Here is a 144,179-nt window from a genome sequence, read left to right on the forward strand (position 1 = left end):
TTATACATGAAGGAAAGGTGATCAGCCCTCCGCTTCAGGTACCAGTCCATGGTAATTTTGAATAAATATTACAGTGAAAAAATCAGTAATATTTATTTTACCCCCCTTGGGAATCGAACCCGGGACCTCCAGGACGGTAGCCGAGCTTGCTGACCATTACACTACGGAGGCGGACAAAACATACATAAAAAATATATTAAAAATGAATTAAACAGATGCTCCATCATGCACTAAAAATTAAAAGTTTTTTTTTTATTTATTTAATAATATACCTCATTACAAAATAAAAATATTTTAAAATACTTGTTGGTTTTTTTTTCACATGAACCTACTTATGTACATTTTTCAGGAAAATTTTGGTATGAAAATTAAGAATATTTCAATGTAGTTTGTGACATACGTAAGGTACTCATGTCGTTTTTATAATTGTAAAAATTGCTACATTATTTTTTTAAAGTATTGCAATTAAAATGTCACTATTTGAAAAATCAGTTGGATACTAAGGTGTGTTGAGATAATTTGAGTATGGGAATCGAATGAGTGAAGGATAGTAAATTAAATTTATGAAGCGAATGTGGGTGATAATGGAAGCAGAGGAAGACCGAGGAAAACTTGTCATATTTATTTATGATCATATTTATGATTTTAATTTCCACTTAATTTCCATAAAACACTGGGTACTAACAAAATTATGTATGCGTTTAAACAGTACAAAAATAAAACATTGTTTAATTCCACGCAAATATTTTATTTGTCTTATTAACATTAATAAACATAATATAGTAAAACAAAAGGAAATCAATTAAAAAAGTTAAAAATAACAGAAACAAGAAATAATTTTCTTCTTCAAAAGCAAAAACAAAACCAAAGAAGAACATAAGACTATAAAATATGTATGTACATAATTCATTATAAACTCAAGACTTTAAAATTTTGCACAATCTAATAATAATATAACGTACAGTACAGATAAAAATATTTATCCCATAGGATATAATATTATTTCTTGTTTCCAATTTTATAAACATTTTTTTTTGTTTTTTTAAATAAAAAAACTACTAAATTTAATTAACAATAAAAAAATAAAAACTTTATTTATACGTGTGACCAAGGTATTAATGAAAAATAGCCTGTCATAAAAAAAAATGTTCTCCGTAGTGTACTAGTCAGCGCATTTGGCTACAGTGCTGGAGGCCCCGGGTTCCTGTCAACAAACAAATGGTGCATAGGGCACCACATTATAATGACCCAGTATTAACTCCATCATTGATAATACGAAGGCGGGGTGATCAGTCCTGCGATGCTCCAGATTCTTGTGAAAGATCAACTAGAGGTGAAATAAATTTAAGGGATTAGAAATGACGTATGTTAAGGATCTTAAGGTGAAAGATATTACCAGTTTATGGGAAAGGAAGGAAGAGAAATAGAAGTGAAAAAATTATTGTAATAGGTGTACTAATTAAATTAATGAATACATGTCATAAGCAGAGTACACCGCATACGGCATGTACGCATGTACACACAAAATAACATGCACTACAAAGATTTTATATTGATACATCAACAAACAAAGAATAAATTCATATGGAAATAAGGAAGTATGGGCATTAACAGGGTCTGTCATGGCTGGTTAAGGTGATTTTTTTCTTTTACAATACGTAATGTTGACCATTTTGCCCATGGCTGAACCACCATATTACTCAAATTTCAAAGATAAACATATACATATACACTAAGACCTCACTTTGCGTCGTAGATACGTTCCAAAACATTGCGGTGCAAAATTGAAACAATGCAAAGTGAATTGCTATTTTCCATTGGAAATCATATAAACATCAAAGATAGGTTACCGTATTTTTCATTCAGTCCTTAAATGTAAAAAAAAAAAAAATTACAAAATAAAACAAAAGTAAAACTTTGAAACGACGCAAAGCGAGGTCTAAGTACATTCCATTTGAACAAAAATAAGCACATTTTCGCAAACTAATTTCAGTGCTGCCTGTTGAAACTTCATATACTAATATAGTAATTTATGTGAGATTCTTTTCGAATTATTTCATAAACTAGGAAAGGAATGAAAGAATATTTTTTATACTTATTTCACCAGTTATTTTATTACAATCTTTTTCATGCATACAAATATTTGAACATACACAAAATATTGTTGATAGAAAATTGATTGCCTCTCGAGTAAGTATGCCAACCAAAGTATCCCACTCACCTTCAATTTAGAGATTATTTTTTAAATTTCTTTAAACTAGACACATAGATTCATTTTCTCCTTCATATATTTAATAGATATCAAAAACATATTTTTAAAAATCTGAATAGTAGTAATAAAAATGGCACAAATAAAGATTTAATTTATCAACAGATATCAACTGTTAGAATATGAGAGTCAATCATTTTAGGCAATATTCTTAAAAGTCAACAAGACAAGATAGAAGTAACCAGTTTTTTTTTAAATTCCATAATATTAAAGGCTTGAAACTTTATAAAGGTGATGGATGTCAAAATAGTTTCTATCTAACAAAGACTCTTATTTTACAAGAGGCCACAAATTTTTTTTTCATTTTTTCGATAATTGTGTTGTACATATTGCGATTTATTGATAAACATTAATGCTAACATTGATTATTACTTTTTACGATACATACAATTATTTTTTGATGAATCTCTCACTATACAGAGCCCATGATGACACATTAATTTACATTAAAAATATATATCTAGGTGTTACTAATCGTACAATATAAAATGATATAAATTAATAATGCACTAAAATTTGTTCATAGTTGTTTCATCGTGTACGTCCAAGTTAGATATGTTATTATTAATCCAGGCCGTGCAATATTTAATTTAATGTCAAAATGCACAGATAATTTAATTTCACCCAAAATGATAGAAATGAGGTACATATTGCAAAAATCATGAATTTGCGTTTACCAGGTATGATTAATAATATGCTAAAACCAAACATGAAAGTGCCATTTCAAATAAGAGATATTAAGCTACAGCATGGAGCTGAAAGAAACTGATCATATTGAAAATCCTATGATATATTAAAATAAGATTAAAATTTTAGAGGAAAAAAATTACTGGAGATTAAAAAAAACTGAATAACTAACATATTTACAGGTTGTAATTTTCACCATAACACTAGATGAGAAAAAAACTTATCTTTAAAAACCGTATTATTTAAATGAAATATTTCTAATATTGCAATTGTGTGGTTTTCAAAACACATAAAAAAATATTTTATTATTATTAAAAGTCATTTATTTTTATTGAAATTCAAGGAACACTTACAATGGAGTCCAAATTTTTTTAAAAAATCACAAAAGTGAGAGATTACCAAAGTATTTGAGTGATCATCTTATATTTTTTGCTCAATATTATAAAATACACAAAGGAAGTATGTAATGACTACAAAAGAAATACCCTAATAAAGCTATGTATTTGATATAATGTATGTATTATTTTTGAACATCAAAGTATATAAATATAATTGAGCGGAGACCATTATAAGATAAAATGCATCAACTGCATAAATTTGTGACTTAAAACATATCACATAATATTATTTATTAAAATTTAAAATATTTTCATGCGTAAGGAATTCGGTGATTTATTTATTTATTTTTATATTACATATATGTACTATCAAAGAAGACTAAAAAAAATCAAATATAATTTTTGAAGTTGAAAAAAAAAGTCATGAAGTGTCACATGAACTACGTGAGTCAGGCTAGTGTAAAATAATTTTCACGTATTTCAAAAATGATGTAGGTTTTGTCATAATAATTTCTTAAATAATGTTTTTCCTATATATAAAAAAATATGTTGAAATTTATTTCTAGATAGCACTGAAGTTCTTTTCTACAAGAAAATATTTTGAAAATCCACACCATTTAGGTAGGAATATTAAATAACAATGAAATAAAAACATAATAGTCATAAAAAATGTTGATACATATCTATATTTTAGTAATATTCAGTTCTTATAAAAGTGTTGATTTTATATGTATTATGAAATAATGCAATGATTTGGACCAACAATATCACAAAATTTTAAAACTAATTTTAGAACATCTTTATTCAAAAATTTATAAAAAGTTTTAAAAACATTCAAATTTATATATTCAAATGTCTATATTTTAATAAAAAGTATCAAAATGTCTTTTCTATACAGCCAAATAAATGTTGGGATACAACTGTGATTTAGTCAATATCTCATATGAAAAAAAAACATATTGAAACAATTTTATGATTTTTTTTTAAATATGGGAAATTACATGAATGTATATCATGCGTGCATAATACTGCACACAATATTAAATCCATACTGATGAGTATCAGCCAAATTTTAACCAACATTAAATTAAACATTTTACATGATAATCCAAACGCCAAAAACTACTTTGTGAGAATCAGGTTACTCTTAGCAAACGCGGATTGAAAGGTTCATCGAACGGAAACAAAAATTATAACTGTCATATTTTATGTCGATGAAGAGTAAGGTAAGTTACTTTGTTTCTCATCACTATTCCATTGTGTTTGTGTTTCTTTCATTCAAATATTTGAAAGATTGTTCTTGGGTTACTAAGATAAGTTATTTAAAAAAAGAGATAAAATCAATAAAATCATAGAGCAAAAAAATATTATAAAGTTTGGTATAATTACAACATTTTCACCCAAATGTTAGTCGCTTTTTACTCTATGACAACTATACAACTTATATCACATCTATGGACAAGTTTGCGTACATAGTTTGTAGTTTCATAAGATTTCAGGACAATTATTAGTATAGTACACCATCGTAACTTGAATTCCATAATAAAATTAATTTACTGTTGTTAATATAAATGAAAACACAATCTTTGACTCCACTGAATTTATTCATATTTTGTGACAGCTATTCCGCATACAAATCACAAGAAACAGCGTTTTAAATTTACACTTTTTAGGAGGCGTTTTCACTTAGCGAAGGGTTGTTTAGTAGATGTCTGTAGTAACTTTCTAAAAATCCAATTGCACCAAAATAACTATCTTTATTGCACCCTTAGAATTAATTTTTGGATATTTATTAATTAATATAACACACCATTTATTGTTTTTATAGTTACATTATTATAACGTGTTTTTTGGCTGTTTAGGCAAAACCTATGTTTAGCCGAAATACATACATAATCATAAATTATGTAATTGTACAAAGTTGACGCCGATCCAATAAATAAACAAAAATCATGTGAATCCTCAGATACAGTTTGTAAAAACAAAATTTCCAAGAGGTTAATGTTGTATTCAGTCAGATAAAAGCATGGAAAACGAAGCAGTTTATAAGAATATATTTTAAAACAATAATTTCAAACAACTAAATTAACCATTAACATTTTTAAAATAGAAATAAAAGGATCTGTAAAACCAAAATATTTTTATTGAACAGATAATATTGACTGCTTGGATTACTGCAATTATTGAATCATCAGATTTCCAATTCGAAAGGTATGTTTTAATATTACTATGTAATGAATAGACAAATAGAATGTCTATTTCATGTTTATTTTATTGCTGTTCAAATACATCATAAAAATTAATTCCCCCAATGCTGGTTGGGATTATTTTGCTGATAATTATTACTTTATCCACAAATAATTCAATGAAATTTTTGATCGGTATTTTCTTGCTATTAATAGTAATTCAGTTGTATCAATATGAAACTTATTCATACTTCAACTAAAGTTTCATTCAATTGAAAATTACTATCATTACAACAAGAATATTTTTTTAATCCATAATGTATATATGAGTATGTATAAGAAAATATCTTAAAGAGATGCTCTTAACATGGATAAAAAGGTTCCTTCTTTTAAAATATCTTTTGATCCAAACATCAAAAGACACAACAGCTCGTTCATGGTATATTTTGCAATGTGAAGGTTTCCATCTCTGGCAATAACTAAACGGAGGATATGAATCGCATGTTCCAGCTGTCCCTGTGGAAAGAAAAAAAATTAAAAAGAGAATACACAATATGTATCAACATTAATTTTAATGTATTATATCTGTGGAATGATTTTTAAACATCAAATCTAGAGGGTATCTTAATTGGAAGTTATTAACACATATTTTTATACTACTCTCCAAGATGTTTTAAAAAATATACAGTCGAACTCGGTTATAACGAGGATGAAGGGACTGACTAAAATGGCTTGTTATAACCGTTCCTTGTTATATTCGAGAATAGGTATTTTTTTAAAACATACCTATCACAAGAAGTTTGTTATCTGGAATGGTCACATAACACAATATGTCGCAATTGAAACAAAATTCACTCATTACACGCATGTCATATGTTTCTGTCAATCCAGTTTTCCTATAAAAATTGGAAAATCCTGTGCTGTTTGAGTACAAAACCATTGTAACAGTTTCATCAAAATTCGTACGATCACAGTTTTTTTAAAGTCGAAAATGCTTAAGGTCAAAAATGTTTTAAAACATTCCAACATTTACAATATTTTTAAAAAAAGGCGATCTCTTTTTGCTCGCTATAGCCGAGTAGTTGCTCGTTATAAGCGTGAATAAATGTATGGAGAAAACCAGAAACCAAAATTTCAACAAATGTTTCCTCGTTATATCCGAGATCTCGCTATAACCGTGCTCGTAATAACCGAGTTTGACTGTATAATCAAAAGTCCACTGACCATTAAGCTATTTTTAACCTTTGAGTAGCTTTGAAAGTATAAAATGTTTTCCCATAAGCGATCTTTCAGATATAGATATATTATTCAAAGATGTTATAAGAACCAAATTATGTGTCAAAATTTTTATACACCAATTATTGGAAGGGTTTTCATCAAGATATTACAGATATCTCAACAGAGTCTGGGAAGAAGAGGTCTCGGCATTTGAACCAGCTGATGACAGGTTGTGAGTTCTATAAATGACCAATTTTTTTTATATTTTTAGAAGGCCTTTAATCCCTCTTCAGATATCTATAGAACCTAAATAGGATTAATACCATTGATAAATTAAAATCACGCAGATTGGAAAAACCTGGCTAACAACGAAGGGGGATAAGGAGTCAACAATACTGTTTACCCCATATTTAATTATTTTTATAGCCAAATGTGTCTATATGTATGGTTGGTATTTGTATTTGCTTAGGTATTAGGTATGTTAACAAGATAACTTACTCTGTGGGCATGTAACAGAGCAATGTGGAATAGGTTAACTGCAAAATCAGGTCGTATGTCATATGCCATCCTGGCAAGTCTTGCGGAATCCTTATCCATGCCAAGCCTGGGAATGAACCATAAATAAAATCATAACATCATTCAATAAAACAAGAAAATTCCCGACAAATACTGTAAAGAAAAAGCTATATAAAAAGCAAGTAACGCAAAAAATGTGATATGAAAAATATTTCAAATTAATTACCATTGAAAGAAAAGTGACAATCCTAACAAGGGGATGTCTTTATCCATATGTGGAGCCAAATAAAGGGATTGTCTCAAACAAGAAATCACTTGATCCGGATTCCCTTTAATTCTCCAATAAATGGCCGCCATAAAGTGAGGCTCCCATAAAGCACTTTCCTGGAAAAATATTTAATTCAAATAATTACATTATTATTTACATTCCGCCTCATATGTACAATATTCATATTCAACTTGATACATAAATTAGTACTCACATCCTTGATAGCTCTGGCAATTTTATCACCCAAATTGTCATGTGACAAACTCTCATCTTCGGTAATTTCTCTAATTATTGAAGTGAATACATGCTTGGATTTTAGCGAGAATGATGGATATTTTATATTTCCCAATGCTTTTTGAATAAAATCACCATCTGGAGGAGAGCAGGATGGTTTCAATCGGGAATTTGATACTGGATACTTTTTCTTAAAAATGGACGGTCCGAAATTTCTGAAAATAATCCAAAGGAAAACAATGATAGACTTTTTTTATTCAATTTAAGTTTTGTACCGAAATTTCCCGGTGGAACTGCATTAATAAGTTTATATAATAAGACAAGAACTATACAGCTTTTCTACTTTTATACACTACCCTTTCCATTCTTCCACTTAAAAATAAAAAAAGCAATATGGTTGTTATTTATTTATTTTACAAAATTGAAATCATGTATAAAACCACAAGATTTATTATTATTTATATTTAAGGTCCCCAAGTGATCATTTATATACTTATTTATTTTTCAAAACATATTACATAAGAAGCATATTTAAAAGAAATAAACGAGAAAAAATAAGGTAATAAGCATATTTAAAATAAACAAATGAGAAAATATAAAAAATGAGAAAATATAAAAAAACATAAGGTAAAAACAAAATAAGAAAATATGACTAATGACTACATATAATGTATCTTTACATAAAGTATTTTTTCAGATCATTTATTTTGGATCCCAAAATGGATAGTATTTATTATTTATTTGTCATAATATTTATTATTTAGACTTACATAAAATCTCGCATGGAATAGGATAGCCAGAAGTTAGATTTTGTAAAGATATCGAGAGTCTCCATTTTGGCACAAACATCATCAGACAGACTCATACTTATATACTTGTCATGAATGCGTATTGTAGTGACCCAAGTTCCTGCCTTAGGTCCGGTGATAGTTTCTCCATCAACTAGAATAGTGAAAAAATGTGTAAATTTATGGGTAATATGTATATCCAAAAGGAAACAAGGTTATTGGATTGAATTCTACTTTTATTTACATACATAGAATTCTACTTTTATTAAGACATTATCAAACACATGTTTGATAATGTCTGAATAAGACGAAACGCGTCACATATTACGATATATATGTAAATAAAAGTAGATTTCAATCCAATAACCTTGTTTAATTTTGGACATATTACCCTTAAATTTAAAATGGAATTCTACCAACTGTCTGCAGTTACAATAAATATGAAAAAATTTGTTATAATAATCAAAATTCGAAATAGGAAACGCAAGCTAAAATTCTTTGTTTATTTTTTAATGATTTTTTTTTTAAAAGAGAAAAATTTGTTTTTCTTTTTTATAATTAACACAAATATTTCATTTTCATACTATTTCTGTGAGCCTAAGCGGCTCATTATTAGAAATAGGTATCAAATTGTGGTAGAGTGGGTTCGAACCGAGAAACTCTGACTCAAGAGTCCGCAACACTAACCACAGGACCACAACTGGACATTGTTTTTTACACTTTTGATTTTCAATTATATTTTACTTGATATTCTAGTGATAAGTTGTAAATATTAAAAACAGGTCAGATAGATTAATTTACGATAATAGAACTAGTTAAAAGTTTACTGGCAAATACATAAATGTTATTTTTATGAGATAAATGTAGCCTGTAAATTGAGAAATTAATTACAAATATGTCTCACTTTTCATAGACCCAAGACGTTTAAATTCTTCATCCAGATCATCCGGCGGTGTCAACAGTATTTCAAATTTTCCTTTTATATTTTCGTTGATTCTACCCTCAAGTTTAATGGGATCGGAAAGTAATGATTTAACAGTGGACTTTTTTTCATAACTTTGAATTTGCAATGCGTCAGAATTGGCGATTAAATTACTTGTCTTTTTCAATTTGCAGGTTGTCGTCATATCCTTATCAAAACTTTGGCCTTCTAAAATCATTAAAAATATATTATGAAATACATATGGATTTACTTTTGTTCATAATTAAAATATTATATATATATATATATATATATATATGTATATATATATATATATATATATATATATATATATATATATCAATCATGCGCTTCAGGTGCAATCAATCAAAGATAACAAACGTTTCTATGTTATAACGTATAATAACTGTTAAGAATAAAATAAAAATATGAATTCCCAGTTATCTTACAATATTTAATACAAATTAAAATAAAAACCAGTCCCTAATGTCAGTCTTAAATCTTTATTTGAAAGAAGGTTAAACTGCAAAGTACGTAGAAAATTTTTCGTTTTCTTTTTCACTGTCTCTCACACGATGTTGCCACAAGGCAAAGTGAAGGTTAAAACCAATTTACAAATAATTAATAATAAATGGCAACACTCTTATATTTTTAATATATATATTCTTTTAAATGCAACATACTTGGATTAGCATCCGTCTTGTAGCATTCAATATTAGCTGGTTCACATGATTCCCCTTCGGAAGAGCAAATCATTCCTAACAAAGCCAATGTATCCGAGTCATCCTCAGAACACGCCTCATCTGCTTTTTCCTTAGTGGCTGCTTCTACTGCAAAAAATAAGTAATTTGAAAAATGCAAATACAAATATACTTTTTATTGTCTTATGTATATCGAAAATATTACTTAACAATAAGTCACAATTATATATGAGATTTTTTAAAAATCCATTAATTGATTCGACAGTCACTTTGGTAACATCTATCCATCTTTAATTTAAGTTTTACTTGGTAAATACAATTGTTTTCTCAAATCTATTATTTGATAATGATGCAGAATACATTGAAATACGTGTCACTACAGATTTGAAGAAGTACTGGTATTAAAAAAATATATGTAATGTCAGGTATTATTTCATAGCTCTTTGATTTGTTTAATAATTGCTTCTTATACATTGAACAAAATAGTACGAGCATATGGGTAAATAACCCTAGTCATTGATGCGATACTACTTTTTTTTCTACTATAGTATCTACCATTCCTCCTACGTTTCTTTTCCCATATAGCAGTAATGTTCTTTACTATGAGGTCCTTCATTTTGTCAACAGCATTGTATGAAACATATTCCACTCCTATATGAATCTGGAGCGCATAAAACATATTCCACTCCTATATAAATCTGGAGCGCAAAAAACATATTCCACTCCCATATGAATCTGGAGTGCATAAAGCATATTCCAATCCTATGTGAATCTGGGGCGCATAAAACATATTCCACTCGTATATGAATCTAGAGCACATAAAACATATTCCTCCCCTATATGAATCTGGGGCGCTTAAAACATATGCCACTCGTATATGAATCAAGAGCGCATAAAACATATTCCATTTCTATATAAATCAGGAGCGCATAAAACATATTCCACTCCTATATAAATCTGGACCGCAAAAAACATATTTCACTCCTATATGAATCTATAGCGCAGAACGGAACACGCTGTCTTCAAGTAATCCCAATTAAAGCGCAAATAAAAGCCAGAAGATAACATTTAGATTAAGGCACTAATAAATTATTTACGTCGCAGTAAACCAATAAAAATACCAAAACTATGAACAAAAATGGATGTCAATCAAAGACAAATGGTGATCAAAATAAAATATGGTAATTTTGAACTGCTAACATAGCAAGGTTTATATATACATATATATTTACATGTTCAAGCAAGTAATTACATATGGGTTGACCCAACAGATGAAGAAGAAAAAAAAACATTACAAAAAATATAAACCAAAACAAAACAAATTCCGCATCCTAATTTTTTTTTTTAATGGAACTAGTAACAATTTTGAAAATTGGAGTCAATATTTATAATTTATAATACATTATTCATTTAATTATTTCTGCAATTTTATTTATTTAAAAAAAAACACACCAACCGTGCTAATAGTGATTTAGTTAAAAATTCGATAAAGGGTACTTACCGTCTGATAATTTTAATTTCATTATTGCTTTGGCGATACAATGCCATCCGCGTAACAAACTATAAGCCCAACCATCCATGTAATCAGGAACTACCCTGATAACTTGTTTCATATGGAATAACTGGCCAAGCACGTTATTCTTTGACCTGTGTAGCAAGGATAGGAGAAAATTTGTGGCTGGCTGAAAACAATCATTAAATCATTTTAACATCATCTTCTATATAAATATAAGCAATAGGTTAAGTTAAGTCATATTAGCTATAAAATCTAGAATTATGTGAAGACTGAGTATTGTAATGCCACTCAGTCTTCACTAAGATATTCCAAGATGTCAGTATAGCCAGTAATATAGCCAGTTTGCGCACAAGCTTAACAACTAGAAAGATTATCTATTACTTTTGAGTATATATCTTACGTAATTACTGATAGTTGGATCTTTCTGTAGCAGTCAAAATGGCATCACTGCCTCTCTTTCGCACTTACCAACCCAAAATGAAATTTTATATTATTTTTGATCCTTAGAGAATAACATTAAATACAGTGGAACCTCTCATAACGAGTAATTCACATAACAAGTTGCTCCCTTAACAAGTGACATTTTGCATAATTTGTAACAGAGAAAGGTCAAGTGCCTTTTTCACGACATTAACTTGTGAGGCGGGACTTCCAGTCAAAACCAACAATGTTTCACTTAACGAGTGTTTTGCTCAAAGAGTAAGATTCTGGAACGAATAATGCTCGTTTTGAGAAGTTCTACTGTACACATATACTATTCCAACTGTTCATTGTGTTTTGGAATTTAGTATATGACAGGTGACAAAAGAAGTTTTACATAGACTAGACTTTTACATTTTAACTAGACAAAAATATCAAAATCCTTTAGTACACAACCATGATACACGATTTACACACAACGAAGGTTTGTTAGTCCCAAGAATTAACAATAAATATGGAAGTCATATACTGCAATATATCGTTCCGAACATTTTTAATATGTTGTCGACGGATGTTAGAGGTCAAAATAAAATATGGAACAAAGGTAAAATAAAGGAATGGGTAAATGATCAAGAGTTAATTTTATGAAAATTGTACAATGTTTATATTCTTCATTTTTTCTCTTTTTTGTGTCTATATTAGGTTAAAATGGTTAAAAACAATAAAAAATGTATTAAAAAAGAACTCCACCGACAAGACACACAAAATGGCTTGGTGGGTCTCTGCAAAATAAAAAAGTTTAAATATGTATAAATTGTGATTTAAATAAAAGTATGTATACAAATAAATAAATAAATTTAAAAAAACATAATTTAACTTTGAATAAATATGTTTATAACATCTTCTCAAATTAAGCAGTTTCTTCAAAGAAGTCTCTTATACGGCCTATGATTTTAATCCATACAAATTTTTAAAGTATTTTAGAAAGGTTTCAACATGTTTGAGACAAAATAAAAATTGCATGTTGATACATCAGTGTCACTCACCTCTATTTTATTTAAATTATAAGCTTCAGCAGTCGCTTTAATGGATTCTGTCAAGAACCCTAACTCGAGAAAAACAGATCCTAAAGAAATTAACGGCACATCCTTATTGGAGTCTGGAGTTTGTTCTAATGCACAAAGCAAACAGTCCATTGTGTTTTGCACATTGGATCTGACGCGCCAATACAGAGACGCTATTGTGTATAGTACCCACTTTGGAGCGGCATTCTGAAAACATTATATTTTAAACTAGGCAAATCTAAACAGTCGTAATTGGAAATTCAAAATCATTTAAAATAATACAATAGTCCAGGGGTGGACAATTTTTTTGGCTGGTGGGCCACATTATAGATAAAACATTAGCAACGGGCCACACTAAAAATATTTTTATTTTAATGTTTTATGGATTTTTTTTTATATTAACACATTTCGGACGGGTGTTTTTAAGCCTGCAGACTTCTGGCGACGGGATTTGATAAGTGTGTACATATAGTTTATACCTTAACAAAGAGATTGAAAACATTAAATAATTTCTTCTTTCCTGACTTTGAAATGAGGTCGGCGCAGAAGGTAAAAATACCCTTCCCGCCCTTAAGCATCAATGGCCGAACGGGTAGAAATACCTTTCCATTTAATAAACAAAGAATTGTTTACAACAATCAAGCTCCGTAAAACTTTGTATTTTGGTCATACAATGAGAGAGGAAAAGTATGCCATCCTACAACTGGTCATAAAAGGAAAGATTGAGGGTCGCAGAGGGGTTGGAAGAAGGCAGCTATCCTGGCTTTGGAACATTCAAGAGTGGACCGGGATGAGAGGTGTGGAGGAGCTGTTCCTGCTGCCCAGGACATACAAGGTTTCTCCCGAGTGATCGTCAACATCGGGGGGACCCGGCAGGACACATGAAGAAGTAGGTACTTTATTATTTATATTCAAAGCATTTACTTTGTGGTCAAACATTTTAATTGATATTAGTAATGTTAGTAAATAACCACTCACCGACTACTTCTGTCTACCGGTTTCGAGACGTACCCGTCTCTTCGTCAGGACATACACTACAATTTAACAATCATGCGAACACCACTACACCACACCCACTTAGTACTATTCACATACACTATCACTACACATGCAAAACATGCAGAGCGAGTTGTTAGTCCCACCATGCTTTTGGGAAACTAAATATAAATTATTTAGTTTCCCAAAAGCATGGTGGGACTAACAACTCGCTCTGCATGTTTTGCATGTGTAGTGATAGTGTATGTGAATAGTACTAAGTGGGTGTGGTGTAGTGGTGTTCGCATGATTGTTAAATTGTAGTGTATGTCCTGACGAAGAGACGGGTACGTCTCGAAACCGGTAGACAGAAGTAGTCGGTGAGTGGTTATTTACTAACATTACTAATATCAATTAAGTAGGTACTTTACTTAGGATACAGCAATTCAATGATAAAAAAGGGAAAAATGGAAACCTTTTTTAAAGCTGTGAGAATCCTCTGACCAATTTCCGCCTCATCAGCATTATTATCTGCCACATAAGACACAAGAACTTGTCGTAATTTGTCACTCCGCAGAATTGTCGAGGACTTTGACCTGAATTATACATAATATAAGTATTAAATTGTGAATTACATGTACAATATGGAACAAAGATAACCCGAAAATCTAATTTATATTTTTACAAGTATTTCATATTTATGAAAGAAAAACAAAAATATATTACTCACTTGGACAGTAATCCCGGTGGTAAATATGCTGATTTTGTATTGGACTTTATATCCGTACAGCAAAGTGGAGGATACCAGGGTAATGGATGTTCAGAATCAGAAGCCAATCCAATATTTTCAGATAAAATTGCTTTAACACTAAAACAAAACACATAATACGTATTAAAATAAAATAGTAAAAATAACAAATCATCGCAATGCAGTATTTTCAAACTTATTGCTTTTACCATAACATAGACTAGATTTTTTTTTTAAATTAGATTACAGTAAATATATTTTTGTTAATGCACTATTATTAAAGTTTTCTTTTTTAATCTTAGTTGATATTTACAGTTTGAAGAACTTTAAAATAAAAATGATGGGCTTTTAATAATAGCATTTTAATGAAATTCAATATACTGTAATTTATTTCTTTGTTCACTGATTAATGCAACAAAAAAATCTAGTTCGTTTTTATTTTAGTAGTTTATGTCATAAAAATCAAATTCTTCAATAACCCAATAAATTTATAGGGTTAAGGCATTATAATTATTATATTACATTAAAACTATAATATTATTAATTGTAGTATTTTTTTCAAACCCTTATCCGCACCCGATGGTGCATAGGGCACTGCATCATATAAACACAGTGTTATCTTGATCATTACACGTGAAGGAAAGGTGATCAGCCCTCCGCTTTAGGAGCCAGTCCAGGGTAATATTGAAATAATACTGTAGTGAAAAATCACTTATATTTATTTGACCCCCCCCCCTGGGAATCGAACCCGGGACCTCCAGTATGGTAGCCCAGGGTGCTGACCATTACACTACGAAGGCGGTATTTATTATACATAATTATTATTTATTTTAAATTTACATACATAATATTAATTGACTTACTCATATCCCTTATTTTCAACAGGCAGATAAACGGGTAATGGTTCCAATGGTTCTCCCGTTTTACCTACTCTCTTAGTTACATGCGGTAGCCATTCATCGCATTGTGATTGTGTCGGCCAATCATCTTGTGTATCAAATTCTTGTCGTATACGGCTGATTCTTGAATTAAATGGATATCTAGAAATAAAACGCACAAATAAAACTTAACTAACACAATAACTTCAATTTATAATTGGTGGAAGTCAAATGTAATCTAGATATAATAAAAGAACAAATAAACGGTCAAAGAGTAAGAAAATTTTCATTATCTTATAAATTTACTTAACCTTTTCCACTCTGACCATTTTTTCTCATAACTGATCAGCTACTCTGATCAAAAAATGTGACGTTTTTCTACCATTAAAATAAATATTTTGATTCCCTAATTTTGGGAAACTCTGTCTGGCAATTTGTTTGACCATTCGTTTTCATAACTGAACTTGAAAGTGTAACTTTCATCGTTTTCCATGACAGATTAACTATAAAATATCTATTATAAACACATAAAATGCAATTTCTGTTATTTTAACTACTAACACTAATATCACAAAATTTTGAAGTAAAAATAGTTCCACAAAACGAAAAAATATAGTCACAAAAAGTGGGAGTATCCTTGGAGAACCATCATAAATCAAGGATAACGACTGACTATCCTAAAAAATATTAGCGTATGACAAATATTCTATCACTCAAAATGATAATCTATTTTTCCTAGATTATATCTTAGTAATGGAAAGTTTTATTGAAGAAATGTTGGTTAATTCAATATGTTGCGATGATTAACCGCATTTATCTCAAATATTTTTTGGTAGAATATAGTGAATTTTGGAATTATTAACTCGTATTATTGTATATTCACAATAAATATTTGATACACTTCCACTTATATATTAAACCAATTGGTGATTTAATCAATTAACGGTCATTTTCAAACTGATCCGAGGACAAAATGAATTATATGCACATTATATGCGTATAAAAATTAATTATGTGGTGAAAAATTATTATTTGAATATAATTAATTGATAAATATTTTAACTTACTTCACCGGTAACATTTGAGCAACTTCTACGTTCTCATCAACATTATTTGAATTAAATGTTGCCGTTGTATCCAAATTAGGGGTAGGGGCATTATTGGCCTCATTCATATAAAATGCGAGGGGTGGAACAAGAGTACTTCCCGTATCTACAATAATTTTATAAAAATACAGTATTTAAAAATAGTAGAACCTCATTGATTCAAACAATAAAAAAAAAAAAATTTGCAATAATTTCAAAATGATTTAAATTATTGATCTTTTTCACTGCTTTTGTTTTGTTTTGTTTCTGTGTGCAAAAAATAAAGAATTTTTATAGGGACATCACCGTGCATCGGTTTATATTGTTTTCATTTATACAATCTTGTTTACATATATGTAAACAAGATTGTATATATAGAAAATGAGTAGATTTTTCTTCTACTTCAAATTTCAATATTTTAAATTTTAATTTGAATAAATAAAATTTTACAGCGCATAATTGATTCTTTAGTAATCGATTGCAGTATATTAAGGATAAAATATTGAAATGCTGTAGTAGCTGTTTATCACTTGTTCTAGATATATTCTTAAATGATTTAAATTCAGTCATAAAGATCCATTACGGTAGTAACTTTTTATCATCTCTTACCATATTTTGTGTGTAATTATGATTACAATACTACTTGTAATTATTATTACAATACTATTTCAATTCATTCCATTTTAATTTGTTTCATCAACAATAAAAAAATGTTAAATCACGATTCTAACTCCTGTATTCTTTTGTGTAAAACATTTATCAACAGTATTATTTATTGATTCGGCATTAACTTTGTGGAATGACATGTTGATTATTTTTAAAAAATTAAACACTTGAATATACCACTTTAATGAGTTTTATTTATATATACGACTAGTTTCGAAAACTTACAGATGTTTTCATCTTCTAAAAACGATAAAACGTTAATTAATAATATACTGTTTCAAAATACGTTACCATTATCATCAATGTTTCTTTTTACAAAAAATCTTGTTCCTTAACCCCTTTTCCTTATATTTATAAACCTTTATTTACCTATAAATATTTTAGTTAGTTTTAATTTTTACCAGAAGATGAAAACATCTGTATGTTTTCGAAACTAGTCGTATATATAAATAAAACTCATTAAACTGGTATATTCAAGTGTTTAATTTTTTTTTAATTTATCAACAGAATTTTGTCTAACATCCCACTAGCCTAATGATTTTAATATTGCCGAAACCCGGTCGCTGGCCAATAAAATTAAAAAAGGCAATTAAGTTGTGTTTTATTTTACATATATATATATATTTTTTTTTTATACGAAATTCATACGAAATTATTACTATTATTATTATTTTATTTTATTATTATTATTTTATTTTATTTTCATCCACTATGCAATGTTAGAAAAATAACTCAAATTAAAATAAAATATTTATTTACACTTGATAAGTTAATATTTAGGACTCACCGGCAAGTGCATTGTTGATTTTCTTGACATTTGTAGAATATTCGCTGTGGTCACTCGTTTTTATGAGAGCGTAATCTTCCGAGAGATGATAGCGAGAATTCAACTTATTCAACTTCTTTTCGAGACTTCTAAGCAAAACTTGTAAGTTAAAAATTATTTCAAAAGGATCAAAGGCTCGTTGCACAGCCAACATATTACTAAACATACGATTAGTTGATTTATATTTCCACTGATCCAGTGGACTTAAACTATCCCTTTCATAGCCAACTTCACAATTTGATACAGCATCTTCATCATCAGCTGTGGAAAATAGTTAATGTCAATAAATGGCATTAAAACAACTTGTCATGTAAATAAAGCCACAAATTTAAAATCTCTAAGCTTCTTACTAAGTTCTTTTATCTCCCGAGGGGTGAGAGCATTCAAGATCTTCACTTCAAGTTTCTTCCAATCTTCTCTAAGTTGTAAGAAATTGCGTGCCTCAGTAAATTTGTTCTGAATAACGCTGAAAAACGAATAATGTTAGAGAATATTGCTTTGGTCAGTTATAATATTCATTTAAAACGTTAATTATTATAAAATAAATATAATATTTATAAACACATTTTTGATGATGAGTCAACAGAGATGAAGTAGTTATTGACATATGCAAGTCTGGGCATTTACAGGCATCCCTATACATAATTATCTTTAAAAATATAAATTATAAAAAATATAAATTGGAATATATTTTCTACAGATTTATATGGTCAGATACATTATTTTAATCTATAATTTAAGATGACTAATTGAAACATTGTTGAAAAAAAAATTAAAAATTACTTTTTCAACTATAGCATTGGCATGAATGAACGACAAGGATTAGAATTCTTCCATGATGATGAGCAAAAAATACCCAAAAAGGATGGTGACTTTACATAGATAAGTTTATATGCAGGACTCAGGCCCTGGTCAATCTCTTACGTTTTACAATAACAATTACTTTTAACGCTTTCTATAATACACATCATAAACTGACCAATGTTAACCGCCCTACACATATGAATGTCCGTGATATGCATCTTTTTCCGCACCATTGCGCTAAACCCTGTGCCAAAAATATTTAATGCGAGACAGAGAGAGGGAACATGCTAACGAAAAAGTACATCAGTTCCGTCCTAAAAGCACCTATTATGGCATAAAAAATCATAATTCTGTGGATTTTTTTTTTTTCAACAGAATTAACTCAGAAAATAACCCGAGGGTAGGGTGGTTAAGGTAGAAAGAATACATACTCATTCAATTCCAATAGTTCGTGAACATGACGTGCTTTACAAAGTAGAGCATATTTATTAATTTTAGCTTGTTTGAAGCTCGGTTTCAATTTGAGAACATTATCATAGCACGCCACCGATTGGTTGAAGTCTTCCAGAACTGCATACACGTTTCCCAGGGCAAAATAATTAGCTGGCTGAAGAGGATCATGGTCGATAGCAGAATGTAAAACTATGGCTGCATCTTCAGAGTTCTTAGTTTGATGAAATATGGAGCCCATATTTAACAGTGCAATATCCCGATACTCTCTATAACCAAACAAAAACCAGTAATTCATACGGAAAAATCTTAAATCATTTATTATTATTATTGGAGTCGACAAACTGTCTCCGGTCTTTTCTGTCGGCCGCCAGCCCTTGCATCCTCCCAAGTCAGGTCCGCGTCCCAAGTTCAGACAAGAACTCCCGATGAATCGTCAGCAGTGGTCATCCTGGGCGGCGCAACCTGATGCCTTGTAAAAGAGGCAAGCTTAATTAAGGCTCTTGGGAGGCATACGGAGTCCATGGCCTAGCCAACTGAATCACTTTTTTTTCAAATCGACCAACATCTGCCTTATTTCTTCATTCCCCACAAAGTCAAACCCTCGCATGGCTAAAATTCTCAGCAGACATCTTACAAGGGCCCAGAGCAGCCGTGTACTCAGCTTCGAGAATAGGTGTCTGCGGAGAATTTTTGAAAATCATTTATGCACCATCAAGTGGTGCGGATGGGGGTTTAAAATAGTCGAAAGGCTTAACTGACCTAGGAGCGAAGTGCACTGCTCTTCTGCTGCATTCTATCGCTTTAGTAGCATCGCCCTTAATTCTCCAATAGATCGCTGCCAAGTTGTAGTGCAGCCAGGAAGTAGAATTGTGCAACAAGCCGAGAGCCACGTGGTGTCCGAAGGAAGTGACACTGGTCCCTGGCAGAAGCCACTCGTGAAGAGAATGTTCAGGGGCTAGTGATAAATTATGACGCAGGACCATAGCCTATGAAATAAAAATCAAACCACAGTTTCTGAATATGTTATTTAAAAAATTAAATCCATTAGAATTAAAATTCTAGAGCACACCAATTTAGAAAGCTAAATCAGCAGTATGACGCAGAAATTATTATTACGCTAGAAAAGACCACAAAATTCTGGGTAAATAAACTATGCTATAGAACACTCAACCATCTGCTTTCTGCAAATATGGGGGCCTAAAAATATTATTTTGATATATTAAAAAGTGAGATATAATTGTTTTTAAATACCAGTAACAAGAAACTTATTTACAAGTAATTTAGTAATTAAATCTAGCCATATTTGCCGGTAGACCGGTTTACTTAACAGCAGCAATGCATACCGTAATAAACATATCACAACTGATGATATTCCACCACTTGAATGAAGAAAAAAGGATTGTAATAAATTATTATTCATGAAACCACGAAATGGATATCAAAGAAGACATTTAGAAGAATTGATGCATAAAAAACAAGATAATGTCAAAAAATATGGACAGGTTGAATAACCGCATCTGTGTCTTAAAATACTTTGATATTCGAGGGCTACATTGCAGTAACTATAGTACCTATAAACATTACGAAAAAATTTCTATCGAATCATTTCTATGAATGCTGATAGCCCTTCCAGCTTTGTAGTCCCGAATAAACTAAATGTACAGTGGAACTTCTCATAACGAGCATAATTCCTTCCGGAATCTTACTCGTGAAGCGAACTTTTTTGTTTTGACTGGCACGGAAGTCCCAACTCTTAAGTGAATGTCGTGAAAGGGGGACTGGCTCCTTCTCTGTAACTCATTATGTGAAATGTTGCTCGTTAAGGGAGCAACTATTTCACATTTTTTTGCTTCTTATGCGAATTACTCATTATAAGAGGTTCCACTGTAATATGTAATTAAAGTTTTCATTTTAAATAAACTTACTTTTAAATGTTCAAATGTAAACATGCTAAATGGAAGCGATGAAGATTTTTCGCATTTGGGTTCTTCAGTTCCATAAATATTTCGCAATGATGTATCAGCAAAAAAATCAATTAGTTTTATGCCATTTCGATCACTGCCATCTGCGGCAATAGACATATAAAGATCTATGTCATCTATTCCAACTGTTGTTTCCTCACAATAGAGATTACTTTTGAGAGAATTTAATATTTTTGATGAACCTTCGAAAAAAGGTTTGTCGGAAACGAAAGCTTTTAATTTATTAAAAATTACGTCAACTTCTTTTAATCTCTTTTCTTGCTCAAGAAATCCCACCAGATCGTTCGGGACCCGCAATTCAAAAGGAGAGTCGCGCTAAAAAAAATAACATCGTAAGAAATACTACAATAGATGATGTTATGGCCATAACCTAATTTATGAAATCTTCAATTCTTACTAAGGGTTCAACGAAGCCATTTTCGGTGACAACCCAGTGAGAATACGCCACAATCCCACATATCATTCGAAATAATAAGAAAATAAGGAATAACATTTTAAATTTGATCATTATTTAAAGCATTTAACGACGCCGATGACAGCCAAAAAATATAAAATGACAGCTACTGAGCTACTGTAGAATAATTTTCTTAGATTCTCTTCTTTTTTTTTAAACATTTATAGCAATATACTATAGTAATATATATATACAGCCATATAATTAATGAGGTTCTTATTTTGCTGGTAATAACGAGGGATCAAAAAATAATTCCTGTAAAAAAAAACAATTCCTGACTAGCCATCACGCCGCTTCTCAGCAGGGATAGGCAGAGAGAAAATAACTTCACACCAATCTGTATTTGCAAACATTCTTCACCTCTTCCGTGCATACTCGTCGATCATTTTGACTCTTGACCCGACAAGTATTTGACATATCTGTTCATGCCAAGTTTTCCTCGGTCTTCTTTTGCTCCTTTTTCTAACTAAATTCACCTCACACATTTGTTTTACCGTTTCTTTTCTCATTCATTCATTGCACATGTCCAAACTATATCACGACACCTTTCTTAATTTCACAAATAATGCTCATCTTCTCTCATTCTTTCGTTATTTCGATTGCTGCACATTCGTCCGAGAGAACGCATTTTGACTGGATTCAGTCTACTTTCAACTATTAGGGTTGGAACTATAACCGATTTCATTGCACTATTCCTTCTGTTCTCAACATTCACTCTCCTTCTACTATCTTTATCAATCTTTCCATCTCTAGAAAACATACTTCCTTAATATACGAAATCATCGATCCATTCCATAATTTCTCCACTTAGGTACCAACATTTCACCCGTGTTGTGAATGATTTTGCAATACAGAATTTTTTGTATTCGTAATATGTAGATGTTTATTTATTGAAATAAAAGATGCGAGAATTTGTGCCACAAATATATATTTCGTAGAATATTGTTTTATTATTTTGACATCCTAAGAAAACGAATGATGTATTTTTTCTAATAAATTAATTTTAATTTTAATTTTCAAAAAAGTTTGTTTTTGGGGCCCTCCGATAAATTTAGTTATTTGGATTGGCCCGGGATCATGTCTAGTTTGGACAGCCCTGATCTGGTACATAATCTTTGCCTTCCATAGACGGTAACTGACAGCTGAAGAAGTTATCGAAGTAATCTATGAAAATAGATTCAATTTGATTTTCGATAATTTACAAAAGGAAACTTAACCTAACCGCGAATTGATAATTCCGTACGAAAATATTTACATTGGTTGTTTGTTAGCTCCTTAATTCATTATGAGTTCTGCATTGAGAATTCCGCTTTTTGCAGCGAGGCGCAATCTTCTTTCATTTCCTAAAGGTGGTTTTTTGAGAGGTTACAAATGGCATGTTTCATCATCTCAGATTTATCCGGGTAAATAATTTTATGATAAAATAACATTCAATTGCTAACCTCTATAGGTACACATTTATTTATTATATTATTACTTTACTTTTCAGGTATCATCGGTACAGACGTTAGAGTAAATTTTCCCCCAAAATTCCTTCAATTTAGTACAGCAGCAGCAAGCAGCTCAGAGAGTGATTACCATACTATCATAAAGGATGGCGAAAAAGTTAAAGGAGAAGGTGAAACTATGGAGTTTCAAGCGGAAACTCGAATGCTTCTCGATATCGTAGCAAGATCACTGTATTCCGAGAAAGAGGTAAATATCTGATATATAAATCGATAATGTATTGTTTTCTGCAAAATATAATAAATATAATATATGAATTGTTAAAACGCAATATATATAAAAGTTAATTTTACCATTTGTTCCGATTTGTATATTCTTTTTTTTTCTGACCTCTAACCACATCCAATGGTGCGTAGGGCACCACATGGGATTGACAGGAGGTTAACCTAATTATTAATCATCTATCAGCAACGACGACTTGTGATCAAATTAAAATTATTAGCATAGATTCAATGAATAGAACAGAGGCTACTTAGCGCCATCAAAATAACAATAACAATTTCCGCTAAAACACCTATTAGAATTTTAAATGTGTTGGGTGACTGAGAGAGTAATACTAAATAAATGCTTAATCCTTGATCTGCATGTAACTGATCAGATCGATCACTCTGCTGGAGGCATAGTCTTAATGAGTTTTACAAAGTTAAGGGGGATGCCAGCAGAGACATTGAAGATCTAGAAATGATTATCTCCAATGAAGTCAGACGAGACTACCTCATCTTCAGTGTAGCCGAGAATGCCCTTCAAAGCCTTTTCTGCAGCTTCTATATATATAGTAAACCTAGCTAGTAAATGTTTGTGCTCATTATTCCAGGTATTTGTAAGGGAACTAGTATCAAATGCAAGTGATGCGTTAGAAAAGTTACGATATATTTCTTTAAGTGATGACCAATTGAAAGGAAAGCTACAAGATGCTGACCGGGCCCTGGAAATACACATTGCTACCGATAAACCCAATAGGATCCTTACCATTCAGGTGATTATAATTTTATTTGAATATTTCTTTATTGTTCTTAAGGTGTTTTTTTTATTGATAAAATATGTAACTCCAAAGTTGTATTAGACACATTACAAGGTGTTTTTTTTTCCTTCAATTCTTACCCAACATATTTCATATACATTTTTGCTTACTGTTTCTTTTTTAATGTGTTTTTTTCTAAATTATATTAATACATACATAACTGCTTATTTTAAATTAAATAAAAACATTAACTTATTAAAAGATTATATATTGTGTGATATGTACAAATTACTATATGAGACAGCTTTAAAATGCACTATCAAGGCAATACACCTGTTATTTTTAATACATCTCAATTAGAATATGATTATTAAATGATATGGAATTCTGTAAAATTTTCCGCTTAAGTTGATAACTGTTTTTTACTCATTCTTTTGAAAATATCTATATCGTTAAAATCACATTGAAAAAATAGTCCTGCACAGTATATTCCTGATATGGTGCATTAAACTGGATTAACTAAGCCAGTAATTATTTGAAATATTTTCTCCTCCATGCTTTTTTCACATTCTCTTCGAAAATCAGATATTTACTGCATGTATTTATTTCTCTGGTGGTTAGTTTTTGGTTTTAAACAAAAACTCTATTTTTAATATGAGACATAACCAGACTTTTATAGAAATTAACCTTGTTTTTCTTTTACTCAGGACACTGGTATAGGAATGACAAGAGAAGAATTGATATCAAACATCGGAACAATAGCGCGTTCTGGGTCTAAAGCTTTCATTGAACAGTTGAAGAACCAGGCCCCTGAAGATGCATCGACATCGTCAATTATCGGGCAGTTTGGGGTTGGCTTTTATTCTGCTTTTATGGTAGCTGATAAGGTTGAAGTTTACACTAGAAGTTCTATTGAAAATTCTCCAGGATTGAAGTGGACATCTGATGGGTAAATAATTTAATTGTTGATTTCAATAGATGATTATCAGATGAATTATAATCAATAATTCATAAATTTCATTGTTTCTTATTACAATTTAATTTTTTATGCAGGTCTGGAACTTTCGAAATCCAAGAGGCAGAGGGCGTACAGTTAGGGACTAAAATTATCATTTATTTGAAAACAGAATGCAGAGAGTATGCTGATGACCAAACAATTCAAGGTAAGGTATAATAAATAGTTGAATATTCTATTTCATAAGTTTTAGGAAAATAAATACATTATTTGTTATGTTCTCTTTTTATTGAGAAATATGAAAACTGTATTAAAGTGGGTTTTGTTACTTGATTTCAGATATTATTAAAAAATACAGCAACTTTGTTGGATCACCAATATATCTGCATGGACAAAGAATTAATTCAATTCAAGTAAGTATTTATTTCTCAAAACCAATGTGCCTTTAAAAAAATATGGGTGATTAGCATGGTATTTATCTTAAGTACGTTAAAAACTTCTCAGGGTCTTACACTTGTTTGCCACACCAAATGTCCTAGCCATTGATCTTATCCCCCCTTTTCTACCTTTTATTCATTCTCCATTTCCATACTACAATAATGCCCACCCTGAATTCCATCACTTAATCCCATCAAATATATTCCATTCCTATGTCCATAAACATAAAGACTGGAATCACCTTGCTTTTATGTAATTAATAATCAAGTTAACATCATATCATCACTATCACTGAATAGATGTAAAGTTTAATTTACCAACAAATACAATACTTTACTTATTTACATAGATATAGTGTTACAGATCTATCTAAATAAGTTATTATTATTGTAGTAATAATTTCATACTATAATTATATACACATTTCTTTCTTACAGCCATTATGGTTGATGGATCCCAAAGACGTTACACCAGAAGAGCATACAGAATTCTATAGATTTGTTGGAAACACTTATGATACACCCAGATTCATATTGCATTACAAAACGGATGCACCTCTTTCAATACGCGCCGTTTTATACTTTCCTGAGGGAAAACCAGGACTGTTTGAAATGTCTAGAGATGCTGATGCCGGCGTTGCACTCTATTCTAGAAAGGTTCTCATTAAGAGCAAAACAGACAATATCTTGCCAAAATGGCTCCGATTCGTTAAAGGTAAATTATTTATAACATTTTATTTTTCTGGATAGAAAATATTGTCCAATGTTTGTTCTCAAAATGTGTTTAAAATTGTATTTTTATTTTAAAGCAAATTGTATATTCTGATATTAATTATCATATTTATTTGCCTAGGCGTGGTTGACTCCGAAGATATTCCTCTAAATCTTAGCCGAGAGCTATTACAAAACAGCGCCCTCATCAGGTAATCTTGTGGATCTGCACAAATATCTCAACATAATATGAATCACGTATGGTCACTATTTTACAGCTGTTTTATGTTTTACAGAAAACTTCGCACAGTTCTTACAAACAGAATACTAAGATATTTACACGATCAGTCTACTAAAAACACAGAGTCATTTAATACATTCTACCGAGATTATGGATTATTTCTTAAAGAAGGAATTGTTACCAATGAAAATCAATTGGAAAAGGTTTGTTGAAAATTTCTGTGAAATTATATTTTCTTTCCAGTTCTTTTTTTTACTACCTTATCAGCAGAATCTTTTGCTGCTTTATAATCATTTTTTAAAAAATGTAATAATATTGCTGTGATGTTTTTTATATTTTTTTACATGTTAAAGTTAAATGAATTTTCTGCATGAGATTAAATAATGGATAGTTTTACTACATTTTACCATTTACGAAAGGCTCGCGCATTGATTCATTTTAGATTATGTTAGTTGATTTTTTTTTATTTAACATTGTTTTTATATATTATCAGCATCACTATTAGAATCATAAAAACATGCACTTTAAATCTTCATTACATTTAAAACGTTATCCCTGATTTGCAAAAAAGTATTTTTTAATGTAATTTGTTCTAATTTAAACTTTATAAAATAAAACAACTTTGTTTTAACCACTTTTTATTGGTACACTTTATCCAACCGGTTTCGACAAGAACCTTGTCATCATAAGGGTTTATGTACTAAATTCTAAAACGTTGAAATACTCAGAAACCCTGATGATGACTGGGTTCTTGTTTTTTTTTTTTTTTTTTTTTTTTTATTTATTTTATTTTTATAAATCACAATTTTTAACATATATTAAAAATAAAAATAAAAAGTTATTTTGCAGAGACCCACCAAGCCACCTTGTGTGTCTTGTCGGTGGAGTTCTTTTTGCATACATTTTTTTATTGTTTTTTAACCATTTTAACCTAATATATACACACAAAAAAGGAGAAAAATTAACAATATAATCTTTTTTACAATGTTCATAAAATTAACTCTTGATCATTTACCCATTCCTTTATTTTGCCTTTGTTCCATCTTTTATTTTGACCTCTAACATCCGTCGGCAACAAATTAAAAATGTTCGGAACGATATATTGCAGTGTTCGACTTCCATATTTATTGTTGATTCTTGGGACTATCAGACCTTCGTTTTGTGTAAATCGTGTATCATGGTTGTGTACTAGAAGATTTCGATATTTTTGTCTAGTTTGTTGCTCAACGATGATACTCATCCACAATATTCCACGTACCGGCAGTAATTTTAAATGTTTATATAACAAGATTGGATTGTCCCTTTGATTATATATATGACTGGGTACAATTTTTTTGATTATGGAATATTGCAGATTTTGAACCATTTTTAAATTTGTTTTCGTCGAATGTCCCCAAGACTTAATTCCATATCTTATTAAGGATTCTACTAAAGAACAGTATATAATCTTTAAGGTTGGTTTAGGCAGGATAAAGTACAACTTATAAAAAGCACTCCCTAGAGCCCGCAGACGATCACAGAGTTTTATAATATGCGCATCCCATTTGAACTTATTATCTATACATAAACCTAAATATTTAAATTCGCCCACAAATTCAATCCTATCGCAACTACAATTTTGTTGCTTTTTATTGTGCAAACAGTCAAAATTGTGTGCAATAATATTACCTATCTGTGCAAATTTGTTTGCAAAGTGAGGTGAACTAATAAACATACATTTAGTTTTCTTTGAATTGATTAAGAGTCCAAAATCATGCGCCCATTTTAAAAGCTGATTAAAATCATATTGTAATTTTTCTTTAGCTTCTAATGGATTTTCACTTTCTATGACTAAAGCTGTGTCATCGGCGAACACAAATCTATTTACATATTTAAATATTTTTTTCATCAGTGAGACATATATTATGTACAGTTTTGGTCCTAAAATCGAACCTTGTGGAACTCCAGATAAATATTTTTTGTCTTTACTGAGAACATTTTTGATTCTGATTTTCATTTTTCTCCCCGTAAGATAATTTTTAAAGAAGTTTAGCAATTTTCCCCTTATGCCTATTGATTCTAATATACTGACCAGTTTTGCGTGACATATAGTGTCGAATGCTTTAGTAAAATCTATGAAAATAACAATAATGTGCTTTAAGTTATTTAAACTACAATTAATTTTATCGGAGAATTTTTGCAGCAGGTCATCACAACTGTTTTTCTTCTGAAATCCAAATTGATACTTGTCTATTATTTCAAATTTTTCCAAATGATTCTAGATGTATCGATACATACTTCTCCAAAATTTTTTCAATTGACGATAGTAATGAAATTGGTCTATAATTATTTACGCATGAGTGGTCTCCTCCTTTATGTATAGGTCTTATTATACTATATTTTAGTTCGTCTGGAATTTGACCACTGTCCATTATTAAATTAATAAGGTGAGTTATAATAGGAGCTAGAAATAAATTATATTTTTTAATGTCGTACATCCTAATGTTATCTATACCTGTTGTTTTTGTGTTTTTCATTGATTTTATAATAATTGCGATTTCGGGCACCTTGGCTCTCGGCAAGTACATGGAGTGTGGTCTATGATCGAGTTCCATCTTGCTAGTTTTAATTACACATTGATGAGTTAGACTATTAACCCCCTCCTCGAAGAAATTTGCGAACTCTTCGGCTACTTCCATAGCTGACTTCGTTTTCATAAAATATTTTTCTAAGACAGTGTCACAGTCCGCTTTATTTTTTCTTCCCATCGCTACGTTTATTTCATTCCATGTAGCTTTGATGTTACTATAGCAGTTTTTAAATTTTTCATTGTAATACGCAGCTTTTGTTTTCAAAATAATCTTATTAATTTTATTTCTATACAGTTTGTATTGCTCTTGAAACCTTGTGTTTTTTGATGAATTTTTCCATCTTCTCCATAACATATCTCTTATTTTGATTTTTTCTATTAAATCAGGATTTACCCACGCTTTTCTTCCTGTATTATTATCTTTTCTGCTCTTCAATGTTATTTTGCTATTTTCGTATACTTCATTAAAGAATATTTTAATTTTATTATAAAGAATACTTGGATCAGTTTCCGTTAATAAGAGATGCCACTGTATTTTCTTCATATTTAAATCGATATTTTTTTCCGCGAGGTATACATACTGTTCGTGTTTACTTTCTTGTTTTTTCCTGGAAGTAGAGATGGAGACGGCAGTCATGTAGTGGTCAGCAATAGCGCACTCCAGAACACAAGCTTGTAGTAGTACGCACTCCCTATCACGCACATAAATATGGTCCAAACACGAGCTAGTCGTGATCTGTTGTATGACAGCTTCCCTAGTTGTGTCATTTATGCATCTTGTCATGCCATGTGATGCCATCATATTTTCATATGTCATAACAACGGCATCCTTAGAGTCCATCAAATTTATGTTGATATCACCAATAAATATTATATCTCCTTTTTCTTTAATATTTTTCAACAGGTTATCAATTTTGTTGATGAAAATTAATTTATTCGTTTTGGGTGGCCTATAAATCGACAACAAAGTAAAAGTTTTTTTGTTTTCTAACGTTAATGTGCCCCCTACGCACTCAAACTCACTTTCGAGATCATATTTTGTTTGAGTAAATATTATATTATTTTTTATATAAATAATAATTCCACCACCCTTTCTTTTTTTTCTGCAGTAGTAAAAAGTATTGAATCCTTGAATATTAAATAAGTTAATATCAGTTTCTTTTATGGATATTTCGCATATAGTAATAATATTAATATTATTTATACATTTATTCAAAATAACGTTTAATTCATCCCAATATTTAGCAAGCGATCTTATGTTTAATTGAATGCACGTGATACTATTTCTCTGAGTATTTTGAATCCATTTATTCAGACAAGTTGATCGTTCGTATTTCAGGTTACTTATTTCTGCCTCATCCATATAGTCATATAACCAATTGTCAATATTAGCAATATTGTATTTTTGCTCTCGCCCTTTGTTCCATCCTTTTCCTCAACGGGCATTCCGCACTGAAAGCCGTGTGCCCATTTAGACCTTGTGCACAGTTTACACATTTTGGCGATGTCGCCGCATCTTGCTTGCTTTTGCATTCCTGCGCCTTATGTTCCCCTGCACAATACGAGCACGTCAGTTTGCGCTCACAAAATCGTCTAGTATGTCCGTACATTAGGCACTGTAAACATTGCACCAGTGGCGTCTCGTCTTGTACCGTGATTCTTTGGAATCCTATGTTTACCTTTTCCGCCTGTACAAGATCTTTCCAAATAGTTGGATTAGTTTCAGCAACAACATGACATAATAGATCATTTCTAGTGCGTTTTTTGTATTTAATTTTAATGTCCGTTTCACTTATACTTTTTAACTGTTTGTTTTGTTTTATCAAATAATTTATAAAATCTTCTTCTTTGGTGTCATTTAGGTGTTGAAACCGGTTGGATAAAGTGTACCAATAAAAGTGGTTAAAATAAAATTGTTTTATTTTATAAAGTTTATAAAATGTGCCACAAAGTATCTGCGAAAAACATTCAAGCAATGTTCTAATTTATTTCCAATTATAATTTTTTATTTATCCTAGTGGGATTTTACTCTAATATCAGACTATTCATTGATTTTAGGAAGAAATTGCAAAACTTTTGAGGTTTGAATCATCCCAAACTAATGATGGCCAGAGAATATCTCTCCCAGAGTATTGTAATCGCATTAAAGATGGCCAAAAAGATATTTACTATCTCGCTGCTCCCAGCCGTGCTCTAGCTGAGTCCTCGCCATACTTTGAAGCTCTCAAAAAGCAAAATGTTGAAGTCTTGTTCTGTTACGAACCATATGATGAGCTGGTCCTCATGCAGTTACGTCACTTCAACAGCCGAGATTTAACATCAGTAGAAAAGCAAATGAGGAAAGATGCAGCCAGTGATAATACTACAAATATGGGTAAATACAATTATTATAATTTAGTCTTATTAATAGCTCATTTATTCAAAATTTATGTAACAGTAGTAAGAAATCTCTTTTCCATATACCTACATATAATCTGATATGCTTTGAAGTTTCAATAGAACTTTATATTTGTTGTCGCCAAAATAAAAAAAGAGTGAATGATATTTGTATTTTTTAATTTTTTACTGACTTTTCTTAATGAAACTGTATTTTAAATAAGTGTACCATATACATAATCAGTAATCACAATACCCTGTCGCTAGTCAAATAAAATTTAAAAAAACCTATAATTTATATTTGAAGCTTACTTTGTGATTTTACATTTCATAATTAAAATGTAACTTTGTTTTAAAAATCACTATAATAGTGATTTTTAAAACAAAGTTACACTTTAATTATGAAAAAAACCTATTTAGTTGTGTTTCTCTCTTACATCAGTTGAAAAAGTGATCTAAACATAATTTTTTCAAAAGCAAAAATCATATTTTCATTTTTGTTTGCATGTGTCTAAACTCAATATTTGTTGATGTAGGTGATGGAAGCCTATTACGAAGTGAAGTTGATGAACTCATACCATGGATAAAGAAATGTCTGCCTGGAAAAGTGTTTGGTGTAAAAGTAACAAATAAACTAGACGCCCATCCATGTGTCGTCACTGTGGAAGAGATGGCTGCCGCAAGACATTTTATCAAAACTCAATCTCATCAAATTCCAGAAGAAAATAGATACACTCTGTTACAACCGCAGCTCGAAATTAACCCCAAGTTTGTATTACTTTTAAATTATTAATTTGGTCCTATCTATTTATTTAATTTAGGAATAAAAGAGGATTTATATGGAAATTACTATTATTTTTTTTTATAGTATATTGCACTTTAGCTCTTTATTAGTGGGTTGAGTATATTTACAGGCTAAAAAAGTGAACCTCTAAGTTGTGAGTAGGGCTCCAAAGAGCTTATGTATTAATAAGTGGTACAAATACACACTTGAACATATAATTAAACACATGGTACATTTTTAAATTTTACATGTATGTATGTATCCAGTGTAGCCATTATTAAAAAATAAGCTAACTTTTAAAAAATAGTACATGACTTCACCTACTTGGCTACCAAATTAACTGGCATTCCTGATACATACATACATAGTTATTACTGATGATTTTTGCCAGACAGGGGCGACATGGTAGCACTTGTCAGTTTGAACTTCATTGAAAAGTTTTGGTTTTATATGCATGTATGTACTTTTAAAAATTTTGGATACATTAATATGGTCTTTTGTATTTTTCCAGACATCCAATTATCAAGAAGTTGCACAAACTCAGCAAAACGGATGAAGAATTAGGATCTCTGGTAGCACAGCAGTTATTTTGTAACTCTATGGTGGCCGCTGGACTTGTTGAAGATCCCAGAAGTCTTCTTGTCAATATGAATCACTTACTAACAAGAGCTTTGGAAAAACACTAATAAATTCAATTCAAATATTAACCCACACTCTAAGTTGAAACTGTAAATCCAAATATAGATTTTGATTTATAAAAACGAATCAATATAGTTACATAATTAGTTCAGCCCATATTGCTTTACAACTAAACTTTTCATTATTGAATGTGATTTTTCTTTTTTTGCTTAAATTAATGTTGAGCTGATTTTAAACTATTTTGTTATTTCAAAACTTATTTTAAAAAATCATTGTAGTTTTGCTAGACACATGGTAATATAACACGTTTTCAACATTCATAAATATAAATTTGAGAATTATACTATGCTGTCAGGAAAAATCGTCATCATATAAACACCAAAAATGGTGTATGTGTTAACTCAATTAGCGGAAACATTTAGCAAAAATTATCATTGTGAATATAGTTAGGCACACATTTGTATGTAGTATTGGTTTTACCAGCAGTGTCTTGGCTATTCGTGAGATGTAACCAGGACAAAATAAGACTGGCCAATTGTAGAGGCTTTGCAGGTTATTCCTATTTAAAAAAAATAGATCACAACACAAACCGCACAATTTGCTCCTCACAAAACAATAATAATAATATCAAAGCCATTTTGTTCAACCGCTACACTGCAGTATTTTCACGGCATAAAAATGGGATATACAATTTTTTAATCTCATGAGCAAGCTACGAAAGTGACCCAAGTCAATCCATGTAATTTTGACAAGCTCATTTGGGTGGTCAAATACTCTGCTACGCTCTAGTTTAAGGTTTAAAACTTTTTTTCTAAACATAAAACCATGATTCAGAATTAACAGTATTTGGTCATGTCAACTTTCAAAATGTTTTTGACTTAATTTTTTTTTTGCAGCATATTAACGATAAATATTGATATAGATTCAGCAGTGTTAGTAACTAGGGAAGGTTTCAACAATACACATGTTACCCTGGATAATTTTACTTCTGTATTTGTGTAGTATCTATCCAGCTTATAAATTTTGTAAAAAAAATATGTTTTTAGATCATTAGATGTTTTTACATTTGTGTCTGTATTTTTCTATTAAAATACATAAAATAGATCTTATGTAAGTTTACCGATTACAATTTTAAAATAAATTTCTTTACTTTTAATAAACCTTAATGTTCTTATAATGCATTTAATTATATATATTTTATGTAAAATATTACTGTTTGACAATAAAACATGCGGAATAATTTAATTTTTCATTTTGTATCTCTGTAAATAAACTATATAGGTTACTATTACTGTCTTTATTTCCTTAAACCTCACCATTATAATAATGATACTTATGAATTACCATTGATCAGTATTCAAAATAATCCATTTACAAAACATCAAATCTTCTAACCCTTATCTGCACCCAATAGTGCATAGGGCACTGCATCATATTGACGCAGTGTTATCTTGATCCTTACTTGAAGGCAAAGTGATCACTCCTGCTTTTCAGGGACCAACCAGTCCAGAGTAATAATTAATAAATATTCAAGTGTAAAATCATTTATATTTATTTACACCCCCCCCCCCCCCCGGATTCGAACCCAAGACCTCCAGCACGGTAGCCAACCATTACACCACGAAGGCAGACAACTAAAAATAATAAATAAATTTGTAAGTTTCTTAAAAATCTCAAGTCTCTTAAAGTTATTCCCCTTCCTTGAAAATTTTGACACGTTACATTTGAATATGCTTGTGTTTTTTTTATAAACATGTGACAGGTGTTTTTACCTATGAAAGGTAGAAACATGTATTTTTTTTTAAAAAACAGTTTTCTTGACTGCTATGGTAGCGTTACCTGTGGAATACAACAGAACACGTGCAGTACTAAAAACCGCTCATGGCGGACAAGGTGCTTCTTCATAGATGCTGTCATTTAGCATTTCAATTGCATCGTTTCATAGATTTATTTTTTATTTACATTGCTCTACAAGCACTGTGAAATTAAACAATAAAAATTAACCAGATTGAGCCACAGCAAGGGGTGGCCAGGTGGAGCTAGTAACAAATAATAGATATAAAGAATGTTAGCATAATTATTCTTTGGAGAAATGTCGTTACAGCCTTATATATTCCAGGAAAATTATAGAATTTCTGAAATGAATGTTTTGTCTTTAAAAAAATTAAAACACGTGTGAGTAATTTTTTAATGTTTCATTTTCAATACTGTATTGTTGTATTTTATCAACATAAAATACAATATAAATACATTTTGAGTTCCTTTTCCTTGGACGCACCTGTCCAATTGTGAAACCAGCTTTTTAAATACCATATGAAGTCCCTTAAGAGAAAGGGAAATTCCTTTGAGGGAATCGGACACATTTGCAGTATCTATCTAGCTTTTACGAAAACGGTTATGCAACTTAGAAAACTCTTCCTGCCTATTATTCATACTATGTTTCCCATATTGCAGTAATGTCTTTCATCCTAAGCTCCTTGCTTATGTCTTTGTACCTCTTCAAATATATTTCAATCCTATATTCAAGAATCTAGAGAATGTAGACCTCATCACTTATCCTTTGGACCATTGATGATCAAGTTAACAATGTGTTAATACAATTTGAGCGTTGATATATTTTTGAAGTAATTTTAAGGTTACACAATTAACAGTTTTTTTAAAGAATCTGCAAAGCCTCTATTTAGAAGCTTTTTTTTAGGTATGATAGAAGATATGAGAAATAGGGCCAAATTAAAATAATCCTTCTTGAATTTACTTTTTGTTTGGCGGGAGTTAAACCAGCAATGTCAATTTCACAGTCGAGCATAATCTCAGCGCTTTTTTTTTTTTAGTTATTTTAACTATATTAATATTCTCAGTCACACTCGAGTTATGTTTAAAAACGAAATAAACGTTAAAAAATCTTGAAAATCCTTTCTCTATAAAATTATGTAATCAGTAAACAAAGCTGTCTGATCTAAAATATGACAAGTCACTGAAGCAAAGTTTTTATTATATTACTACACATTTTCAAATTTATTTCAACTCCCGCCCCTTTAAAGGAAGTGATAATTGTATATAGCTAAATAAATATTATTTTAAAAACAAATATAAAATTTTATTGTAATATATTAATTGTTAAATTGTGCATATATTATTATTAGAAAAAACTGTATTTTTATGTTAATTCGTTTTTAAAAAGACACTCTTTCGTAATATGCGCATGTCAAATGGAGTTTTTGCTGGCCCGCCAGCCACATTCTGCTCTTACGTCACGACACAAGAAAAGAACCATTATCCCATTGGTGCATTTCGTCAAGTGCAATTATTTCCACCAATCCGGCGTCGCGCAGGTGCCGGACCTTGCCTCAAAAATATTTTCGTCATATGACTTGTTCCGTCGTGAAGTCGGGAGTGTAGGCCATATTTGACAGTGGGTTCGCTAGTTTACAGAAGTGAGTGTGTCGGGATAGTCAGTTAGTTCATTTCAGGACCTGAAAATACTCCTAAATCTCTCAAAATGTCTACAGGATTAACAGAATTGACCCCCGTCTACGGACCTTTCTTCGGAGTCATGGGAGTATCAACTGCTATTATTTTCAGCGGTAAGTGCTATATTAATTTTACATGCGCCAACAGGGTGGTCACTCGGGGCCGTATCGATCTAATGGTTTCTCTCTTACAGCCTTCATTTCCCAATTTCCATTACCATTAACATGAGAATGGTCTAAATGTCATTTTTAGAATGAAAGAAGCATAATCACACACAATTCCCGTTACCCCTAGACTCTAATTATAGTTTTAAGCAATGTCACCAACATAATCGAGTAGAATGCCGACGCTCGCAAAATTTATGATGAACCACATCAATACTTTGTTCTCGATGACACTAACGAGCTTCTTTATGATAAATTTGCATTTTAAAGTACCCGTTGAGCGTTTTCATCCACCGCCCCGGTAATCTTGCAATACATATGGCAGGGATTGTTCTAGTATGTTATCCACCGTACGTTGTAATTTTTCTTCTACGCTACATGTTCAAATTAACCGTCAATGTTACAAAAATTGCAATTGTTACTAAAATTGCAATTTCTTGGAGGTTTTAGTGGGTGTAACCCCTCGTGATCGCGTCACGTGAATCTTTAAGTCCGATAGGACTTGCCGATGAGTAACTACAAACCTTTTTTTTCATTTGAGATCTAAACATTTGCAAATGAGGTCAGGATTCATGTTTATTTATTTGTTTGCCGAATATTCTATCGTGTTCATACGATTCGCTTTCCATACGGTTTTTCCGTATAATCGGATCAATTTATCTAAATACGTTTTAATATAAGTAAAATGTAATATTTGTGTGTTGACGGCATTTTTTCGAAACTAGCAACATTATCAAACAGATCACGAGACTAAATGTATAGAATGAATCACGCGAGTGATTTTTATCACTGTCCACTGTCATTTATATGAGATTACTGATAAAAATGCGATTACAATTAAATTTTAGTAACTATCTGTTGAAGGCAGAATGGTTATCTGAAATACTCAGATAATGGTATTGGGTTGTTTGATTCACATTGTTTTCGAAGAATTTCTTCTTTTAAAAAAAAAATAATGATAAATCATGATTAAAATTAAGACATTTCTTATTACTACCCATTTGGAACATACTTGATGTTTTCGAGGTCATGGACTTTATTTGAAGTCAGGTGATATTCTTCTCCTTTGCTCTTTTACTTATGAGTCAAACAATGTAGTACCTAATCCATTCAAACCGTTTTCAAAGTATTTTATTACTATGATAATTTCGCATAAGCATCACTTCAAGCAAATTTATAGAATTTTAATTTTTATATTTTTTAACTACTGTGAAAAAAATAAGTAGGTCATAATAATTTTATTAATTTTATCACTTATGGACCTAAAGCGAGCGCGAGTAAGAACTCCATTGGGAATCTCTCTTACACATTATTATTACGAGTTGAATAGTAACATTTGTCTACCATACATAATGTATTTTAATTTAATTTTAATGTATTTTCACCAAAATAATTTAATATAAAAGGACAAAATTGATTACACTACATCAATTTAATGCCTTTACACTATTGGGTGTGGTTAAACGAATGAAGATATTTTCACCTGTAACATTTACAGTAATGTAAAAACTGTATTTGTATAGCATTTTATACAGTCTAACAAATATTTCACACAATAGATTCTTACATCTTTCTTATTTATCAAAAAGTACTTAAATCATTTGAAAACTTGAGAAATTATGCAGCTTATTTGGTGAATGATAAGGGAGGCGAGCATTGTCCATAGGGTCCACGTGTGTACAATCTGTATATTTGAAAACATTCATAATCATACATTAAATGCTGTATTTTTGCTATTTATTTTTACCTTTACGGTTACGGCTGCATGGCAGTCAAATTCATATATTTTACTTGGAAAATGATAATAATAACTCGAGCAGTTAGTGTGTAAATGATCACCCTTTTGAAATGTCCAAATCCCTAGTAATAATTTTAAATAAGTTATCATGTGTGTTTAAAACACACTCATTAAAGCAGACTTGTAAGTATAAATGGGTTCCGGAATGTATTAACATTTTATGTATTTTGCCTTTGTAGCGCTGGGAGCCGCTTATGGCACGGCCAAGTCTGGAACTGGTATTGCGGCCATGTCCGTAATGAGGCCAGAATTGATCATGAAATCCATCATTCCCGTTGTCATGGCGGGTATTATCGCCATTTACGGGCTGGTGGTGGCTATCCTCATAGCGGGTAATATTGGATCCCCCGACTCGGGATACACACTCTACCAGTAAGTTTTTTTTCCATCACATCCATACCTAGTTTCTTAAGAAATACCTCGGCTAACAAATAATTCATTTTAAAAATCTCTAGTTTTTTGTTACTTAACTGAAAAGTTAAAAAGTTAGTATTCAGGTAAGAAATTAATCACTGATGTGTAGTGAATATGTACTGTACAACATTTTGAGTACAGTATTTTTTTAAAATCTTTGATGAGATGTCAAAAAATAATATGCACTGTTATAATTTGTAGCTTATTTGTTTTTACTTTGGTGTTATTTGATCTTCTCTGTAAATTTCATATTATGTACATTTTGCAAGAAAATTGTGATTTAGTTAACAAATTATTTGTACTACTAATCATCTTAACTATTGACTTTGAGTCATTATTCATAATAGCGGCATATAAAATAACAATACAATTATGCTAACCATCATGTAGCAGTACAACAAGAAGAAAAATACTAATCAGCCCTTGCCATGAATTAATTTTGTTAGCTGGGGTATTCTTGAATACAGATCATGTAAATCTCAATATCTTTAAAAAAAAAATGTGTTAAAATAATGCATTAGATCAAGGCACTAACTGATGTTTCCTGTTTTGCTTGAAGCGCAATACTAATCACCTTACCTTGATCAAACGAGTATAAAGTTAACACTGCATTAATCTAATGCACCACTAGGTGCAAATATATTGTTCAGAAATGGAAAATATAATAAATTGCATTGGTTTAATGTTTTTTTATTTGTAACAAGAATTATTAGGCTAGCGATGATGAGAAGAGGTGTGGAGTACAAGATGTGTTTTCCTTTGCAGGGGCTTCCTCGCTCTGGGTTCTGGACTGGCTGTAGGATTCTCGGGTCTGGCTGCCGGGTTTGCCATCGGGATTGTGGGAGATGCGGGTGTTCGCGGCACAGCGCAACAGCCCCGCCTGTTCGTGGGAATGATCCTTATCCTCATTTTCGCTGAAGTACTCGGTCTGTACGGTCTCATCGTGGCCGTGTATCTTTACACAAAGATGTAAAGATATCACCCTCGTATTACACTCACTGTGCTATTCCCGACAATTCCTGTCCCGGCGTCGGACTGTCCGGTTGTTACGTTAAAGCCTCTGGGAGGTCCACTTAGATTGTTAGATAGTGCCATCTCGATTATGTTAGATTTGGGACGTGTAAATTATAATGGGCCCTTCGCCGGGACTCGACATTAACTTCATATCTATGAACCGTGTAATATATTGTTTAGAGTCGCGCGGTACGTGCCCGGGTTCGGTGCTGCTCCCGGGCACGTCACCCCGTGATACCTGTTGTATAATTTGTAACAAAGTTATATTTCACCTTTTCTATTTCATTTTTTGGTAATTTGCAACTTAATTTTGTATAATCCGTATTGAAGCAAGGAGCTTTGTAACAGTTGGGGATATTTATTTACTTATGTACATATCGTGACACCCGTTACTTTTCTTGTTCTCATATCCCTTCATATCCTTGTTCCTTTATTATTTTCATTGTTTACTATAGTTTATTTTAGATTTAAGACAAAACTTATGTACAGTTAGTGATTAGATTACTTAAAGTCCAAACATTTGTTTAAATTGAGCCGTTTCAAACCCCTGTGTATTTTAATAGCTTCTGCGCTATTTCATTTCCTCCTAATAATTGACTTTGCGGTACGGACCCTGAGTATGTGTCCGCCTGCGTTTGATTTCATCTATTATACACTATGTATCGTATTAGCTTTCAATGTTATAGTGGGACATATAACCCCTCATAGGTTAAATAATTTAAAGAGAATTATAATTAAATAACTGTGGTTTGGCTGAAGAGATATTGTAAAACAGCGTTAAATTGTAGTCACAAAATAATAGTAAGATTGTCAGGGATCATAAAATTTAATTTGTACATTCCATAATGAGTTTGTTTCTGTCAATCTTATTAGTAGCTCTGCTTTAGTATATTTTAATAATGTATATATTGTATACTCTTTTGATTTAATCATGTATTTAAAAGTTAACAATATATTTGAAGATTATGTTACACACTTTTCTGCGCACAATACTTTTTATTAAAACCCCAAACCAGAGCTACTATATTTAGTGTGACCGGGAGATTTGAAAGTAATTTATCCCTCGTTGGCTGAAAGAAGGGGGTACAGTATTAAATATTATCTATTTTCATCTAAATCTTTTATAAGAAAGTTCAATTGTTTTTCCGACTAGACAACAGTGTATCTAATGTTTGGATGTGATGTATGGCCGGGGTTTCAGCTGAACTTGCTAAGTAAGGGAATCTGTTTCCAGGATGATCTTACTAAAAATGTTTCATTTGAAATTATCCTCAGTGTTATTGAATGAATTGTGTTAATAAAATATTGTATTTAAATTTACTCATGTTTGATCTCTAACATTTTTTTTCCTCCATGCTTTGCTCACTTGTTGCAATTGCACATTGCAATTACAAAATGCTCATTTGATAATATGGATATCATTATTCAAATGAATGATTATATATAGCCAGATAATACAATGATGTCCTCATAAACCAGCAGATTGTGATACATTTATATATTTTAAATAAATTTAAAAGGAAAAGTGGATGAGCATTTGCAGATGAATACATTTACATATGATTAACATGGAAAATCACTTTACTCCGAAGGCCATAAATATAAAACTTGGAAGTCATCATTTTCACCAAAGACAATGCTCACTGAAATCGCTGATCTGAAGTCTCTTTGTAACCAGGAAATGTATGATAAAAAAAAAGAAATCATCTTCAAGCAGAACAACAATTTTGTACTCTACTGTGGATTGAAAATATTATTAGAAATGAAGCTATATAATACAAATCATGATTTTATATTTGTATCTTTTAGATTTTTTTCTGGTGTATTTAAGCGGACTAATCAGTGGGAGGGTAATTTGCTGTTCTGTTCAATAGGGTATTATCACTCTTGAGGAATATCTAATTTGACATACCCAACCTATAAAGGATTGTGTAAGACTCGTTTCGTGTTTATAACGACCGATAAAATAATATTTTCATTCTTTATTATTTTTTATTATTATTTTCGGAATAATTAATTCCTCGGTAACCATATGAGGTTTTACAGACTTGAAGATAAAATACATAACTCCTAACCAGTGTTATACTAAATTAATAATTACAATTAGCGTAAAATATCTACCGGTGACCAACATAATCTGCAGAACTTGCACATGTGACTCACCCTGGGTTGAATGTGTTTATTATACTGGAAAGGGAAAACCTTTCTCACTTACAGTGGAATTCACAATTTAACAGATAGCCATGCAACTTTTGCAGAATGATAAATAAAAAATAAAAATAAAAACCCTTATCCGCACCCAATGGTGCATAGGGCACTGCGTCATATAAACGCAGTGTTATCTTGATCGTTTACACATGAAAGAAAGGTGATCAGCCTTCCGCTTCAGGTACCAGTCCAGGGTAATATTGAATAAATATTACAGTGAAAAAATCACTTATATTTATTTACCCCCCTTGGGAATCGAACCCGGGACCTCCAGAATGGTAGCCGAGCGTGCTGACCATTACACTACGGAGGCGGACAATGATAAATAACTTTATAAAAATCCACTTTAATTTCTAAATGTTGGTATTACAAAATATAATATCTTTTTGTCTACATGGCGTCAATTTAAATATTAAGTATTATCAATAAAATCATTAGTGACTAATGTAAATAATGTTTATGTACTGGGGAGCAAATGATGGGCTATTTACACTAGGCCATTCCGGTTTCAGTCCACTAGAGCATTTGTACAGCTAAATCTATACTGAGATTTTATATTTATAAGTTTCTAGATTGGCATGTTTGTTTCCAATATACTCGGTTAATAACTCTCTTATGATTATAGTATTACTCTGTAAAATACATGGATGGCTGCCAATATACAAATCTTTTACAAAAACTCTGCGAAGAATATCATTGTTTTCCTGATTTCTACTCGCAATCTGAGAAAACACTTGAGTCTTGAGCTGCCAAATGGTATCATAGATCTTCATTTGAGAGGACTGTTGACAGCTGTATTTATTTTAAGTAGGTGTTTAGGAAGAGATTATGTGTGTTTGTCAAAAGTATCAACAGGTTTTATTGCTGGGTGCTTTTTGGATTATCCAAGTAATTGTTTTAACAGCATTTGTGAAATGGTTGTCAGGACAAGAAGTATACATTAACATCACCATCTCATGTGTAAAAAAACATGAATAACTTGTGGATATTAAATGGTTAAAAATCGTACAAGTTTAAATAAATCACCAGTTTTATCATGTCCTGAGCAATTGTTAATGTTTTGATCGCCACAGAGGTAACCGATGGCTGACATATTATTTTAAGGAAACCATAGAGGTTACCCGTAACCAGCAACCTGCCTTTTAATTGTTATTCAGCACTGGCAGGTACACTCTGTATTTGGGTGTTAAGGGTGTCTTAACGCTGGAGTGCTGAGCAGCGTGGTGAATGACAACTCTAATTTTGTTAACAAATTAGAGGCACAAGAAGAGCTCCACAGTTCAATATTTAGCAATCATATATTGATATTATTTTACAGGTTTTGTATTACACATAATTATAGGACCCATAAAAATGTACACCCATTACTTTGCTTTAGTGGATCTCGGGTAGTATTGCACGATTTGATGTAAGGGCAGGAGGTGAAGTGTGAAATGCTACCTGTTTTTATAACCCGGTGGCCTTTGGCTTAATTTTTTTTTTCTTATTTATGCCTACAAACTGTTAAAAATGTAAATGTCTCAGACTCTTAGGACAGGGGTATAAAATTTTATTTACCCTTTTTTCAAGTACAAATAAAATCATCTGTGAATTCATTAACGGAATGTAGGCGAATGAGCTTTTGTAGTTTTGATCCTGGAATAGTAACATTCGTAACACTTGCATCATACATTTAGGTTACGTATAACAGTGAGGATTTTTACGATTCATTTTTCAAGACTTATTCCGAAATAAACGAATGTAATAGTGATTCTTGAAAAGGGCGACATGATGAAAGCATCAGTGGCTTCATAGGGCAAAAGAGGAAGACACACAGGAGAGAAGTGGCCGGGAGGGTAATTTTGGTCTTTTTTCTTAATGACTTGGAAACAATTGGGTCAAGTCTGGAGGAGGAATTATCGACGGGTATGAAGGGATGCATGAATTTAGAAGAAGCGAAAATTGTTTGCAAAGACAGATTGGTATGGCGTTCTATTTTCCCTGCCTACCTCTGCGGAGCAGCTGTGTGATGGTTAGTATTTTTTTTAGTACCTACTATAAAACGCTTGCAACAGAGGTTTCACAAAACTAACCTACTTACCTCGCTTATGTATTTGTATTTAGGTACTCTAAGTATTTTTACTGGCAGCACTTTATTTAAGAATTAAAATATCTATGCAGCACAAATGTCAAAAATCACTGTCAAACTATATAAATTAGTTAGTCTGTGGTCAAACTTGCCGAACACGTGTTTTGGTTTTTGTTGGTATCAGTTTGAATTAGTAATAGTAATTCTACATTATCACAATGAAGTTCTCTTTTAAGGTAATTAGGAATTATGAATTAAGCGCGCGAACAATATATGACACCTTTTTAAACTATGCAGTAGATCGATTGTCTTATTAAACTTAACTGCATTTTTTTTTTATTGTCTAAGTAGTTTTACTAAGGTATTATGTGTACCCCCTTGCAATCTCTAATTATTACTTTTTAAAATTGCAGTGAGTCTTAACGTATAAACGTACACAGGTAGCTTCTATATGAAATTAAACTGAACTATATATACTTAATTTTCGTTACACAAGCTGTTTTCCGTGAAAAAAATATGTTTTGCGAATTTGTGGTGTAGTTGAGAAACAACGAGAATGTTTTGATAAGTGCAGGCGCTAACCAAAGGCGAGTGCCATCACTAATTTCATTTTTATGTGAATTTTTCGATGTCAGTCGTCTTTCTCACATCCATTAGCCGTGGAGAAAAAAAATACTTGTATCTCTATTTCTTTAAAAAAAAAAACAAAAAATTGCTTATGTAAACAGATTGAACCTTTAACAAACAATCTGTTATCTGAATTAACAAAATTAAAAAAAAAGAAATATTGTGTTTTCATTATTTACAAAAATACCTCAATTTCATACTATTTCTGTGAGCCTAAGCGGCTCATTATTAGAAATAACTATCAAGTTGTGGTAGAGTGGCCTCGAACCGAGAAACTCTGATTCAAGAGTCCGTGACACTAACCACGGGACAACAACCCTATTTTATAGTGCATAATGTCCGCCTCCATAGTGTAATGGTCAGCACGCTCAGCTACCGTTCTAGAGGTCCCAGTTTCGGTTCCCGGGGGGGGGGGGGGTTAAATAAATATAAGTGATTTTTCACTCTAATGTTTATTCAATAATACCCTGTACTGGTACCTGAAGTAGAGGGCTGATCACCTTTCCTTCATGTGTTAAAGATCAAAATAACACTGCGTTTATATGATGCAGTACCCCTTTCACCATTGGGGTGCGGATAAGGGTTTGAAGAAGAAGAAAAAGAGAATGTATCAAGGTTATATACATTGTTATATTTATGATTATTTATTTTGATTTTCAGTTTAATAACCTCCTCGGCACGGTTTATCGAAAAGGAGATTTAATTTTTACTCCAGATGGAAATTCTATTATTAGTCCAGTCGGGAATAGAATCACCATCTATGATCTCAAAAAGTGAGTAAATTTTTTCATTATTATTGAAATGCTCGCATCATGTGAAATAGGTCAAACAATTTAACTGACTAACTAACCTTGTCCGCCTCCGTAGTGTAATGGTCAGCACGCTCGGCTACCGTTCTGGAGGTCCCGGGTTCAATTCCCAGGGGGGGTTCCAATAAATATAAGTGATTTTTTTCACTGTAATATTTATTCAATATTACCCTGGAATGGTACCTGAAGCGGAGGGCTGATCACCTTTTCTTCGTGTGTTATCGATCAAAATTACACTGCGTTTATATAATACAGTGCCCTATGCACCATCGGGGTGCGGATAAGGGTTTGAAAAAACTAACCATAATGTGGCTTCCTCGCAGGGGTGCTTACCCCTGAATAGAATGCCAAACCACTCTGTCTTTGCAAACATTATTTACCTCTTCCGCATTCATGCATACCAGCCGATTATTTCGACTCCTAATATGACCATTTTCAAGCATTCGACATACCTGATTAGCTAAGTTTTTCTCGGTCTTCGTTTGCTCCTTTTTCAACTACATTCCCCTCATAAATTTATTTTACTGTTCTTTCCTCACTCATTCATTCCACATGTCCAAGCCATCTCAACACACCTTTCTTAATTTTATCGATAATGCTCATCTCAGGTTTGCATTCTTTCCTTATTTCACTATTCGAACATCTATCATACATCGTTTTGCTGCACATTTGTCTTAGGGATTGCTTTTCATCAGTCTACTTTCATCCTTCTTTTGCCAACTCCATCCTTTACTTCCATACATTAGAGTTGGACAACTTTAACTCTAATGTCAATCAATTTAATAGATAAAAAATAAAATATTATGTTTCTGAAGGGAAATTACTGCAAACATGGGAATCTCCAAATCATCATCAACTCAAAGGCGAAATAGACAAAGAAAAAATTGAATTCTTATGATTATTTAAAGCAGCTAAAAATAAACCGCCTCCGTAGTCTAATGGTCAGCACGCTTGGCTACTGTACTGGAGGTCCCGGGTTCGATTCCCAGGGGGGGGGGTCAATTAAATATAGGTGATTGTTTCACTCTAATACTTATTCAATATTACCCTGGACTGGCACCTGAAGCGGAGGGCTGATCACCTTTCCTTCATGTGTTAACGATCAAGATAACACTGCGTTTATATGATGCAGTGCCCTATGCACCATCGGGTGCGGATGAGGGTTTGAAGGAAGGAAAAATAAACCTCTGCCTCCATAGTGTAATGGTTAGCGCGTTTAGCTACCGTACTGGAGGTCCAGAGTTCAATTCCCAGGAGGGGGGGGCGTTAAAAATAAACATCAGTAAATTTGCTCTCTAATATTTATTTAATGTTACCCTGGACTGGTCCTGAAGCTCAGGAGTGATCATCTTGCCTTCATGTAAGTAATGATCAAGATAATTCTGCGTCAATACGATGCAGTGCCCTATGCACCATTGGGTGCGGATAAGGGTTGGAAAACAAAAAAATAAACAGATCAAAGTGATTGCATAATCCAGGATAAAATATTTTCTTATTTAATGTTTGTTTTTAGCAATAAATCCAATACATTACCGATTGAGAGTGATTACAATTTCACTGCTATGGACTTATCTCCAAATGGATGCACTTTGGTGGCTGCAAATGAAGGTATATATTTGAAGATATCACATTGAAAATAATAATTTATGTTTTCTACAATTGTCATTTTAAACTATATCATTGTTATCAATAATAATTAGTTTTAGAGTTTAAACAACCGTGCACAGCATTAATACACGCTATATGAGGCAAATTTTTACCATTATATCATAAAAACTGACCGAGTCAAACCAAAATTGAAATGAACTGACATAATTAAACAATTCATTATACATAAATTATGTATTTAAATTCATAAATTAGTTTTAAACTTTAAATTAGGATGCTTGAGCAATATTATAACGGATAAATTCATGATTTCTAAAAGATTACAACCTATTGTTATTATATGACAACCATTTGCATATTCGAAAAAGTCACCCATGATTCTAGCGTTAGAAATGGACATTTCTAACACTAGAATTATGGGTGTCTTTCGAATATGAAAATGTTGAGGATTTAGATACCATTTTTGGAATAAAGAGTTATATTTTTTTTTGCGTTGTGGCCCTTTGGCATTTAACCAGTGATATGTCATGTTTTTAAAATGTATTTGTTGCATTTATTTTATTGAAATTTTTACAGAGGGTGAAGCATATCTTATAAGTATGATATCTTGCACCGTTATTCACCAGTACAGATTTCACCGACCCGTTACAGCCATCAAATTTAGTCCTGATGGAAAACATTTTGCCGTTTGTAAGGAAAATAATGGTAATTACAGTTTTCTATTTTTCACATGTGTTTTAACAAGTTTTCTACTTTATTAATCTAACAATTGAATATATTTTTAAAACATTTTTAAATTTCAGTGTTCATTATGAAGTCTCCCGGTCCATATACTGGAGAATATAATGCATTTGTGATGGAGAGAGTTTTTCGTGGTGCAGTAGATGACACAACTTGCTTGGAGTGGTCATCTTGCTCGCGTTTGCTCGCTATCGGATCAAAAGACATGTGCACTAGAATTTATTCTTTGGATAGATTCCACAACTTCCGTTCTTACTTGCTCGGTGGGCATTCTCAAATGATCGTTGGGTGTTTCTTCGAAAAGAACAGTTTCGACATAACCACAATCAGTCGAAATGGACAGGTCTGCGTGTGGGACTGCAATGTCAATCCGGATGAATTATCGTTGGCTCCGCCTAGTAAGAAAAAAAAGAAAATCCTGGGGAAAAAAGAACTTGATAATGACGATGATGAAGATGATGTTAATATGGAAAAGGTTATTGAGTTACCCGAAAACTCCAAGGAGGTATATACATAGCTATATCTAACCTTATTTTATAGATTTTTGAAATTTACATTTCACTTGGTGAACACGTACCAATATTCCGCATCTTCAAACACTGTATGAAGCTAACTCTTCATTTTAGAGTTGTGTCCTTAGCATGTTAAAAGATGAAGAGGGGGTAGGAGCTATGCAAAAAAATGCTTTCTTTTGTTTCGTGCGAGCAGCATTTCGCAGGTGTTGCGATGTCGTTCCTGCTGCCTTTCATCCAATTTGTGAGACACTCATTTCTTGAGCTTCTGAATCTTTCCCATAGCATTCAGGCGCTTGAAAATGGCCGGGCAAGAAACACTTTATAATTCAAAAACTATTTGATTTATTTAGAAGAATAGGACTTGTAGTAACATTCTCAATGTTTTTGTAATAATCTGTAATATGTATCCATTTAACTTTTAAAATAATAACTTTTTATTTTGGCCAGACCAATAATTGAAAAACTGCTTTATTATATTTTTATTGACAATATTAGTTGATTTTTACATTTTATTTTTATGATGAATTAATACCGTGGAAAAAAAGACTCAAGTATTGTTTAGTTTGCAAGAACTCACTCACTAACGGGTTTAATCAATAGGTTAAAAATGAATTATACTATAATTTAAAAAAAAATACATATTATATAATAATATTCTTGTATTATATATTTTTTTAGAACATTGAAGACACTATTCCTAGCTATACCCACGTTGAAGAAGGCATTGAGAAACGTGACGATAAGGGAAAGCTTATTAAAGAAGGTGAAAGTGATAATGTTAAATTTAAATATACAAAGAACGCAAGACATTACTTAGGAGATCTTGTAAAGAAAAATAATGCTGATGCTCAGTTAACAACTGCTGCATATCATAAGGATACCAAAATTCTTGTTACTGGTTAGTATTTTTTATGCATTATGCGGAAACTGAAATATGCTTACAATTAGTTTTAATGCCTGGATTATTTTATGACCTTTTCTTACTTGAAATTTATTTCTTTATTAATAAGTATAAACAATAATTTTTATATATATGAAGACAAACAGCTATTCTGCTAAACAAAAATACTATATTTTTTATGCATATCTTATTGATTAATTTAAAACATTTTGATTTGATCGGGATATCTAAAACAGGGATATTGAAAATTATACATATTGATTTAAAAAATAATTATTTCAGGTTTCTCCAATGGGTCATTTTTTCTACACGAGCTTCCAGATGTGAATTTGATTCATTCTCTTAGTATTTCTGACTATCAAGTAAGTTCAATAGCAATCTCAAAACCAGGCGATTGGATCGCTTTAGGTTGTTCAGGAATAGGACAATTGCTAGTTTGGGAATGGCAAAGTAAGTTTCCAGCTTTTTGTAATTTTTATTGATCATGTATTGTTTTTGAAACTCTCTCTTTTGGCTGTGACTACAATTGTTTCGTATTATGCTCACTTGACTCTGTGATTTATAGGTGAGCAGTATGTGATGAAACAGCAGGGGCACTCTTCCAACATGACTTGTCTCTGTTACTCTCCTGACGGGCAGTATATAGCCACCGGAGGTCATGATGGGAAGGTGAAATTGTGGAATACCACAAGTGGATTTTGCTTTGTCACCTTCAGCGAACACACTAGCTCCATAACGAGCGTTCAGTTCAGTGCCAGCAAAAAGTTTCTCATTTCATCCTCTCTTGATGGCACTGTCCGATGTTATGACATCTTAAGGTGAGTTTTTAAGGTTTAAGGCTTTTATCCTTTTAATTCTCACAGCCGAGTTGACACTGCTCTTGATGCTGGCCTTACAAGATTTCCATATTTAAACTTGCAACTTTCCTAGTCTAGTGTTTTTTTTTTGTGTGTCGATATTGAACATGCAGAGATATTTTTAGGGATAGTTATAATATACTTGTATATGACATTCAAACATCTAATCGTGTAATCATGACATACTTATAGAAGTTATTTTTTGATAAATTCCAGTCAAAAAGTTAATTCTTGAAATATGATACAAAAAATTATATTTATAAACACATTTAAATAATTTGCTTGGTAAAAGTTACAAACATTTCATGCATTTTTTATTACCCAGGTACCGTAATTTCCGGACATTAACTTCTCCAACCCCAGTGCAGTTCAGCTGTGCAGCATTAGACTCCAGTGGGGAGTTGTGTGCTGCAGGGGGACAAGATGTTTTTGACATATTTGTTTGGTCAATAAAGTTGGGGAAGCTATTGGAGGTAATTACAATTTTTATTTTAATTTATTATTTTCAATTTTCTCTTCTTCTTCTTTTTGTAGATCCTAGGGATCTTCAATTTTCAATTTTAATATAATTAAACAAAACATACGATTACTAACAACATAAGTTGTTTAAGGATAGTTTAAGTTCTTCAATATCAATTTGCTCTTGTTTTTTTTTTGTATATTTTTTTTTTCCAAACCACAACAAGGGGTTTCAGAGTAAAATACAGCAGACTCAATTTACCAAGTGCGATTTTGCCGAAACATTAAAAAAAATATAATAATAGTTTTGTTTTTATATAATAAATGTTAAAATCAAAAACTGATTTATTGAGACTGCTAAATTGTATTTTATTACTAAAAACACATAAAAATTATACTTGTGATAATTTTTTTGCCTTGTTATGGCATTTTCAAACTAATGAGTTTAAAAATCTATTGTCAAATCCATACATAATAATTTTGTTTACAATATGCAAGGAGTATTTCCATTGGATTTTTTTATAAGAAAAATGAATGATAACTACAGCAATAAGTGTTGTCTTAGTAAATTATCACATAAATGGTATTTGATTTGAGTTTATGTTTAAACTTATATTCTAGGTGTTGAGTGGACACGAAGGCCCAGTAGTAGGTTTATCCTTCTCTCCGTGTCTGTCCAGTTCAGCTCTAGCTTCTGTCAGTTGGGACAAAACACTTCGCCTCTGGAATTGTATTGAGACAGGAGCCGATCATGAAACCATTAATCTCACTGCAGATGGACTACAGGTTGCCTATCGACCTGACGGACAAGAGGTGAATTTCACTACCAATCCTTAACATTACTTAATTATAAAATCGTGTATATAAAACATATTTATTTAACAAACACTTTATTGTCAGATGAATTTGTACAATTAACTCTTTGACCGTGTGACGTTTTGCTACTGGGTATTCCTCTACGGGGCACTTCAATACGACTGTTAAAATAATTTATTTAGTTGGATCTGATAAACAAAGATTATTATTTCTTACCAAGAGTTCTAAACATGTGTTTATTGTGTATTGTATGTAACAGAACAAAAATCTCAATATAAATAAACTCATCATTGTGTCAGCCGCTGCCATCTTTCTTGAGGCAAGACGCATCGCAAATCGCAAAGCAATTGCTGTCACACTCGCATGTAACGGGTTAAAATAAAACATTTTTTTTAATGTTGGTTATACTGATATTTTGTTTCCTTCAGGTAGCAGTGTGTACACTGGATGGTCAGATTTGTATATTTGACGTGCGCACATATGAGCAAACCAAAACAATAGATGGTAGAAACGATCTTGGCAGCGGTCGATCAGATACTGATTTGATAACTCCTCAAAAATCGCTCAAAGCCAAGTAATTCTTTCATTTAGTTATTTTTTTATATACCAATTTATATCATTCAATCAAATTCGATATATATCAATTCTTATCATATTTTTTAGGTCTTTTACATCACTCTGTTACTCTGCTGATGGAAATTGTGTACTGGCTGGAGGGCAGTCTAAAAATATTTGTATTTACAGTATTAACGAATCTGTTCTTCTGAAACAATTTGAAATTACACAAAATAAATCATTGGATGCAATGGGCGTGAGTAAAGTTGATAATTAAATATGTGCTCTATATCTGTTTCCTTATATTTTTGGGTACATCTTTTTTTTCAATTTATTTAAGGATTTTGTGAGCAAACGCAATATGACAGAATTTGGAAATCTAATGCTTGTTGAAAAAAGGTCGGAATTAGAAGGTGGCGATGTTGCATTAAGACTTCCCGGAGTTAAGCAGGGCGATATGGCTGATAGAAATTTCAAACCAGAAGTAAGTCATTTTTTTTCTCTTTTATGTCAAATTTATTTTTAGCATAAAATGTATGTCACCAAAAAATTAACAGTGTTCTGAGTTTGAATCATCCATGTTTATTATCATAATATAAATGTATGTTGGTGAGCACCAGTTATAATAATTTTTGTCTAACAAAACACATCTATTTACACCAGAACTACTGACATTTGCATACCTTAAATTGTTGGAATATTGTTACCAATCTCCTAATTTATATATATCGTCGTACAGGAGAAAGTGACCAACTAACAAAACGAAAAATGTTCAGGAGGGCCATTTAAGTCACTTTTGCTTGGCAAGAAAATAAACATCAATGCAGTTAGTCATTTTTAACAAGTCAATATATTATACTTCCAAGTTTAAAATCGCTTTGGCATTTTTTCAGAGATATGTACATATTAAGCTAGTAAGATATCAAATAGTCAATAATCACGTTTTTGTAAAAAATGCACTTGGTCATTTTCTCCTGTATGACTACGATATATTTCAGACTTCTTCATATCTTCCTACTACAAAAGCTTAATTTTGAAGAAGTGTAAGCAAAGTTAATTGTTGTTACTTATTTATTTTTTTACAAAAATGTTAATAATATTAGTATAAAACCACTCACCGAGGTTTCGAGACGTACCCGTCTCTTCGTCAAGACAATCACTACCACTAGATGCAAATAATACCACCCTTCACCACCATAGCACCATTTACACACTTAAAACTACTCAAAATGTTTAACACATGAGATTTTAGTGTAATAATTCAATTGTTGTGTTTGTTTTTTCCCTTTAGGTGCGTGTTTTCTGCGTTCAGTTTTCTCCTACTGGCCAAAGCTTTTCTGTGGCTACTACAGAGGGACTAATGCAGTATTCTCTTAATGCTGGTGGAGTATTCCAACCATTTGAACTTAAACTTCACGCTACACCGCAAATGGTAAAAGAAGCCCTCAATAAACAGGAGTGGACAGAAGCACTAATGGCAGCCCTGCAGCTAAATGAAATGAAAATTATTCAAGAAGCTGTCGAGCGAGTCAGTATTAGCGACAGTAAGTCTTAAACAAGTTCTAAATTATAAAATACTTTACATATCTAACACTCTCCTTATCATTCATCGTTCACTTATATTACCATACCACAAAGTTTACAATGCTTTTAATAAAAAAAATACTTTCTACATATCTTGTTGTCAATGTAAAATGTATGTTGATTTCAGTTCAACTAACAATAACCAGTCTCCCTGATGAATATTTACATAGGCTTCTGAAAGCTGTTGCCACGTTATTTGAAGAGAGTCGTCACATAGAATTGTACCTCCATTGGATTAGTTACGCTACAACAATCCACAATTCTCGGATGCAAGGCATGTTTGAAATGCCCACACTGTTAGCTTTAGAGAAGACTTTATCTAGAAAATATCAGCAGTTATCTGAAATGTAAGTTTTCTAATGGTTTTTGCAGTATAAAACTAGCAAATAAGTTGAATATGCAGATGAAAGAAAATGTAGTCATTTGGCATCCAATCCTGTGAATATGCTAAATAGTATGTATTTTTTTCACATAAAATTTGTACGATTTTTAGTTTATTTATTGTAATACATATGCATAATGAAAAAATCTACAAGATCTGCAAAGATTTTGTATAAAATTTTTATGCATTTATCATACATATATATTTTTAAATATATATATATTCTTATGTTTTTCTATGGTATTGAGTTCTGAATGACATCCGATTTTTCAATTTATTGTTTCATCAGTCTAATTTTTACTTTTAAAATGACTTTTCCATTTAAATATTTATTTTCCTTTATTTCAGCTGTGATTTTAATAAATATACTATCCAGTATATAAAAGAACTGGGAAGACGTAAACAGGACAATGATAACCTAATGGAAGTTGACAATCATTCTGGAAGTGAATCTAGCGGAAGAGGCACGGCAGATTCAGAAAGTCAGGATGAAAATAGCGATGAATCATCATAGAATCAAAATATTTATTTATGAAAAAATTGTAACAATGTCTTTTCAAAATAAATTTTTAAAGAAATCTCTTGGTCTTTTTCTTTTCGTCAATCTTGGAACTCAGAATTTTCCACATTTATTTTTTATTGCTGTTATAATTGCAATCAATTTGTTTGAATATAAATATCATATGAAAAAAAAGACATGTATAACATTTCATTTTGAGTATTATTTATTGTATGTAATCACTTAAAACGTAGAACCCATATTTTTTTTATTTTGTGGTCTATATTTAAAAATACATAATCAAGTATTTTAGTAAACCTAATATTTATATGTAAAAAAAAAAATCCAATGACACATTCCAATTTCATTAATGATGTTAAAAAAATAGTAAATTCTAGAGGTGTACATATCGCTCACTCCTTTCAAGAACGTCATAAATCAAAAATTGACAATTTTCAGTTGTGCATGTTTTCGGAATGCCCAGAAAATTTACTATATACCAGCAAAAGAGGCGTATTTTAAACTTAATTTTTACGCGCTACATGGTAGAAAATGTTTTTGCATTTGAAGAAAAGGTGTTGTTTAATTATTTTTTTTAAATATACTTAATATTTTTCAAATGGAGAAAAATCTTCAGGTTTTACCTAAAATGATCTGTTGCATAGTTAAAAGTTCAATAAGTGGCATGATATTTATTTTTAATACATTGTGTTATATGTTTCAACTTTAAAAACGTTCTCCTGAAAAATCAAGTTTTTTGATTTATGACGTTGTTGAAAGGAGTGAGCGATATATGATTCTTTCTTATATTCTTTTTTTTACACTCAATAATCATATTCTTACTTCCTAAAAATAATCATTAGTAGATTATCAAAAATAATATGTATGCACATTTATCTATATTTTCTTTTTTTTTAAATAAAAACATTATTTTTAATTACTACCAATATAGAAAATGGGGTAGATAGAGTCTGCATATTTAATTCTTTACTTACATAATTTGATTATGAGGGTAGTGAAGCCCTAGAAATGCTTTTCAGAATTTATGAGTAGAGAAACTTACTGTTATTTGTGCTGCTAACCTAATAACACTCAAAATGGTGGAAGGTATGTTTACTGATGAAAAAAATGTATTTTGTATTAGATAGCTGAACCAAAAACTGTTAATTTTTGTGTTATTTCCTAGTGGTGGATCCTGGTGTAGTTAAAATAGGAGCTTACAAGTATGAAGATAGTACTCGCTATATTGGGGAATGGAATTCCAGAGGACAGAAACATGGAATGGGGCATCTTGTTTCTCCTGATGGTACAAGGTATGACGGAGCATTCATCAATGGGTTGTCTTCAGGATTGGGAGTTATGACTTTCCCTGATGGCGCCAAGTAAGTACCTTTATTTATTCAATTTATTTATGTTGCCCGGTTTAAGTAATACAGTTATATTTCTTATCAACTAATAAAATTAGCCTTCAAATGATTTATTTGATTCTATCTTTAATTCTGAAATGTCGCTCACTCCTTTCAAGAACGTCATAAATAAAAAAAAACTTGATTTGTTAGGAGAACGTTTTTAAAGTTTAAAAATATAATACAATGTATTAAAAATTAATAATAAGCCACTTACTGAACTTTTTACTATGAAAAAGATCTTTTTAGGTAAAACCTGAAGGTTATTCTCCATTTGAAAATTATTTAATATATTTAAAAAAATAATAAAATAATACCTTTTCTTCATAATGCAAAAACAACACTTTCTGCCATGTAGCGGGTAAATATTAAGTTAAAAATATGCCTCTTTTGCTGGGATATAGTACATTTTCTGGGTATTCCGAAAACATGCACAACTGAAAATTGTCGATTTTATATTTATGACGTTCTTGAAAGGAGTGAGCGATGTTTATCATCACAATTCATGCTCTTTTTATAAAATATAAATATCTATTATCACTCTACTCAAATAATTTTTTAATCAACTTTAAAAAAAATCCATATGTTGATCACAGAAATCCAACAATATTTTCTTTGTATCAGTTCGAATTAATACTTATTTAAACACGAATAAAATTGGATATTGCCTTAGTAAATTAGAGAAATTTAAGTACAATTGATTTCCACAACTTTAAAACAAAGTAATTAATTCATATTAAATTTTTAAGATTTGAGGGCGAATTTATGCAAGGGTGGTTTCATGGCCACGGAGTATTTTGGAGAGCTGATGGGATGAAGTTTGAAGGAGAATTTCGAGGTGGGCGAATATGGGGCCTGGGTAATATATATTTTCTTAAAACTTTCAACTTGATTACTTTTAGTAGAACACTGTAAATAAATGAATACATGCATACACCAGCAAATCTTATGATCATCATGTCACTTACAGAAAAGAGACAGGGATATGCAACTTTGTAAAAAAAATGATCATATTATTCTTTCTCCCTTGTAAGCAAGTGCTGGGACGTCTGTGCCAGTGAACCTATGGTAGCTTTATCTTCATTCAATTCGTAATTATTATATCGAGCTCCTTTTACTCTAAATTATGGGAAATTTGTAAAATTTACAACGGACATTCAATTTGTGGGGAGCATTGAGGCAACAGATGAAAATAATGTAATGATAATTAGCATGTATCTTAAAAAACAAGTTTCACTTATTTTCAAAATGTTTTTAGTAAATGTTTTAGTAAACATTTATGTCCGCCTCCGTAGTGTAATGGTCAACACGCTTGGCTACCGTACTGGAGGTCCCGGATTCGATTCCTAGGAGGAGTCAAATAATCATAAGTGATTTTTTCACTCTAATATTTATTCATGCGGAAGCGGAGGGCTGATCAACTTTCCTTTATGTGTTAATGATCAAGATAATATTGCGTTTGTATGATGCAGTGCCCTATGCACCATCGGGTGCGGATGAGGGTTTTACATACATACAAATATTTCTGGTAAATTGTGAGGGTTTTTTATCACCGTTTATTTTACGATAGTCTTGTTTTAAGATACATTTAAACAAGTCCTGGGGTCTAGGGTAACTAACATAAAGTACAAATAATTATCAGAAAAATTACTAACCTCCCAAATGCTCCATCATGCATTGACTACATGTTTATCTTTTATAGGACTTGTTACATTCAGTGATGGAAGCAATGGGTTTCCAAGAAACGAAGGTTTTTTTCAAGACTGCAGACTTATAAGAAAAAAACGCTGCGCAGAAATCATTCAAAAGGCCCAAAAAGTTGCATATATGGCGAGAGCACAATGTCATCCAGCCTGATGTGTATAATCACTAAAGTGCTATATTTTGTGGGGAATGAAAGTAAAAATCCAATTTAAAAATAATATGTATTTATATATACTTATATATATTTACAAATTCTTTAAAATCAACAATGTAACAAGAAATAACACTTAAATTAATAAAGAATTATTTTAGACAAACAAACTATCATAAAATTCTTTTGAACATAAGTCACTGATGGAATAAAATATTTATAAAATCTCTTTGCACGATCAATAAGGTTTATTTCTACATCTTCCAATTGTTTTATTCCAAGATAATACTTTGTTAGATTGTTTGTGACATTGAGATTATCCTTATTATGTAGATAATTATTGTAAATCCAAAGTTATAAATATTTGATACATACATGGTTAAAAGAGGTAACATTTTTTTCTCATATTATATATTATCCTTGTCTGCAATTACGATCGCATTATTCCATCATCTAATGCTGATGATTTCGAAATATTGCAATCAATAAAAATTATTTTTTGTTACTTTTTTCAATATGTTTAATAATGTAATACTTCTGATTGATGTAAACAACCATTCAATAAATTGAATTTTGTTGAATACTGAATGATATTTTGACTCTACCAAAATTTATTTAATACAATTATTTACTTTGAAACCACCATGTTTTACAGAGAAGAATATCGTTAATACATCCAGGACTAATGAAATGTTTTTATCAGAAAGAAAAATATTTTCAGTGTTTTTAAAATCTAAGTTAAATTATGATTAGATTGACACACTAGATGCAGGATTTGATGCTTTCTGGATATAAAAATGGACAGTAAGTAGGGAGTTTTCATTGGCAATCATGAATTGAATACTAATAATCAATAATTATTATGCTTATATGTATTTACATATTGTGTAATCCAGATATTTTATTTAAAAGAGTTTAAAAAAATATTTTTAACTAAAATTAGATTTAATTGGTATTCCACAATAGAATTCAGAACACCTCTTTAAGATATATTATAAAATAATCAGGCTTAATACTGTAAATGTATTGATATTTTACAAGAGAGCTTGAAAACAAATTGATATATTGCATACTAGGAAGAACAACATTTAAACTCATTATGTATTTGTGATTTTTCAGGAGACGCATTGAAGCACTGTAATTTTGTTAGGTAGTAATGAATCTATACTATTTTATGAAGTCTTGACATTATATTAATGTATAATAATAGCTTAAATGCACAGTTGTGGTTTTCCCAAGAACACCTTTTTAAAACCACGCTTTTAAAATCCAAATTTTATATGTGACAATGTTTGCGCAAATGAGCATACAATAAAAAATGTATATTTGTGAATATCATCATAAATTTTTTAGGAAAAAATCTTTACAATTTAACCTTTCAGCACAAAGTTTAAAAGATATGAAAAAAAGACAGCGTGAAAGTTTTTTAGCTGAGAATCTGATGTTATAATAATGATATGCAACTTTTTATGTAAGGTTAAATTAAAATCAAATTGCATATTCAGAACCCTCCAATATGTCCGAATCTAATATAATTATATTTGTTACCATTAACTATGGTGTATTTTAAGCTTAAAGGTTCCTTCATCCTTTTATGTATGAGCATGTGGAGACTATATATGTATAGTATGGTTAATACTCTCTAGATATATATTTTTTTTAATATATCGTTCCATACAAAATCTAGATAGGAGAACATGTCTATAATTTTTATTTATAAACTGCTCCATTATTTGACAACGTAAAATAAGCATCTTTTATATCTTATATGCTAATACCACATACAAAGGCACAAAGGTAACATAATATTTTTATTGGAGGTATTACGTTACAATACTCTGACAAAAAGGACAACTGCACTGAGCTATATAGTTTTAATAATAATATTATTTACTAAGATATAAAGTACATATATCGGGATGGAGATAATAATTGTTAAATGTTCTATTTCAATCTTATTTTTGAATGGTTCAAAATGATAATGATATTGTTCTACGCCAGTTTCTTCTCATTGTATGCATGCTCTTCTGTAAGTTCTACTGGGTTGTATTTTTGACCATATCTCACTTCCAATGCTTTTCCTCCCTAGAAATTAAACATATGAATCAGTAAACAACAATTATACAAAATTAGAAAAATGGTGCAAGGAAAATTAAAAAGAAGGATTCAAGTACAGCGATAAGAATATCAGAACAACCACTTTAGTATTTAGGATATGGTAATCACCTTCTATCTATTGTGGTAAGTTATCGTACATAATCATATCGTACGTATCCAAATATCAGGAAGAGAGAGGCATTTGTCAATATCTCTTTAATATTAACATGCTAGCATAACAGTCAAGCTGAATCTTATTCACAAATGTCAAATTTTTAACTGGTCGTACAAATTTTTTCGATTTGACAAGCGCACATAATATTATTTTCTGATTTTATTACACCGCGTGCCGGTAGAAAAGTTTTTGATTACTTACTTGTTCCATGTAAGCCCTCAGGTAGAATTTTCCAAACAAGACAATGAATGAAATCATGTAGAATATTAGAGTATAATGCATCCATAGAGGGAATTCACACCCTGTACGCAGACCATTGACTCCCAAAACTAAAGCGCAAGTAAATTGGATCTGGAAAAAATTATTATGATTTTAATTATCTATTCATTGAAGAAATTTGATTTATAAAATCTTTAAAGAATACAGTCTACTTACCAATTGCAAGATAGTCAAATATTTTTTCCACCATAAGAATTTAGTCACTTTTGGTCCCAAAACTGACAATCCATAGTAAGTGTACATCAGGACGTGAATTGCACTATTTACCATGGCTGGGAGGAAAGCTAGAATAAAGAGATTTTATTAAAAATCATGTTTCTACCCAAGCTTTTAAAAAAATAAGATATGCTGAAACGAAAGAGGTCATTTTGATTCCTCAAGTCATTGCAATAAGTTACATTTACTATATGAACATATTATCATCACTAATAATACTGTCCCGCAGATTTCATGTATTGTCGCAAAAATATACCAACAGGACAAAAAGGTTTACAGACTTGCTGTTTTATGCGCAAGTGATCATGCTACCTTTTTACTCATTCAAAATTGTAAATTAAAAACTGTTCACAGTAATATGTAATGCACATACTAAAGGATTAAATGTATGTTAATGACACATTTAAAGTTATGATTTATATGAACTTTTTTAAAATTTTAGAATGCTCGACTGTCGATTGTTTTCCTAACGGTTTTTCATAATGGAATGAGACGAGCATATAACCATCAGGCTTTTATCTGGTAGTTTTTATAAATTTATTTTAATAAGGTGAGTGATGTTTACCCATTATTCTACAGTAGATAATTACAAAGCAAATTTTGCAAAGTATTTTCAATTTGTTTTAATGACATGCAAGATTTTTTTAAATGCATTGTTGAACTAATTATTTAGTAGTAATATTTTTTGTGTACTCATATCTTTGTATCCAAATAGTGAATTGAATCCCGTAAATTTGAGTAATATGGTTGTTGTTTAATCATTGGCAAGCTGGTGAATGTTGATCGGTCAATGAAAGTTCTGTAAATATTCACAACTCAATAACTTCTCATCTTGCCTGTTTTCATACGTTTTAATAAAAAAATATGTCTGAAGAAAAAGGTTTGCCTTATAGATAATTTTACTCTATAGTTTATTATTTTTAGTATAAAGAAACTTACTCGATCCACTGGGAACCCATTTGATTCCAATCCACCAGAATGAGAACATTGTAGAATGGTGATAGACGTGCAAGAAGGTGAGTTGCTCATCTTTCTTCCTGAGTATGAAGAACAGAGTATCACAGAATTCAAGCAGCTTAGAAAAGTAGTACCACCAGACGGCATTCGCAATCTGCAAACAAAATTTACACATTATTTAAAGGTTCTATAAATAAATCAGCTACCTTTTTCAATCCATTAAATAGCTGAATATGATAGAAATATGAGAGAAAAAATCATTGACAGTATGATATAATGTCAAACCACAAGTTTTCAAAGACACTTTACTTTCATTATTAGACAATCAATGATAAATCAATAAGCCCATGTTTATTGCTCCCTCGAACACTGTATTTGACCTACAACGGTTCATTTTGTTAAATTATAAAAAAAACACTTGTTTTTTACCACTTGAGTATTTTATTGTTACGACTAGTTTCGGAAGCTACAGATGCTTCCATCTACGGGTTTAAACATTGTATAAACTACAAACCCGTACATGGAAACATCTGTAGCTTCCAAAACTAGTCGTTATTAAAACAATATTTATAATACTCAAGTGGTAAAAAACAAGTGTTTTATTTATAATTTAATCATGTCTTACCACAATTTGAATGCTGAAACAATAAAAAGCGTACATTCATTTTTTGCCCGGACTTCCATATTCTTCTTCATCTTTGTTGAGATGTCATAAATTATATGAAAAAAATAACTTCTATAATTGGAGATAATCCAGATTTGTGAACAAGTATTTGGACACAATCAAAATGTTAAAAATAAAAAGCTCATTTTGTTAACAAATGATTTTATCTTATTTCACTGTAATATTTACATCATCTTGGTCTGGTACATGAAGCATAAGACTGGTGGTCGAGCTTGCCTCGCTATGCACCATTGGGTGCGGATAAGGATGATGAAAAGAAGAGTTTATTTTTAATTTATTTATGGGAATTGCATTTATTATTTACCTTGCTTATTATGTAAAAGGTTTATAGATCACGAAGTGGATTTTTGTTTCTTATAACTAATTAAATTTGTTTTTATTTGAATCTGTGTTGGGAACAGGAGGGATTATCTAGTGTGGGCCTATAAAGAACTTCTCAGTATTTGCTCATTGCTGGGAAGAAACCACGTAAAACTCCTCAGGAGAAGGCGGACTGTTGACTGTCATCAGCAGACCTTCCGTTCCACTAGAAGAGGGTTCGGCATTTTGTGTCCTAGCTTGGCCTATGTTACCAATGTCCTTCACTATTTTTATCATGTATGATACTCTCGTGATAACTCTCGTGACAAGAAGAGTAGGTATTCAATTCAATTTATTTATTTATAGTTAACATACACATTACAAACTTAAATTTAAATTGTATACATTAACAAAAAAGAAAATAAGCGAGAATACTATTGCTAAAGGTGGAGAAGAATCCCGCTTCGGAAAACTCCTTCAGACACATGGAACAGATCAATATCCAATGAGATATTGTTCAACATAGCGGTAACTCTTCCGACAGGCATAAGCAGGTTGGTCCTGTGTATAGGAGTGTGAAACAATCTATGTCGACGCTGTCTTAGGTAGCTATCGGGAACACACAGACCAATGTTCCTGATAATTTCAGGATTATCGATCATACCGCGCAACAATCGATAAAAATGCGTAATCAAATACACATTCCTTATAGTCTCTAAACTATAGCCAAGCATACCCTGGAGAAACTCGGACGGGTAGAGCCAAGGATAATAGCCGTACTCTCTCATGTAGAGATACTTCAGAAACTTCTTTTGGACTTTCTCTACCATAAGAGAGTACTTAAGCTCTTGTGGCCCCCAAATCATCGAGCCACTCTCGAGTCTACTGCGCACCAAGGGGTTATAAAGAGTTCTCAGCACGCGAGTATTTTCGAAAACCCTGGCAGTACGCAGAACAAATCCTATTACTGTATATTGTATTGTGGGTTTGCGCACCTGCATTTCGTCCGGATCGTACCGCTGCCGACAGGGCTCGCAGATGTAGCTGTAGCGCAGGCGGAAGGACGCCGTCAGGAGCTGGACGGCGATGTAGAAGTTAAGGGCCGCCATGGCCAGGTTGTAGGGCACCAGCAGCCACGTGAGGCGGAAGGCGCTCCGGTTCTTCATGAGGCGGGGACCGGCCCACACCACGCACAGGTACACCATGGTCCAGAACAGCGTGGGCATCGGCGAGTCCACGAGAAGCCATCCTTTCGTCCGGTTATCTGCGCAAATCAATATACAGCTGAGTGTCGGTTATCCGACCTTCCGAGTTATCAAACCTACCGGGCTAATGCCCCTTTCCTTTGCCCGACTGCTTAAGTTTAGTTTCGTAGTTCACTGCATTGTATGTGAGTTTGTACCTGCTGTAAAACATGTTTTATTTATTACTTTGCCGTAAGTGCAGTTTGATGTTTTAGTTCGTCACATTCAGTTATGTTACATGTTCATATTTGAAAAGTTTTCGATGTGCAAATAAAATTAACACATTTTCAATGTCGTTTTTATCATTTTCCGTGCTATCCGACCATTTCGCTTATCCGACCTTGCCGCGGCCGGTTTAGGTCGGATAGTCGAGTCTCTACTTTACATCAATAAAATAATCCATACATAAATAAAACTAACCAACTAAACATTACGCCGCTTCCCGCAGAGGTAGGCAGAGAGAATAGAAGGCCACACCAATTTGTCTTTGCAAACAATCTTTGCCTCTTACATATTCATGCGTCTCCTCATACGTACACGCTACACACGTACACACCCATTATTACGACTCCTGACCTGACCACTTTCAAGTATTTAAAATACTTGGTCATGCCAAGTTTTCCTCGGGTTTCTTCTGTTTCTATTTCTTACCACTTTCGCCTGATAAATTTGTTTTACTGTCCTTTCTTCATTCATTCGTTCCACATGCCTAAACCATCTAAACACACCTTCACATGGACGAAAATAAAGTTACATCTTTATAAACAAAAAAATACTTTAAAATGATTATACATTCTGCTAAGCAGTGTCCGCCTCCGTAGTGTAATGGTCAGCACGCTCGGCTACCGTTCTGGAGGTCCCGGGTTCGATTCCCAGGGGGGGGTAAAATAAATATGAGTGATTTTTTCACTGTAATATGTATTTATCAATATTACCCTGGACTGGTACCTGAAGCGGAGGGCTGATCACCTTTCCTTCATGTGTAAACGATCAAGATAACACTGGGTTTATATGACGCAGTGCCCTATGCACCATTGGGGTGCGGATAAAGGTTTTATTATTATTAAGCAATGTAATTTTAAAAAATGTGTAATATTTTTAAAATCAATAACCATTTTGCGCGCCTTTATTGGCTGTGTTAAAAAAAAAAGCATTATATTAGAGTTGGGAATGAAACTCTATAGATCGAAAATAAGAGGTGTATATAAAAGAATGAGACTCGTGAGAAATTTTCTTCTATAACGTATAAGTATATACACTCATAGTCGCACTGAGAGTTATATCATTGAATTTCCCATGCTTAAACTCTGCCGCCGGCGCCGGCTCATCGATAACTCGGTTCTGAGCTACGCACGTAAGTCTTTCACTACATATCTCGCGCTAATTGCTATACATTGAGTTTTATTCACATATTTCGATCGTTTTCCAAATATTTTCAAATATATCTATACAGGGCTTTTTTCCATGTAACGCGGTGGAACGGCGTTCCGGAACCTTTTTTCACGGATAATTTTTTTTAAACAATTAGACGAAACAATGTTTGCGCTTGCGTAATTATAATCTATATTTATATAATTCGTCAAAATGATGGGTCATTTGGGTGAAAATAGAGGTCAAAGTTTAGAAAATGAAAGTTACCCACCTAATCCATTTTGAGTAATTATAAAAATATTAGGTAGAAACAAGAAAGTAAAAATATTAGGTAATTAGGTAATTGATATTTTTTGTTCTAAAATTCGCAAGACGTGCACACTCTAGCAAGCGTTAATTTACGATCATTACTCCTTTTAGAACACAAAGGGACGAGGAACTAAGCTAAGAGCTCAGCAAGCCAAGTGAAGAGAGTTAAATCTCTATCTTATCTGGAGTACTCCAGGCATATTATGTAGAACCCATTCCGACTTAATATTTCTTTAAGTGCGATGTATGTACTTTGTACGTTTTAAATTGCTCGATTTGCGCTGGTACGATATGTGGCAAGAAAGGAACCCACGACCTCGGATATGTTAATCAAGCGTTCAACCGCTAGACCACATGTTCCGCCTTCGTGGAGAGAAATTATGCGGATGTAATATCTCCTAGTGATTCATTTTCTTTACGCTTGTAAAGCCATAATTTGATCCAGAGAGTTGAGTACTATTGATTTTGCTTTAACTATACAAAAGAATCTTAAATTTACCTACCAACATTTATATTTTTCACCTTAATAAATCGACTTATAAACAATATCTATCTAAATCCGGTGTTATGTTTTAAATAAATACGTATATGTACAAATTTCTAAACCAATTACGCTTCTGTCAGTCAACTTAAAAAAAAGATGATTTTAAGAATAAAATGGATCAAGTATAATTTAAATTATTGTATTATACTGGATGACAGTAATAATTAATGTCTCACTTAAATGTAGTTCAATTAATTTAATATTCATCAATTAAATTTTTTCGTATCATCGTTTACAATTATAAGCAATTATATAAGAATATAACATGCTTTGGGTAAATTATAAAATTTATTGTTTTTTTTGCAACATATGTTATATTGATATAATTTGATTTATTTAAGGATCAATAAAATATAAAAATTTATATTTTTCGATTTTAGAACCGCTATTATCAGAAAAATGTGAATAACAAAAAAATTAAAATAAAGTTTTTAAAAAGAAATGAATAATCTTCGAAGGTTTATTTTAGAGACTAGCGGTAAGACGGTATGAGAGAAAGGATGGGGACGCATCACAATATACAATATATTATAATATTATTCATTGATTTGGCATTAAATTTTTGGAATAACATGATAAATATTAAATGAAAAAAAAAACACGGACAAGACTACTTTTTTGAGTTTATTAATGTACATATACGTAAATACGACTAGTTTTCAGAACTGCAGATGTTCTCATGAACAGCTGAAAATAGAAAATGCATTTAGATGGTAATTTCAGCTGTAGTTCTCGAAACTAGTCATGTTTACATTTATAAACTCAAAAAAGTGATTTACTCAAGTGTTTAATTTTTATGTTCAAACGATACACCTTTCTCGATTCTTTTTCTGCAATTATAGGAAGCACCTTTGAGGTTTTTACGAAAACGGCGTTTTATAGATTATCAAATTTTATGATTATTATTTATTATTATAATTATAAAATCGACTCCTCGACGCCAGTTTTGCAGTCGAGTGTCTATCCCACTTCGCTACGGTGCCCGTCAAATTATGTAACAAAATTAACAATCTTTTAATGTGACTTTCTAAAAGCAGAATCAATATAATTATTTACGTTTTAATCACAGCTCGGTCGTTATTTTAATAGTAAGTAGTCATGGAATTTTTACCTGACTCTTTCACGTATAATTTCACGTAAGATCGATGGCTGTGGATAATCTGTCTGTCTATTCAGTCATTTACATATAAACGTTATTAATACGTAAGCAACATTTAAATAAATAAAAAAAAATAAAATTAAATAACTTTGTTGTAACCACTTTTTTATTGTAAGTACACTTTAACCTACCGGTTTTGACAAGAACCTTGTCATCATCAGGGTTTATTAAATTCTAAAATACTAAAAACATTAAAATACTCATAGTTAATTACATCCCCTTACCAAAAACTTCCACACACTCCGTACACCATATGAAAATATGATTTAAAAAATACGATTTAAAAATATGATTTAATAACTCCTAAATGTGATCTTTATTTTGCATTACGTAGCAACTCCAAATAACAAAATATTTACCTACATTATTTTTTTTTTAATTCTATGTTTTCATTTAATTCTAGGTTATTCTTTAATGGGATTATGCGTTCTGAAGAAACCATTACAGGTACTTACAAATAATATTAGGTATTAGTTGAAGGTGTAATTATTATCATGTTAATTTTGAGGGTTCTATTATTTAAATAAAATGATCCCTACCGAATACATTTTGTCAATCGCATCGTTTTATAATATTAACTTTAATACATATATCGCCAGTAATGTCAGTAATCTCGAAACGACTAAAAAAAGTTTATAAAATTAATGTTTTCAGGATTTTCATTATTCAGTTTTTCAGTATTTTTTCTCAGAATTTGCCGTCAATTTTAATATATATATAAATCATTTTCATTATACCCCGGGATAAGGGTGCTATACATCAAAATATAAATCAAAACTCCGATCTCTCCGAGCCCCTGTAAGCCCACCCTTACTCCAAGGATTCGCTCAATAATTGACTAGCTAACCGTCAATTATTACGTAAAATATTTTCAACGAGATAATGCAGTGAAAATATAACTGTACTCAATACATTATGTAGAAATTTTATCACGGTTTAGATGAAGGCAATAACCACATAAATATCGTTACCGAGGAAATTAATGGCCCAATCATATTACGTAGTGGTCACTACGTAAGCATAATAGAGAAGTAGGCAATTTTAGCGCCAAATAATGAAAGTTATGCTCTTTAAAAAAATAACCTTTGAAATTGTAATCACGGCCCCAGATTTACTATGTATTATTGACACTGACACACACACACACACACACTTATAAATATGTATATATATATATATATATATATATATATATATGTATGTATATATATATATATATATATATATATATATATATATATATATATATATATATATATATATATATATATATATATGTATATATATATATATATATATATATATATATATATATATATATATATATATATATATATATATATATATTTATATTCTTTATGTTGAATTTCTTAGTTTATAAGGCGCAAACACCTATTTATTTTTTAATCGTTGGTAAAAATTAGATTATACTTTATTATTTACTGTTATATTCTTCAACCCTTGTAGTTCCATCTAACAATCTATTATTTATTAATTTGTAAAATTAATTTTTTATCATATTTATTTCAAGCATATGTGTTACATATTCATGATATTATGATATAATTTTTATTTACGCAATTTGCCCCAGAACTTGTATCTACGCTAGTTGTCAAGTGCAGTCTAGTCTACTTTTGCTCTCTCGGTCATATAATGCATGCCTAATAACGCAATCACTCAGAATGTAGGTAACGACCATTTTTCTTTATAATTTTTTAACACAATAAAAAAATCGTCTCTGTTCATGACCCTTAAAATTAAATCTTTAAAGTCCTTCTATTATAAGCACGTAAATGACTGCTCCAGGACTCTACGTAGTTATAATAACTAGTGTTGTGATGAGCTAAGTACATATTAGTGTTAGGTAAGTTATTATATATGTACTTAGTACATACGTAAACTCATATTCTACATAAATTCACAAGTCAAATCATAAGACTAAAATTATACATCTAAGCCGGGCTTTTTTTAAAACTAAAAAGCTCCTGGAACTCACTTCATGTCAAGCTTTTTACTAAAAAAAAATATTCAAATATCATTTAAATATTAATTACAATATATCATAGTTTATCATTTTGATTAATTATATAAATAAAGATTGAAATTACGTATAAGCAAACATTGTTTCGCCTAATTGATTTTGAAAATTAAAAAAATATATATCCATGAAGAAAGGTGCCGGACGCCGTTCCACCGCGTTACATGGAAAAAAGGCATTGCATGTAATTAATTTCATGTCTAACTAGAATAATTAAACTGTATAAATTCATGCCTTTAGAGAAATATCGAGTGTTTTTGCGTAGAATTTTCACTCATGAATTACAAGAAATTATAGCAACTTTAAACACACGGAGTAAATCCAATTACGAGTAGGTATAGGATATAAAAATTATAAAGTCAAAGCCTAAGTAGGGCCATGATAAGCGGTCTTGAATAAGCCGTTGATAGATTTCAGCGTATTTTGGACGTTAGGTAATTCAAAAAATGCAAGCACGTAATTTTACATACATTCTTGTAATAATATAACCTATAAAACGAAAAACGTTGTGATGGGAATATTTGTACCTACTACTACTACTACTACTACTACTACCATCACGCCGTTTCCCCGCAGGGGTAGGCAGAGAGGATGGAACGCCACACTCTTCTGTCCTGACATACACTCCTAGCCTCCTTCACACCCATACATCTAGTCATACATGCCCTCCGATTACGCAGACTTTTGACACCGCCAGATTTTAGGTTCTGATTGATCTGATCGTGCCAAGTCTTTTTCGGTCGTCCTCGTTCTGTTTTCCCTCTCACATTCGCCACATATATTTTCTTAGTCATTCTCTCGCTATCCATTCGCTCCACATGTCCATATTTGTACCTACATACGGCAATAGGTTACAAACACGATAGGTATTCGATATCAAGACCTATCATTTATTTTCGTCATGTTGAATTTTCTCTTTGTACTTTCTTGCTTTGGGAAGGAAACGTTGGCCTTGTGAATGAAGCGCTTTGTAAGTTGGTCAGTAAAAGTTCTTCGGATATTCGGTGATTTTTTTATTTCCGACTCTCACTTACTCAGCGCGGTAACAGGTTTCGTTTTGCAACTCAGGGTCGCATCACAATAAATATTTTTTATAAAATAACATTTAAAAGCAGATGTATAGAAGTGAAATATATGGAACCCTTATACGGAGTTACCAAAAAAAGGATGAAAGTAGACTGAATACAGTCTAAATGAGTTTTTTCAGACGAATGTGCGACAAAACGTTGATAGATGTTCTAATAGTGATATAAGGAAAGATTGCAAGGCTGAGATAAGCATTATCGACAAAATTAAGAAAAGTGTGTTGTGATGGTTTGGGCATGTGAATCGAATGAATGAAGTAAGAATAGTAAAACAAAATTTATGAGGTGAATGTAATTGGTAATAGAAGCAGGGGAAGACCGAGGAAAGTAAGACATTATCAAATACTTCAAATACGTGAAAGTAGCCAGGTCTGGAATCGGAATAATGTACGTGTATGTAAAAAAGATGCATAATTGTGGAAGAGGCGAACATTGTTTGCAAAGACGGATTGGTGTGGCGTTCTGTTCTCTCCTACCCCTGCGGCAAAGCGGTGTGATGGCTATTTAATTTAATTAATTAAAACTATATCATATTTTCAAATAAAAAGATTGGATCTTTACAATTTGATCTTCATTTGGGTTTCTGTCCCGGGTTTCCCCGAACCCGAAAACCCTGGGTTTTTAATGATTTTAAGAACCCAACAACCGGGTTATTTTTTTATGTAAACTGGGAGAATTAGTTACTTATTTAATACTGTAGAATATCAATTAAGGCATACTAAAAACATTTGTTTACAATATATTTGGTTCTAAATAAAAACATTTTTTAAATATATGCAACATATGTAAAACAGTTAAAAAAAATCCTTTAACAAAAGAGTAACGTATAATAGATATACCAACATAATACGTTTCCATATACGTTCGAACATATGGAAGGAAACAAACGAAATTGTAATTAGAGGGTAATTAACAACTATTTAGAAACTAATATGGATCTAATTGTAAGAAGAACGAGCTTGCTCATTATCTTACGTACAAATACCTTCGCGGACAAAATATGGCGATGCCTTAGTGAAGCTTTATGTGGTGCAGAGAATATAAAGTTAGCAACAAAGTGGCCTCAAAGCCTCTTCTCTTGTCTGGCCTCGTGTCAACTGTACGAATATGTCACGTACATATAATGGCGTATTATAAAACGGATATGATTGAAGTTGTGCTCAGCAAGTTCCGTTGTCTCATTTGGCTTCACTCACCGAGGTGAAAGTTTCATATTATCTGACATCTCTATAGATTGGCTTGTACCTACATTATTCATACCGAGTAAATTCACAAGCTGTGGGAAAACCCCAATTATTAATTTGAATCCAAAATAATGTAAAGTGATATAACCTTAGGCACACGAAACAGTTGTTTATAATATATAATTCTAAATAATTTACAATATTTTGAGTGTGTCCAAATACTTGTTCACAAAATCTGGATTATCTCCAATTACAAGAGTTATTTTAATATTATTTTTTGGCATCTCAAAATTATAAGCTTAAATAATAATAATGCAAATGATATTTTCTGGCGTTTCTCATGTCGCTCACTCCTTTCAAGAACGTCATAAATCAAAAAACTTGATTTTTCAGTAGAACGTTTTTAAAGTTTAAAAATATAACTCAATGTACTAAAAATAAATATCAAACCACTTATTGAACTTTTTACTGTGCAACAGATCTTTTTAGGTAAAACCTGAAGGTTTTTTCTACATTTGAAAAATATTTAGTATATTTAAAAAAAAAATTAATCAATACCCTTTCTTCAAAATGCAAAATCAATATTTTCTGCCCTGTAGCGGGTAAATATTAAGTTGAAAATATGCCTCTTTTGCTGGGATATAGTACATTTTCTGGGCATTCTGAAAACATGCACAGCCGAAAATTGATGATTTTTGATTTATGACGTTCTTGAAAGGAGTGAGCGATGTGTGTGATTATAATCCAGGATTCGAACCTCACATACTAAGAAAAGAGTTTCTGCTAATTAAAAAAGCTTCTTTACATCTCACCAATAGATGTCTCTAGTGAAGTTCTAGTAATTCAAGAACAATGTTTCAAAACTGGTTCATATATATAAATAGAACTTCTTAGAATTTGAGTAGTGTGGTTGTCAATAATGGGTAGAATTGGTGAATGTTACGCGTGTGTAAAGTGATCACTTAAACTAGCCTATGACGGTCGTCAGCCCCGTAAATGCCCAGACTTCCATATTCTTCTTCATCTTTGATGAGATGTCAAAAAATAATATTCTGAATAATGTTAATTTAATGTTAAGTTAACGACTTTAAGTATTAATCAAATAATCCGTATTGTTATGTTTAAGTATCGCAAACTACACAAGCTCCTTTGCAAAAGCCTTTTTTATTATTTGCCAAGATAAATCCTGTACCTAATTTAATCGTATGTATCACGACAATGTTCTTTTGAAAGTGATTATGTACTTTTTACAGGTTAACAGAATTACGCAATATGGTGATGTGACTTTCTAAAACTTGATTCGATAATAATTATTTAAAAGTTATTGTAATAATGGTAATCGTTATCTTTGGTCCATTTTTTATCCACTTTTTTGGGTTCTAGAGAGTATTTTATAATCAATGCACATAAATTATAGATATGGAAGTGTACTTTCATGAAAATATTCTTAGATTTATTCAACTAATTAAATATATAAGAAAAATAGTCCAAGATTACATTACAATACTAAATTTATTTTATGATATTATTTTAACAGGTTTTATGGCTTAATTGGCCTCGACTGCGAAGCTGATTTGATTTCCTTTAATTCCAAAAAGAATTCGAAATAGAATTATTTCTTTAATTGGTCCTTGATTTGGCTATATATGGTTTATGCCTTTTGATATACTCATTTAATGAGAAAAATATTATTTATAATAAAAAATAAAGAAATATTATAAATTATAACTAATAAATGAGCAGTACAACCACAATATTGTTCATTTTAATAATATAATGATGTAAATAGTAATAAGTCATACGACTAATGGTTTGTATTTCTTCAAGCATCGAATAACATGGATCTTCGTAATACTGTACATGAATATAACATGTCATTATTCACAAATACATATTTATGTAAAACGGATTCACCAAAATTTTCACCGTTTCTTTTGTAATCAATTAAAAATATGCATTGTAACTCTCGGGTGAGTGAAAGTGAAAGAAATTATGTGTAATTACGCATTACGTCATTTAATTCCACACCTACATAATTATGGTGCTTGGATTTATTGTTAATAGTGTAAATTAATGCAGTGCGTAAACGCGTAAAACGTCGAATTAGCGAACAATTCCGTTTACTGAAACGTAAAGAAAATATCTATTAAATAAAACGTTTCGAAGCGTACGTGATGGTAAAAAGCTGTCAAAAAAAAATTACGTACACCCTCCAAACAATTTTTGTGTATTTGCATGAATTTTATAAATGTGAAAATATTTTAATATTTCATATCCATGAACGTTTTATATTGAAATAATTTTATAATTTATATATATTTACGCTTAGTAGACTTTTACTTTAATTTGATTCATTGTGTTTGGTCGTGGGAAGTCGGAAAGTGCTTATAATTCGGATTACAACTCAAAGGTCGTTAGTCGAATCTCGCCAAACCCATCAGTAGTAATTTGATATTTTTTCCAATTCATGTACCTGACATTTAAATTTGGGCGTTCATTCGAAGCGAAAGTTGTTTCGAAATATCATTTAACTACAAAGGTTTTCTAGGATTAGAAGAATGGCTAAATGAGGCGCTAATGTTGAACTTCTAAGAGTAGACATGCTAAAGGAGTGTTCTGAAATGGATATAAATATAAATTATAAATCAAAATTACCTGATAATGAAAGGGTCCATAAGTAGTACTCATAAGTACTCTGTAGGACCGTCTGTGTTGTGTTGAGTATGGAAGTCATGATGCTTAGGTGCGAGTCACCTTACTCGATCTGGAACGAAAATTCAGTACACAATTAAATTAATTTCACTGCTGCATTGTTTAACAAGTGGGGCGATATGTACCTATTCCGAGGTCTCAGCAATTTTTTTTTTCGTTTATTTTATTTTCTTGTGGAAGAAAATATTACAATCACTAAACTAGGATGTTTTGTGCATATAATATGCATATATGTATCATCAAAAGGAGATAAAAATATTATTTTTAAATATCTCGAAAGTTTCGCAGTGACATTATGTTTTTAACTGTTTGAGAAAGTTTCTCCGAAATGTGCGATGCTAAACAAGAAAAATATTTAAATGATCCGAATGAACATCCTCTTCGTATGATTATGTGTAAATATATAACGTGCTGTGGATCATATTCGTGGAGATAATAAATAACATTATGTGTTACATTGCCATTTCTTATATTGAACGGAGCAAATGAAAACTTTCACATTACATAAAGAACACGTTGGGATTTTACATTTTTTTGTTTCAACTTTCATGTAGCAAGTGACCGTACATGTTTCGTCATCCGACATTATTGATATTTTTTCTATATTGGTTGAAATTTCTTTCTCCAGATTGAGAGACGTTAAAATACTACTGTTTTTTAAAAAAATGTAAAGATCGCTAGTTAACTAATTTATTTATAAATTGAGTAAAAACATTAAACTTCTGAAAAAAGTTCAGTAGACAAAAATTGATGAATTATTATTTGTAGCTTTATATAATCCTTTATATTATGCACACGTATGTTTTAATAGGTTCAGTAAATGTACATATTTTGATGAAAATTATTGAAGCTGTTTTTCCACCCATGAAATCCGTCGACCGGATCTTGTTGAAAATATATAGACATACACACACACACACATATAAATATATATATATATATATATATATATATATATATATATATATATATATATATATATATATATATATATATATATATATATATAATATATATATATATATATATATATATATATATATATATATATATATATATATATATATATATATATATATATATAAATATATATATATATATATATATATATATATATATATATATATATATATATATATATATATATATATAAAAATATATATATATATATATATATATATATATATATATATATATATATATATATATATATATATATATATATATTTATATATATATCGGTTGTTGGTCGTCGACGGTAGCTAATCGTGCGCCTTAAAAGAAACCATTTAGTAGTAGTTTTTAAGTAGAATACAAACAATGCGCATCAGATTGTTATTATTTTTGTACAATAACAAAAAGTTATTGTTCAAATCAATTAATTTTGTTATTGTGAGTAAGGATCGCATACATTGTAGTTATATTGAATGCAAGTAATCTTTTATCCAACTCTTGTATCAGCGTGATTACCCGTGTCTAAAAAAATCAGTTCCTTCTCCGACAAGAATCCACTTTACCGTAAAATTGGATTAATCATCAATTTTGTAATTAAAGAGTTCTGTATGACGTTGAAATATGCAACATTTAATCACATAATGCATAATTATATAAAAAATATACGATTTATTTGAACGTTAAGCACATATTACGCTTCACTCCACGTAGTTTTACAAAAAATTATGCGCTTTTTAGTGATGGCTCTTTTTGATAACAAGAAAAGTTGTTTGGTCAGAATTTTTATGGAGATGAATATCTTCAATTTACTATTAGTAAGTCGAGTGGTGATACCAAACTATAAATTATTAGTAATGATATCCAATTTGTAATACCGTTCAAGCATTAGAAAAAAGTACATACCTACGTATATGGTTGTATATTAATATGCATATATTAAGATAAATATGTTCATATGTACATATATACCTGCCTTCTTTGTAACAGGTGACGTTAAAGGAAAGTTGTCGTAAAATTGCAAAACCATTTCAGTGTTTTCACTTTTTATGTATGGAACTTATATGAATACTGTGGGCTTTATTATTTTTTAAATCGATTATTCATAATAATAATAGTGAATATTCACAATGCAACGTTCTTTGCGTAAAGTAGCCAAAATGGTGATCTTCGTGACAAGTATATTCTTCTAGATTATATAAAGTATAACAACCATTCCAGAAGTTGGACTGTTAACTGTTACATAAATACCTGCATTACTGACTAACTCGTGAGAGAACTGTTTACATGAATATAATATCTTTGTTTTATTAATCATTCACTACGGCTGTCCAAATTTGAAACACAGTAAGGGACATTTTTTTGTAGTACGTTTTTTTGCATTTATGGACTAAGTAGACTCTACTTAGTCCAAAAATGCAAAAAAAAACGTACTACAAAAAAAATGTCCCTTACTGTGTTTTAAATTTAGACAGCCGACTAGTGTCGTAAACAAACATTAATTAAGAAAACTAAATGAAAGGCAAGGATTTTTCAGCTGCAAATCATAATTTTTAATATAAAGTTAAATAAGTACTACTCAAATAATCTGCATCAAAATTTCCATAAAGTTTACAATTTTTGTAGAATGTTGAATGTAAGTAATATGGTATCAATAAAAAATACTTTGAAAAATAACGGCCGATATTTAAAACAATAATATTGAATTAAATTATAAATTAAACATTTTTTTACCACTTGAGTGTTATATTTATAACAACTAGTTTCGGAAGACACAGATGCTTACATATGTTACAGTTTATATTCAAACCCGTAGATGAAAGCATCTCTAGTTTCAAAACTAGTCGTAACAATATAATACTCAAGTGGTAAAAAACAAGTGTTTAATTTATAATTTAATCATGTCTTACCACTAGTGAATGGCCAAATGAAAAATAACATAATATTGAATAACATAACATGATACGCTTGTAGATCATAATGAATTATGCTATACTGAGCGATAGTAAAATAGACCGGTTTAAGTCAATTTTTTAAATTCCACTCGATCATTTCCAGGTAAAATTGTTGAATTTTAACAAGGGCACCCCGTTTCCCCCTAGGAGTAGGCAGAGAGGATGGAACGCCACTATCATCTGTCCTAGAATACACTCCTAGATTTCTCTACCCTTCGGATTCTGATTGATTTAGTCACGCGTCCTTGTTTTGTACTTCGATTTACTTTAGCCAAATAGGTTATTTTAGTCATTATTTTGCCAACCATTTGCTCCACATATCTAAACCACTTTATGGAACTTAATTATTTGTCTTTTCAATTATCTTTATCTCAGCCTGACATTATTTTCTTTTATATTTATTTTTGATTATATCAAATGTTGATTTTTCGACATATTCGTCTGAGCGATTGCATTTTAACGTAATTTATCTATTAAAACACTTTTTTACGATTCGAAGTTTTATAAAGGGGTGTTAAGCATTGGTGTAAAATTTCTTGATCTAGCTTTTAACTCACTAAAAATTATCATCAACGGTTGAAAGAAATCGCCAGAATCTCCTCTTGTCCAGGGGAAAAGCGTATTAAAAATATTATATCCACTTTTCAGCCCTCCTTTATGGTTCCAGGACTTTAAAGATTCCCCTTGAAGAAGCCCCTCTTCAACACCCACAAGGGTGTGACATTTGACAAGGGTGCCCAGTTTGAGAATAACTAGTGTAGAGCACAGAAACTTTGACCAGACGATTTTCCAGATATACACCATAGTGACGTAGAACTTGATCAAAGTTCGTGTGCGATATTCATATTTATTTTTCTTTATGCGTGTGCCTTAGTCCCAGAGCAACAAAGACGCTACTAAAATTCCCATGCATTAATTAGATCATTGGCGCATAAAGGCAGTAGTCTCATACAATATAATAAATGTCTCACGGTGATTCTTCCGCTTTCCACCGATTTACAATATATAATACATATATGTATGTACATACGTATATATGAACATACTTACGTATACGTACATATGCGTATACGTATGTACCCAACAAATTGAACTAGTATTTTTTTTAAATTATGGCTCTGCTTACGCTTCAACTTTATAAGTTTTATAGTCCATGCCTACTCGTGATTGGATTTACACTTTGTGTTTAAAATTACGATAATTTCTTGTAATTCATAAGTGAAAATTCTAGGCATAAACACTCGCTCAACTTGTATTTTACCGGATAATAAAAACGCATCACAGCTATAATTTTCAAAAAGCTCAGGTAATAAAAAAAATATGTATGTAATTGTATTATTACACGTTTGTATAAACGTGGCTAATTTTAAATTTACAGGTCACATATTCGTAAGGAATTCATACTCGTAGATACAAGATTTCTTTCAATTTTGTATTATCAAATATAATAAACTTTCACAACAGACTTACTGTCAAAGCAGAAAAATGTTAAATAAAAAGCTGTTTTTTGTTATTGACGTCTGTCTATACGCATACCTATCGGGTGTTAATTTTTATAGAGAAACCGCCGAGCTAATGTGATTCTTAAAATAATTATTTTTGAAGAATTAGGAAACAGGAAGTTCCACACCTTCTAGGCGTTTTATTACATTTTTCTTTTCTTTCGAATTGCTTTTCGGGCGGGCGCTAATGAAACTCACTTTGTGGTTTTTTCGTATAATTTATTCAATGGATTAATTAGCATGACTAAAATGAACACTTTAATTTGAATATCTAACCTACATTCTTCTTCTTTTATCTTTTTAATTATGAATATACATTTTTATCATTTTTTTAGTAGAAAAAATAATTTCGCTTTTAATATTTTTTGTGTATATTATAATACGACAATGTGAATAGAGATTCCTTCTTTTAGTTCGTATAAAAAAAGTTTTTTCTAGCGTCCCGTGCGAATATTCTGGCAAGAATCCAACAAATAATGATCCAAATCCTAGCCATAGGCATCGTACCTAGCAAGGGGTAAACTAAACATTTACACAACTATGGCCACTACATCCGCACATCGCATCTGAGTACTAGAATCTCCTTGGGAGTGTCCTTATAGATATGGAGTTCCTGTCAAGATTGTAGCCATCATCAAGGCGCTTTACGCTAACAACTAATGGTGAAAACAAGGTTATGTACAATTCAATAGTCTTTAAGTATCTTCCCATGAGTAGGTGTTGTATATATTTTTAATTAAGGAATGAAATTATAAATAAAATCCTTATTATTTACGTTTTATATTATTGTTCCAGAAATGTCATGTAATGTCGCAAAAATGAACCTACAGGAAAAAGAGTTCAACTGTTTTCATACTTTCTGTACTCAGCTATTAATCGTGCAGCTTTTTTAATCGTTCAAAATCCAAATTCAAGATTTGAAACTGTTGGCAGTTGTGCGAGTAGAAAAAAATGTTAATAAAGGTTTAAACGTTTTGAAAGTTAAAGGTGAACTTTTTTACTTACTTTACTTTTTATTTGGTAAAAACCGTCAGTTATCAGCACAACTGACGGTTTTCTGATAGTTAGCTAGGTATAACAATAAAAACTTACACCGCATTAGGGCCCAGATCTTATTTTCTTTCTAAGATCCACACGAAAAATGCTCATCGACGCGTTTTTAATTTTATATGTTCATTAAAATGTATTTTCAAAAAGCTGGCATTAAGTTTCATTCTCGGCCAGACTAATTGATGCGCCATCAAATCATTTATTGCCAATATTACGCCATCTAATGATTTATAATGATAATTAAGTCGGAATACAGGAATCTCTTTCGCGGCTCCGTAGGCGTACAAATCGGCGACCGTCATGCGTCCGCGCTCCACATTCTCGGAACGAGTGCAACAAAAAACGTGTCAGCTGCATACAAAAGGAAACTTGCACGAATAATGGAACATGTAGTACGGCTTTGTGGTTATATGACTGGACAATAATCGGCATTTACCAAAACCGGTAATTTGGTTTGCAGCGATTCTGCCACATTGGGGCCCGGGCCCCGGGCGCTAGCGGTGGGAAGATGAGAGAAAGTGAAATGCCGGAATGCCTCCGAACGGAACTGCTACACGCCAACGTGTACCTACTTAAATGATATATGTAAGATTGCCAAATCACACTTCACGAACTCACTATTATGTGATCGTGGATTTTTTTTAGTTTCTTTATCGCAAAACTATGTCCGTCGAAGGCATGGGTACGACGTCAACATTTTACAGCCTATAATAGCATGCGTCTATAAATCATTTGCTTCAGCGTTAATGATAGTTATTTATTTGGTTACCTCACGTTTGTGGCATAGCTACATGCTCAAATTAAATCTTTTAAAATACTTTTTAGTTCTATTTAGTACTATTTAGTTTAGTATTACTATTTAGTAATATTATGTTTAAGTATTACTATCATGAATGAAATCTCACGATGCTTTCCCGAAAAAATATTACAGGATCCGCTTAGAATCCGTAACGGTGCTTAGTTCAAATAAGAATTTTGATACATTATAATCTTCCAATTCGGATAAAGCTTAGCTCTCGTCAACTTAAACAATCGTTTTAATATTGTCAACATTCAGATTTTCATTCAAAGAATCTTTATTATTTGTTTATATATCTCTCTATTATATATATATATATATATATATATATATATATATATATATATATATATATATATATATATATATATATATACATTTGTAATGTTGATTATATTCTAGTATATTGAACGTATCCGATTTCATAAAAAAAACTCATATTTTAATTCATAGAAATCAAAGCTTTATTTACTTTCAACTTTAAAAAAAAGGTACGTTCATTCTATTAAAAAATTAAGTTATTATATAAATAATTGGAGTTCATTTAAATATATAAATTAACATTTATATAAGTACACATTTGGAAAACGTCTCTATTCGTTAGTGATTTACCTTCATTGTCATTGTGAATTATACGAGTAAATGAAACTTTTTTATATAAATAAACATAATAAAGGAATGAGAAAGTACGACTTTCGTTTAATTTGAAATGGCATTAGTTATAATGCGAATTTCGATAATGGTAAAAATATTGAAATCATATTTAAATAATACATCTAAAAGGCTTTATAATATAAAGCATGAATAAAATATATCTCAATATAAAGGTGATGGTCATTATAAGAGGCACTGCTATATAGTGCACTATAAATATGTATTTTTACCATGAATTCTGCATTATTTCATCTAAATAATGTACAAAAAATTAAACTACTGTTAAAATTTATCGATGTATTCCTATTGCCTAATACATAATTTTTCAATTATTTAATTTTCGCCCCAATGTTATTATTTAATTTTAATTTTAAAATAAATTTAAAAAAACTAATTTATAAATATGTATCATTCGTACGTTAACAGTTTATGGTAAAAGAAACATGTAAAAAAAATTACCTATTTTTCAATGTGCTTCAACGGATTGTGGATTCGTTTTGCTGTAAGACTTGAAAAATCTTATATTTTATATAGTTTTTATATAAAAATTATACATATCGTAGTCATACAGGAGAAAGTGACCAAGTGCATTTTTTTACAAAAGCGTGATCATTGACTATTTGATATATTACTAGCTTAATATTGCCCCGAAAAAAATCCCAAATCCCAAAGGATTTAAAACATAGAAGTATAGTATATTATTTGTTGAAAATGACTAACTGCATTAATGTTTATTTTCTTGCGAAGCAAAAGTGACTTAAATGGGGCCTCCTGATCATTCTCAGTTTTGGTAGTTGGTCACTTTCTCCTGTACGACTACGATATACGAATTAGGTAAGTAATAATTTAATACTTTGAATAGAAATCAGATTAAATGTACGCGAAACTTTAAATTTATCATATTTATTCAATAACTTAAAATATTCAAACAATAAATTATAACATTAGGGGTCACTTTAGAAATATGATTTCTATTTCAACATATTTTTAAAACGCTTTATCACCTTATTTAAACTAATTTAAAATCCATGAATACCGTTTTTTCTACATTGATAAGTTAGTATTGAATTTAGAGAATGTTAAGTATGAATACTTTACATTTTTTCCTAGTTATACGCTAAATACCTCTACGAAACGTAGCGAAAAGCATACGTCTACCAACATTATTATTAGTTTGTATACCAACCGTAACGCCATGGATTACTTAATATTTACATAATAAAATATCTCTCAAGACAACTTCCGGTAAAATACTTGTAAAATGACAATTGCTTTATTGATGTTTTTGAAGAGTTATTGATATTTTGTAATCTTGTAATTTGTAATCTTATGGTATACACGAATACTTCAAATCTATTCTATTTTCAGGTAAATAAGCTAATTTTTAAAATAGGAATCAAGTAATGGCCGAATGAGGTTGAACCTGGAGCCTCAAAAACAATTAATTGTTAATAGAAGTATGGTATTTCTGATGAATTGTCGACGCGATTGGAGATGGAACCCGAATCCTCATGAGCAATATTCTGATATTCGCTCTGGCGAGCCAAAAAAACAATTTACCAAAGCACAAGGGGGCCAAATTTTGATAAAAAGAAAATATATGACCGAAAGTGTATTAAAAAAAATAATGTTGGTCACTTTTATAGTTCCGTTTGAATAGTTGTTACCTTTTATTTTAAAAGTTTACTTTTGGAATAAAAGAATAAGATTTACTAAAAAATCTTAGTTCATTGTATTCTCCTACAATTGGCCACTATTTCTTATTTTGACTACGTGTTTGTGTATGCTATCTTACTCTCTATACTAGTATAGCATAAATGAAACTAGTTAATGATGACATTACATTTTTGACTATTTATCGTGTATTCTATATTCGGCCCCATGGTGCTTTGGTGTAGACAAGAAATAGGAATAGGTATTGTCGAGAACATATTTAAAGCTTTTTAAGATTATTTGGTATAAACCTACTAACGGAAAAATAGACATACTATTTTATTTTTTTTGTTGTGATATTGATCAACAAAAATAACACCACAAGTCTGATTTTATATTATTATCCCATCGCTCGGTATCTACAAGGCATTCGAATATTACAAATGCAAAAAATGTGTGCGTACGAGTATAATATATGTAGGGCTTAATTCCAAACTCAGCAATAATATTTTTTAAGAAAGTTCAAAAATTGAGAACACATTTAATATATTTTTTAAAAATACATTCAATAGTTTGCAACAAAGCTCTATTTGAATAAATACATACAACACAGTACTTTGAAAAATATAGAAGGTTTGGTACGTAGTTTTCATTTTCCCTACTTATTTTTGCCGAGAAAATAACTTTCTTATTTAAGATATTTATTCCCCAATAAAAAACGAAGAAATTATGAAATTTTCGATATGTGTATATCGGTAAATGATATAGATATAAGACTTAGTAAGCCTAAACCTGAATAAAACTGATACGAGTACCAACTGAAATTCCTGAAAGATGCAAGTTATTACATTTAACATAACTTGCTAAACAGTTAGGAGATCGACATTATGTGGAGTGTTAGATATATTATATGAAGATTGATATTGACTGATCATAAATTTATATAAAACATAAATTTCCTATGTTATAAGCAAACATTTACTTAAACAAATTTTATTTCCGTGGTGTTAGTATTTTGGAAGGGAAAGGGTCAATACCTAGAATAACGTCTACCTGTTATACGTTATCCGTTATCCTAGACATATTATATTTTTCCAAAACACGGGTTTTAATGATCTGAGTACAAAAATGATTTCTTAATCATGATAATTTTTACTGAAAATATTTTTTAAAGTTAGTGTGTAGTTAAAAATAATTTAATTTAAAGGGAGATGAAAAAAATATGAATTTTGGATTTGGTTAAAATATACTCACATTTTTTAGCTATTCCTGTCCACTTATACGAGTCAACTTGTTAAATCACTTGTTTCACAAAATTGTTTTAAATTAAACTTATCAACCTAGCAGTGTTGGAAAGGTGTGCTCGAGGTGGGTCACTGACTATCAGTGCTGATAGGGGAAATGTCTTCTCTTCAGCAAGACACCGCGTCGGGGAAAGTGAAGGGAGGGAGGCACGCTTCGCAGCGAAGAGACCTAGAGTAAGCTGTACAATATAAAGCCCATTACCGACCAAACGCTAGTGACGTATCATGACTGTTCTCTGTATTGTATTATACGTGAAACCACCAAACACAATGCGACGGTAAACCTCATTTAAAACCGCTAATCAGTAAAATCATCAGTTAAAGCTTCGATTTATTAATGTAATGTGCGTGAATAATTGAGGGACTTGATTCCAAACTCAGAAATATATATAATTTTATAACAATGCATGAAACACGGTTGTGAACAGATTTTTAATAAATTCACAAAATTTCAATGTTTACTACAATACTCTCGTACACAAACAAGTATTTTTTTAAAGAACATGAGAGATTTATAAAACACTTTGGATTTCCATAAAAATAATGGAAAAAAATTTATACGATAGATGAATAGAAGTTTTGTCAACCATGGTATTGATATTATTCAATAGATGAGTTACCTACCATTTGATAATATTTTAAAACCATTATTTTAAAAAATGTACTAAAGGAAAAATGACCTATTATCGGATACCCAGTGGATTCATCAGATACCTGCATACGGGAATTTTAAACTTCTCTTTAGAGAAAATGTCCTATACCTTACAGTAAATATACCTATGTGCTTAATTTGAATTACAATATATATATATATATATATATATATATATATATATATATATATATATATATATATATATATATATATATAGTTTCATACAGTAGAATTTTTAACGTATTTCTATTATGGTAAACATTTTTGTTGAATATGCTTAATTAACAGTTTTAAGGTTTTGAATCGCACTGTGACCTCGATTGTCAGGACCGACATACTCGTGTACCATCCGAAACGTCTCATCTCCGTGGGGAGAGAAATCACACGCCACACTCCATAAAAGAATCTCACGCGCTAAATGAAAACATTAAATGTTTATAAGATAATTTCTTCTTTTAATAACTGATAAAATTTAATGTTTAGGTCCTAACCAGTTAATCGCCATCGACCGGTCGATCGCAAAGCAAAACTTGGTCATTTCTAAATTCTAACATGATTTTTTTTAAATATATTTTGCATAGTTATTGGATAAGCGATGTACCGTTGCGCTACCACTTCTTCGGCTATTGTCAATTTACCGATGTTGGAACTCACTTCACAGGAATATGTACATGTGTATTGTATTGTAAATACTGCAATATCAAACCAATTAAAAACATCTTATGTTTGTTGTTTTTACTCCCTCAAAAATAAAATATTTTATGATGCATTTATTATTGTACTTAAATTTAATTTTTCTGTTAGTAGGTACTATCTAATGATATTTCGAAAAAAAAAACTATTTTTAAGTTTGAATATGTGAAATAACCCTAAATATTATTGTCAATAAAAATCTTGTTAGTTGATCGCAAAAGGTTCAGAGCCCGTACTAAGATGGTTTAAAATCATACAAAATTTTGACAACGAAAATTAATGTTAATTTTTTTTATTAATACTAAGTATGTTGGAAAATATTACTTCTTAGAAATACGTCCGGCAATGTACTAACATAAGTCGCTCACTCCTTTCAAGAACGTCATAAATCAAAAATCGCTAATTTTCAGTTGTGCATGTTTTCAGAATGCCCAGAAAATGTACTTTATCCCAGCAAAAGAGGCATATTTTTCACTTAATATTTACCCGCTACAGGACAGAAAATGTTGTTTTTGAATTTTGAAGAAAAGGGATTGTTTAATTATTTTTTTAAATATACTAAATATTTTTCAAATGGAGAAAAAACACTCAGGTTTTACCTAAAAAGATCTGTTGCACAGTAAAAAGTTTAATAAGTGACTTGATATTTATTTTTAATATATTGTGTTATATTTTTAAACTTTAAAAACGTTCTCCTGAAAAATCAAGTTTGTTAATTTATGACGTTCTTGAAAGGAGTGAGCGAAGTATTAGATACTATGTACAATGCATGTACAAAAGTAAGTACAAAAGAAGGGAAAACACCAATATTTTTTTTTAACTCAAAACATTTAATTCCAAATTGTGATAAACATAAAGTACCCAGGATGTCAAGACATGTACTGCGGTGTTTCTTTGTTTCATTGTGACAAAAACTAAAGTAAATATGAGTGATGTCTGGTAATATTCCTGGTAAGGAAAAAGAAACGTGGGGAATTTTCTTAGCAAACCATTTAAGTTCATATAATGCATGCAATAATAAATTCTGAGAGGTTGTTTGTATTTCATGGTTAAAACTGTGAAACAAGTTTGAATATGCAAATATTGCAGTATACTTAATAGAAAATGCTCATCGGTAATTAATTTTCAATTCCGGAAAATTGTTTTTAATAGTAAAAATAACTAGTTGCCATATTATGGATCAACACAGATAATTAGATCGTAAATCGATAAAAAATCGTAATATAATCCCATTCTATTGGAGTTTCATATATTTTTTTCTTGTGGATATTTATGTCCACAAATATTATTTACAAATAATAATGGAATATTTATTGAAATAAAACTTTATTGATTGGCTTGCTGATGGTAATATATTCATTTATTGGTGTAGAAATTTGGGGAAAATATATTGATCGCCCGCGTACCAGCGAAATAAATTCATGTAAGACAGTATCAGCTTTATAAAATGATAGCAGTATTTTAGAAAGTGACTCATTAATGTAGTAAATGAAGTATATAGGATTAACGCAAATATGCTTTACACCTTTCAAGTATTGTGCTCCGTACTCATTGGCTGTAATGATGAAATTCACATAGTTTGCCTGAGAATTCAGCACACCCAGAGTTGTGGTTATTCTGAGAACCTTTAGATATCTGCAAATATTCAATAAAAGAGAGACGCTAATCAGTGAAGTGAATACTTACTATTATCCTCTATATTCCATGTGTATTGAGTATTGACTGTGCTACAGGCTGCGTTGTGAAATTACTGAGATCTTCATAATGGCGATTGCTGATGGCGCATTACTGCGAAACGTGTGTCGTTAGACGAGTGAAATTTATTTTCTTTGATGCTTAAACCATGCATTTCTGATACATGATTAACGCTTCATCGGGTACGCAATAATGTCAAGTAAATCGATATACATATGTACATGAAATGTTTTTATGCAGATGTATAAAGTATGCATTCATTTGTACATCTACATGTACAAACCGCGATACGATCGCAAACTAATGTGAATAAAAATCAAGGCTAAAAATTTGTTGAATTTCCCACATCATAAGACACAGACACAATTTTTATTTTATTTTTGAATTGCGTGTAAAAACAACATTTAAAGCACATTACTGGCAACATTACACTTTTAAATACAAAAATATTTTACTGTACATATCACACTTCAATAAAGTATTAATCATCAAATTGTCCATTTTTAAATTTTTTATTCATACTTATTATCTCGGCACTTTCATTTAATTAAAGTGACACGATTTTGTGTCGAAGTTTTCATAGAAAGTTGATTCAATGCAACGACTGACATGATCAATACAGTTAAATTATATATTTATATATATATATATATATATATATATATACACATATATATATATATATATATATATATATATATATATATATATATATATATATATATATAATATATATATATATATATATATATATATATATATATATATATATATATATATATATATATATATATATATATATATATATATATATATATATATATATATATATATATATATATATATATATATATATATATATATATATATATATATATATATATATATAAATACTAGTATATATTTATTTGTAATAATGACATCCAATTGAAAAATCAGTGAATTCAAATTACGCTAGTCACTGGACGCACTATGTTATTCTTTTTTTTTTTAAATATGTTGTCTTTGACTATTGAAGCGAAAAGCCAATAATTATTGAAAAATAATTTATTACGTATGCTTGCAAGTCCTAAATGAAAATTAAAATGTATGTTGCGCCTATAAGTAGGCAATCGCATTATCCTTAGTATATTAATTTATTTACTGATTCACAAGTTATTCGAGAATGAATTAAGAATTGAAGCAGAGAACAACAAAAAAGGAAATATTTGTGGTTTCGGATAATGATAGAGGATCGACTCACGGCGCCGCGGCGCACACTTTGGGAGCCCCTGGCGTAAACTATTCGTGAACGTAAAATTCACAGTGCATATCGTGGTGCAACCGAAAAATCAAATTAAAAAATAGGATGTAGTAGGCTCTAAGTTGAGGTGAATCAGTGGCGTAGGAATTTATTTTAAAAATTAAAACGCGTAGAAATTTTTCGGATGTAAGAACTGGTTGTTGGTAAGAATAACTAACGTTACGCACTGCTAAGAAAAAAGAAAAAAATCTAGTTTATTTATGTATGTAAAATAATCATTCCATCAATTTTGTTTCATTGAGATTTGACGTGTATCGCAGTAATATGTTAGAATGTAATTAAGTCTGTACTTGGTTTATATAATTCGGTGATTATTTAATATAATTGGTCAGTAACAGAACTGTGAAACTTGTCCGGTTGTTTTGGTTATGAAATGTTTATTATTATTCAATGCTCTGGTCAATCTAGTACTTTCTCCGTATACATCGCCATGTGTGCACCTGAATTAGGCAATCGACTTTCTTTGTACATTTTACACAAATATTTACTTTAATTTATCGCATCATGATAATACTGTTACGAATCAACGAAGACACATTATCTTGGAATTTATAAATTTTTGAAAATTATAAATTTGTTGCGAATTATGTATTTTGTATTTAAAAAAAAAAACATTTACATTTGTTTTTGTAGTTTTTTTTGCAAAATTTTACTATTACTTATAGAAATATAAAAATAAACAATAAATATGAATAAAATGAACATAAACTAGGATTCGTAATGTGAATATTGTGATGCAAAATAATATTATGGTTTTAAACACGTAAAAATTAGCAATTTATAAAATCGCGATAGTCGCGCTTCATAAATTTCAATGATAAAATGCATTTTGCCTTTTATTTTTTTTATTTTACATAGATATTAAATTAATTTAGAAGGAAAAAAGCATTGAAAATCTAAGAGAAACTGTCTACTCGCTTTCCATAGTTATTCCCAATTTTAAAATGTACATAATCTATTCAGGTACATAAATACGTTTATGCAAATTTGTGCATTATTATCCAAATCTCTATGGTTATAATGATCACATTGCAAAGTTAAATGCGTGCTAACTTTCACACGATTTATACATTAAAATGTCAAAAAAATAAATAAAATATCGTACTATTATGTAAGGATCTCGAATATACTAATAGAGTATAACTTACGTATGCATGCCCATGTGCCCTAGACATTACTAATATTTACCTTTATTCCTCATCCACGTAATTTCTAGTAAGTAGCTGTAATTTTCTGAAGTTCTTTAATTATTACACTACACAGAGCGCAGGACTGATCACCCGCCTTCATAAAATCATTGATTGAGTTAGCATTGCTTCCAATTAAAGCGGTGCCATATGCACCAGTAGGGTGCGGATTGAGATCAATAGATTGAGACCAGAAGAATAATCATAAACAATTGATGAGGCAATAAATAGAATATAAAGATCTAACAATTTTAGTGGTGTCTTATTTAGAAAATATGACAAGTCGATTAAGACAAATAAATGAAAATGTGACAAATCTTGATTGATATAAGAAAATGAATCCATTGTGTGTAGTGTATTATATTGTATTGTATTGTATTGTTTTTGGGATAAACCTTATTTATATATTAATAATAATAATAATAATAATAATCTTGGATGATTTATATAGCGCCATTTTCGTAAAAATACTACCTCAAGGGCGCTGATACAGGTATGGATTATGATATGAAAATGATAATGTGAGAAATTAAAAAATATATATTAATGAAAAACGTCGTCAATCGGCTGAGTCTGAAGGCAGTTTATTATTATTAATTATTAATTAACTATACACATTCACTATAATTTTTAAGACATAACTTAATATATGTACAATAAATCCTTATGTAGTATAGGCAAGGAGAATTTTCTAAGGCATCTAATAAATATATTTTTTCAAGGCCAGAAGGATAATCATTATTCACATTTCTATGCCTTAGTTAAAGTCATGGTTGGTTATCACCTGGATAAGTAACAAAATTCGTTTAATGGTGGAAGAATAAATCCGATATCTTCACAATTTAATTGTGTGATTTTTTTTGAATTATGAAAATTTACAATTACCGCGTTTGCGACCTTTCATGCCGATATCTTTTCACGAACTTTAAAATGCCATTATCGTAGTGATCCATTACCTTTTGAAACGTTTTTCATCTGGAAGAACTATTAAGGTATGACGTTTCCCACTTTCGGAATTAGAAATGCACGATAGGAACTCATATAAAACTATGTAGGTACTACGCATAGGTTTTTTTTCTATTCCGAATTGAAATATGATTCTCTCCAAACCCTGAGGTATTTTATTATTTGGCTCTTATACCTATCTATAAATGTTTAAACCTATTTTTATATTGATTTAGTACTCGTACACATTGTTAAATGTTCCTTTTTATAAAGGCGTGTCGTTATCAATAAATTGAGTGAGATAGTAGAATTGAGCTTTCACTATTCATGATTTTTCCATTCAGACAACACGCAATTGTCATTTGCAAGTTTTTCGTATTATGGATACAATTTAATAAATAAATACTAACTTCTGAAACATGAGGACTGTGGTTATCAATCATGGGTAGAATTGTGAATGTATGACAGGTCGTAAGCCATATAAATGCCTAAACATTCCATATTCTTCTTCATCTTTGTTAAGATATGAATAATAAAAAAATCTCAATGTAATTAACTATTACAATACATAAGCGGAGCAAATATCAGAATTTGTGAAAACGAATTTGGACACACTCAAAATATTGTTTAATAAAATTGAAAGTGATATTTTTAGGCGTAAATTTTATAAAGTTTCTGCTGATAAAAATACATACTAATAGTTGGGAAGCAGAAATATAACTTCCGAAATTTGATGTATGGTTGTCAATCATAGGTAGAATGGTAAAAGTTACACGTGTATAAAGTGATCACTTAAACCAGCTCATGACAAGTCGTAAGCCCTGTAAATGACCATAATTCCACATTTTTCTTCATCTATGTTAAGATATCAATCAATCTTTATGTGTTTACAACGATATTATTTTCAGTTTGTAGATATTTTGGAGTTTAACGTCCGGTTATGTTTTTTTACTTAGACAAAATACCCACAGAATAGGTAATCATGTGATTTTTATTATTTTAATATATATATATATATATATATATATATATATATATATATATATATATATATATATATATATATAAAATATATATATATATATATATATATATATATATATATATATATATATATATATATATATATATATAAATATATATATATATATATATATATATATATATATATATATATATATATATATATATATATATATATATATATATATATATATATATATATATATATATATATATATATATTATATATATATATATATATATATATATATATATATATATATATATATATATATATATATATAACCAAAAAATAATAGAGAAGTAATACAAAATACGTGCAAGACAACATGCGCATTTTATAAATTAACTTTTTCTATGAGTTCTGACTGACAATTATTTATAAAAGTAATCAGTTGATACCTACTATAGTATTATTTGTATTTTATTATTGTAAGGTACCTACATAAAAACGTTAACAATGGTACATTCAAAATTATTTTAAGTCTGAAAACATAAAAGATGTTATCAATAAAATAATAAATGTTTAAATCATTGTTAAAATTGGTTATCATGGTTAATACTCGTAAAAGTGGCATTTATTGCCACTAAGATAAAACATGCCAGTAAATGTAATAGCCAGGGGGCAAAAAGCCTTAATAAAATAACACCTACGCCATCTATCGAACTTTTTGGACACTACATATTTAAATTTTTTAAATATAGAATGGCGTTACACATGAAATACATAGCATTTGCTAATGTCAAGTTAATTGAATATTGTTCTTAATTATAAAATATGATAGATTTATTATTAAACTATAAATTTATTCCATTTAATTAAACAAAAACAACTAAAAGTCAGTACATAATTGGGTTCCTGCTCGCCAGGATGAGATGGATATCTGTAGGGAGGGTAATAAGCGGGGGCAGAGTTTTAAAAAATGTTGGCATTTGGTCATTTATTGGGCAAACAAAGAATATGTGGTTAAGGTCTTCCTCTTCAAAACGACACTCACAAATGGGGGAGTCAAAAACACCAATCCTCGCAAGGTGCTCTCTCGTACAGCAATGACCCATCCTAATTCGACAAATGGTGGATGTATCTTTCTTGTTCATCGAAATTTTCCTAAACCAAAGACGGGACGGGACAGTAGGCTGAATAAGAGAGTAGACACTACATATTAATTTTGTCTAAAAATATTAAACATATGGGTAGGTACTGTCTAAAAAGTTACACAATAGTAAGTAATGTGCATTTTCTAAATTTAATATGTCTTATATTTATCTCAATTTATTTCATATTCTAAAAATATACATGTAATATAATGTAGCATATCCTATTAATGAAAATATTTTTCTCCTGACATTTTTTCCTTTTCATTTCATCGCTTTTCCTTTGTAATTATTAGACTTCATGCATAGGGGACTGTGGCACATCAGTCACATATCTAACTCTAGGCTATTTGGCAACTACCTTATTCGATACCTGTTTCTAATAATGAACAGCTTAAGCCTAAGCTCACAGAAATAGTATGAAATTGAAGTATTTTTGTAAATAATAATAACACAAAAAAAACTAGACCCATCATGTTTGAAAAGTATTAAACCACTTAAGGAAGGCAAACTTTATATATATATATACATATATATATATACATATATATATATATATATATATATATATATATATATATATATATATATATATATATATATATATATATATATATATATATATATATATATATATATATATATATATATATATATATATATATATATATATATATATATATATATATATATATATATATATATATATATATATATATATATATATATATATATATATATATATATATATATATATATATATATATATATATATATATATATATATATATATATATATATATATATATATATATATATATATATATATATATATATATATATATATATATATATATATATATATATATATATATATATATATATATATGTATAGTAAAACTTCGACATAACTGACTAATTGGGGGGAGGGAGTGTCTGTTAAAGCCGAGAGTTCATTATATAAAAATAGGTTAAAAAAAAAACACACAGTATTAAGATATAAATAAACAATACAAAACACACAAAAAATCTATTTATTTTCATCGAACACTCGTCGTGAAGTGATGCTGCTGTTTGATATCAACGCGCTTGCTTTCCATAATCCTGCTTTGAAAAAGAGAGTTTTGTTTGCACTTTAGAAGTTTTGAGATAAAATTTTTGAGTATCATGGCCGTTAAAAACATGCATGCATTTACATGCGATACTTGAATTTAAACACGTATAATATATTTAAAACAGGTTTTTTTCTTTTTTTATATCTAATTGGATTTTTTGTCCGTTTTATCTGAAGTTCGTTAAATAGAGGTCCGTTATATCGAGGTTTTACTGTAATGAACATAAACACAAATACATTCTCCTGTAAAATTTATGTAAAGGTAGTGAGTTGTTTTAGAGCTAAATCTTTTCAGCTTTTATTTTTTAAACAATAAATTAAAGAAATAATGATTCTTCTATGATCTTTATAAGATGGAAAAAATGAGAATACCCACCCAAAATTGTAAGAGAAAAGCTAGAGGTGCACCGGTTCTGTTACCGTGACACCAGCATGGCTCGCTCCTGCAAAAAAATTGCGCGTGCTCCATTAGTTAGTCTTTGATGTGCTCCAAAACTGGTGTACACTCTTCAATTCTCTCCAAGTGATAATTTATTTCCACTTGAAATCCCAATTAAAACAACATAATTACAGTGTATATTATAACACTTTCAAATTCAGTACACATTAATAAATAATAAAAATATACATATAATGTATGAATATGAGGTGGTGTTTTATGAAAATTACGCTCTTTAAATTATCCAATATGATTATTATAAGTGCATTGCTGACATTTATAAGGTTTGGTGATAGATAGATGCTCAGTTATGAAATCGCAAAGTGAATTTAAGAAAGAATTGATCTCAGTAATTGTAATTTTTTTTGTAAGAAATACAATTATTGCAATTGTTGGGAATCAAACTTGCAATGCTAGTTTCAAACCGTGGCGCCATGGCGTAGGCAGGTAGACGCTCGACTGCGAAACTAGCATCGCAGGTTCGATTCCCGCCAAATGCAAAATTAATTATTTTTATTTGGTTTGGGTGTTAGTCGAAGCCACTCTGTCACACACAATTTCCTTGGCTTTCTCCCAGGTTTGCCCAGCATCCTGAAGATCCCCTGAGTACAGTTGGCGAATGGTGTTGGTCATCATTGTTCCTCCGGGATGCTAAAATCTTCATGGTTGGAAGAAGCGACATGAGGTGTTAATGCTCTCAAGGGGCATTCTCAGGACCTCACATACATTCATACACAATATAAAGCCAAATAGGACACAAAATGGCAAATCTTTTAGAAGTGGTACGGAAGGTCCGGCATTTCATTGCGAGATAAGTGACAGTTTGTCTTCCCTTCTATAGTTTTCCATGGTTCTCTCATCACTTCTAGGTGAAGCAGAATTTGAAAATTTCCTATGGATAGACCACAGCTGGCCACCCTACCCAATCCACACACAAAGAATATGAATGCTTTTACTGTAAATAAGGTTTATAAATGTGCAATGGTAAGCAAGACAAAAACTTAGCGCAACTCCAATATTTGAAGAAAAAAAAATACTAAGATTTTTTATTATTATTTATAATCACTTCTTTTTTTATAAATCCTTAGGCGTAGATTGATGGCAACAGAATAGCTTTAATTACTACTACTACTACCATCACGCCGTTTCCCCGCAGGGGTAGGCAGAGAGGATGGAACGCCACACTCTTCTGTCCTGACATACACTCCTCGCCTCCTTCACATCCATACATCTAGTCATACATGCCCTCCGATTACGCAGACTTTTGACACCGCCAGATTTTAGGTTCTGATTGATCTGATCGTGCCAAGTCTTTTTCGGTCATCCACATTCTGTTTTCCCTCTCACATTCGCCACATATATTTTCTTAGTCATTCTCTCGTTATCCATTCGCTCCACATGTCCATACCACCATAACTTTAATTAAGGTATACAAAAGCCTCCGTGTTTGAAAAATTACAGTGTGGTATGGCTACACATATGTTAATGGACATACAACGTTTCAGGTATTATTGTCATCATATAATTTTAATGGGATATAAAAATAAATAATATGAAAGGAAATGAAATAAAACATGGTTTTATAATAATATCAATTATAATTTCAATTTCCATACAAATTTTAAACATATCTCAAATACTGTACAATTTTAAAAGAAAAAGAATTATAATTCATCTGATATGGCAGTTTCTCGATATGAACATTATGAATAAAACAATCTATTTTTATCAAGAAAGCAGCCATTTTGGGAGAAATATATTTACACTATAATAAATTGCCTCTTGACACAGGTGAAATCTGTACTTTGTTCAATTCATTCACCGTACAGCTAAAGTTTTAGTACAAAATACACATTTTTCAAATAATTGGCATGCATTTATTACATACATATACATAACAAAAGTTTACACTTAATATTTAGATTTGCAAGGTTTGTAAAAATATTAAAACGATATGCGAGAATATCAGTAAATTGAAAAAAGATTGCCATATGTTAATTCTTTGTAAAAGTAAATAAAACAATTATGAAAGTACCGAAAATTACGAAATCTGTATGAACAGGCAGTCCTCGACTTTTGTCTCAAATTCGACTCCTGAGATTTGTAAGTCGATATGTATGAAAGTAGAGCAATGAAATTTTTTTTACAAGTATATCCTGATTAGTATCTGATATTGACATTATACTTCTATTTTTTAAAAAAATACATAAGTTATAGGATATATGGATAAGCAAAAAACAGGAAAGTCGAGAACCGCCTATTTAAAATATTCGGGTCATTTGTCAGTTCTATAAAGTAGAAATCTAATAGACCAGAAAAAATATTCATGTTTCATTTATGAGACTACAATATTTCATTGTATTTACAGTGTTGTTGCGAAATAGTGTATACGCCGATAAAGATATTATGCTATGTACTGTGGTTTACACCAAAAAAAAAATATTGATTTGTATAAAACAAAAAAAAAACAATTTATCACATTGATTGGACAATATCATTTACAAAGAACAAACGAATATTTTATTGCTAAAATTTCCTACCCGATTTTGCTTTACAGCTAACAATTACATATTCATAAAGTGAATATGTGTTAACCTCAAATATCGCAGATTGATGAAAGTACATTTAATTTATAAATTAATGCTTGATAAGTACTAAAGATTTTATTCCAAGGGATGATAGAGAACAGATTGGTTTCATTTATAATTAGTTTCTTTATAACTTTATTTGGGAACTGTGTGGTTTGAATCTTGGGACAAAGTAAATTTACATGTTAAGACATAAAAATAAACAAGGATTCGATTGTAAAATAAGACTTAGTAACATCTTTAGGACAGGATGTAAGGAGGACCCAAGCAAAACTTCGTTTGAATTCAGTTTCGGATAAAGGTAGAAAATGCTGCTAGAGATATTCATCATTAGAATAAATTAATTATTTACTGGAAATTATAAATGTATACATAATTGAAAAAAGGGCACTGTTAAGCATTTGGGGGCTCTACTGTTATAATTTATCTAACTTGTAGTGCAAATTTAAAAAAAAATCAAATATTGTCAAGAATCAAACATACCATGTATTTATTTATTAAAATACATTTGTACAAAATCTTGCAAAACTAAAAGTACTGAGAAAAATAATGAAATAATGTATGGCAAAATAATATACATATGTAAATTTATATACTGATGTACTCAGTATACATTATAATGCATCTGAATTTGGAAATCGTCTTTATAAAAAGGGAAATTATAAATGGACCCGATTAGAAATGTATTACAGATGTATGTAAAACTGAACAAAAGACAACATATATTTCTATCAAATAAATGCATACACATTACCCAAATTGTGTTTGAATGTATAATAAAATATTTGTGCAAATAAACATACGCCTTAATGCACCAAAAATATTAATTTTTATATAGTATCTCTGATATAAATATAGATTTTGTATTTTTAGAGAATTTGTACATAAACAGAATTTCCAATACACTAATATAGAGAAAACAATTTAAAGATTGTCCATCTTGATATGAGAAAATATAAATAAAACAAACAGAAGAGTTCATTCATCAGATATTCTTGCTTCTTTGTAGCGGGGAGATTGTCGTTTAGTGAAGATACTGTACGTCGCCGGAGGATTCCTAGTATTGCAGTCCGGCAAACAGCGGGTTACCACGGACTATGAATATAGAGCTAATTTCAATAATAAAAAACAAATGAGTGAAGAGTGATTGAAAGTTATCATTAATCTTAATACAAAATCTTCACAGAAGACAAAAATATACTGATTACATTCTTCTTTCCAAATTGTTCATTGTTACGGAGAGTTTTGGGCGTCAGTCGCCCGACCAAATTATATTTTATTCGTCCGACCGTATTACCATTATCAAATTAACAACTTTTATCAAAATAAAAATAATTTCACTTTATCCTATGCTACTTAATCCGTACATACAAAATATTGAAATAATAAGCTACCACTGCAAACATGAAAAAAAACGCAATCAAAATATTTGAAGGAAACCTAAAAATATTTGACTAAAAGAGAGATCAAAACATTGCCACTTTGCTTAGTAAAAAATAGCGTAATACAAAGGAGGTTTTGTACTGGAGATACAAGTATCGAGCTGCTGCCTCGGTTCTCGAACCTAGCGCAATACCGTACTCACCAAACACATTTCCGATTACACACTATATTGTCTAGCGAGTGACATACTCGTATCATGGCATAAATGAAATTGACAGAAATCCACAATGATCATCACCGACGTCGTCTTAATTTAAATAATTATCTTTAATTTATTGGCAATGCAAAAATGAATACAAAAGTATTTTCATTCACATATAAAATGATTTCAAATATAGCACTTATACTTTAACCCAAAAGATTATTTTAAATCGAAAACATTCTTAAACTCTCTAATTGTAGAAATATTTACATTTTTATATTACTAAGTCGTTCGACCTAATGGGTACAATATCCTCCCCTTCTGCCTGAAATTCTACTAACTGTAACACTTACACGTACCCTGCACACTGATCATCCTTTCAAATACTTCATTAATATTATATATCCAATAAATATTGTAATACTGAATAAACAAAGCGAATGAAAATATAAAACAGAATGTACTAAATGTACGATTATATTTTGTAACAAATATAAGTTTTATTGAATAGCAAATGAATTCATCCAAAAGTAATACATAATGAAAATTCTGAACTCAAAAACCATATTGAAATTTCACACGACTGCAATATGGGAGAAATAAGATTAAATTCTGTAATTATAGAGTAATTGTAGCGCTTTGTGGAGTAGTGGGAATTTCAGGCAGATGTAATAAGTACATAAACATAGTCCCGGAGAATGGGTGTATAATATTAGTACCAACAAGTCAGTTCTAGGATAAGCTAATTAACTATAAAATGTTAACGTAACATAATGCTAGAGGCACTGTGTGTTTTTGATAGAAGCATCCTTGGATAGAGTATTTGTACAGCAGAGGGCACTTAGTCCTTCACCAATCTGTAGATGTGATGCTGCGCTCCGTGTTCACTGTTCGACACTTCAAAAACATAAGCTGCACATATCAAAGTCTCTTGTGTATCTCTATTGGCAACCACCTGGAAATAAAGTTCCACTGTTACAATAACTTCATTACGAATTGCATCATGTTGATAGCATAAACAAGTTACATAGGGTGAAAAGGGATGTTTTCCTCCTCCCCACAACCTTACTAATTACATATGCAGATATTATCTGATATTAGACGCATTAAAAAAATTGTTATGAAAATACTGCCAATATTGTTATTGCCAACTCCCAAGAGCTACAAGCGGAGGCACAAACAGATCCTTAGGATCTAGAAAAAGAAGAAGAAGAAGATTATTGCCAACAATGATTCCTGCTGGTTAACTGCACATAATTATTTTTTAAATAATAAAATATTTTTTCAGCTATATTCTCATGTATGAAATAGGTTATTTTGTTAAGTATGTCTAGCTAATATTTGTATTATGGTTTTAAATTAATATACTGCATGATGTAATAAATAATTACATTGTTTAAAATTTTTACCGTAAAAAGTTAAGAAAAACTTATAAAATAAGAAAAACTTAATTTATAAATTAAATGAACAATAATTTTTAAAATAAATTACATCAACACATGGTTTTGTTGTAAATCAATACTTACTGAACCAATCTGTTTAAACAGTCGATAACTAGAGACACTTTATAATAATACATATGTATATAAATATGCATTACAAAAATCCAATAATAAACACTAAATAGGAAATAAAAATGGGAATGGAAGATGTGAAAATTACAACACAATACCCAGACCAAGAAACTTTTTTTCATTCATTTTTTTTTGTAGTTTCTATAAATTTAACAGGCATTGCTCCTGGATTTTAAAATCTTGCATTTCAATTGTTAATAATTTTTCCAAAAAAAAAGTATAATTATGCATTTGTTACATTACAAATAACTTTAGAGCTTTATTATTCAACATGAGCATGACAGACACACGCTTAACAGCTTTAGCCTTTACAGGTGCACGCTTTAAAATACATTTAATGCTATTTAATGCTATATGTACCGTAGCTCAAGATAAACTGCTGGAAAGACTCCGAGTTCATTTTGTACAACTTACCGTAGCATAGTACGCATGCCACTTTTATCATTGCTTACTTTCCTTTCACACACTCATATTAACACACTTCGGACGGGAAAGGTATTTCTACCTGTTTGGTCAATTGAAGCTTAAGGATGGGAGGGGCATTTTTACCTTCTGTGCCGGGCCTCATTACAATGTCAGAAAAGAATGAGTTACATATTTAATGTTTTTATATGAATATAACTAACTAACTAACTAACCATCACGCCGCTTCCATAGAACGCCACACCATTCTGTCTTTGCAAACATTCCTCGCCTCTTCCACGTTCATGCATCTCCTCATACACACCAGCCGATTATTTCGACTCCTAACCTGACCGCTTTCAAGTATTTGGCATACCTGATTGTGCCAAGTTTTTCTCGGTCTTCCTCTGCTCCTTTTTCAAATTACATTCGCCTCATAAATTTGTTTTACCGTTTTTTCCTCACTCATTCGTTCTACATGTCTAAACCCATCTCAATACACCTTTCTTAATTTTATCGATAATGCTTGTCTCAGCTTTGCATTCCTTCATTATGTCACTATTTGAACATCTATCATACATGGTTTTGTCGCATATTCTTCTGAGAGATCGTATTTTGACTCCATTCAGTCTACTTTCATCCTTCTTTTGCCAACTCCATGTTTCACTTCCAGAAATTAGGGTCGGAACCAGGACTCCGTTGTGTACTGCCAGTTTAGCTTTCGCTGACAGGTTTTTATTTGCTATAACTGATTTCAGTGCACTATTCACTTTGTTCCCAGCGTTTATATGAATATTATTTACCAATCTCTTTGTTAAGATCTGAACTATATATGTAAAATAATCAAATCCTGTCGCCAGCTTGTAAACTGTCTGAAATGTATGAAATATTTATTATTGTGGTAAAGCGCATACATTTAACACTTACTTGTAAAATGGTAAAGTTCTCGAGGACACTATTCATCATGTACTTTTCGGGCAGGTGCTTGAGCTTGTGGATGAAGTTGATCATGTACTCGCACATGGGGGAGCGGTGGATGCGGTACACGAAGCGGCCCGCCTCGTACCTCGCATACTCCGTCTCCACCTTCTCCACCACCTGCTTCCCGAAGGAGCACACCTTGGTACTGCACGTTATGGTCATGTTCTCGTTACTCTCGTACCTGGGAAAACACCAAACGGTTAAAACTTCACATTTTTATTATTATTGAAAACCAACAGAATATTTCGACAAAAATAACATAATATGATAAAATACAAAAAAATAACAATTCCAACTATGTATAGGTTTCCACCTCAGTAATCTAAAAATAAAACAATTTAAATAAATTGTCATACAAGTATAACTATATAGAACATTTCTTTATCAACTGGTTAAATAGACATCAACAATATTTCTTTTAAATGTATTAAAAGAAACATTATTGATGTCCATTTTATTAATCATTTGCACATATCGCAGGCTCGATTTAAAAATGAATTTATTTACAACATTTTGAGTGTGTTCACAAATCTGGATTATCTCCAATTAGGAGCTATTTTTATATATTTTTTTATATATGTCTGGGCATTTACGGGGCTGATGACCGTCATAGGCTGGTTTCGACCGGGCAAAAGTGTTGAATAGACAATCTCAAAATTATTCACAGGGATGTCAGAAATAATGAAAATGAAATCACTAACCAAGAATGATGAATCGACAGTTTGAAGCATTAAGTCACTATCGTGAAACTAATTCAGAGAGATTGGAAGTGTTGTAAATCCAAAAACACCAATTAATTAATAATACACTTTGTTGTGGCTTATTGCTACAGCCTTAACTAAACTTGACTAAAAATATGAAATTTTGAATTAATGATGCATATTATAAAGTTTTCAATGTTCTATAAACTGGCAAAATACACTAAGTAGTTTGAAATTTCATATTTATGTGGTTTTAAAAGTAAATTCAGCTTTTACTTTAATAGCGGGTATTTTATGCAGGCTAAAAGCTTTAAAGAACAGGGATTTTAGAGTTGACATTTTTTGCAAGTATACCCATGATATGCAAGTCATCTACTCCTGCAATATGTATGTTTATCTTGGCACATTCAAGTACTGAATACTCAGAAAAGCTTAAAATAATGTTGTAAATGTGAAATGTGAGGATTCTTACAAGCTGGTTACACCATAGAAGGCCCCTGACTCATCTTGAATATTGGTGTTAAGGTCGGCCCAGAATTTGACAAGGAAGAATGCACTTTGTGGTCCCTTGTCGTAGAGTTCTTTTAGGCCGCCTTTCTTTTCGGGGAATTTGTCGTATATTTGTCTTACATCAACAGACTGAAACAAAAATAGAAATAAAATTAATTACAAATCGCATTTAATACAAAACATCCAATTACAATGTAATAATTTAAAATACAAACCTCTAATAATGGATCCGCATATGTTGTTGACCCTCCTATATGGACGAAAAGATGTTTTTGGTACTGAAAAGATAATATGTTCAAATTAAAATATATAAAACAGACAAACTTAAAGAAAATTTAGAAAAAAAGCATGGTGGAAAGTAAAATAGTTGTGAATTGATTTGATTGTAATGCATTAATTAAATTACATTTTACCATTCAAATCATGTTTGAATAATTTTGTCATCCATACACAATCCCAATCCAATCAGTAAAATTAAAAAATAAATAAATTGAATTAAATGGAAGGGCCTTAAATCCAATTGTAATAAAATTAATGAATAATGAAATTCAACAGTTCACCTATACAAATTTATCTACAAATAAAGCAATGCTTAAAACGTTGCTTCAGTTTTTTTTTTTAAATTTGAAAAATTAGAAGAATTGTTTTTGAAAGATGACACTTTTAATAAAAATTTCACTCGGTAAGTACCACTATTTATTTAAATCTGACATGTGTTTTAATACATTCCGCATCATTTAAAAAAATCCAAACAGGTGTTGTGAAAATGATGTGGAACGCATCGATTTAAAGAAATAGCGATATTAACCTAGGGAAATTTTAATTAAAAATGGATACACATTACCACAAAGTGACTGTCAAATCAATGAATGAAAAGATGATACTTTACTAATGTATGTTATATTTGTTAACCAGTTCTCAGTTTAACCAGAGTGTAACTCGGGCAAGGAGTTTACATTATAGTGATGAGCCCGAGTGGTGCTTGAGAAAATCGTATTCCGACTCCTCGTATTGATTTGCCTGAACCAAATACATTTATGTATTTGTTTTTATTGACAATTCTAATCAAATTGACAATTTTAATCCAAGCGGTGTTCGTGCAGTCTTCTTTCGACTTCCCACACCAGCGAATATTCTCGCCAAAATTCAACTGTTAAGTGGTTAATTCACTTATTTTTGCTGACCAATAACTGGTTTCTTCGCTGTCACAAATCACCCACCATTAAAACGACTTATTTTTTTTTTATTTGCAGAGAATGTGTTTGGACTTACGGTTTCAGTGTCCCGCTGCTGCTCCATGAAGGCGGAGAACTCAACGAGCCGCAGTTTATGGGTGGCGATGGCTCTGCCTTCCCACGGGGGCGGGGGTGCTACCTCGGCTCCTCCTACCACCCCCTTCCCTGCACTGTATGTCCCTTGAGGGAATGGCTTCACGCTAAAATAAAAAAATATATATATAAAAATTTATATTTTTCAATTTTAAAAATAGGCATTAACACATTGTTGTAGGGCAGTTTTTTCATCAACCCTGACCCTAAGTATACTCAGACAGTCTGCCGCCCGACCCTCAGTATATTAATCGCAAGTAACCGCAAACCCAATTCCGATCTGTCCAATGTGTTTTGGCGTCTCTCGCGCTTTACTAAAAGTAACCGAATAGAACGCTTGTAAACATCTCCCGCTTTCTACTTACAGTATGTAAAAGACGCTTTCAAGTGTTCCGCAAATAATGTGTTAAGATGACTACAAAAGGCACAACTTATTCCTGAAATACCTCGGTTCTACAAATGCGAATCACAATACATTGGAACATTATGCAAATCAATGAGACATCTTTCTCCTATTTTTTTAAAAATTTGTATAACATCTCAAACCATATAAGAGTCATTTAAATTTACTTTGATGTTATATATTATAAATCATGGATAACAAAAGCATTTTAGCAAACTGGAACAGATGAAATAAGTAATAAAGAATCGCCAATATGAAATTCGGGATATATAATAAACTGATTTGGTGACTGTCCAAATAACTATATATGTAATGTTATTTTAACAGTAGTTAAAATGGTAAAGTTAAAAATAGAAAAAGAAATAATTTTTAGAATGCATTACAGTACTTTTTAAGTTCAGTTTCGTTAAACAGGATATGAAAAAAATATCAAAATTCATTTCCCTCAAATGTAAAATTTATTATTACTCTCTTTGTTATTATTATTATCAGCAGTATTGAAAAAGGAATTTAATAGCTACAAAATAGAAAAAAAATATAATTAGAAGAAGTACTTACTCTTGAGAGGTACCGGGTTGTAATCCTGGTTGCCAGAATTGCTGAAAAATTAAAATCATTAAAAAATTTCATAGGTGAAATTGAGATAAAGACATGGAAACTAAATCAAAATAAAGCAATAGTAATAATGAAGAATATCGTAAGAAATTATAGTACTATAAAAATCAGATAATTATTTTAATAAAGAAAATTTCAAAACATCTACTATCTAAATCAGCGTTAACAGGCATATTTTGATTAGTATGCAAAGCTTTGCACAAGTTCCAGCAAAAATCTTGTCCAGACACTTGCACTAATAATGTGACTGGCGTAAAATGCACCTCTGTCGGTGGAGCAAATCGCTTTCTCGAGTTCTTTACTCGCTGAACTGTTATGGCGAAATCAGCGTTCGTATCGGAACCAGGAAGGAAAAACAGCATCACGGCCTGACCGAGAAAACGAACAGCGATGTTTTATTTAATAGGCGGGTAAATAGCAAAATGAACACCGTTAAGTTTGGTCAGATCATTATTTGTCCACACGGCTTACCACGGGGTGATACGGGACGGGTAGTCCGGCCACTATCTGGGCGCTAGACAAGGACGACATGCTGTGCATCGCTTTCTCCTTCATCATACCACCATCCTGAATATACCATTTCCTCTCATCATCCAATACATTTATTCATTTTATAAAACTATTCAATTCTAACCATAATAAATTACACGATACAGATTTTTGCTATATTTACATAGATGGAGAAGTTTATTAAGGTGAGAATATTAAGTCTGGATATTTACAAGGCTTATAATTTACCATTGGCTGGTTTGAGTGATTGATTTATACGCTTTAAGGTTCAGAATTCTACTCATGATAAAACAATCATATTACTAATCTTGTAAAAATAACACGTATTATAGGAATATTGCTTTTGCACTACTTTTTAGTAACTGAGTCAATCCAAGTAACTTTGAAACTGGCTTATTTGAATGATTAAAACCCTTAAAAACTTATTTAAAAACTTGAAAATTCGATTTAAGAAAAAGGTCCAAATAGTTTAAAGATTTAAATGACAAATGACAATAGAAATACATTCTTACCACTTTTAATTTAGCTTGAATTTCTCTGAGCTTCCGCCGGGCGAGAACTTGGATGTGTGAGGAGACTTGTTTCCTAGTTCGCGTTTTTCCCGTTCTTAATTTTATGTATCTCGCAATAAGCTCGTTTCTCCCTGTAAAAATAATTGAGAAAACACAATTATTAAAAATGCAATACAAACCCCTCTCGTTAAAGTGAGGACGCACCTATTTTAGCCCATACTCTTCCGACTTTTCCAAATTTGAAACAGTTTATATACATTCTTATAGCCGACATACTGAGTAACCTAAGATTAAGGTGTATATCAGCATTGAGAGTAAATAATTTGTAGGCATTAATTGTAAGTAATTATTCCACTTAGTATTATATATTTTTAGTCATTAATTTTAAGTAATTATTCCGTAACCAATAATGACCTTCATTCTGTGGCTACCCGTAATTCATTATTTCAAGTACCCGTAACTGATATTTTCAATTGGCCAACATAATCCATAATATGTACTTTGTTTAGAAAAAAAAACAAATGTTTATTTAAAATAAAATAAAACGGACAAATTAAAAAGTTCTAAAGAGAAAACATTCTGAGGAATTTAATTTAATTTTAATTGCAATGCCATTGAAATATAATATATTTAATTCAACTAATAAAAACATAATAATTAAACACAGTTCTCTTGAGAATATGTTTTAAGGGATGTACTACTTCCTGATTATTAAATATCGTTTTGTTATTGCTCAAACCTGTTTTGTTGTTCTTTTAGCGGGTAGCAATATTTTTTAGAAAGTATAATAATTTATTTATTTCTCTAAATGACAATGGCATTATTGTATTTAAAAAAAAAAAAAAAAAAAAAACAGTGTTAAAAATGAAAACACTTTAAATATTATAATAGGATAAATTTAAACTTGGCATGATCAGGTATGCCAAATACTTAAAAGCGGTCAGGTTAGGAGTCGAAACAATCGGGAAGAGGCGAAGAATGTTTGCAAAGACAGAGTGGTGTGGCGTTCTATTCTCTCTGCCTACCCCTGTGGATAAGCGGCGTGAAGGTTAGTTAGTTATTTAGTTAGGGTAAATTTATTATTAGATAACGCATCAACTACACAGTACAGACAACTTTGACATTGCTCTTGGACTTGACTTAAGCATTTTGAAACCAGTTATAGAACGATATTGTCAGGAAGTATTTTTCTTTTTAAAATGAATAATTGTCTGTTACTGAAAAAGTAACACGAATCCAAACAATGTTGTTAAAGCATTAACAACCCTCTGAAATCACTGCCCAGTTCATTCCATTTTTGCATCTTGCGTCCACTTAACAGACAAAACACATTACAGCATCATTATTGCCTTCATCAATGTGACATCACTCAAAATCGTGTTAAAGTAGCTTTTTTAAAATAAAAATTATGAATGTAAAAATTTATGTATCATTCAGAATTTTACGAGAAATACAGGGTTTCCAATATTTTTCTTTTTTTAATAATTTTTTTTAAATATTTGTGTTTTTATTATTTACAAAAATACTTCAATTTTATACTATTTCTGTCAGCCTTAGCGGCTCATTATTACAAATAGAATTGTGGTAGAGTGGGTTCGAACCCAGAAACTCTGTCTGTGACACTAACCAAGGGACCACAACACACAATTTTATGTAAATGTACAGCATAATCTAAGTACATAATGCAGTAAGTATATCCTGAAAAATCCGTTGTACTAAATTAATTATAGCATAAAAAACGACGCAGGTATTTTTACTTTTGAATGCCGTCGGTAGAAAATATTTTTACTTCATATTAAGTGGTTAAATTTATCTCGTTTCACTTATATACACGCAAAATAAAATAAATAATAAGAATTGTACCCACACATTCATGTTCGTACTTAATATTACGATGTACATACCGAGAACGGCGTTAATACGGACTTAATAAAAGTGGAGTTCGAGTCCACTTTACAGAGGCATAAAGTTTTGAAGATAATTACAAATAAGATGTCGGGGGTGCGAATGAGGTTGTGCGGACGCGGAGCGCCTCCACACTCACATGTGCTGTGTGTATGTACATGTCTACTATACAACAAGTCGACGGGTACATAGATATATACCCAACACGAGTGGTGTGCTCTAATTAATTTTGTTTCTCTCTAAATTTTAATCTCGAAGTTAGACAAACAAGCGGAGAGTCCGTGGAACTTGGCAACTTTCTGGAATATACCATAAACGAAGGAGAAACTTTTCATCGCGAGCGTATTACAAGTTGGGCCATTACTCCGAGGGGCGCGAGGCGCTCCGACGCCGCCACTGCCTGCCTACCGCCGTCACTGCATTAAACGCGCCGATATAGCTTAATCGCTTTTTTAAATCGCGATTAAACCCACTCGGACGCAATTAAAGGCGGTATTATGACAAACTTGAGTATGCCGCCTGACATAATTAAGATTATTTCGGCAATCATTCGGATTTCACCGCAAGGGCGTCTTGACAAATCGATAACCAACGACAACATACAATACACATCTTTAAAAAACAAAACATTATTTCATTCGGCAGTCACTTTACGGTAAAATCTATTAATTTTTTATTTAAGTTTTACAAAGTTTCGCTATTTCTTAAAATTTATTGTGACACGTGTTTCGATGCATTACGCATCATTTTCAAATGTTAGAAAATGATGCGGAATGCATCGAAAGACGTGTCACAATAGGTTTTAGGAAATAGTTGTATATACCGAGTAAAATATCTCGGACAAATTTATTTGAAAGATTTTCCAAGAAAGACCACAAAAGTAGACTTCATTCGATATCTTAACATAGATGAAGACGTTTGTTTCGAGATGGGAATACGGCATTCTGGGTATTCACAGAGTATGCCACCTCTAAGTAACCGGTAACGTGTAACATTAAAAAATTATTAAAATATTAAAAAAAAAAAAAAAATCTCGGACTTTAAAGGTGTCTCATTCATTCAAACCCTTATCCGCACCCCACTGGTGCATAGGGCACTGCATCATACAAACGCAGTGTTATCTTGATCGTTAACACACGAAGGAAAGGTGATCAGCCCTCCGCTTCAGGTACCAGTCCAGGGTAATATAGAATAAATATTAGAGTGGAAAAATCACTTATATTTATTTGACCCCCCCTGGGAATCGAACCCGGGACCTCCAGAACGGTAGCCGAGCGTGCTGACCATTAATTACACTACGGAGGCGGACAGGTGTCTCAACTTGATATGAAACATGTTTCATTCTTCCCTTTTTGTTATGAAATAATATGGCAGTCTGAGCATCCCAGAGTTGACGACCTGGCATTTGGCTGGCTTAAGCGATCACTTTATACACTTGTGCAACGTTCGCCATTCAGATGTTCAGACTTCCATCTTCTTTCATGACAAAAAGGGAAGAATGATACATGTCTCATATCAAGTTGAGACACCTTTAAAATTGACATCTCATCCGTAGGGCGAATAATCCAGTATCTAATATAATAATAATATTAATATTGTTCTTTCTCGAATGCCAGACATTTTGATTAGCTATGTAATTGTTACGAAATGGGAAATTAAGATATGTATGTAATTTCATTTTAATATTAAGAGAAAAAAAGAAAGATGATCCTATTATTAATTCATGAGAAATGCTCTAACCGTGCTGGTAAAATATGTATATATATTAAAATACGAAATTAAATACTCAAATGGAAGATTCACCAAATAAAAAGGTATTTAGAACGAAAAGCGAAATAAACAAAGCGGTAAAAAAAGTAAAATGAATCCGCTTTATCAAAAAGGCTCCCACTCGCGAGTGAGAGGCGGAATTCTTCCGCTGAATAGGTATGATTAAGAGGACGGTATTGTCAGGCCATTGTTATCTTTAAAGTTAGTTGCCGAACACAAAACTGGTGACGTATTTACTACGGATAGAGCCGTATGGGAGAGGCGAATATTTGGAGTCGCTAACGGGGGCCGCTCGCTCCCCCGCTACCCGCTACCCGCTCTACGAGCCGCCCACCTCCCTGCACGCCCGACACCTTCCACCCCGCCAGGGTCGGAATACACGATACGACATCGCATTTCTCTTCTTCTTCTTCTTCCTGGCTACATCCTAACTTCAGCTCCCCTCGTCCCTAGGTTGTAGGTCCATCTGTCATGGACAACGTCACTTAGGCCAGCCATGTTTTCGAACCATGTTTTCTCTTTGCAGCATACATGAATTTTTTGGTCTTCCTCTAGATATCGCATTTCTCTCTATCGTAAATATATTCATTCGCCGTTGTCAAACTTTACTTAATAAGATCAATAAAATATATACTGTCGTTTATCAGGTGATGCACAGGGCACTGCTTTAAGTGCTCGATTCCCTTTATTACATAAAGGCAAGGATTAGTCCTTCGCTCCAAATTTCCAGATATAGGAATGAAATCTATTCGATAAGTTGACGCGATCGGAGATCAGGGTCAAAGTCATTTTCGCTATATGAGATAGGAAATGGAAAAGGAATAGGAGAATTGCAGCAATTGCACTCGCACTCGGGGTTGCAATCCGTACGCGAGTAGCGAGAGTAAATTGGAGTAGAGTCCCTTGTGGTAAACCGCAGTAAACGTAAAATTGATTTTGTTAATGATAGATTTTATGATGAGCTTAAAAGCGCGCACGTACATCAAGCGTAACAGTATGTAAACGTGGATACATCGAGTGGCTACATTACATGTTCCGAAGGAAGTCCACCTCCGCCGACGGAATTATTCTAGCGTCGGAAAAGTCCATGTCGACTACCACTCCCGCCTCTTTATCACGAGGACAAATTGTCGAATTGCTAGAAACCCTTTGTGATAAGAATCGACCAAAGTGAAATGAGAATAGGCCCGGCCCCTGTCAAGGTATCCCCTCGCCCCCCCGTCTCGGGGGTTCTCATCCCGCCCTTCTTTATATTTTCTTGTACGTAGCGCTGGTTGGGGGCGCGCGCTCGCTCACTAATTGCGCATTCTTCGCATAGTTTCGGTCCGCCCTCCCCGGCCGCCCGCCCTGCCGCCCCTCCCACCCCCGCCCGCCCAGTGGACACTCGTGCGGAGAAACATTCATCTTCAAAATTGCGAGCGTGACAATATCTTCTGGCCGCCTTTCGGTAAATATCCACTATCCACTGCCGGCCAGTACCGCCACTCGGCGTAATAATAATGTCCGCGGTCAGACTGCTCTATGTACTGGCTCGCCGGATTCTAGGTGATGGAAATCGCCGTCTGGATGCCGATGGAAATGTTCGACATATTCTCGTCAAGAGGATTAAGAATCGCGTACATTTCTACAAAAAAAAATTATTGCATCGATCATACTCGAGCGAATTCATGACGATAATAAAACGAACATTACGAAAAATATGCGTTTTTAATATTTTTTATATTGACATATTATATTCTAAGAGTTTGATGCTGTTAAGAATATCCGATATAGTATTTGAATAAATGCGACGTTCATTAACGCGAACCCAATAATGAAAACAGCGATCGCCGAAACATTTTCGCTGAAGCCACTGAAACATTTTATATAAAGTTTCCCCGTTAAACTTCGCCCACCCCTTTTTAAAATTAATTTACCTCGGGAGCGACCGACAGACACTCCTCAAGACCGAGGAACAAAGTAATAATAAATTGGCAAAGGAAACTCCACGGGTGAACTTTCGCCGACATGTCCAGCCGAGTTGTGGGTAATTATGTCGGTCCGCTTCCTGCTTCCCGCTTCCCGCTTCTTGCGCTCCCCGCCCCGGAAGAGGATCGATCATATCTCCAGAGATCGAAAGCGACCGACCGGAAACTAAACTGACTCCCTTTAAACTGGATATAACTCCTTCGAATAATGTACTGCGTCCGAGTTCGGAAATACTGATCGGCGATGCGGGAGTAGAAAGGTCCTTTTCGAGGACACGCGACCCACATTCGGGAAGGTACGAAGGGAAAAGCTCTTTCTCGAGCCTCGGCTTTTCCCGGCTTTCCTATACAGTAAACCCCGCTCTTAACTGGCCCACTTTAAAGTTTGGAATACTTTGGCCGGTCGTACACTTTTTCAGCCACGGGTGGTTTCTACACTCTTTGTGTTCATTTTCAATCGGATAATAAATACGAACTACGCAATCATAATACATTTGTAATAAACTCGATAAAAATGACATTTTTTTAAATGAAAAAGATTGTCATATTTTTAGTCGATAAGTAATTAAGATATTGAAGGATTTTTTTTGAAATGTAATAATTTTGACAAATTAAAATAAATTTGTTATCTTCATTTAACGTCGCGTGAAATAAACATTATACAAAGTAAAGGTAGCATTTCAATGTTGGCGATATGTAAAATCAAGACTCGCGTACACTTTTGCGTTTTTCCACAAATCTTATTTTTCGGAAATGTCTAACTAAATTATTACAATAAAAGAATGAACAAGAAAAGGCGATCATTCCACTCCGGTTTTGAATAAAAGTCAACATTCTCGGAACACGCAATCACACGCGGTTACGGCCACTCGTATTTATGATTAAGCTTTTGATTTATTAAGTCAATAAACGCGCCACAAACAATGGTACGGAGCTCGGATACGCCGAGGCGAACCGAACAACAATACAATAACGCTAGCCAATATGGCGGAATCTACCTTCATCCAACATTATTAATGACAAATGGCCAATGTAGCGCCGCTCTCGAATGTTTAGGAGGGAATTGCGTACCCGTGCCGAGAATTATCCGTCGGCCAACCCTCGCGCCCTACTTCTCCCGGTTTGCAGTCTACAACACTCCCATCCCACCCGCGACAAGATGTCCCGAGAAAACTGTATCATCGTACCTCTACGAGGAATCCAAATCTCGCTAATTCAATGATACGATTTTAATTTGCCCCAATCAATAGTACTTTTATTTGTTGCTCGGCACTAAATTGATGGAATGACATGTTGATTATTTAAAAAAAAATCACTTGTATAATACCACTAAATGAGTTTTATTTCATTACACACGACTAGTTTCGAAAACTACAGATGTTTTCATATACAGGTGAATAGTAAAACTACTAGTACTAGGTAATATTAACATTTAAATTATCGCAATAGCGTTTCCCGGTATAATTAAGGCGGCAGTTGCCCAGAAAGCGAAATTATTTTAAATAAAATCAAATGAGTAAAAAATTATACAAGCCGTAAGATGAATTATATTTTGATTACAAGCCCGCGTCTTAGTTACCAAGTGTAGCATCAAATTAGTGATGTAAGCGAAAGTAAAAGTAACCTACATGCATTGAAATAATACACAAATAATACGAGTGATTTTTCATCAGACAATTGTGAGTATATTTTACATTACAAATATATTTAAAAAAAAAACAATATCTTTCGTACGCATAATTGCAACAAACCATTAATTAATTAAAAATTATCTTTCATTAATTTGCAGGAAACTAGGTAATATAACAGTATTAAGATAGCGACGTAGTAGGATAATCAATTTTATTATTACATGCAATCGTTAAAAAACCCTAAGTGGATGACTAAAGCTTCGAGAAGTTCAATAAAAATAAGGGATGAGTTTGCGAATATCCATGCACCCCTTTCGGAACGAAGCGATAAGCCAGTAGTTGTTACAGGGAGTACGTAGTGTAGCGAGCCCCGTGATAAATGTGTATGCAAATCTAGTTTCAATATCGCACGCCATAGAGCGCCCGATTTACGGCGGGACATGTGTGCTCGTGCACACTCACACTACACCGCGTACCGGCATCGCGAGACGCGAGGGAGAGGATTCGGAACCCTCATAAAAAAGAAAATGGTTTCGGGACAGATGATTTCCCCGACAAATGATGCAATCTAAATCTATTTCACGAGCGGTAAATTGAATATTGAACAACCTTAAATTGATTTTCAATTGGGAGCGATATATTCCAAGAAAATGGTATTTCAGATAAAATACAAAAAAGCGTTTAAAAAGCATTCACTGGTTGTAACAAAAATGCACTGAAATTATATTTATACAATAAATCTTCCGCTGAGGACACAAAAATTAAAAGAAAAAAATTCAAACAGAGTTTTGTTCTTGGGACAATGAAGAATGAAGAAGGTTTAGGAGCTGTTTCTTTTTTTTTATCAGTGAGAACATAGAAAATAGGGGCGAGGCTTTAGTCATTGTCATAATGTTAATTGTAAGAAATAGTGGTAGTTACCAAGTCAAATTTAAATTAAAAATGGATATATTTTACCACAAAGTGACTGCCGACTCAATTAATGAAATAATTGCAACTAGTTAACGATTGAGGCAACTCGTTAATAATAATCATGGTGCATTTTCAAAAAAGAAATGTGCTCGTCAATTCTTAAAAAGTTGGAAGGAATCAAAGCACCGCATCGGTGAGAAGTCAGCGAGCGACGCGGGTGCATCACAAATTAATTAGTCGGCTCCGGAGTTGGCCACCCCTGCGGCTCCGCGGGGTGGAGGAACATTTAATTAAACGGGGTGAGCGAGCCGCTCTCGACTCGAATTACGCATATTACCAGACACCGTAATAAAGTGAATGTTGTGTCGGACGCGCGGGCTCTTCGGCGGCCATGCGCCAAGCGCCAAGCGCCATGCTACCGGACCCAAATCAGTGGTCCGAGATATAAAATAACGAAATATATTTTTTTAATGTAAGAATTTTTAACCTTTTTGACATCTTAATAAAGAAGAAGATGAATATGGTTATTATACGAATGACATTCGTTTGATAATGCCCTAACAAGGCGAAACAATTGTCACAATATAATTTTTGTATGTGTTTTAGTTAATAAAATAAATTTAGTAAACTCAAAAAATCTGTTTGATTTAAAATTAATACATACCTTAAAATGGAGTTCTACAAATTAAACGCCAAATCAATAAATTAGCTATCCATATTCGAACATCTATCTGTCTGTGTTTCTTGACAATTTTTAAAACCTTAATAATTCTGCCTTTTATTAAATATGTTGCCCTATTAGCAAAATAAAGAAATGCGTTGATTCTATTTTGATTCTATTATAATTTAACATTATGAAATGGAAAAGTCCGCAATTAAAATAACGGGTTTTAAATGCAAAGTTTAAAAATTAGTTAGCTAAAAACGAAAATAAACCTCACAGGGTTCTTTTATTTTTAAATAAAGTGTTTAACTTTTTAAGGGAGCTGATATAATCCTAAGAGTAAAGAAAGTTGATCAAAGACAGTTTTTTTTGTAATAAAAAGGTTGTGGTCGCCATTGCGGAGAGCTTTTTGTAGAGTCGTCAGGCGACGGTGGCAGGAGTGTGGGAGTGTGGGCAGGGCGGGGGGGGGGGGGGTCTGACAAGCTCACAAAGAAAAAGAGGCTAAGGATAACTCATTTACGCTTTGCATTAAGCAAAGGTCGCAGGACAAAACGCGACTTGCGGTTTTTCCGTAACGGGTTTAGATTAAACGCCGTAAAAGGGACATTGCGGAATTCCCGCCTTTAATTGTACTTCGTCAAGTGAAATATATCCGGTAGAATAAAAGAAAACAAGCGACAGTGAAAAACGGGTTAAAGCTTTATTAGTGGAGGGAATTTATTGCGGAACAGAGAAGAATGCGAGGTGTAATCAAGTCGCGGTATTCGGGACTCCTTTCTTTGTCTCTTCTACGTCACAAATATAAAGCACTAAATATTCTCACAGGTACGGATACACATCAAAGCCAACTGAAGCGTACAAACAAAGGAAAATGGACAACAGATATAATTAAATAAGTTTATCCACACACGAGTGGTGCATAGGGTACCGCATCGAATCAACGTGGCGTTTTCTCGATCGGGACTATATGAAAGTTGGGTGACAAGTCCTGCGCTGTACATTCATGGATATAGGGGTAAATATATCTGATGGAATGTAAGCAACGTAAGTGAAGCAGCTCAGGACGAAGATTATATGTGAAAGGAAATAGAGGTGGTATAGTAGGTACCATAAGAGAGGAAACGGAAAATAGCACCAATGGCTTGGGAAGTCGGGGTTGCATACTCAAGCCAGCTTAAGTTAACTTTTCTATTATCATTATTATTTATTGGAGAATTTATATAGCGCCGTTTTCGTGAGAAATCACTTTAAAGAAAGGGCGCTTTAAATTTGCAGTAATTATAACATTCAAAACGACATAACAGAATAATTATTTTTCACCTTAATATATAAAATATAATAATAATAGAGTATATACAATATACTTTGTATGTAGAAAGTAATGAAAATACATACATATTTCGAATTTGTAAATGATACAAATAATTCATACAAAGGTAGTGGAATTTCACTCAATTTGAAATACCTGTCGTTCATTGGGATAGCCTACTTCTATAATATTGTTTGTATAGTACAACGACAGATATAATTTTTGTTGTTTAATATATTTGATATCAAATTGAGGTATAAACAATATGAAGTGAGTAATAGAGGCCCACAACATTATCTCTCTAATCCGGTCCTAATAATGTAATAATATACAGCGAAGTAAAGTGATAGCGATTAGTCTCATCCCTTAAGCGTCAACTCGATGGGAAAATAATCAAGAATATGAAAGGTTATTCTAGAAATCGAACCTATAAATAAAAGTACGGCGAACAAAACAATGAGCTATAAAGGAAAATCAACATAGTCGAATATAAGTAAGTCTGTTTGAACATAAACCTAATACCGCGCGGTTGAAAGGGTGCCATCAAAAAAGCGCACAAAGCTAGAGGAATTACACGTGCTGAAAATTGGGAATGAGAACATTAAGAACGAATGTACTGTACATGCTTAAATCTGCAAGTGAAAATCCGAATAGAACAGAAAATAATTTAATAGTACAAGGCATAAAGATAATTATGGAATCTTTTTTTAAACGTTTTTTATTCATAGTTAATTTTCTTTTTGTTAGAGTAAAATTCATGAAAATAAATAAAAAATTTAGGTCCTAGAACAAATTGGAAAGATAAAAATTGTTGTGTCGGTCTTGTTTAATGATATTTTTTGCGGGTGATTGTTATACACAAAAGAAATATTTACTATGTTAATATTTGTACTTGATAAAAAGAGAAAAATACACCATTTTTTACGATTTAAATTTGAATGTAAATAGAGAATAGCCAATAAAAACGGTGAAAATTTTCCTCTCAACACACAAAGTCCGCTATTGGGGAAATAGAAGATCGTTGCCTCGCAAATTGTATCTAACAAACTATTCACGGTATCTGTTCACTCGAGGAGCTCCACGCCGTATGAATGTCAAAGAAGTATGGTTACATTCAACAAAGGGGGTGGGGGCACACTATGAAAGACTGGCAGAAGGGCGGCGGGAGGGGCGGAGGGGGGGGGGGAGCGGGCGGAGGGTACAAAGGGAAATTCAGTACGGGGCAATTCACAACTCTTTCGGATCTATTTACCTGGAAGAGAGCACGGCCGACTGGAGATATCCAGACCAACGAAGCAAAAGAAAGTGAAACTGCTTCAAACAGAACAAGGCTGGTCCATAGACCATGTTCCCTGCCTCTACCCTTACAAGAGGTGATATCACCCATTCAAATATAACCTATGCGTGTATATATATATATATATAAATATAAATGTATATATATATATATATATATATATATATATATATATATATATATATATATATATATATATATATATATATATATATATATATATATATATATATATATATGTATATATATATATATATATGTAATAAAATACCTAGGTACCTACCTATACATTTTATTAAGTACTTACAAAAAGTACCTACATAAAACAGTTCTACCACCAGATGCCGCATGCGTCGCTCAGAATAAAACAAAAGACTTCCGATAATATTATTAACTGTCAGAATCAGATAGATAGATAGATAGATAGATATAAAAATTATTATAAAGATAAATTAAGAATAAACTTTAATTACAAAGCAACACATTGTTTATTTTATTATTATACACCCACTTTACATATTATTTACACTTAATTTTCAAAAGGAAAATATTACCACGTTATAAAACGACAATTTTGTTAATTGGAAATGGATGATGAAACATTAGATGTATTAAAACAATTACTACAATATGTTCGGAGTGAGAGAGAAAAATTAGAAGATGATCAAAGAAAACGATTAGAAGATAATCTAAGAAGACGTGGAAATTTAAGAACTAGTGATAAAATTAAAAATAAAAATCATATGAAAAAAATTTCTACAAAATATAAAATAAAATATACTCCAGAAAAGAAGAATTTCGAAGCAGATTGTATGAGCAGGAATCCAGTAATAGAATCGAAGGAAAATGCAAATGAACAATTAAAAGTTGTAAATTTGGTTAAATTAGAAGATATTTTAAAAGATCAGAATAAAAATGAAGACATACAAATAACACAGAAACAGTGCTTGAAAAATGAAAATAAAAATAAAGTAGAAAAAACTTCTACGAAAGATAAAATAAAATATACTCCAGGAAAGAAGAATTTAGAAGTAGATTGTCTAAGCAGGAATCCAGTATTAAAATCGAATGAAAATGCAGATGAACAATTAAAAGTTGTAAATTTGGTTAAATTAGAAGATATTTTAAAAGATCAGAATAAAAATGAAGACATACAAATAACACAGAAACAGTGCTTGAAAAATGAAAATAAAAATAAAGTAGAAAAAACTTCTACGAAAGATGAAATAAAATATACTCCAGGAAAGAAAAATTTAGAAGTAGATTGTCTAAGCCGGAACCCAGTTTTAGAATCGAATAAAAATGCAGATGAACAATTAAAAGTTGTACATTTGATTATATTAGAAGATACTTTAAGAGATCTGAATAAAAATGAAGGAATTCAAAAGAAAAAAACAAATGGATTGAGAAAAACTGTGTCTACTTTAAAAGGGTCAAGAAGAAAAAAAAAATACAAAAAAAAGAAAGAAAAAAAAGAACGGAAAAAAAAGAAAAAAAAAAGAAAGAAAGAAAAAAAAAACAAGAAAGAAAAAAAGAAAGAAAAAAAGAGAAGATGATCCGGAGGACGAGTGAAAATTTTACTATGAATTTTCATCCCCAAGGGGGGAGATGTAATAAAATACCTAGGTACCTACCTATACATTTTATTAAGTACTTACAAAAAGTACCTACATAAAACAGTTCTACCACCAGATGCCGCATGCGTCGCTCAGAATAAAACAAAAGACTTCCGATAATATTATTAACTGTCAGAATCAGATAGATAGATAGATAGATAGATATAAAAATTATTATAAAGATAAATTAAGAATAAACTTTAATTACAAAGCAACACATTGTTTATTTTATTATTATACACCCACTTTACATATTATTTACACTTAATTTTCAAAAGGAAAATATTACCACGTTATATATATATATATATATATATATATATATATATATATATATATATATATATATATATGTATATGTATATGTATATATATATATATATATATATATATATATATATATATATATATATATATATATATATATATATACATATATATATATATATATATATATATATACATATATATATATATATATATATATATATATATATATATATATATATATATATATATATATATATATATATATATTTATATATATATCGGTAGTGTTAATGTCTAAAATAGTGTATTCCATAATTTGGCACAAGGATATAGCTGTAGTTGCAATACTTATTTAGTTTTATTAAGATATGTACATATAAAAATACATAAAACAAATGAGTTATTTCATTTCACAAGTTTGTTTTTGCTCTCCTGTAAAATTTGGTCTGAGACAGATATACCCCTTTGCCTTTACACTACCTATATAAATAAATTGTTCACACCAGAACACGCATAACAGAAAAAAACCGTCATATGTAGAACTAACAATGACAAAACTATGTAGAGGTTTTGATTTAAGTAAGATGAGTTCTATTACGAGTGTCACAATATTTTTATTAAGTAAGAAAAAATATATAAAAGCGTTTCAAGGATTCAGTAATATCGTGAGATGATTCTGAATCGGAAGAGCGATTTATTACGTGGCATGCAAAACAAACCGAATAACCGAATTAAGTCCACCGTCAGTTATCGAAACACGTTTCTTCTCTCATTCGACCGACATTAGAGAGAAAATCATACGATCGATGTTTGTTTACCGAGTTATAGCGATGAAATTGATTTAATCGTAATCCTATTAAAAATCAATAGAAAACGTATCATAGTATTGAATAATTTAAAAGAAAAGCTGGGTCTTGTTTGATTAGTTAATTGCGCTAACAGTATTACGGGAACGAAGTTTCTCGTTCCGCCATGTCGGTTTGTATAAATGATTTCGATTGACGAGTGCGTGAAAAAGAAAACTCACAGTTTGAATACATCAGAGCAATATGGAGATTAAAAAAACTAAAATTATGAATAACTTATCAGTCTCTAGGCTCTAGGTAGACACGCAATCAGGCGCCGCACATACGAGTACAGCACCAGATAAATCAATGCAAGAATGTAAAAGCGACCTTTGAAATAATGTGTGCTAATACCCGTATATAGAGTTATGACTACCATTTATAAGCGGCTGATTTATTTAATAAATAATATTATAGGTATGTTCATACTAAATAAATATAATTTCAGCGGTAGTCATGATTACGCGTTCTGTCCGCATTTGCATACATTGTAGATATAGTATACAATTGCGCATTGTAGATATAGTATACTATTTAAAAAATACACATATTTATGTCATCAAGTAATACTATAGTAAACTTTTTTACTTTTTTTATATTATTTATTTATTTATGAATATAGTATTACAACAGCACGCACATGATAGTAATGACATACTCGTATTATTATGATATTATTTATTATATATATTTATTTATTTAGGTATGTCAAATACTTGAAAGCGGTCAGGTTAGGAGTCCAAATAATTGGCGGGTACGTATGAGGAGATGCATGAACGTGGAAGAGGCGAAGAATGTTTGCAAAGACAGACAGAGTGGTGTGGCGTTCTATCCTCTCTGCTTACCCCTGCGGGGAAGCGGCGTGACGGTTAGTTATTTAGTTAGTTACTCGTATTGTGAACTTTTTAAAGTAATGCGTTGATATTAAAAAAAAACATCAACGAATAAATCAAACCAAATGAGATAAATGTAATTCTAAAACAAATTGATTGCTTCGATATTATGTATTACGAATGATCGTAAATGTGCTGAAAAATACTGTAAATTGCTTGTGTTTTTTTAAATTCAATTTAATTCATATATTTTAATTCCAACTTATCATAAGATCATCACTGAAGATGTGCTCAAATATATAAAAAAAATAACGAGTTATTTTTTTTAAATCTACTCTAAGAAGATCGTGATGGGCTGCTGTAGGTAATAAATTTCATAATATATGCATAATACACACATATAACATATAAAAAACTTGAGTTGAATAGAAATGTGTTGCATAAAAACGTACGGATCTAGATTCTAGGAAGACAATAATTCTCGGCACAGTATAATATTAAGCTAGGTGTGCGATTTCAACACAATTATGTTGCGCTGTTGGTCATTATATTTTCGTACCGAGAAAAGCGCACGAGCAGTACAACGCTAGCAACACGTCGATTGTTTTAATTTCTGTATAATAAATATGTAAGGTTATTAAAGCAAACATAGGCCCGGGTTGCGTCAGTGCCTGAAGGAAGGACAATGCCATTCGCTAAATACACTCTTCTCGATTTTGCATAACACCGAAATAGGAACAATGGGTGCCAGGTTATCAAATCTGCGGTGATGACAATGTACGGAACTATTGCTTTATTATGAACAATAATAAAGAAACGAATCAATAGTTATTATTAATGTTCGGGGTAAGCAAACCTTGTCATTTATAATCTTAACAAAGGAACACAATACGTGTATTATTAAAGAAGATGCTGTTTAATACAACAATATTAGATGTGTCGAAATGATTACAAAATAATATTAATTTACAATTATAATTTGCAACAATAAAATCGTAATTGAAACGAGATCAATATTTTTTCGTCTGGTGTTCTGATGACTGATTTTGATGAATAAATAAAATCATCTACATTTACCTTGTACCCTGTATTTAAACGGAGTTATTTTAATATATTTTGTACATAAAAAGCATTGTTAACTTTGTGGCATCGTAATATAACACTCTCCTTATCATTCATCGTTCACTTTGTGTAACACCACTTAAAACACTACTTCACGACTACCGGTTTCAGAATAATCATTCCATCATCAGGTCAAATGTAGTCTACTAGTCACAGTTGTGTTTTTTAGGTGGCATTACACAAAGTGAATGATGGGTGACAAGGAGAAAATTGAGTAGAGCAATCAGCAGCTGACTTTGTTATTTCAAATTTTCATTTTCATTATTAAAAAATACAGTTTTTTTCAGCGCATCGAAAAATAAAGTTGTTGTCTGACGCTTATTAAGTCTAAAAGAGAGAACTGCGTGTAGCCTATGGTGGTTTTCAATACACCGCGGGCTTCGAGTTGAGCCGAGCAATCAGCAACATATTTTGGTATTTGTCACGTTTTCAATCGCCAGTTTGAAAGAATATTCCCATACAAGAGAAAAGTAGGGTATAAATAAGAGCCTGGGTCGAGTTCACTCACCGTACATCTTCCCCTCGTCCGACAGGATGATCTTGCGGCGGCCGCAGGGCGGGTAGATGGCCAGCGCCTCCTGGAAGCTCTGCTCGATGTCGGGGCTCCAGACGCCCTCCGCGTCCGCCGCGCTGAGGTCCTTCTCATCGTCGCTGACGTCCCCCACGTCCAGGTGCTGCTTGCCGGGGTCCGCCGCCCCGCCGTCCGGGGGCCCGGCGGCGCTCCACGGGGTCGCCACGCTGCCCGCGACGCCGCCCGCTGCAAGAAAACGAAACATTCATTAACTCTTACCACTCTGTAGGCCAGACATTCTGGCCCGTATGATTCTAGTAGGCAGCTCCGTGGGCCACAATGTCTGGCCCGGCGCAAGTATAACTTTAATCACTGATTTCTCTATCACCCCAAGTACAATCGAAAAAAAATATTTCAGATAAATACAGTTAATCTTAATTAACATGGTCATACGAATTGCTGGACAGAGTGTCCCAAAATTAGGGAGCCAAAATATTTATTTTAATGGTAGAAAAACGTAGCATTTTTTTGATCAGAGTAGCTGATCAGTTATGAGAAAAAATGGTCAGAGTGGAAAGGGTTAATATCATCAAATATGATCGAATGCTGGACGATGTATGAAACCTTCTCTAGCCAACTAGAAGCTGCTGAAATTCGAATATTTAGATGTGGAGCAAGAGTCTCCCTTAGAGATAAAATTAAGAGTTAACGCATTCTTGGAAGCCTAAGTGTAACTAATATATATATATATATATTACATTTTCTCTACTTATAAAGTAGAGGAAAGGCAATGGATCTTCCTCGAAAGACATCTAGAGGAAGACTAAAAAATTCGTGAATGCTACAGAAAGATAACATGATTCGAAGGCACGACCTGGGTTACGTTGTGTATGATGGACCTACAGCCCAAGGACGAGGAGAGCTGATCCTAAAAGACTACAAAGACGATAAGTTGGAATGGAGCCAGGAAGAAGAAGAAATGAATATTTTTCTTGATTGGCATAAGAGAGGCAAAACTGATCACCTTACCTCCATGGATTCAAAACACAGATTCGACGTAGTGCCATACACCGTTGAGTGCGGATAAAATAAAGAAAAAGGAGTCAAAAAAAAAAAACTGATTTAAATATGCGTACATTCTTCGAATTTGAACGTCTTGAAATGTTTTGTAATGTACATATCTTATGTTAAATCCATAAAAGGTCTAACTCTTTCCATGCTTAGTCTACAGGAGAGATAAAAAAAACTATCAAACTCAATTTATCGATTCTAAAAGTCCTTTTTTTCTGTTTTCCACACGCATGTAGGAAAATATTATTTTTGGAATCAATCACTTCCGTTTGATTGTCAAATCATGATGTTTATACTCTCTCCTGTAGACTAAGCTCTGATGGGAGTTAAAAACTTAACGGATTAAGCCGACTATATTGTGTGATGAATAATAGGTTTATTTTATAAATAAATTCAGTGGGCGTCCAACACGATTTAAGTTTCAAAGCAAGCTAGTTCATAAAACTTCACGAAGTATTAAAGGTGGTACTAATGGGACGTAATAAAAATTAATGTTAAAGTGTCTAAGCACAAAATGTTTGATAAATGAATTATGAACATATTTGGCGAAGGGTTTTACATTCTGATCGATGATATACAGATAGAAGATGAGATTCTCATAGTTGCACAATTCTGTTATTACCTATGTACGGTTTACACACATTTAAGTTCCCAAACATCATTAATATTATTTCCTTTAAATTTTTCACGTGGTTAAGTTGAAATGATTTATTCAACTCGATAACACATAACTCTTTCAAACTTGATGTATGTATTCGGAGTTGAGTGCCCACGATTCAAGAAATGAATCTATATTTATGTATAAAATCTATTAAAGTACAACCATATGAATATCCTTTAAAACTAACAACTTTAAAATTTCATTACTTGATTTGATCGATAGATTGTCACTTTGTGGTAAAATCTATCGACTTTTTATTTAAGTTTTACTTAGTAAATACCTCTATTTCTGAAAGTCTACTGTGACACAAAATGATGCGAAACGATATCGAAACACGTGTCACAGTATATTTTAAGAAATAGTAGTATTTACTAAATAAAATTTAAATAAAAAAAACTATAAAATTATATTAACTGAACTGCACTATTGTATCAGTAGAACTTCAAAGGGTTTGTTCATTCGGATAAATTTTCTCTCCGATAAGAATAAGATTATGTATTTATTAAATTCCAACATCATCTAAGAAACACCAACAGAAGAGTCGAGATGAAACGCGAAATGTTGCTCTTTATATTAAATACAGTAAAGGTAAATAAGACGTGCATAAACATCTGTATAGTTAAAGACACAAAGCTTCCAGTAAATAGTGGGGAAGGGTTACCCGAGCGCAAACCTGGCGAAGAATGTGAGCTACCGAGAAAGGTAAACTGTGTTATTATTTTGAGAGCTTTGATATTTCCATCCCTAATTTTAACTGTTCCTTCTCGTCTCCTGGTATAAGCACAAATTGCACAATGAAAAAGAGTGATTTTTTTTCTTATATTTAGCTGAATATTTTTAGGAATTAAACATTAAATGAATGGATAAAATAACATTACATTTAATAATATTATATTTAATTTTAAAATCTGGCGCATTTTTAAAAAAATTATTTGCCCCTCCTGAACATTTGACATTTTGTATTTACAATTTTACTTCGTACTTACAAAAATTTTGATCGAGTAAACAACGCATCAATCCGAAGCAGTATTCTATGCATAAATTCTGATGTAAATGATCTAGTATTTTCATAAAGCACATACGTTCATCACAAAGTAATAAAAATAATGAGTAGAATTTTTAATGTTACCATTGTCAACAAAATAAAAAACACTGAAAAAATATATAAATAGGTACATTATACACCAAGTAATATTATAAGAAGAGACGTGACATTAAGTCGACATTTGATATGATGATGCAAAAACGTTTATGGTACTTTTGACATTTAATTCAGAAGATCAGTTGGAAACAGACGAACATGCGGTAAAGTTTATACACAAGTACATAAATATTTGCCAAAACAAATGAAGCGTGACTGTACCTAATGTTTCACCCTTTCACTCCCAGAAATGTTTTATTGACATAAAGGAAATGCGAATATTAACGAAGGTTGGGAGCTTACAGGGCTCACGGCCTGTCATCGGCTGGATTTTTTTTTTTTGAAGGAATAAAGGATACTTTATATTTGATAAATACTCGAGTATACAATACAGTGTATAACACTAAGCATTCTGACCATAATAACGTGTAGATTAGTTTTTAGTTTTAAATTGGATATCGGATTCTACGAGACGTTGGAATTTTTTTTTCCATTCTCATTTTTGACAAATATCATAAAAAAATATTTCGAGTACGTGTATTTGTGTATAAAAATTTAAATACATATTTAAATTTGACTTATCTACATAAAACTATACGAAAAAAACAATATTCGTGTCGAATATTGGTCGAATTTGTAAAAACAGATACTATTAAATTGTCTTGTCGGCGTCATACTGCTCGTACTATTTAGTTAAAGTAATTTCTGATTGAGTTAAAACAATATTAGTTACATGTGTGGATAAACGATATGATAATTACAAAATATGCAAAACCACTCGAGTATGGGTTCACATATGAGACAGTCCCTGGATGTGTATACAACTTATAACATAATCACCCGCGGAAGGGAAGGAATGCTGGCTATGTCTCATATAAACAAGAAATATGCAGGTATGAAAGATTTATAATATGAAAATATCAAATGGAGAATTCTATAAAGCGCTATAACGTCACGGCTTGGCTTCAAGCTGGGACTAGGCGACCCGAAACAATAAATTAAAATTTCATATTTACATGTACAATAACTTTTGTTTACATACCTATGTGTTTTTGTGTATAATTCATAATAATTATTAACCTGATAGGTAAATAAATTTGACTGTCGTATATACTGAAGTATGCTTTCGTCTATAGTAACGTTAACCGTCGATTTGTGGCGAAACCCCAAGTAACAAAACTTTAATTCAAAACAATGTTGTCATATAACTTCCAGCCCATTGGTTTGGTACTCACAACATCTCAGATGGAAATGCCGAATAACTTAGTTTCGAGCATGCTGTTATAGTCCAGAACAAATAAGAAGCCGAGCAAACAGGATGTATAGAACAATCCCGATAACTTTTGGTATCATGAAGTTTCTGCAAATTTACCACTTCCGGAACACGACGCCATCTACATTCTCCCTGAAAAGGGTAAAAGCTTAATTTAAAAGTTACAGCGGAATTCGTAGACTGCCTCGTTAGAGAGATAAATAAATATATTTAACATATGCCACGCACTCGAATTAACGACTACAGATAAATCATTCATCTCTGTTATTAGAGTTCGTTATTCTCAAGGTGCGTAATACACAGACTTGTGCATGCGGTGTACTCGGTACAATGATTTCATTCACCAACAGATGATAATTTATTTAGTTTGGCGCTCGACTTCCGAGTATTACGTCAGAGTAATATATTCGGCGATTATACATCATGGCCAATACATTCCATGAATGGGAATTTCACCGCGTGGTTTGATTTCCTATTCCGAATGACTGAACACGACTACCTTCTCGTATGAATTATCCGAAACTGCGAGGCGAATTCACGAATTCCGCATCTTAAATAAATTAAAAGAGAAACTGTCCTAAGAAAAATATGACTATTTTACTGTGGGACAAAGAAAATAGTCAGAAATAATAATGACAATGTTGACGTACACGCATATCTACACGGTCAATTCCAAAATATGATTATTTATACTAAAAATAATTATAAAAGGAAAAAAAACTATTTGTTGTATTGAGACTAAAAATTAAAAAAATTGCATTATCAAAAATCTGAGAATCTAAATTAGCGACATTAAACAATAAATGTAAATACACTATTAGAAAAAGCGGTGGTCAGGTAATAAATACTTATAAAAATGTGATCAAACTGCATTTGTAACATAAATCTTTAGTTTAATCACTTGGTCGCGAAATATCAACATGTCGAGAGAGCCTAAAAGATGATCTTATAAATTAGTGCTCGAGTCCGAATACCAGAGAGGGAACCCGAAATACGCACGTGTGAGAGAAAAAAAACGGTAAAGTAATAATCACGGAACAGTAAATATGTCATACTCGCATTAAAACACGGTCACAAAATCTAATAGACGGAGACAAATAAAAAAATAAACGCAATAAATGCACCCTCAATACGTGAACAGCAGATGAGAACCATTGACCTGCGAGCTTTTAGTATTTCATTTTAGATATAAATTAGTGATGTGATTATTAGTTACCTTTTTCACGGTTAACGTTTCTTTAAAGCTTTTGATGATAAATTATCAAATATATTAGGAGTAACAAATACACAACACACGACCAAATTTGTGCATTGATAGTATTAAACTATCCAATCAAGAACCGAATCAAATAAAGACTTCTTTTAAAGATGTCGTTATTAAATTCGTTTTTTTATTCAATCGCTTACGATTAAAATCAAGTTCAATACATTTCGATATATTCAAATGAAAGTATTCATTTTAAGTAAGTAACACTTCAGAAATAAACAATGTACATTTTTAGAGTAAACTTTTTCTAAATGACTATCGATTAAAAAATGTAATGAAAAAACATTATCTTTAATTAGAAATTCGATCACCAATAACAGTTTATAAAATAAATACCAAAATGTTTTGTAATCTACCTCAGTTTTTTTAATAAATGGAAAAAGTTATGTGAAACTGACACGAATTCACATTAGAAATAGTAAACACATAATAAATTATAATAAAATGCATAACCAAGAATTCTGAAAACCTTCATATAACTTAATGTAAAATGTCGTATTTAATTATTGCGGTTATTATGTCACTGTAGTTTCAGTATGTAGGAGTGTGAGCAAGGAAAATTTAAGTTTTTTGGCGTACGAGATAAGTGAGTATTAAGCTCACATGAACTCAAATAAAGCTTTCGTACAAATGAATAAAACTAAAAGATTTTGAGTGTGCCCAAATAATTGTTCACAAATCTGGATTATCTTAGCTTGGGAGTTTTTTTATACATTTTTGACATCTCAAAACAGATGAAGGAAAATTGATTACTGTGATTTTAAATCATGGGTAGAATTGGTGAATGTTACACGTGTGTAAATTGATCACTTAACCAAGCCTGTGACGGCAAGCTATGACGGAAAAAGCCCTGTAAAATGCCCAGACTTCCATATTCTTTCATCAATGGATTCGGCAGTCACTTTGTAGTAAAATGTATCCATAATTTAAGTTTTTTATTAAATAGTGCTATTTCCTAAGTAAAACTTAAATTAAAATTCCATATTCTTCTTCATCTATGTTTAGATGCCAAAAATGTATAAAACTAAGATAGTTCCGCTCCCCTGAAAAGGGGATGACTGTGGGGGACGGATGAGAGGCCCAGCCGTATATATTCTGTATATTAATGATCGCACTACGTGCTTCGTGGAATGCGGCATTTAATATCGGGAGAACACTCGGAGGGATGAAGGGAATATAAGGGAAGCGGGATGTGGAACGGGGCACACGAACTCACGGCTAATTTATAACCGTTAGGCGCCCAAATTATTCGTGGCGTTATTCTATTTCATAACTGATGCGAGCAATTATAATTATTATTATTATTGAGGGTGTGATTTATGTATATTACAAAAATAAACGCAATGAGAAATATAAAAGGCGGTAGATAGATAGATACCTACTTGAGGATCCAAAGATATTGTAAATCATTATCATAACAGTTTGATATCTCTATTCAAAAAGTAATACAAACCTATATTTTTTATTGACAGTACAGCAAAAAAAAATATGTTGCTCAGACATATTTTTTTCGTATTTTATTTATGTAGAAAATACTTTTTGCATGTAGATGAATATTTTTTTATAAAAAAGAGAAACATTTGTCTTTTATTTATTTTTATTTAGCGGCTCATTATTAGAAATAGGTATCAAATTGTGGTAGAGTGGGTTCGAACCGAGAAACTCTGACTTAAAGAGTCCGCGACACTAACCACGGTACCCACAAAAAATATAAAATGACATTTCCCATATTTATTATTCACGTTGTATGTTTGGGGTATATTCAAAAGGAAACATTTTTATGAGCCGCTCATTTTTCTAAATTTGCCTGGTAATGACATTTGACACATACAAACAGGATTAGTACACGTTTCATGCATATTAATCGCCCCATATTATAAACTATATTCGTATTTTTAAGAACAATTAGAGTAAAATATCGGATAGTTTCGTGACAATTTATAATAAAAAAATATAATTTATGGCATTCTCGAACAAAGCAAAGGTGGTTAATTACTTTTTTTGTGAGAAAGTAAAGCTTTTGAAGAATTTTACGGCCCCCTTAGAGGCAAACGTGCAAAGTAAATAAATTAGCATTTTCCAGTGGCGCCGCGACACGCGACCGTCCGGAGTCCGGACAAAGTGCGCCGAATTGCGACCAGCAACGGATAAACTGTACCAAGAAAACTATAGGTACTTGTGGAGGTCCACACCAAAAAGATACATTTCTAATACTGCAAAAAAAAATCCTTTAAATGCAAATCTGTTCTGTTTACTGTACTCTATCGAAATCTTAATTAAAGTTGCGACAAGACGTGACCAATCCTGTGTTAAACCAATAAGAAATCATTAAAACAACTTTACAAGCTAGAAATCTTGATTACTCAAAATTATTTACAATGGAAATGTAACGTTTTGGTGAGGACCTCCACACTTACAGTACTCACTATTAGCTCGCACTCGTGACTGTAACGTAAGTTCAGCAATCTGCGAAGCTTTACTACTCGCTACTTGCACGGTTAACCAATATCCGGTGGAAAGCATGCATTTATTCTACCACATTGAAAATTAGCGATCATACCCGCTACTAAACATTTCATCAGCTACAAAATTCTTCGGTTACTATAATCCATCTATAGTTTATCGCGTCTAAACACTTGTACGTGTATCAGAGATAAAATGTATTTGTCTTCATATGAGAAGAAAATGACTGTACCTCAATTGCTGCAGAATTAAATACTACGTTTATAGGAATGTTTTCAGCTTAAAAATTGGTTGTAACTTTCTCAAATAATTGGAAATAGCATATAAATAAATAATTTCAGCAAATTAATATCTAGTAAAAATGTGGTTTCTCTAAGAAGAATAGATGTAAAGTACAAATAGTAAAATACGTAAATAGTGCACTATTCTGCGACGAATGAATGTTAAAAAATATATGTAAAATGCAATAAGGATCCTAATGTTAAATTACCTAAATTAATAAATCGAGAAATAACTACAAAAACATGGCATCATCAGGTAACTTTAGGTATGTGATTTATCAAATACTATATATAAAGCGGACATGTTGGATCTATTTGAGTGAGGAAACGAAGAGATGTTTAATTAGTAAAAGAAAATATAAATTTTGTGTATTTAAAATTTATAAATATATATATATATATATATATATATATATATATATATATATATATATATATATATATATATATAAAATATCATGTACATTAGACAAAACCGTGAAAAGGTTGTCACTGTAGGTCGGCATGTTCACCTAGTCTCGCGAAAAGCCTTTTCATTAGCCTCGTCATCCCCCGGTATTGTAGTGGTGCGCGGCGGTAGCGGCAAACGAGGGGCGATTAACCCTTGTAGAATGACACGCACACGGTATCGCATTATTTACGCAACACCGATTATATTCCTGACAAGGGTGAATCAAGTGCCAAGGCATTCACAATAGAATTATTAATTTTACACAACATTTTCTAGCATACATAATGTGCACACATCAGACTACAAGTGCTACCCCCGGAGGATGAAATGCCGAAATCGGACCAACGCAATAAAACACACATAATACACACACAAAGAACTTATATATCGTCGTTTTTCTGACATACTGTCGCAGTTGAAACAACTGAATATCAGTTATGAAGAGTATAATTTAAAATTTCTAAGCGTGCAAGTCCGTTACCTAAGCTTTTACTGTTTAATAGATATCTGTTTCAAAAAACAATAATGAAATCATAATAAAGTTAAATCTTACTTTAATGTTTCGTTAAAACGCATGCAAAAGCAAATACGACAGTTAGTCAAGAGTGTGAACACACCGACAACATTAAGTGTAATTAATCATATGTAACATATTACGATGTTTTTTTACAGTAGGTTGTTATGGTGTAGTTCATACTACGTTTCGTTGATAACCACGAGATATTGGGATCGGATCAACATTAAAAAAAAACATTATTCTCTCATTATACCGTACATATATTAAGTTACTCTGGGCTTACAAATGAAACGCAAGACTGATCACCAGGTAATAAACGATCAAGATACAATATCTACAGAATGCAAAGGTCTCGTTGGGTGCAGATACGGAGGAAAATTCTAGTAAAGCACACTTGAGGGAGTATTTTACGAGAATGACGCTTTATATAAATTATCCAAAACTATATTAATTTATTCTTGTTATTTAGGAATTCGTTGAAGTCTGAGAAAAAGATATTGAACATACATCAATTGATATTTATGTAGCAGTAATTACATAAATTATTTGAAAATATAATATTTATTTCGTTTTTTAAGAACAATACGAAAAACATGTTGTATTTGTAGCTTTTACATTTGAATTAGATTTGATTTACCCTCATATATATCACATGCGTGATGTTTTTACAGTTCTTTTAATTTTTAAATTTGTGCTTAATATTTCAGATATGTTTTCGTTATCAACATTTAAGTTGAACCATGTTGTAAGATCCCGATGGCACATTAACTGAAGGCCAGCTTATTGGAACCATTAATTTTAGGTTTGATTTTTATTATTATTATTAGCAAGTATAAATAAATTAAAAATTTATCCGTACTTACATATTATATCTATCATGCTATTATGCCATGATAGCTGTTTTACAGAGAGTATTAGTACTCTTCAGTGCGAATGAATGAACTAACAAAGATCATCTCGATAACAGATGATAAAATCGTAATATAAAAAAGGGGGGATGACTCAATTCATCTGTTTTACTACTCGTTTTTTTTTTTCTCAAAGTGTACATAAGTACCGCGAAACGTAGAATAATCACTAAAAAGTGAAAACAATAATCGATGCATAATAAGCATTTGTTCTAAATTGTTGTATTGTTACAAGGAAAATGTGTGGTCGGAAATATTAAATATGACCAAAAAGTTTCGTTTTATTATGTAACCGACATTTGAAAATTCAAAGATTATCGTCACTATTAAAAAACCACAAGATCTGAAGGCTGTTCTAAATAGCCTTAGTTTGTTTGGTTCAAAAATATATCGCTACTTATAATAATATTAATTGATTCAACGAATCGGTGAAGGTTACCTTATGTGTACCCGCGTTTCGTAGTACAAAAAATGCGATGGTCGACTGAAACGTGGTTAATGGACTAACAAAAATATTCTCTAAAATAAAATGTGAATGCCAAGCCAGAAAAGATGTTATTGAATATCATATATTGTAGAAATATAACATTCAAGCATTGCTTCGGCAGCTTTAGTTATTACTGGGAAACTTTGCTTGCCGATTGATATTTTGTGATAAGGAAACAATTTTGATGCTTTGATTTATTCAGCATTACTGAAAATGCCAAAAAAACTTAGAACTTTAAAAAAGTTTTGTTTTTCCGAATTATTAAAAGCAAAACATTTTTTTTATTTAACCGTTAAATATTCCATAAAATTTAGTACATAATATAAATATGTGATCGTGATACGTTCATATTTAATACACAGACATGTTGATAAGCCGCTGTTTTTTACATGTAGAGACAATAATTGGTTAGATGGCATTATGCCTTCCTTTAAAGCTGTATGTGGCGTATTCCCGGGGAAGTGGCGTGATACTCGCGCAATATTAATAACACTCGTACAGACATGATCTCAGCCAATGTACGCATATTAACCACAAAAAGGAGTCATGCAGATAGCGCGTCTGGGTAAAAGCAAATGTCGCGTGCGTTTTTCCCGCCGTTAGCGCGCAGCCGCGGGCAGACGGAATGTGCGTCACCCGTGCGACTTCTGACGCTAAATTTGGAAGGCCGCCACAAGAAAACGAATGAAAGGAAGCATTTTTTTATTCGTATTACCGAAGAGATAGCTCCAGTTGATAATTAAAGTCGGCCTCTAATAAAGTACTTATCGCGTTTGACTACCATGCTGGAGGTACCGGGTTCGATCCCCAGAGGGTCAGAATTAATTTAATTGTTTTTTCTTCCTCTTCTCTAGCCTTCTGTTTACCACTGCTGGATATAGGCCTCTTCCGTATCCTTCCATTTTCTTCAGTCGGTTGCTGTTTGCAGCCAGTTTCTACTCCCCACATCTGCTATGTCGTCGGACCATCTCTTTTGGGGTCCATCTTGTAGGGTCCTGATATGCAATTGTTTTGTTATAATTGTTTTTATACTCTAATATTTATTTTATATCACCCTCTACTGGTACCTGAAACGTAAGACTAATCACCTTGCCTACGTATAATTAACGATTAACTTAAAATTGCACCTTAATTTGATACAATGCTCTTTGCACCATTGGGTTCGGATCAGGGATAGAAGAAGATGAATTTACAATTACAAGACACACATACGAGTCGATAAAAAGAGCGTTTTTTTTGTACCGTAACAAGACGTAAAACAATGTATGGTTAACATTGCATTATTACAATTAAAAAGGGTGTGCTAAAGCGAATGAATGACGAAATAAGGGTAAAAAAATGTTGTTACTATGTGGACACTTCTAGACTTAAACATCAAGACAAATCGACGAAGAGATGTAGACGGTTAGTACAGGTGTTTAAGATTGAAAGTGGATATAATAGACTATTGGCGTGTGCGCATGAGGAGACACGTATAAGTGGGATATATAATTCTTAATTTTAAATGTGATGTATGGAAAAAGTGGCATTCTATACCGTCTGACTGATCTCCGCAGAGAATTGGCGTAACTGTTAGTTCCTTGTTAATAAAATCAAAGGATAACCAGGTATTTACAATTAACGACATATCGCTCACTCCTTTCAAAAACCTTATTTATAAAAAAACTTGATTTTTCAGGAGATCGTTTTTAATGTTTAAAAATATAATAAAATGTATCAAAAATAGATGTCCAGCCACTTATTGAACTTTTTACTGCGCAACAGATCTTTTTAGGTAAAACGTGAATGTTTTTTCTCTATTTGAAAAATATTTAGTATATTTAAAAAAAAATAATTAAACAATACCTTTTCTTCAAAATTCAAAAACAATACTTTCTGCCCTGTAGCGGGTAAATATTAAGTTGAAAATATGCCTCTTTAGCTGGGATATAATACATTTTTTGGGCATTTCGAAACACGCACAACTGAAAATTGACGATTTTTGATTTATGACGTTGTTGAAAGGAGTGAGCGATATGTGAAATTTTGTAAATGAAATGTTACAATTACCTGTTTTTTGTTACTCATTATTGTATATGTATTTATGTCACTGTTCTGTTAAATTTACAAATAAATAAATTAATAAATAATGAAGCGATAAAATTTTCAGGAATGTAGCCTTCCTGAATATATAAATAGAAATATTGGGAATAATCCACTTTCGTCATTACTTCACCCACGTATGTGGATAAGCAACTTATGAGTATTAGGGTAATTCCTTACATAAGGTAAACCACGAATGACGGAATGTGTGAACAAATTAGGGTCTCCTAAAACCGCGACTTTAATACCATAAACCTTTCGTGCGACTAATATCTAAAATAAAACACTCAATATCTACCCTCGAAAAGCAACAATAGTTTATTGTTATTATTGCAAAATATTTATTCAAGATTTGTTTGGTTTTCGTATTTTATTTTTCGTATTTATACTCGATCTATCATATAAATACACAGTATTGTAAAAAAGAGTTTTTATTTATTAATTTATTATTATTTCTATTTGCCAGTCACCCAGTGAGACGATGTTTCTGCAAGAGTCAAGTCTTATTTTCATTTACAAACAAACAAACAATTTTTTATTTTTTTTTTATTATTTTAAATTAATAGAGAGTCTAAATTGCATCTAAATTGAATTCTAAAAATTAGCTGAATTACCACTTTTAACAAAGATAGTACGTCTTACAAAATTCCGATTTGCAAAATAGGAATCTTGTTGTGTTATATTGGGTTCGAGCGTAGAAACTCTGACTCTGAGTCCGCGACTTAATGCACGGGACCACAACCCGACTCGATTTATTAACAATACACACAGTATGGTAAAATGTGTGCAAATACTAATAAAATACCTAGATACAAAGAAAATTCAATGCGTCATCAGTCGTTCAGTACTGAAGCAAAACAACTCTTCGTCACTGTGAGTCAACAAAATATTAAAAAAATACCTTCTAAAAATGTGTATTTTAAAATCAAAAAAGAAAATACCTCTGTGGTTTGGTCTGACTAAGCAAACGATTAAAAACATATTCGTAAGAATGTGTGCATTTTTAATATGAAGTTGTTTCCCCAGAAATATTTTGCTAACAATCAATCCATTTCGAGGAAAACGTCCAAAGATATTGTACCTGTTATCATAAAAAAAATATTTGTTTATTGACTTGACGCGAAACCGTTGAATACGTTAAAAATTTTAATAAAAGATTAACTATTTTTTTTATTGATTGGGTCCAAAGCAATATATCTTGTCCCAACCCTTCTCCGCACCCAATGATGCACAGGGCAATGCTTCGTATTTGGTATGACCCGTAAGTTTTGATCAAAAGATTATAATTCATATAACTGCAAATTCTTGAATAAATATTTAATGTTTGATAAGATAATGTAAATGCGATGATTTAATATCTACATATTATTATATTGCTTACATCGAAAGCGATTAATAAATAACCTTCGTATTATTATGTAAAAGACATCACATTTCACATTGACAGTTGTCACTGTAACACGAGTAAACGTGAACAATATTGAAAAGAAAAAGTGTCGGGAAACAACAATGCACTTTTTGTACATGTTGTTAAATTTAAATAATTCATAAGCTTAAATGGTTATCGAGACACAATCTGATCTTCACTATCAAACACCATTCTAATTCAACAGTAATATGAAAGAATCTCGGTGTTTGCAAAATAGAAATAACAAATATCCGACCAATGTGGATAATCCATATTCACGGCGAAATAATTACCCATTACACAACGTTACGTTCGCAATTGAACACTGAGCGTATGCAATAATTGCCCGCTTGCAAAATGCATCGCTGAAAAAGTGCTATCTGACTTGAATCGTTTGACTGATTGCATGTCTCGAGGAGTTTTGCCGCAATACGTCTTAAAAGTAGAATCGTTATTACCATTGCAATTTGCAATCATCGCGAAGATACTGCTCGTTACTTTTTATTGCATTTCATACAAGTTTTTTTAAAATTACTTTACTTCAATTTTAAACAAGAAATTAGGAAATGAAACCTTAAATGAAATGTTGAGTAGTGCGCAAAATACATTATTATTTACTAAATAACCCTAACTTAACCATTCCGAGAATATGGACGTAAATGAACTTCGGTGCGAATTTTCGTCAAAGGAGTATCGACGTTAATGAAAATCGAAGTCTATCTGTCAGTTGGTATGATGTAATTTGTATAGTAATGACATCTGTGGATATTTGTATTTAACTTTGTCATAAAATAAAACCTAGAGATGGTGAGCTTTATTTTATTTTTAAATTATTTTAACATAATTTTTATCTTCACAATACAAAGATTTTATTTGAAAAAAATACATATTAAATGTAAAAAAAACTTAATCCCAGAGAAAGTCGAACATCAATTATTGTACTCCTGGAAAGGTTTTTAATTTAATTGTATAATTTATCAATAAGTTTGTACCTACATTGATAGACGCAAGTAATATGAATCAGGAATATCCGAGAAAATTTATGAGTGTAACTTATTATAATTTGAAATTCAGTGAACTTCACACATATTTTCGTAAAATTTGATTTGTCGGAGATGTTCTTTATCTGCATTATTTATCTATCCCAAAAGAAAATATTTATAAATGAGGCCTAAAAGCAGCGGTTTTTACAGAGTAAAGAATATATGTAATTCTTATACGTAAGTTTATATTTTGTAAAATATTGTATTTAAGCAAACGTAATGAAAATGTCAAGACAGATTATTCGCGAGTCTTCATAAACCTATCTAATGATCAATTCGCTCCGAGTAAGCCTGCCACAACCGTTTGCTGGTGAAATCTTTCAACTTGATATCTCTCGCTACTGTAATGAGCGGAGTCGGATCGGATCTCTTCAGATAACGAAACAGCGGTCCGCAAGAAACGCGATTTTATATTCGGCCGAATAATTACTCAAAATGGATACATTTACCCATAAATCTATCAACAAAGGCGAGTTAACACTTCCAACCTTTCTGCAGCGTGGACGTATTTTGTGGACGGGTGTTTTTTTTTATTTATTTGTCGTTTTTAGTTTCTGACAGTTAAGCGGCTGAATGGCGTGACACGTTGACACACCGCCTGAGCACCTAATTATGTGCATGTGTAAATAAATGCATTTATCAGAAGAAAATTTTGCAAACTCTTCTCGTAAGCGTGAATATGTTTACATTATTATCATATTCACAAAAACAAAACTGTTCCGGAGATAGCAGTAAGTATATCAAAATGGATTTGAGTCGGGTAATTACAAAACGAACTAATTCCGACCCACCAGAGCTATCTACCATATTATTGAAAGGTTATTTGTTTTGAATACTCTTATGAATTGTGTAAACTCAAGCGGATAACCTAAACAATGAAATAATATAATAAAACAACAACTACTTATATAGTTATTTCTACATAAATTTTATTTGACCAGTGACAGGGTTTCGTCATTACCGACATCATCAGTCTGATAATGTCGGTTACGATGAAACCGATACACTAGTCAAATAAAAAGAAGTGGAAAATACTATTTAGTTGTTATTTTATTATATAAAATACAGATCCGACAAGAAAAGTCAGTACAAAACTTAAATCTAATAAAGTATTAAATAGTATATTTCGGAAAGCAATGTGTTACATGTCTGTACATTGATAAACTTGTCTCATTTAATAGATTCACCTGGAATAATAACAAATTATACACGGGTATAAAAAAATTAACTTCAATATTTCAAGCTCATAAAATAAGGTATTATGAAAGTAAACAATATGTAACTAATGTAAGTTGAAAGCTCTGTTAAACCAGTTCAGAGAAATACTCCCTCGGGCATTTGTAGCTCCCACAGAGCATCATCCCGGTAAGAGACAGACAAATCCCACACAAAATATTACATTATGCATCTCAACAAGATTATAAAATATACCACTAAACGGATTCTATCAAGTCATACACGACGTGCAAAACCTGTCAGTTAAATAAATGGCTAAATGATATAATAACATGGCATATCAAAGAGTGTACGATGATAGAGAAACAATACACTATAACATTATGAAATTGAAATTGTTTCCACAATTTCACAAAACCATTAAAAGCGATATATGATTAAGTATGTATATTTAAAGAATTTTTGTTTTATTTTATTGAATAGAACTTTTGTTTATAGATACAATATAAAGTAAATTTGTTTAGCCTGCTCATAAGTATTTACTTAGTATTTCGTGTTTCGGGTATCAAGTGATAATTTTAAGAACATTTAACAACAAAAAAAAGAATCACAGTTCGGCAAATCATATTAAGTACACACATTTAGAAAATTATGAAATAATATGTGTTTATAAAAAATCAACTAATCCAACTTTTAAAGATCAAACCAAAAATACATTTTCCGTTAATTAATAAAGGTAGAGAGATAGAATTTTCAGGAATTTTCAACCTTGGGAAGTGAAAAAAGTAAAACAGTACGAAAGCTCAATAGAGTACCTATTCAACGCTGATAAAAAAATTACGACACCGATATCGCGAACAAGAAAAACCTCACTAAAATAGTATCATGCACAACAGACCGTAAAGTTGCAGTGAAGATAAAAACAGAAAAATAACTAAAGTTTCATTTAAACATTAAATCATTTCCTTAATTGAAATAATTGCGGTGTAGAGCCGTTAAAAGATCTATTTAATTTACGAAGCATTTTAGAGAAAACTGCGTCCCTAGTTTATTTTGCATCGTGTTCAAAACGTGTTTGCCAATCTCTGTATTTCTGAAAATGTTTAAAAAATACTAAAACTTTGCCGGCGGGCTTAATTTCATTCATGAATTAGTGGCTGCTTCATAAAAACCAATAGATAGAGTAAATGACATACTACATAGCCAAGTTTTAACGGTCGAAATAGGTAACTACCGAGTTGAGTCCAGAGAACCTGAAAGCTTCCTGTACCGGACAATAACACGACTCGTGATGGATAGTTGTATAACACAAGAACGATAGAATGAAGTCTAGTATAAAGAAGGTCATTTTTACGAATGGCAAATGCCAGCATAGAGTTGGAATACACGAATCCCTGTGGGCGAGTGAATTTATAAGAGTAAACTTGCAATTAGTGGAAGAATAAAGTATTTGGGTAAAATGCTTTCATTCAATATGATACATATCGTTTACAAATTTAGAAAAAAGTTTAACTTTATATAAAATAAAGAAATGACATTTCAATCGATTAGAAAAAAAATTACATTAAAAAACAATGAGATTTCGTCAGTGTTAAAATAACATGACTAATTTAAAAAGTCTTATTGATAGATGTTATTTGATAATGAGTCTGAAAATGGTTTCATATTATATGGTCACATAAAAATAGTTTAAAATTTTCCGTGTAATATTACATTAACAATCAGAAAGACATAATTGTTCTACACATGTGTAGGTATAATCAAGTGGACATACAGAAGAAGAAAAAAACCTTTTTGTGGGTTTCTGTCTTGTTCTAGCGTCGACCTGGCAAAAGTGTTGAATTGATATAAACTCAAAATAATTCACAGGAATGTCAGAAATAATGAAAATGAAATCACTAACCAAGAATGATGAATCGACAGTTTGAAGCATTAAGTCACTATCGTGAAACTAATTCAGAGAGATTGGAAGTGTTGTAAATCCAAAAACACTAATTAATTAAAAATGTACTTTTTTCAGGGGAGTAAAGATTTTACTACTTCCATATTGTATCAAATACTCAATATGTTATCACGACATAAAAATCATTGTATAGTTCGGTACATACCTCCGGACTGTCAGGACAATTCAGACGATTTTTATTTTTTAATTTCTTACAATTTCTCATATAATATTGATGGGATTATTGCTACAAAGCAATATCTTTCTACCAGCCAAAAACAGACCTAGTAGTATAAACGGTGAACTTTGTATTTTAAAAGCTATTTGAATTAGTGGATAGGTAGTACTTGTACAAATTTGACTTATACGTATGTTAGTATAGTAGAAGTCACACCCAGAAAGAGTTATCTGTCGAAGATACATTGAAGAGAAGAAAAATACGAGTGCATATGTAGCTGTTTTTATCTAAAAATAGTATTTTCTCACTTTGTTTTGTTCCATTTTGTTAGCGTTGTGATAAAATGTTTCGCTTTAATTGAAAACGGTAAAATTATGAATATTTAAAGCTTTAAAAATGACATACAGAATTATGAATACTAATAAAAGTGTGGGTACCTTCTCTAACGAATCGAGAACATTTTACTTAACAAACGGGCACTTAAATTGAAAAGAAAAACTCCCGCTGGGATACGGAGCTATCATAATTTGTCATTTTAATATTCGTCGTGAAAATATGAAACGGTTCAGTGATGCTGTAAAAATAATACAGAAAACGAGAGAACCGAAAGCGCCTCACAAAATTTATCGAATCGAGTGTCAACAAAAGTGGAGAATAATGCGCCACCTGTTGCGCGCCCCAAGGTTAGAAAAGCCCCAACTCGCTAAAGAGTATTATGCTGACGACGTGATGAGAATATAAACTATCCAGTCGGAATAATAAAACAAAACCAAAGACACCATTCAGACCGAAAGAAATAAAGACATCAAAAGAAAATTATGATAATCACCAAGAATCATGTAACTACAAAGCACGGGGAAATACATATATCCATTTATCATTAAACATGTGCACAATATCCAAGTGTCGTTATTCTTAAGCGACTATCCTACATAGAAGGAGCTTTGATAAAACTTTCAACGGGTTAGTATACATTTTTAATTTAAATTTCACTTGGTAAATACCACCATTTCTTAAAATTCGTTGTGAATTTAAGCGTTTCCATGCTTTTCGCATAATTTTCAAACACCCAATACAAAATAATGCGGAATGTATCAAAACACGCGTCAGTATAGATTTTAAGAAATAGTGGTACTAACCAAGTGAAATTTAAATAAAAAATGGATAGATATTACCACAAAGTGACTGCCGAATAGGATATTATGATTACTATAAATAGGACACGTGTTGATATTTAGCCTATTTTGATATTGTCAGAGAAAATAAAATTAATATTTAGTTATATTGTTGTAAGAGTAACATTTTGTCGTGCATTTTGTCACCAACTGAGAAAATTCTACAGATACAATTTTTTTAAGCCTCCACTGTTTTACGAGTAATTTTAGCTTAACAAACAAAATACATTGAAATAAAAATAAATAAAGGATATAAGAGATAGAGATAGAACAAAAAAATATAATTAACTGACATCAAGGAAAATATAAAATATACTTTTACAGTAATTCACTATTATGATACTTTAAAAAAAAACATTCATAACAAAATAGGAATAAAATAGCTACGAAATCGGTGAAACTTTAAAGTTCGATTGCTTATTATGTACTTATTACCGCAGACTCGAGACATAATTTGAGTGGATCCACGCTTATTACTAAGTACAAGTATACACGTGTAGACACGCGTGGCAGTTGTTGGCATTGGCGGCAGAACCTGTCGCATGTTGGTGCGTGATTGGGTGAATGGTTTTTTTTCTTTTCAAATATAACAATTGATTATTTAACAGTGTCCCATCTGATGGGCGCGTATTGGACGTGTCAATACATAAAAGGTATGCCTGTTACTATTAGTACTTAAACCACCGTAATTATTATTACCGACACTGTAAAACGAGTACATTTTGAAAGGGAAATGAAATAAAGTAATTAGAAAATGGATATTTGAAGGATACTAGTATTCATGACAAATGAAAAAAAACTTTATTTTCTGTATGAATGATTTTTGTGGTAATTTTTATAAAATAAAATTCGATATTTACATATTCATTCCTGAGAATTACAAGGAACTTATCGAAATCAATTGGAAACATTACCAAAAATAAATATGGTTAAAAATAAAATTTCCTTGTTTGTATTTACTATAAATATGTTTGTACTGTAAACATTTAAAAATATACATATTTATAATATGGTAAATTCATGTACTATGACTATTTTTATGCGTAGTTTTTTCAATTACCAGTAACCTTTTTTTTCATTATTTGTTTTTTAAAACATTTTCAATGAAAACACGTGCTAGTTACAATGGCTAGGTAGAATAATAAATCGTATCTGAAGTATAAAACACATTTTCTATCATTATTTTTGTGTAATTTACGATCAGGAGAATGCTGTACCAATCCAATATATGCACAAATAGGTAAGCTTGTAGGAAAATGCTTGTAGGTTCGAGTTTAAACTCACAACGTTAATAACCTAGTAATATCCATACGCCAACCATTATTAAAATTTCAAAAACTAAAAAATCTCTTTCTAAGTGGGCATTATAAGAAAAATGTGATATTAATACAAAAAGGGGAAACAATATTTTTTTTAAATATTCTGAAGTAGAATCATATATTATGTATTGCCTTACTTGCACTAATAAGTGTATTGCCTTACTTGCACTTACAAGGAAATGCGAAAGATTGGTCGATGCTGTCAGAAATTGAACTTGCATCGAGTCTTGCCGCGTTTTTCGCGAAGGCGATGAAATACATTGAAACAAGTATCAAACACATCAATTATAAAAGTAGGGAGGTAGGGGTGGTGCAACGAAAGGAGGAGAATTATGCAGACGTAATGTGACTTAGCTCCACCGCACCAAAATAGAAAGGTTAGAACGCGCGGAGGAGAAAGGGAGTGACATAAGAACGGCGACATCTACAAACATTCAAGTAAAAAAAACAAAACCACTATTTTCAACTATCCATATGACACGTTTTTCTTATTGGCAGAATAACATCGCTTCTTAGTAATTTATGTAATTATTAATTTTTCAAAACATATTACATACATAAGTCATATATATAATATTCCCGATGAGTAATTTCTATTTCTCATTTTGGGACATGGGATTAAGGTTAACAAGACTGGAACACAAATAATAAAGT

The 144,179-nt window shown here is 31.4% G+C and overlaps 7 protein-coding genes across 8 annotated transcripts in view; 4 read left to right on the forward strand and 3 right to left on the reverse strand.

Annotated features, from left to right (window-relative positions):
• Positions 1 to 4,276: 4,276 nt before the first annotated feature.
• LOC148303394 (tetratricopeptide repeat protein 17-like) lies at positions 4,277 to 22,162 on the reverse strand. Of its 2 annotated transcripts, none has more exons than XM_088270015.1 (19): positions 21,963 to 22,162; positions 21,509 to 21,880; positions 20,343 to 20,569; positions 19,562 to 19,849; positions 18,677 to 18,792; positions 18,288 to 18,587; positions 16,817 to 16,961; positions 15,735 to 15,911; positions 14,854 to 14,991; positions 14,599 to 14,719; positions 13,131 to 13,355; positions 11,650 to 11,830; positions 10,131 to 10,277; positions 9,409 to 9,654; positions 8,487 to 8,658; positions 7,697 to 7,931; positions 7,441 to 7,598; positions 7,197 to 7,302; positions 4,277 to 5,996 (listed from the first exon to the last, which is right to left on the reverse strand). In XM_088270015.1, the coding sequence occupies exons 1-19, from the start codon at positions 22,071 to 22,073 to the stop codon at positions 5,829 to 5,831; spliced, it is 3,633 nt and encodes a 1,210-aa protein (XP_088126141.1). In that variant the 5' UTR covers positions 22,074 to 22,162; the 3' UTR covers positions 4,277 to 5,828. The 2 variants fall into 2 exon arrangements, with proteins under 2 accessions (XP_088126141.1, XP_088126140.1); XM_088270014.1 differs by having other exon boundaries at positions 10,131 to 10,274; positions 21,963 to 22,140.
• Positions 22,163 to 23,125: 963 nt separating this feature from the next.
• On the forward strand, positions 23,126 to 34,486 carry Trap1 (TNF receptor associated protein 1). The gene is made up of 12 exons (XM_088270012.1): positions 23,126 to 23,422; positions 23,509 to 23,714; positions 24,340 to 24,501; positions 25,194 to 25,435; positions 25,540 to 25,649; positions 25,781 to 25,854; positions 26,317 to 26,593; positions 26,732 to 26,801; positions 26,886 to 27,033; positions 31,458 to 31,773; positions 32,312 to 32,543; positions 33,071 to 34,486. The coding sequence occupies exons 1-12, from the start codon at positions 23,305 to 23,307 to the stop codon at positions 33,243 to 33,245; spliced, it is 2,130 nt and encodes a 709-aa protein (XP_088126138.1). The 5' UTR covers positions 23,126 to 23,304; the 3' UTR covers positions 33,246 to 34,486.
• A 2,135-nt stretch (positions 34,487 to 36,621) lies between these two features.
• Positions 36,622 to 41,375, forward strand: Vha16-1 (Vacuolar H[+] ATPase 16kD subunit 1). Its single transcript, XM_088270070.1, has 3 exons — positions 36,622 to 36,782; positions 38,811 to 39,003; positions 39,811 to 41,375. Exons 1-3 carry the CDS (start codon positions 36,698 to 36,700, stop codon positions 40,016 to 40,018), a joined length of 486 nt encoding a protein of 161 aa, XP_088126196.1. The 5' UTR covers positions 36,622 to 36,697; the 3' UTR covers positions 40,019 to 41,375.
• A 3,089-nt stretch (positions 41,376 to 44,464) lies between these two features.
• On the forward strand, positions 44,465 to 54,767 carry LOC148303397 (periodic tryptophan protein 2 homolog). Its single transcript, XM_088269981.1, has 16 exons — positions 44,465 to 44,571; positions 45,623 to 45,735; positions 47,285 to 47,379; positions 47,956 to 48,084; positions 48,183 to 48,625; positions 49,314 to 49,533; positions 49,819 to 49,986; positions 50,102 to 50,354; positions 50,719 to 50,866; positions 51,474 to 51,665; positions 52,097 to 52,242; positions 52,332 to 52,479; positions 52,564 to 52,707; positions 53,515 to 53,767; positions 53,935 to 54,154; positions 54,538 to 54,767. The coding sequence occupies exons 1-16, from the start codon at positions 44,554 to 44,556 to the stop codon at positions 54,701 to 54,703; spliced, it is 2,856 nt and encodes a 951-aa protein (XP_088126107.1). The 5' UTR covers positions 44,465 to 44,553; the 3' UTR covers positions 54,704 to 54,767.
• A 1,018-nt stretch (positions 54,768 to 55,785) lies between these two features.
• rtp (MORN repeat-containing protein retinophilin) lies at positions 55,786 to 58,059 on the forward strand. The gene is made up of 4 exons (XM_088269987.1): positions 55,786 to 55,795; positions 55,863 to 56,070; positions 56,844 to 56,953; positions 57,797 to 58,059. The coding sequence occupies exons 1-4, from the start codon at positions 55,786 to 55,788 to the stop codon at positions 57,949 to 57,951; spliced, it is 483 nt and encodes a 160-aa protein (XP_088126113.1). The 3' UTR covers positions 57,952 to 58,059.
• A 385-nt stretch (positions 58,060 to 58,444) lies between these two features.
• On the reverse strand, positions 58,445 to 84,256 carry LOC148303399 (very long chain fatty acid elongase 4-like). The gene is made up of 7 exons (XM_088270001.1): positions 84,123 to 84,256; positions 74,248 to 74,356; positions 63,654 to 63,922; positions 61,656 to 61,827; positions 60,657 to 60,784; positions 60,423 to 60,572; positions 58,445 to 60,034 (listed from the first exon to the last, which is right to left on the reverse strand). The coding sequence occupies exons 2-7, from the start codon at positions 74,324 to 74,326 to the stop codon at positions 59,942 to 59,944; spliced, it is 891 nt and encodes a 296-aa protein (XP_088126127.1). The 5' UTR covers positions 74,327 to 74,356; positions 84,123 to 84,256; the 3' UTR covers positions 58,445 to 59,941.
• Positions 84,257 to 98,618: 14,362 nt separating this feature from the next.
• The window catches only part of sd (TEA domain transcription factor 1 homolog scalloped), a 96,761-nt gene continuing 51,200 nt past the window's right edge, over positions 98,619 to 144,179 (reverse strand). Inside the window, exons 3-10 of the mRNA XM_088269992.1 lie at positions 122,680 to 122,928; positions 106,031 to 106,161; positions 104,952 to 104,992; positions 103,935 to 104,097; positions 102,878 to 102,940; positions 102,625 to 102,791; positions 101,398 to 101,632; positions 98,619 to 99,449 (exon numbers count right to left, since the gene is read on the reverse strand). Coding sequence (XP_088126118.1) covers positions 99,336 to 99,449; positions 101,398 to 101,632; positions 102,625 to 102,791; positions 102,878 to 102,940; positions 103,935 to 104,097; positions 104,952 to 104,992; positions 106,031 to 106,161; positions 122,680 to 122,928 — 1,163 coding nt within the window. The 3' untranslated portion in view covers positions 98,619 to 99,335. The remainder of the gene's footprint in view (positions 99,450 to 101,397; positions 101,633 to 102,624; positions 102,792 to 102,877; positions 102,941 to 103,934; positions 104,098 to 104,951; positions 104,993 to 106,030; positions 106,162 to 122,679; positions 122,929 to 144,179) is intronic.

The sequence above is a fragment of the Brachycentrus maculatus genome, unplaced genomic scaffold, assembly GCF_059751285.1.
Source record: "Brachycentrus maculatus isolate JH-2025_06_01 unplaced genomic scaffold, ASM5975128v1 h1tg000370l, whole genome shotgun sequence".
NCBI lineage: Eukaryota > Metazoa > Arthropoda > Insecta > Trichoptera > Brachycentridae > Brachycentrus > Brachycentrus maculatus.

Coding starts and splice junctions, on each gene's coding strand:
- rtp (XM_088269987.1), top strand. Junction 56,071..56,843: donor ACTTTCCCTGATGGCGCCAA/GTAAGTACCTTT, acceptor TAAATTTTTAAG/ATTTGAGGGCGAATTTATGC. Junction 56,954..57,796: donor TGGGCGAATATGGGGCCTGG/GTAATATATATT, acceptor TATCTTTTATAG/GACTTGTTACATTCAGTGAT.
- Trap1 (XM_088270012.1), top strand. CDS start 23,305: ATGAGTTCTGCATTGAGAATTCCGCTTTTTGCAGCGAGGCGCAATCTT. Junction 25,650..25,780: donor TGATGACCAAACAATTCAAG/GTAAGGTATAAT, acceptor ACTTGATTTCAG/ATATTATTAAAAAATACAGC. Junction 31,774..32,311: donor TGATAATACTACAAATATGG/GTAAATACAATT, acceptor TTGTTGATGTAG/GTGATGGAAGCCTATTACGA.
- LOC148303394 (XM_088270015.1), bottom strand. CDS start 22,073: ATGATCAAATTTAAAATGTTATTCCTTATTTTCTTATTATTTCGAATG. Junction 18,793..19,561: donor GAACTATTGGAATTGAATGA/GTATGTATTCTT, acceptor TTCGTTTTTCAG/CGTTATTCAGAACAAATTTA. Junction 18,588..18,676: donor TCGGGAGATAAAAGAACTTA/GTAAGAAGCTTA, acceptor TATTTTCCACAG/CTGATGATGAAGATGCTGTA.
- LOC148303399 (XM_088270001.1), bottom strand. CDS start 74,326: ATGACTTCCATACTCAACACAACACAGACGGTCCTACAGAGTACTTAT. Junction 63,923..74,247: donor ATGGACCCTTTCATTATCAG/GTAATTTTGATT, acceptor TGATTTGCGCAG/ATAACCGGACGAAAGGATGG. Junction 61,828..63,653: donor ACGATCCGGACGAAATGCAG/GTGCGCAAACCC, acceptor TTTTGTTTGCAG/ATTGCGAATGCCGTCTGGTG.
- Vha16-1 (XM_088270070.1), top strand. CDS start 36,698: ATGTCTACAGGATTAACAGAATTGACCCCCGTCTACGGACCTTTCTTC. Junction 36,783..38,810: donor AACTGCTATTATTTTCAGCG/GTAAGTGCTATA, acceptor TTGCCTTTGTAG/CGCTGGGAGCCGCTTATGGC. Junction 39,004..39,810: donor TCGGGATACACACTCTACCA/GTAAGTTTTTTT, acceptor TTTCCTTTGCAG/GGGCTTCCTCGCTCTGGGTT.
- LOC148303397 (XM_088269981.1), top strand. Junction 47,380..47,955: donor TTTGGTGGCTGCAAATGAAG/GTATATATTTGA, acceptor AAATTTTTACAG/AGGGTGAAGCATATCTTATA. Junction 52,708..53,514: donor ATAGAAATTTCAAACCAGAA/GTAAGTCATTTT, acceptor TTTTCCCTTTAG/GTGCGTGTTTTCTGCGTTCA.